This window comes from Haliotis cracherodii, unplaced genomic scaffold, assembly GCF_022045235.1.
Source record: "Haliotis cracherodii isolate W230 unplaced genomic scaffold, xgHalCrac1.p SCAF_18, whole genome shotgun sequence".
Taxonomy (NCBI): domain Eukaryota; kingdom Metazoa; phylum Mollusca; class Gastropoda; order Lepetellida; family Haliotidae; genus Haliotis; species Haliotis cracherodii.
Window position 1 is genome coordinate 17,211,208 of NW_027266273.1, and position 132,310 is coordinate 17,343,517.

The 132,310-nt window shown below is 41.4% G+C and overlaps 4 protein-coding genes across 4 annotated transcripts in view; 1 reads left to right on the top strand and 3 right to left on the bottom strand.

The window, feature by feature from the left end:
- Positions 1 to 4,988: 4,988 nt before the first annotated feature.
- On the bottom strand, positions 4,989 to 30,562 carry LOC139465321 (FK506-binding protein 5-like). The gene is made up of 3 exons (XM_071247019.1): positions 30,501 to 30,562; positions 9,050 to 9,193; positions 4,989 to 7,084 (listed from the first exon to the last, which is right to left on the bottom strand). Exons 1-3 carry the CDS (start codon positions 30,547 to 30,549, stop codon positions 5,037 to 5,039), a joined length of 2,241 nt encoding a protein of 746 aa, XP_071103120.1. The 5' UTR covers positions 30,550 to 30,562; the 3' UTR covers positions 4,989 to 5,036.
- Positions 30,563 to 45,184: 14,622 nt separating this feature from the next.
- Positions 45,185 to 82,606, bottom strand: LOC139465821 (sialin-like). The gene is made up of 10 exons (XM_071247755.1): positions 82,522 to 82,606; positions 63,582 to 63,832; positions 61,564 to 61,800; positions 58,771 to 58,858; positions 57,269 to 57,355; positions 54,062 to 54,195; positions 53,575 to 53,724; positions 51,934 to 52,066; positions 49,605 to 49,846; positions 45,185 to 48,487 (listed from the first exon to the last, which is right to left on the bottom strand). Exons 1-10 carry the CDS (start codon positions 82,604 to 82,606, stop codon positions 48,194 to 48,196), a joined length of 1,701 nt encoding a protein of 566 aa, XP_071103856.1. The 3' UTR covers positions 45,185 to 48,193.
- A 2,436-nt stretch (positions 82,607 to 85,042) lies between these two features.
- Positions 85,043 to 110,078, bottom strand: LOC139465322 (alanyl-tRNA editing protein Aarsd1-B-like). The gene is made up of 13 exons (XM_071247020.1): positions 109,992 to 110,078; positions 106,724 to 106,852; positions 104,774 to 104,791; positions 103,314 to 103,455; positions 101,561 to 101,618; positions 99,470 to 99,629; positions 93,680 to 93,796; positions 91,921 to 92,051; positions 89,047 to 89,113; positions 87,676 to 87,767; positions 87,144 to 87,201; positions 86,380 to 86,474; positions 85,043 to 85,623 (listed from the first exon to the last, which is right to left on the bottom strand). Exons 1-13 carry the CDS (start codon positions 110,028 to 110,030, stop codon positions 85,488 to 85,490), a joined length of 1,242 nt encoding a protein of 413 aa, XP_071103121.1. The 5' UTR covers positions 110,031 to 110,078; the 3' UTR covers positions 85,043 to 85,487.
- Positions 110,079 to 112,058: 1,980 nt separating this feature from the next.
- Positions 112,059 to 132,310, top strand: part of LOC139465822 (methyl-CpG-binding domain protein 5-like) — a 24,288-nt gene continuing 4,036 nt past the window's right edge. Inside the window, exons 1-6 of the mRNA XM_071247756.1 lie at positions 112,059 to 112,231; positions 115,541 to 116,883; positions 124,477 to 124,775; positions 125,855 to 129,874; positions 130,378 to 130,556; positions 130,966 to 131,078. Coding sequence (XP_071103857.1) covers positions 115,703 to 116,883; positions 124,477 to 124,775; positions 125,855 to 129,874; positions 130,378 to 130,556; positions 130,966 to 131,078 — 5,792 coding nt within the window. The 5' untranslated portion in view covers positions 112,059 to 112,231; positions 115,541 to 115,702. The remainder of the gene's footprint in view (positions 112,232 to 115,540; positions 116,884 to 124,476; positions 124,776 to 125,854; positions 129,875 to 130,377; positions 130,557 to 130,965; positions 131,079 to 132,310) is intronic.

Genomic DNA, 132,310 nt, shown 5'->3' on the forward strand with positions numbered 1-132,310 from the left:
ACTCATGAGCGGGAGAAATTCGGTGGGACGATGAGAGATGAATGTGGTGGCACCAATTCATGGACAAAGCCATGGTGGTATTTATTATTATAGAATGGGGATATGATGTACTGGACCATCCATGTTGCGATGACGTGGATTTGTCTTGTCCGGGACCCGTCCCACAAAGCGATCGTAACGCTACGACTATCATAAGTCTACGTTAATGTATGGGAGTTACGATCATCTTAGTGTTACGATCACTTTGTGGAACGGGGACCAGTTTCTATGCAGGATGTCGTGAATTAAGGGACCAGTTAAAAGCCGGTGTCGGATTATTTGGTTTTCAATTATACCCCCGACAACATGTCGGGGGTATATAGTTATACCAAGGTTCCGTCCGTCTCTCCGTCTCTCCGTCTCTCCGTCAGTCTGAAAATTTTGTCCGCGCGATTTCTCTTAAACTATTCAGGGGATTCATCTCAAACTTAGCACATGTAATCTTTGTCATATGAAGGGGTGCAGTCCAAAATATAAAAAGAATGTTTTTATTAATTTTCCATTTCTTTATGAATTTTTCAAACCCTAACGTCCGTCTGAAAACATTGTGCGCGCGATTTCTCTTAAACTATTCAGTGGATTCATCTCAACCTTAGTACATATAATCTGTGTCATATGGAGGGGTGCAGTCCAAAGAAAAAAATTGTTTTTATTAATTTTTTATTTCTTTATGAATTTTTCAAACCCTAACGTCCGTCCGAAAACTTTGTTCGCGCGATTTCTCTTAAACTATTCAGTGGATTCATCTCAACCTTAGTACATATAATCTGTGTCATATGGAGGGGTGCAGTCCAAAGAAAGAATTTTTTTTTTTATTAATTTTCCATTTTGTTATGAATTTTTCAAACCCTAGGCTAACCCTATCCTAGCTATTTAATTTGTAACTACCGACACACTAGGCGGGTCGGGGGTATTAGTGAGCCACACTCACTTTTGCACTTGTTCCTTCAGTTTTGAAACATACACACCTACAATGAACATTGAAAGGTGGCTAACGGGATCGGGTGGATGCTTGTCATCGTATCCCAATTGCGTGGATCGATGCTCATGATAATAATCACTGGATTGTCTGGCCCAGAGTCGATTATTTACAGACCGCCGTCATATAGCTTGAATATTGCTGAGTGCGGCGTTAAACAACAAACCAACACTGAACATTGGAAGAACAGGTAAGTTGAGATTTTCGGATGGAACATTTCGGATGGGACATTTCTGTGTATGAAGGTGTGTGAAAACATGTAATACTTTCAAGTATTTGGAGGCATTTCGAAGTGATACACACAAGGAAGAGAATATATGGATGTAAACTTCTTTATCATGCTGTCCATAACTGTCAGCGCTGATTTCTGAACAGTGTTGGCTTCCATTGTCTATTGCTAATCGCATATCAGCGCCAGTTATTTGTTGGCTTCCCTTGTTAAGTTCCAACCTTTTGTTATCTTATAACTTTTGTTGTTCTCACATGTACATATATATGCTCTGTGCCTCATATAGTTCATTCACCTGATGAAGGAGTAAGCATATACTCCGAAACGTTGTGTTCCTCATAATAAAGAAGTTGACGTCCAATATTCTCTTCCTTATGGAATACTTTGTTTGGGAAAAAACAGTGAACACTAGTCTATATTACCGGGACCTTTAAATAATCGTGCCGTTAACCAGTGGTTCATATTACTTGCCATGTCCGACTCCGTCCCAGTGAGATGACCCGAGGCAAGGGAGTTAACTGAGTATAAAAGTCCAGTTTCCTTGACTTTTACGGCCAGTTACCTCCCTTGCCCCGGGGAGATGGTTAATGTAAGCTATACAATGTATGCATACTTGAACATAGGTACCATGTAACTATGGATATTAACCATCTTCCCGGGACAAGGGAGTTAACTGGCCGTAAAAGTCAAGGAAACTGGACTTTTGTACTCAGTTAACTAAATATACCAGTGTATATATATATATATATATATATATATATATATATATATATATATATATACATATGCCTCTTGGCGTGTGACAGCCCTGCCGAATGGGTTATTATCACAAAGCTTTCAACGTACATGTATCTCATCGATACCAAATATATGCATCTCATGGCAATAAATGCGATTACACACTTACTATCTCTTCATGAGACAACTTCCCCATGGAGGGCACGGTTAAACTTCTAGGCACTCTATTGCCTTTCAACGTCACTCGGCGTGGATTGATTGCTCATTATATCAATCTCTGGATTGTATGGCCCAGACACGAATATTTACAGACCGATGTCGTATAGCTTGAATCTTGCTGAGTGCGGCGTTAAACAACAAACAAAAAACATTCGCACATTTACATATACACAGCAGATCAAATAAAAAAGACTGTAACGTATTTAAAATTTATTAAATGAAAGTATATTTACAAAATAAATACAAAATGTACATTCATTCAACACACATATAAGTTTAAGTACATATCATTTTCAGTTCCTGAAATAAAACAACAATCATGATTGATACAAACGTGGTAATGCAGCTCTCAAATCATGACTGATATAAAAGTGATAATGCAGCTCTCAAATCATGATTTTCTTCATGAGATATGTTACTTGTCACGTGTCAAGTCCTGGAAGCAAAATAAAGTATAAAATGATATAAAACCTATATATATCTAGCTTAGGTTAAGTAATTACTACTAATGGGTATTTGGTTGTGTGAGTGAGTGAGTTGGGTTTAACGCCGTTTTGAACAGTGTTCCAGTTTTAACATTGCGTATCAGCTTAATGTGGAATATTTCTAAAATCGGCGTAAAACCATACTCACTCACATTCATAGTTCAAAACTACCAGTGGTTTGGGTGGAACGTCAGCCTCATCAGTACCAAGATGACAGAAGCAACTTCACATTCCTGAATCATACCCAGATGTGTGGGGTCTGACAGTCAATTTAGAAAAGACAAATATTGTTGTATTTAGAAGAGGTGGTCGCTAATTGACAAAAAGTGTGAATATATAACGGGAAATGAATTATTTTCTCTGGTACTTTAAACATGAATAAATGTATTGAAGACTACTGCAAGAGGTAAACGAGCTCTGATGGAAGTACAGTAAACTACGGTTATAACGAACTCAAAGGGACCACTAATTTTAGTTCGTAATAACCGTAGTTCGTTATAAGCATATACACAGCATAACTACCACAAATAGTCGGGACGATAAAGTATGTTCGTTATATCTGTCTATATATTCGATCATTGTTTTTCTCTCACAGATTTGGGGCGGTCGGGTAGCCTTGTGGTTAGAGCGTTCGCTCGTCACGCCGAAGACCCGGGTTCGATTCCCGTACAATGTGTAAAGCCCATTTCTGGTGTCCCCCGCCGCGATATTGCTGGAATATTGCTTAAAGCGGCGTAAACCCAAACTCACTTTGTGGTTATCCCAATCAGTTGTTGATATAGTAGCTTTCCTTAAGGTATTTAAAAATGCACACATAAATATGTATTTTCAGTCCTGGAAAAGCACCTTGAACAAGGGTTCCAGGTACAGACTATATAGAGAGTTCAAAACGTTATTAGAGTCTGAAAATATCTATCTGTAATCTCAGACAAGGAACATGATTATTAGACTCAGAGTCGGATTGTTCAAACTGAAGGTAAATGAAGATAGATGGTTAGCAGTTATCACAACCCACATGTTCTGAATGTAAACTTGGTATAGAAGAAGAATATAATTTTGTCTTAATCTGTAATTATTATGATGGCATCAGAGAATATTACTTGCCGAAAAAATATATATGTCTATATCCAACCCTGAATAAGTTACAAATGCTATTATTTGGAAATTGTGAAATGTTGTTTAAAAACCTATGTAAATTCGTGTCGCAAAGCTATGCCAAGAAACAGATAGTTATAAACGCAGGATGTGTTGAAGTTTGTTGCATATATTTATGTAAGTGTCATGTATATTGGCCAGTGGCCTTCATGCGAAATAAGGACCTGACTTGACTGGAAATACATGTCATTGCAAATATTTACATAGTTCTTTTACGCTGTTGACGTTGTAAACGCCAGCAGTAATATATACAGGGTAACAAGCACAGTCAGATGACACACAACATATATCTGTTACACTAGTGAGTGAGTGAGTTAGTTAAAATTTAACGTCACATTGGCATTATTTCAGCCATATCGTGACGAGAAAAAGTACTATATTCAAATTAGATATACTTAGACTGTAAAATCCTGTCGTTGAAGGACAGTAAAATAACTAGATTGATCACAGATTTTATGTAAAACTAGCAAATAACCATAAAAATATAACACCATACTGAACAATACAAGATAAAATGTTACACTAGTAACCACACATCTGTAACATTGACCTTGACCACACAGAGATGCGAAAACTATACAGAGACCTCCGATTAATAGCTGCCAGAAACTCTTGGGATGCATCACGTGGAGCTGGTTCATGACAACTCAAAATACAATTGATTTACAAGCACAACTTCAGCCCATCAAGCAGAAGATTCAGTCTCAAAAAGGTCACAATATTTCATACAACTGTAAAGTGTCACATAACGATAGTATGAAAGATTAAGGAATTATTACACGTAGATGTGTGGTGGGAAGTTATGAGGTATATCATACGTAGAGCCGTGTCATCCTAGCTGGCGTGAGTGAGTTGGGTTTAACGCAGCTTCTAACAGTATTTCAGTTACATCACTGCGTGTCAGCTTGGTGTGGGAGGGAAGTGATGAAGGTCGTAACGTTTACCACTTTGGTGACACCCACAGGTACGGCATGGTGCTGACAAACCTTGAAACATAATCAGGACTAACCCATGATCATAGTTTTTTGGGCAGCCTTAGGGACTCGGTTCTTCAAAACGAAATGTGGCACCTTAGACGATTGGCCACCCGTGCCCCAACACTACCAAGCCAGGTAACGCCTGGGGATCAGTTCATCACCACAAATCCAACACAAATTTAGTTCCTCACTTTGTAACATTATTCTTAGTTTATTCACAGTCCCATGAGACACACAAGCAGGACCACAGCACACAACACGAAGCTGCCCCTTGACGTCACTGCTGCACGACTTCCGGTTAGCTCTGCTTCTGTTTTTTCCACAAGATCCTCCTCAAATCCTTTCAGATTCTCCGTAAGAGATTCATCCAGGAATATGTCTTCCTTCGTGTGACCCCTTGTATCCCTCTGGGCCAATGTGGTCTGGTTGGACTTTGTCAGGGTCTTGTTGACATCCATCGATGATTTGGGTGACACGGTGCTTGCGTGAAGCTCAAGGAAGTCGGTGAGTTGTACGTTCTTGTGATGTTTGGTATGCTTGGCAGTCGATCCATTGGTGTTTCTGTTTCCGTTATCAGAGACTTTTTTATCACTTACTGTCTTATTTTGGGTGTCGGTCTTATTCCAGGAACTATTGTCGCGCCAGATGTACGGGAGGGTGGTTTGTCGAGTTCCCGAGTGGGTCAATGGAATTGTAATATTTCGTTTCATAACAGTCGTTGTTTGTTTATATTCTGGTCTTGACAGTTTTGTTGATGTTGTTGTCGTTGATTTTGTTGTTGATTTTGTGACATGTACGGATTTGGTAGTTTCCGTTTTCTTTCCTGTGGTTTTTAAATCTTTGATTTGCTGTATGATGTTGTCAAGCCCCATAGAAACGTCCTTTTGAGTACTCTTCTTACTGTGATCTACATCATTGCTAGTAACGCGAGGAGCCTTCGTTTTGCCTCCCTTCTTGCCCTGACTACCTTCTTCCAAAGCAACACCATCATCTTGTGTAGTACTATTAACTTTAGGCTTTGATTCATTAACCTTAGCTTCTGCTGCAGCAACTTTATCAGCGTCTTGGGTGGTCTTGGTCGTGTTGGCCCTGAACGTTTGGATGAGACCCTCTTCTCTATCTTCCTCTACGATCATATTGGACATTGGTACTTCGTCTTCTCTCAATTCCTCTCGTTCAAGTTCTTCCTCAATAGCACTTCTGGGCCAGATCACCACCCCGTCAGATCCTCGTCCAATTTCGCCAAAAGGATCCACCTCAAACTCCTCTTCATACAAAGGTTCAGAGTCATCGTCGTCAAGGAAACGGGCATCGTTTTGTTCCTTCCTCTCCGCCTCGTAATCTTTAGTGTTATCGTAGTTCGGATTCAGAGCATGTTCGTAGTTTTTTCCAATGCTTTCTTTCGTCAACATCTCTTCGTGTTTAGTTTCTGCAAGAGCAAGATCAATACTTGCAACGTAATCGTTAGCCTCCTTGCTAGGCATGCTTACCTCCTCAATCTCACTTACAGTGTAATCTACAATCTTTTCTTCATCCTTCTTCGTCTCAGACCCATCGTCTTGAGAGTAATCAGCAACGAATACCTTCTCTGCAGCAGCCATTTCTGTCAGAGATATACCAGAAACATCAAAATCGTTCTTGTTCTGTACAGAGATACTTGTCTTCATTTGGTCTGCCACAGAAGTGAATTTATTTCCAGGGTTCGATGTTATATGGTTGACAGCCAACTCGGGTCTAGTGTTGGCCTGGATAGCATTCAAGTCTTTACTAACCATCATTTCCCTGTTTTCACCCACAGCCTCATGACGTGACCCATTAGCTTTCTTCTGCATGCCAAGTTTCAGCATCTCGGTGTTCGAGTTTCCCTTCTTAACATCTGCAGCTTTTAGGGGAGTCGGGGTTACAATAAAAGGGAATTTCCTTGCCTGGGTGCTGAAGAATCGTTGACGTTTTGTTGCGAGCCACATTTCTCGTCTTGGCCCGGACTTGATATTGCTTGCCCCTTTAAAGCTATGGCTCTTGTATGGTCTTCCGAGAGTGTCGTAGTTTTGAATTGGTGCGTACCCACCCTTGTAGTCCCGTGGGGGTATTTCCTCCCCGGCGTAGCTGACGGTGGGGAGGTGGATGGGGCTGGGGTTCCCGCTGTTACACAGGTCAGTTGTGCACGACTCGTAACACGTGATGAGTTTGGAATCTTGGATGCAGAGGTTCCCACGAGGAACGTTGTCACAGAGTCTGGCGAACGACTTCACTCGACCAGTTTCTGAAGAGATAGATTTAATACAATGTAAGATGCATTAACCGTTATAATTTTGTGCATTATATCTCAATCTATTCAGATATACTCCCGGGCAAATAAATGTCTCCACCAACCTTTGACGGTGGCTAAATAGGAACAACAAGACAAGAAATGGCTATTTGATGGTGATGTATTTGATACGGGCATCATGGTCATAGATGTTTTGGACGTTATGTTTGCACTGTTGCAAATGTATATCCCCCCGCCCCTCCCGCTCTTCCGCTCCCCCGTCGACATTTTGCCACCCCCAATTTGTACTGATGGACCAAGGATCTTATTCGAATCGAATCTGGGATTCGAATCCACGATAGCGGATCTTTGCATGCTAGGGCACGCTTGTTTGCGGTGCATTAAACCACTCGGATGCCCGTAGTCCATGACGTATATGTGTTGGTAAGGCGTCGGTGTACCCAGACGTGAATACATGTTAACGTATCATATATATCTAAAATTTAGAATTGCTTGACAGTGAGAGAGAGAGCGAGTTTGTCATAAAACGGCTTGTCAGCTTGTTGAAGGAAAGCCCACAGGGATTCAGGCTTGAGACGAATCCTTCGAGCATGGGACGGTGCCGACAAACATAGAAACATAATCAGGGAGATTCGAACCCACGAATTGTGTTTCAGTCACGGCTTGGGGACGCAACTCTTTTCAGCGAATTGCTGCGCCTCAGACGACCGGACCCAAGCTCCTTCCAGGCGCGTGACACCTTCGTAACATTCTCCGTAACATCGCTGCCACCAGTGTGGGCGCGGCCATTACAAGAATCTTGAACTTTGCTCTTTAACCCCAAATGTAGAAACGTTTATACTTTATGTCTTTGGGAATGCCACCATAGTTCATTAAGATAAGGTTATGACTAACCATATTTCCCAGATGAATTATTATTTATTTATTTTTATCAGAATGGTTGGAGATTGTAGACGAACGTGAAGATCAACCAACTTCCCCCCTTACATTCTTACTATAACAATAACATGATGGTTGTAATGAAATAGAAATAAAATTTGACAAAGAAAATAATTAAGCTGGAGTAAGAGTATTCGGCGTCACGACAGTCATCACTAGTCTTGTTTGTAAACATAGCGGTCAGTCGGTTGCGTGTTCAACTCCAAGCATGGTTGTGGCCACCTATCACAGTGGGGAGCTTTGACTGGCGGCAGCGATAGTATAGAGAGCTTCGAGAACGCGATATCGCTGTGAGGAGCTTAAACCTGACCACCTGTCACCGGATGCATGACAAATAACTGTGATGTGTTTTTTGTTGTCATGAATAAATTTGATGATACATTATGGCATGATTATATATGATACGGGTTATGTGTGAATAAGTAGGCCAGTTTTACATGCTCTATGCACAGCTACATGATAATGTTTGTGATGTCTGCTTGATATCACAATGTATACACATTATTTGTACATGCGATATGCAGGTAGAGCGTGTTTGACAAACAAGAATGTACAGCATTATTTAAATGTTTATTTCATGTGCATGTGAGAATGTCATGTTTGTGTGTTAATGTGTGGATGCGGGCGGGCGGGCGGGGGTTCGTGTGTAACACCCAAATCAAATGTTTAATGGGGGTTTTATATGATATGTTACAGTGCTTGTTTCATCTTTTACTATAATGACATGCAACATGCGTACTATGCCTGTAGACCCGTGAAGATCCGGGATAGGTCTTCAGCAACCCATGCTTGCCGTAAAAGGTGACTATGCTTGTCGTAAGAGGCGACTAACGGGATCGGGTGTTCAGGCTCGCATCATCCAATTGCGTGGATCGATGCTCATGATATCACTGACTGGATTGTCTGGCCCAGACCGCCGTCATAAAGCTGGAATATTGCTGAGAGCGGCGTAAAACAACAAACAAACAAACAAACATATGCTTGTAGGTTTGACCGTATTTCGGTTATTTCTGAACGTACCTGCATCGATGACCTTCGCGGACAGACAGAAGTTGGCCCTGCAGTTGAGGTAGACGGGTCCGGTACGGACTGCATAGGGTCGAGTCTCACACTCCCTGTCGTCGCCCACACCACTGCACCAGTAGCACATCACAGACATACAACCTGGAGAAGAAGCACCACAATAATTCAACAATGTGCTACAAGTGTATTGAATGAAGGCGCTTATCTGTGCATGTCGGACACCGCCTATATATAAAGAGTGAGTGAGTGAGTTGGGTTTGACGCCGCTTTTAACAATATTCCAGTTATATCACGGCGTGTCAGCTTAATGTGGGAGGAAAGCCCGAAGTGATGCAGGTTTCAGACGTTTACCTCTTCAGTGAAACCTACGAGCACGGGAATGGTGCTGACAAACCTAGAAACAAAATCGGGGCGAACCGGGATTCGAACCCACAATCATAGGTTTCTGGCATGCCCAAGGGACGCAACTCTGCAAAGCGAATCGCGGCGCCTTAGACGCCTGGGCCACCCGTGCCCCCCTATATATAAAGAACGAAATGAATTGTTCGGTAGCTATTACCTCGTAGTTACGAATGACAAAGTTGACACAATTTATTGATAACAACTTATTTACTGTAAACGCCACTTGACCTTACTTGACAACGGTAAAGGGATCGCCTTCACGGGAAATAAAGAAGTTGTTATCGATACATTGTGTCTACTGTGTCAAGAACGAAATGTCAACATATATCAGTGGATCAACTACGATTCAAATATATTGAGGGGCGGTCGGGTAGCCTAGTGGTTTAAGCGTTTGCTCGTCACGCCTAAGACTCGGGTTCGATTCCCGACATGGGTACAATGTGTGAAGCCCATTTCTGGTGTCCCCCGCCGTGATATTGCTGGAATATTACTAAAAGCGGCGTAAAACCATACTCACTCACTCACTCAAATATATTGAATAACTACATAGATATCTGGGGGCTTTTAAAGTAAATCTTTGTTACCCCGTGTCCAGAAATATAATACCTCAGTACAGGTGTTTATACCCCTTAATGTACCCTTTAATATACATGTAGTGTTCATTGTAAGTTCATTTCTAAGAAAGACAATGTAAACTGCCGGGCAAAAGTAAGTGTATACACGTTTGATGGTGGCAGTGAAATCAATAAGAAATGGTCATTCGATGGTGATGTATCTTATACGTATATCAAAGTTGTGTTCTGAGCCTCAAGTTTGTAGGGGCGGTCGGGTAGCCTAGTGGTTAAAGCGTTCGCTCGTCACACCGAAGACCCGGGTTCGATTCCCGACATGGGTTCATTGCGTGAAGCCCATTTCTGGTGTCCCCCGCAGTGATATTGCTGGAATATTGCTAAAAGCGGCGTAAAACAATACTCACTCACTCACTCACTCACTCACTCACTCAAGTTTGTAGTGTTTCGGCGACTGTTTTCAGCCTAGTAACTGTTTGATAACATTTGTAATTATTTGGACAAATGCAAATTTCAAGTGTATTCTTTCTTTTGACCGGCAGCTTATGTCTTGAAGAAGAAAATTATTCTGTTTCTAAAACAAAATCGCAGCTGATTTTATCAATTAAGAATTGACTTTCACTTTGTGTGAGTTCGAGGCAATATGAACCTTCATAGAGTGAGGCCCAAACTGTATGAATGTGCTTGCCTCCGGGGATGGAGCGCTAATCCTATAGGCTGACGTATGGCTTGTTTACACTGACAGCCAAACAACAACCAGTTGTATCGCGGAATAAAATAGTTCCTCCCAAAAGAGAGGTGACAATAGCGTATGTATGCTCAACTTGCTTTACAGGTTTACATAGATTGTCTTCAAGAAATTCCTATAATATCATCATTGTGTATTAAGAACTACCTCAGTAAGTCAGTCAGAACGACAGCGCGTCGTAATACATTTACATCAACTATAAGATCATTGAAAGGTGACCAGAAAGATGTGTCAAATAAATACAAAGGTCAATCATAGGTTGCTGTAGACTGTAACTGTCAGTCCAGACACGGTTCTACGATAGTGGATGTGCATTTCTGCGTTGTGTTTACAAGGATGGGTCGTAGCGAGGATATTCGTGAACGATCATGCAGTCAAACTCTCTGACGTTTCTCATTGTTAACGATTTCACGATTAAAGGGTCTAAAGTATAAGAAATAACGCTTTTGCATGTATTCGTGCAAGGGAATTCCCACGGGTTTCCCCAGTGTGAAAGTTGTCCGTCAGTTTTTGCGTCATTTAAAAAATATTGTCTCAAAGTCAAAGTCAAATTGTGTCGTTCATACGCTTATGAACGTCAGTTTCGCGGCCTCTCTTCCAATGGAAAAGCTGTATATCGTGTGAACTTCAAATCAAAAAATTATTTTGTTGTGTCATGTGGTGTTATTCTCAACAACGAAGCAATGTGAAGTCTCATCGGACTAATTTGCATTCCCTTAAGTTCACATATGAATTATCATGATCATGACACTCTATCGTTCCACTCGTATGGATGATATTTGGTATTAGATAATACTAGTGCAAACTGGCCAATGACGGAAATAAAGAATTGACTTGATTATTAATATTTGTCTGAGTCCGAGAACCACAGACGCCTGTGTTCTGTAACAGATTGTGTGGTCAGTACTGTGTCTTTTAGCATATGAACATCCCTCCATAAGATAATGTGAGTGAGTGAGTTTGGTTTTCCACCTCTTGTAGCAGCAATATCACAGCAGGGGACACCAGAAATGGGCTTCACACATTGTAGCAAAGTGAGAAATCGAACCCGGAGCCGGATCTTCGACGTGACAACTATAGGCTAGCTCATCGCCCCTATAGGGGGCACGGGTGGCCCAGTCATCTAAGGCGCCGCGATTCGCTGTGCAGAGTTGCGTCCCTTGGGCACGCCAGAATCCTATGATTGTGGGTTCGAATCCCGGTTCGCCCCGATTATGTTTCTAGGTTTGTCAGCACCATACCCGTGCTCGTGGGTTTCACCGAAGTGGTAAACGTCTGAGACCTTTACTTCGGGCTTTCCTCACACATTAAACTGACACGCCGCGATATAACTGGAATATTGTTAAAAGCGGCGTTAAACCCAACTCACTCACTCACTCATCGCCCCTATAAGACACAGCGCAGCACTGTTACCAGTGGGTGGATCACTGTATTGACAGTAAGGTATTACTTACATGTTGCCATTATAATGATTATATTGTATTTGACACTTATGGAATTTCAAAAGATGTTCAAGAAGCAAAACTTTGTTGTGGTGAGGTGAAATGGGGTTTAACGTCGCGTCCAAGATTATTGCACTTATATAGCGACGTGCATGCACGTGTGTGTGTGGGGCTGCTTGTACTAGTCCGGACTGATGCCGATTAATAGTGCTAACACCCTGAAATACCATGCCGCAGTTTAACATGAATACCCCAATCAGACACAGTATACTGACTCCGAGCGGACCAGTCCTTGTTTTAGCCCCTCAGCGCAAGACAGGGTAACAACAAGTACCATCTTTTAACATCTTTTTGGAGTGACGCGGCCGGGGATCGAACCCCGAACCATCCGCTCTCCGTGCGGACGCTCTACCTCTAGACCACGGAGGCGGGTAGCCTAGTGGTGAAAGCGTTCGCTCGTCTCGCCGAAGACCCGGGTTCGATTCCCGACATGGGTACAATGTGTGAAGCCCATTTCTGGTGTCCCCCGCCGTGGTATTGCTGGAATATTGCTAAAAGCGGCGTAAAACAATGCTCTTTCACTCATCTAAAAACGTTACAGCCATTGTGTAAACAAGCAGCCGGATTTCGAAACTAACAAAAACTGTCCTAATATCTAAAACTTAACAAATTCATCTTGACCATCATCTCATTGGACCTATGCCCAGCATCAATACATCCAACTATGTCCTCCTCCACCCAATCCCCCATAAACAACAGCCGCACTACGACGTCAGGTGTAAATTGACAACGCACCTCCTACTTCTCGAGATTTCCTCATATCCTTTTTTGGTACTTTTAGTGCCAAAATGGTCTTACTAGGATTTGTGTATATCCTCATTGAGGGAAATGTTCCAGGAATTAATTCCAGATACAACGTACACCTGCAAATAGAGACAATGTCATCTTGAAAAGGATTAACTGCCAAGGATTCAGATTACCGCGGATCCCCTGAAACAGTGGTTAGAATTATCATGGATCAGCGACCACTTATCGGAGCACATGTGCGGGGCGGTCTGTTCGTAACAAAGACAGACCCAAAAACAGCTTTGGAAGTAATCGCCTTTTATAAGTTGGGAATGGTTACATCCTTTTCTTAAGCTGTACCTTTTTAAAACAAAAATGCTGAGCTTGCTGTTTAAGAATTTCAGTGTACCTCAAAGTAAGGTGACAAGGTTTGACGATCTGAAGACGACAAGATTGATGCCCAATAAACGCCCATAAAGAAAAGATCTTCCCGCCATTCGTAAGCAGTGTTTCGGTTAGTTTATTGACAACCCATATCAAAAACCGAGATTTGTTCAAAACATCATCATAAAAAAGGTAGTTTTGAATTTTGTGCATGGCTTATTATTCGAGTCGCCCTTGAACATTCTTAAACATTACGAGTATGGAATTGGATGCTGGCTATTCCGAAAGTCGAATGTATCCTCAAAGAATGTATCCACAGAGATCGTTGCGAGTCCAAGGCACATTCCTAAACCCTCACTGGTCAGTTGCCCATACATTAACATGGAATTGGTCAAGCATTTTTGATGACGCACGTTTTTGTAACGTTCAAGGTGAAGGACACCAACAATACAACGTGTGTGTGAACAATTTAACATATGAGAGAGCAGTCACAGTTATCTTTGATCTTTTTTGTCGTAAAGTTGATAGCGGCAGCGGAGTTATTATTTTCTTGCATATTTTCTCACATACAATATTGACCCACTGAGAAACAGCGTGTGGCGTGAAGAGTGGAGCAGTCTTCACTGGTCTTGTCAAAAGGATGGAACTCTCTAGCGGTCAATTTGTTATGGAATGTTTGCAAATTGACTCATGATATTAAATGTTGGGTTCGACAACTTAGAATATTGTTCACGGATTGTTTAATATCCAAAACGTTCTTGAAAGCAACAAAAATAGTTTTGCGATCTGGAAAAACAGAAATTCCGCTACCTGTGAACAAACATGCATATCATGGCCATCAATGTTCGAATTTTGCACTTGATCAGTTATCTCTGAACATGTATAGTTTAATGCAATTATATAACTCGGATTTTATGAAGCTGAAAGCGACAAAACACTTTCCATTTTCATAAGAAATGTCTGCTAAAAGCAGACTCGGTTGTACGATTCCGACTATATCGTGAGCATGTGCTTAAGAATCACTATCAAATAGTGACGATACCGGGTGTTCGTGAAAAGGTGCAAAGGCACGTGAATTGTTCACCTAATTGTTCACGAACATTTGGCACATGTCAAAATAGGGAATGTGTGTCACTGACGCGTCATATTTAGAAATTTCCTCCACATGAATACCATAAAACCCTTTGAAAGCTTTAGTGAGGCCTTAAATGCATACACTTTCAAAACGCAAACTGTATCAACGACGACAAGTGTCGTTAAACTGTTTCAAAAAGTGTGAGTGAGTGTTTATATCGCTTAATATCTAAACAACAAACAAGTAGTGTACACTACATACGCCCTGTGCACTCAAAAGAACCTACTCGTCCGATTCTAGATGACGAGGTGGTGGAAACACGATTGCGTGGATACACCCAAAACACAAGTATTAAAACATGTGGTGTTACCCTGGGCCAGTGACTTAGTTCAAATGTGCCTCTGTTCCCCCAGCAGGAAATGGGTACCCGATATGATCAGGGGATGTAAAAACTTTCTGGCGCCTCGAGGTATACTCCCCAGGGAGTTGAGAATGATAACTGGAATGCGAACGGATCCACTGGTCGGGGAACAAATAAAACCGCATTTGAGCAGATACTAGTATCTGTATACCTGCAGTATATGAATGTATGATATAATAAATAAACAAATAAACAAACAAACAAACATCCACGTCTTCGGCGTGACGAACACTTTTATCACCCAACCCAACTGCAGCTCCACATGTTACAGAACAAAGATACAGGATTTAATTTTGGAACGCAAATAGCTACACCATCGTCCCTCAACAAATTAACAGGACCAATTTGCAAACACGCTGCCTTTTAACCGATCATATAACAACAAGACTTATTCTAGTCTCCGTGACGTACTCAACCCAAGGCTGCATTGTGAAACCCTTAACGCTAGTCTCACGACGTATGGCATAAATGAAGCCAATACGTTGCCAAAATAAAGAGAACAGAAAAGGTGACCCGATTTACCGAGAGGAGGGTGGAGTGAACTCTGATTGAACAGGCCTTGGAAAACTGTGTCATTAATCTGGCAGGATCAGGCAATCTTTGGACAGCTTTAGTTAAATCTGCTTCAAACAAAGTACCAAACAACATTACCGCCGTTTTAACATTGGGCACAGCTGGCCAATCCCTGTTGACGGAATGTATACACCTTGAAGACACGGTGTCCTGGTACCTAACCACAGCAGTGACCACGTGCCTTAATTGAAGGTCGGTAGGCATTTCCTGACGTCACTGGTCATGTCATGTCGGCTTGACCGCCATCGTCATGGACGGCAGTGATGATGGAGATATTGGGTTTAACTTGACATTGTAATTGTAATTGGGGTTTCCGGGACAGAATATATCCGTTGTGCCCCATGTTGTAATTCTGTTTGTTATTTATCGCCGTGATCAACAATATCCCAGCTATATGACGTCGGTTCTTGTTGAGTAAAATCTGAATCCGTTTGTATTAAAATGTGTGACGTAGGTACTTGTGTCATCGCAACCCGTGAGTCAATGCTCAATCCCCAAAACCACTTGTTTTCAGGGCCATACTTGATTATTTAGGGGACTTTAAAATATAACTTGAATATAGCTGACTATGGCGTAAAACAACACTCACTTAGACTTTGTTCGACGATGTTTAGTATGCATGCCATAGAGAGCCAACCAGCAAATATTTGTTCCCGTAAACATTCCGGGTTAGAAATGGTCTTCAGCAACCAATACGTGTCGTAGTGAGAGAGTGAGTGAGTATGGTTTTACGCCCCTTCTAGCAATATTCCTGCAATATCAGGGCGGGGGACACCAGAATATGGTTTCACACATTGCACCCATGTCGAAAATCGAATCCGGGTCTTCGGCGTGAGCTTGTCGTAAGAGGCGACTAACGCGATTGGGTGGTCAGGCTCGCTGACTTGGTTGATGCATGTAAGGATATCCCAATTGCGTACATCGATGCCCATGATGTCAATCACTGGATTGTCTGTTCCAGACTCGATTATTTACAAAAAAAATCATTCTATATTACATGTGGTGACTGGGTCCCCAGCACTCAACGGATGGTTGTGATGTTGATTATGTGTCATTATACCCCGATGAGGTGGTCGTTCCGCATAATATCAACAACCGGTTTGTCTGGCCCAAACTCGGACACCATACCGTCGTGATACACCTGTCTGACATTGCTGTCTGTGGCGTAAACAACAACAAACATGATAACCAGGGGCAAGGGTAGAGGGGGTACCTGTCCAGTCTGGGTGGTTCCTGGGTAGTTCCTGGGTAGTTCCTGGGTACCGGTTTTATAAAACCAATTTCCGTAATGATACTTTTTTCACTGACACTTGACACTGAGTGTCATTTCTCAGTTCGCTATACACGTCACTTATTAGTGAGTGAGTGAGTGAGTGAGTTGGGTTTAACGCCGCTTTTAACAGTATTCCAGTTATATCGCGGCGTGTCAGCTTTATGTGGGAGGAAAGCCCGAAGTGATGCAGGTCTCGGACGTTTACCACTTCGGTGAAACCCACGAGCACGGGTATGGTGCTGACAAACCTAGAAACATAATCGGGGCGACCCGGGATTCGAACCCACAATCATAGGTTTCTGGCGTGACCACTGATTAGTGGTAGATGGGCTTGTCGGTGATCAGATATCAGTTCGCTGTATCCGTTGGTTCGCTGTAGAGAGTTATTTTATTCGTAAATTTTATATGATATTATATAGGAGATAAATCGGGGATTTTTTAACAGTTCGTCGTATCCGTTTGTTCGCTCTATCCGTGTTTTACTATACTCCCTTCAGACACACACTATGTGACAATTAATACATTTATTATACACTGACCGGCAAAAGAAAGTATACACCCATGCTTTATGGTGATGTATTTGAAACGGGTATCAGAGGCGATGTAACATGCATCGTATTAATGAGTATCTCATTGTGTTGTGGACCTCACGTTATATTTCGGTGTATATTGCTTTCAGTCTAGTAACGTTTAAATAACGCTTCTAAGCTTTTAGTCACCAAAGTGTTTTTCCGTATAATAGCGGGGGCACGGGTGCCCAGTCGTCTAAGGCGCCGCGATTCGCTGTGCAGAGTTGCGCCCCTTGGGCACGCCAGAAACCTATGATTGTGGGTTCGAATCCCGGTTCGCCCGGATTATGTTTCTAGGTTTGTCAGAACCATACCTGTGCTCGTGGGTTTCACCGAAGTGGTAAACTTCTGAGACCTGCATCACTTCGGGCTTTCCTCTCACATTAAGCTGACACGCCGTGATATAACTGGAATACTGTTAAAAGCGGCGTTAAACCCAACTCACACCGTATAGTAGCTATAATATATTAAGACATAGGTTCGCATAATGCAATTTCTATTCCAGGTATATATACTTTACGAAAACACACTCGGTTAATAATCTCTATTGATAAAATGATTTGACAGATTTGGAAACGTTTGTAAATTAGAAGTATTGGAATGTTATGTTCTCCTTAAGCCGTGTCAGTATACCTCAAGGAATGGTCATTTAACAGAATTGAAATCCCAGAACGAATGTAGAATGAAGTCACATGACCAGCGCCCAAGTGAAAATATCTGAAATAAATCTGGTTAAGAAATATCGACAACAATTAGTCTTTGAAGGATAACCAAATCGAATACCTAACAGAACAGACCAGTCGTGTTCCAGTAAAGTTTAAAAGGTGAAAACAATTCCGAATGACACTGTCAACCAACAGTTTCATCCAATGGCATGTTCATCGTTGTTTGGAGGCGACAGGGACATGCTAAGAATGGCTACATACCAAGGTACAGCGAAATAAGGACAACGAAGTTACTTCCAAACATCTGTCCGTGTTATCCTCCCACAGTATATACATTATGTTATTAACTATTAACTATATATTCATGGATTCCCACCCAACAAGCGTGTACTCCCTTCTCTGGGAACAATAACAATCTACGATCCTCTGCCAAACTCCATGTCAACAACAGGACTATTTTTACAGGCAGAGAAAATAGTGTCAAGCTCTACTCAGAATTGCGATAATTCAGGGACAACAGAAACAGCAAAGCGTTAAATCCGTACACTGTGGATACGTCAGTTGGGACAACGGGAAATATGTTTGTCTAGAAATATGCCAGGATTTGTTCCACCCAGCGGCATGGGGCATATAGGGGAGACATACTCGTGCGTTGTTGACGGTAGGGACGTGTCTTGTGTTTCTAAAATTACTCGAACAATAGAATTAAGGGGATTGTTTCTAAAATTATCAAATTCTTTTTTAAATTACAAATTCCTTGTGACTGTTTAAACAATTCGTTTTACTAATCTTTTCTCAGCAGACTATTTTTAAAACTGTTGAAAAATTGATAAATGACTATCGATCTCAATGGCACTGATTGATCAGCACTCATGAAGTTGGTGAGTAAAACAGAAATCATAAACGTTTATCGATGACATCTTCTGGTATATTACTTCTTTGAGTGGCATTTAGAAGTTGGAATGGTAACTAACACAAAATAGTTATGGATGAGCAACTTCTGGTATATTGCAGCTTGAAAACGGTGTAAGAATCTACGAACTATTTGACCAGCCCTCGTAAACCAGAAATTGTCATCCAAAAAGTTGAATGTTTTTTTTAGACGATCTAGAAGTGATCGATATGAAAGGGTTCGTAAGTTGGTGTGAGCTATGTGTTTGCCAGTATAGTTAACACAGCAGCATACCATTGCACTGAACAAAACAGTGAACAAAAGTCATGTTCTTTACTAATAACCAGCAGAATCTCCGCACTTGGTTGGTTGGTTGTTTTACGCCGCACTCAGCAAAATTACCGCTATATGACGGCGGTCTGTAAATAATCGAGTCTGGAGCAGCCAATCCAGTGATTGATATCATGAGCATCGATCCACGCAATTGGGATCGATGGCATGCTTCAACCAGGTCAGCGAGCCTGACCACCCGATCCCGTTAGTCGCCTGTTACGACAACCATAGTCGCCTTTTACGGCAAGCATGGGTTGCTGAAGACCTATTCTACCCCGGAATCTTCACAGGTCTCCGAGGGGCGGTCGGGTCGGGCGATCGTGTCACTAATTCCAATACCTTTTTAAATGTGACTTCTTTTATAATTCACGTTAATTGTACATCGGCAGCAGATTTATTACTAGACCACACACCACCAAAGTTTGACAACTATGTTATTGTTGTAAGATAAGTGTTTTTAAAAAAGCTTTGTATGTTCACTGTGGAAATTAATAATGTATTCTATTCTATTTACAAAGCATAACCCGTGTAACATAACTTTTTTACCATTTCACCGCTGTAAACCGCTTCGGTGTCGCCGGTTGGCGATTTGTGAGCGAAATCAAGATGCTGTTGTAACAGGATTCTGCCGATAATCGAAACTTACCATTCCCTGGCGTGGACGTTTTGTATTCTGTATCGAGTGCTAAAAGTATGGGATCCTGGCCACGCACACTTAGAAATACCGGTGAGTTGAGATGAAATTGGGTTTAAGGTCGCGTCCAAGATTATTGCACTTATATAACGACGTGCATGCACGCGTGTTTGCGTGTGGCTGCTTGTACTAGTCCGGACTGATGCCGATTTATAGTGCTAGCTCACTGAGATACCATGCCGCAGTTTAACATGAATATCCCACTCAGACACAGTATACTGACTCCGACCCGACCAGTCCTTGTTTTAGCCCCTTAATGCCGAGCGCCAGTACCATCTTTTAACATCTTTTGGAATGACGCGGCCGGGGATCGGCCCCGGACCTTCCGCTCTCCGGGCGGACGCTCTACCGCTAGACCACGGAGGCGGTCACTTAGAAATACCGAAACACAGACACAAAATATTTGACCCACAAAAATCAATATTTTGTTGCCACAAATTTTCGTTGAGTGAGTGAGTGAGTGAGTTTGGTTTTGCAATTTCAAAAAAACTTGATCATTATAAAATAACTTTTAAAATTATTAAAACAATTGAGAGAACGTTCAACGATTCACCCAGTGGAGGTAAGGTGAGCCGGCCGGTTGAAAAACACACTTCTGTACAAATGTTGTTTATCTTAATTCAAAGTGTAAACCCGTACACGCGTGATCAACACAACAATATTCTTAATCCACAAAGATGTGTCAACATAACTTCAAACTGATTTTTAACTCCGAAAATTGAAAGTGTAATCATTTAATCTCTCTGCGAGCCTTGGCCTCCAGACAGCGTTATTGGACTCAATACAAGTCTCACTTCACGCTCAGCTTCTTCTAAAACCTCGTTAGCACTCATACTCAATTTGTACATAATATTTGCCACAGTTTTGAGAAGCTTATGGCAACAGGAACAGATTGGTGCAAGGCGCGGTGAAATAACACAATAGTTGACGAGGCGCGCACTTTTACCCTAGGGATTAAAATGTCGAGACACCCCAGTTTGAAGTTATCTAGAATGCGGGGAGACGAGGGCAAATTCACCCATTAGGATTTAGGCAGGGGTAGCAAATCTCTGGAGTATGCCTACTCCTGTGTTTTAGGTTTAGCAAAACAACCAAACTTTCCGGCGAATATTTGTAAAGAATTTAAAAAAAGAGTTTTCTCATTACAAAAACTCTCATTAGCATATTTGTCCATATAAGGAAATTCCTTCAGTTTTTGTTTTCCTTTGAAAAGAACAGCCACGATCATATTGAAAGCATGAGTGTCATTTGGTTCATTTTCGAAAAATCCCCCAGATGCACTCAAATCGTCTCCATAGCAATGATCACGTGATACCGAGCCGAACATATTTGCGTTGTTGTCAAATATGCGCCATCTCTTGATTCGAATGTTAACACTCTTCTATTGTTAATTGTATAATCCCGCATTCGCTGTGGACGCTCTTGGCCGTGAAACACGTGTTCCTTTCAAACAGAAGCCAAGAATACCGTAACATTATTCTTCTAAACAATATCTCTGTAATTTGCAAAAATATTGTGTTTATTTCGTAACGAATGCAGGTCAGAACAGTTTGTATCAGATATGCGAAGAATACTGTTTGCATCAACCTGCTTTAACGTTTGCAAACCATCGCGCAAATATGTGAATGAAAACAGTGTCAATATTTGCAGAATCAATCATGAACAAAAGCCGTCCATTAATTAAAAAATGTTTTGTTTGATAGTGAGGATGAAAATACATTTAAAGGAATTCGTGCGAAAACCTATTTTTTTTAGTTCATCACAACAAAGTTTGAAAATATGGTGTTTTTTTATTAAATTCAGTTCATATTTGCAACACGTTTGTTCACACAGAATCAAAATCATATCCTTCCATATTCAAAAACATCAAAAGTAAAAAAAGACATATGCAAACATGCGTTTTTGGCATCGAACTGAAACGTGCGCTGCATTGTTGACATTTAACTAAATGTCTCCACATTGTTCAAGAGTGTTTGCCAGGTCCGAGGTAAATACACGTTAGTCAGACTAGCGATTCAAACTGATATTCGTTTTCACACCTCCTTACACAATGTCACTTACGGTACTTTTGGAATGAACAACGAGTGGCCGTCCTACTGACAGAGCAGAATATTGTACTCTTTTCGTGAACACCCGTGTTATCACTGATTTTCATCATCCATTATATGAATTTCATTACCATTTTGGACCCGTGAAGATTCCGGGGTAGAATAGGTCTTCAGCACCCCATGCTTGCCGTAAAAGGTGACTCTGCTTGTCGTAAAAGGCGACTAACGGGATCGGGTGGTCAGGCTCGCTGACTTGGTTGATGCATGCCATCGATCCCAATTGCGTGGATCGATGCTCATGATATTAATTACTGGATTGTCTGGTCCAGACTAGATTATTTACAGACCGCCGTCATATAGCTGGAATATTGCTGAGTGCGGCGTTAAAAAACAAACAAACAAACATTACCATTTTGCCTTTTGTTCTATGGAATCTTTTTCGGAGGGTAATACATAGAGGATTCATCACAAGTGTTTTTTAATATGGGAAATATCAACCGAGTCTTAGTTAATCGGTATTTGCCGAGCCTTTGGCGAGGCAAATACCGATTAACGGGACGAGGTTGATATTTCCAATATTAAAAAACACGAGTGATGTATTCTATTTATCATTTTTGCTTCCCTATTAAGGAATAATTGCATTAACAATAACATCAGCAACTTGTCGAAATCTTACGTATAGATCGTGCGTAGTGATACATGTTTTCCATAGCCGTGTAAACCAAAAAAACAACCTCTTAGCTCCTTTATGGCATATTCCTTCGCTGAGAAAAAAAGTACCATCAACCTGTAACCTGTAATATCTATTTGTCAACACGGATATCACTGTAGCACTTCCCCTTTGATCTATTAAAACATTGTCTCCAACATCAAAGGTATCCATGTTGTTTATAAACACCTACTCACGTGCACCGGCGAAAAAAGTCCCACTTCCGGTTATCTAATTTGCATATCTAATTTGCATACTTATGTCATTGGGGTATGACATACATGTTTTTATGTCATAAGCTTATGTCACGGATAAATGCTTTAGTTAAATGATAAAGCCTGATTATCCTCTGGCGATGGCTTTTTCAATATAGGTTACATTATCAGTATGTTTGTTTTTTATTAATTTACGAAAATGCCTTACTGGAAGTATTAGTAAACCAATAACGGTTAAAACCGATGTTTAATGTGGCATCAACGACCTGTTCGTGTATTCATTGTATACTCAAGAGTCAAGGATCGTTGATTACTTTCATATAACTATCGTTAATCTGCTATGTCTGTAATAGCATGGCAGATTGACTATAATGATATGGAAGATTTGGGTTTTCCTCTTCTTTTTTTTAGTAATATTTGAGCTAAAGTTGCAATGTGATGTAATTTCTTTATGAATGTGTCTTATTGTGAGGAAATGTATTTCATGAATCATGTGACATGTGACAGTTGGGTGTCACACGTGTAATGGGATTGTACCCACAAGGCACAGCAAATTCATAACCTTGATGCCACGGAATACAGAGATCTAATATTGGCACAAACCCGCTGTCTGGTCATTTGTGGACCGTCCAAATATAACGCAGTCAGCCTATCGGTTGCCCATTATGAGATGAAATCCTCAAGTATTTGATGCAAATAGACACATTCAATATTAGCTGAATCGGATGGTATGATGAAATATAAAACGTGAACAGCAGAGAATAATCAGAGAAGATTACCATCCGAAACAGATTCTATAAAAAGTATACGAATGGATCACTAAAAAACAGTGATGACACACGCATTCGCGAAAAGGGTAACGTGCTTATATTGGTTTTCTGAACAACATCATCATAAACACCTTTTGGGTATAATTAACAATTTTTTAACATATCTTTATCAAGTATCCATGGGAAGCTAGTGACCATGTTGTGTGAGGCGCCACAATTCGCTGTGTGGAGTTGCGTCCCCTAGAGGTACCAGGAACCTATGATCGTGGGTTCGAATCTCGGTTCGCACTGATTAGTGACAGCACCATACTGGTGATAGCGGGTAATGTGGTAAACGTCTAAGACCTGCATCACTTCAGGCTTTCCTCCCACATCAGGCTGACATGCTGTGATATAACTGGAATAATGTTCAAAGTGGGGTTAAAACCAACTCACTCACTCACTCACTATCAACTATCCAATGTGACAATTTGTCCGAATTACACGCAGGTTCCATTGACGAACCGTGTCGAGTTACACCGGCATTCATATCACCAGATCGTTCTCTTGTGGTGATGACGATTCTCCTTGAAAACGGAGCCGGTAGCCTAGTGGTTAAAGCGTTCACTCGTCACGCCGAAAGCTCGAGTTCCATTCTCAACATGGGTTTAATGCGTGAACCCATTTCGATGTCCTCTGTCAGCACCATACCCGTGCTCGTGGGTTTCACCGAAGTGGTAAACGTCTGAGACCTGCATCACTTCGTGCTTTCCTCCCACATTAAGATGACACGCCGTGATATAGCTGGATGACCGCTAAAAGGTCGTAAAACCATACTCACTGATTTGGAGTAAACAGATCTTTGATTAAGAGTGAGTGAGTGAGTTGGGTTTAACGCCGCTTTTAACAGTATTCCAGTCATATCAAGGCGTGTCAGCTTAATGTGGGAGGAAAGCACGAAGTGATGCAGGTCTCAGACGTTTACCACTTCGGTGAAACCCCCGAGCACAGGTATGGTGCTGACAAACCTAGAAACATTATCGGGGCGAACCGGGATTCGAACCTACAATCATAGGTTTCTGGCGTGCCCAAGGGACGCAACTCTGCACAGCGAATCGCGGCGCCTTAGACGACTGGGCCACCCGTGTCACCTTTTGATTAAGATCCTCTGAAGCAGGGGCGTTTTTACCGTTGAATTTTCAATTATCAAGCGCCCAATGCAAGCATAGATTTATCTAGGGGGCCCCTTTTTCATCTATTGCTACCTTCTTTTTAAACGCTTCGTTTCCAATCATTTTACTCATAATTAGAAAAAATATTTAATAATCTACTACATAATTCACTGGCTCTGGATTCTGTATAGTTTATTGGTAGTTTAATGACAGTAGTCACCAAGGAAACAAAATCAACATTGAGGTAATATAGAAATGAGAATTCTTTAGTGAAATAATAAAATATGCTCTACTATAACACGATCTAAATTATCTTATGTAATCAATAGGTTTTGTCTTTTCACCTCCCTTCATTTGTCAACGATTGTAATGCTGTGTGGTATAACGCGGCATGTTATCGAATTGCTCCTCGGTCGAATAAATCTGATGCACTGCTTGAAGTCAGTTCATAAATACATGTTACATTCCGGAAGCCAATCCCTATCAAACTCAATGACATGAGATGCCGTCCCACAATTAACCAGCAGTCGCTCCCTGCGGTCAAATCCATTTCGCCGTCACGTGACACCTGGCGGCACACTTCGAAGTCAAATAACAAGTGTTTGACTTGTTTTCGGAGAGTTTGTAGCAAAACGACAATGTCTGTGAGTAATTAAAGCAGTAAACATTAACTTCCTGCGTTAAAAACGTGACTTCTTTATAAAAAACGTTTAAGCACCGGAGAAGAACGATGACCCCCGCACATGTTGACATCGTCATCAGAAGCATTTGCATTAAGTTGCCGCAGTCAAATATACTCCGGTTGAACTACAGATTAAATCAACACGAAATCAAGTTTCCAATTACAAATTATATCATTGGCAACGCAATTTACATTGGACGTTATTTCGTGAGTGTGGCAAGATTTTATTCATTTTATCTTCAAACTGAGTATATTTCAGTGTTTCGATATAATTGCTTTTTTGGAGGAAATAATGAGGAGGTACCCCAGTTGTAAATTCTTGAGTGTCATTTACTACCAGTTCCTCTCAATCAATGGATACCAGGAGGAAATGTTTGTTTTGTTTGTTTCATGTTGCTTAACGCCGCACTCAGCAATATTTCAGCTATGTGACGGCGGTCTGTAAATAATCGAATCTGGACCAGACAATCCAGTGATTGGGCATCGATCCACGCAATTGGGATACGATGACATGCATCGACCAAGTCAGCGAGTCTGACGACCAGAACCCGTTAGTCGCCTCTTACGACAAGCATAGTCGCCTTTTACGGCCAGCATGGGTTGCTGAAGATATATTTTACCCCAGATCTTTACGGGTCCCAGGAGAAAATGAAAAGATGAGTTGTTATGTAACCATGCATTTCTTGACGAACACGATTGGTTCTATTTGAATAAATCGGATTCCTATCTTTGGACTGTTCTGTTCATTAATGAACACCCGGTGCTTTGTTTGATGCGTATGACCTGAAAGTTATTTATCCATTGCAATACTGTCAAAAGGACATTCAGTTCTAAAGTTATTTCTTAATCCGTCCGGTTTAAAAGTATATTTTTTAAGACAATGATTTTAACGTTTGCTTCCAAAAGACAACACAAGCAGCATCTGACACAACATCAAACTGCATCGACGGAGACTCACAACATCAAACTGCATCTACGGAGACTCACAACATCAAACTGCATCTACGGAGACTCACAACATCAAAAGGCATCTACTGAGACTCATAACATCAAACTGCATCTACGGAGACTCACAACATCAAACTGCATCTACGGAGACTCACAACATCAAACTGCATCGACGGAGACTCACAACATCAAACTGCATCGACGGAGACTCACAACATCAAACTGCATCGACGGAGACTCACAACATCAAACTGCATCGACGGAGACTCATAACATCAAAAGGCATCTACGGAGACTCACAACATCAAACTGCATCTACGGAGACTCACAACATCAAACTGCATCTACGGAGACTCACAACATCAATTCCCTGTAGATGCAGTGTATGGCATTGTGTTGGTAGAATCCACGGCGGCATGTCGTGCACTGTATGGTGAAGCACCAGTGTCATTAATATGATTTCCATCATTCTCCATCCATTGATGGATTCCACTTTTGGTGAGAAAATAGAAGCCAATTTGGTATGATTTGAAACTAAATTTTTGTATGAATCTCACTGTTTTGTTAATTCTATGGGATTTCGTTGAACGTAGGTTCTTCTACATTCCAGGAATGCGTTTATATCAATATAAATACTTCAAAGATATTGGCTTGTTACTGTGTAAAGGGTCAGTAGAAGTGTTCTAAATCCGTCAATGTTGTGGCACCATGACACCCCCTTCCGCGAGTTCCACCCCGTGAAGATGGGTCATCAGGTTCAGACTACAGGGCTACAGTGATCGCTACTTGACTACAGTGGTCACGAGTCATACCATAGAAATGCATTAGTCATTAGTCATACTACAGGGCTACAGTGGTCATGAGCCATACTACAGGGCTACACTGATCACGTTTCATACTACAGGGCTACAGTGGTCACGTGTCATACTACAGCGCTACAGTCCTCGCGAGAGATACTATAGGACTACAGTGGTCACTAGTCATAGTACATGGCTACAATGGTTACAAGCCATACCACAGGGCGACAGCAGTTACGAGTCACACTACAAGGCTACAGTGGTCTCTAGTCATACTACAGGGCTACAATGGTTACAAGCCATACTACAGGGCTACGATGGTTACAAGCCATACTACAGGGCGACAGCAGTTACGAGTCATACTACAAGGCTACAGTGGTCACTAGTCATACTACAGGGCTACAATGGTCACGAGCCATACTAAAGGGCTACAATGGTTACAAGCCATACTACAAGACTACAGTTACGAGTCATACTACAAGGCTACAGTGGTCACTAGTCATACTACAGGGCTACAATGGTCACGAGCCATACTACAAGACTACAGTGGTCACGAGTTATACTACACGGCTACAGTGGGTACGTGACAAACTACAGGTCTAAAGTGGTCACGAGTCAGATTTAAGAGCCGCAATTGCCACGACAAAGACAACATGGCTGGGTATGAGCAAACATCTGAATCACAAACGTTCCCAAGCCATGGCTATCAAGTTAATGTCAACCGCTTTACCAAATACAGATTTACATTCTTCGTTGTGTCCATGTACCATTGTCTGCTACTTTATAAGCAACAGTTATGACAGCTAAACATGACCCCACACCTATTTTCACAACCATTATTTGTTATCTACTTTAAAATCAACAGTAAACATCGTTTTCCAAATCCGACAAGAATCGTGCCAAGACACCTCTACCACCATACACAAACAATACAGTTTTTTTATTTCCAAAACGTGTGACCTCCACATTTTTTGGATCGGCCATTTGTAGTTCAAATTACTCGGAGAGCCAAATTCGGACACACTGATCATCTTGACAGAGGCACAAGAGAAGCCTGCTTGTGTTCCCTCGTTGGACAGACACTGCTGAAATCTTAAGGCACTCAGTCAGAGAATGTCCCTTGTTGGCTTTTGAGTTTCTTCTTCAAGGTCTAAGACAATCTGGCGAAATGGGTGATTTGCATTTGACCACACTATGCGCTTGACATTGTATGGAAAGCGTTCATGTTGGTTTTGTGACATCAAGCTGATAACTATGCTAATTATTCTTAAACTAACACATGACGTTCTTTGTGGTCTAGCGGATAGAGTGCTGCTCGATGAGCGGAAGATCGGTGGTTCGATCCCTGTCGTGTCATACGAATAGATGTAACATGATGGTACTTGTTGTTACCCTACCTGGCACTCGTCATTAATGTGCTAAAACAAGGACTGGTCGGCTGGGAGTCTATATACTGTGCCCGAGAGGGGTATCCAAGTTCAACTGCGTATATCAGTTGGCACTATAAAACCGCATTAGTTAGGACAAGTACAAGAAGCCACACACGTACACGCACACGCACGACGCTATACACGTGCAATATTTTTTAACGCTACGTTGAATCCCATTCCACTGTACCTCACCTCTAAAATACCTCTCTCTTCATCATTATCTCCATCAACACTGCTATAGTTTGTTCTCATGTTTGTGTATCGTATTCTCGCTTATTATTCATGTTTTCGTGAATGTTATCCGAATGCTTGCGATGGAAGTTCATTCCAGTGAAGCGCAGTATCAATGCATGGTTATAATACATTCCTTCAGAAAACCACGATAATGAGAACGTCACCTATTTTGTGTGCAATGTATTCTTATAGAACACCCCTTAATGCACTGTAATGAGTGAAGGGGGCACGGGTGGCCCAGTCGTCTAAGGCGCCGCGATTCGCTGTGCAGAGTTGCATTCCTTGGGCACGTCAGAAACCTATGATTTTGGGTTCGAATCCCGGTTCGCCCCGATTATGTTTCTAGGTTTGTCAGCACCATACCCGTGCTCGTGGGTTTCACCGAAGTGGTGAACGTCTGACACCTGCATCACCTCGGACTTTCCTCCCACATAAAGCTGACACGCCGTGATATAACTGGAATACTGTTAAAAGCGGCGTTAAACCCAACTCACTCACTCACTGTAGTGAGTGAAATGCATTCCTACAGGGAGGGAGGGATTTTTGCTTAACGCGGCTAGTCGCAGCTCATTTCTAAAGTAATCCATCTTAATGTATAGTAATGGGTGAAATACACATTCACGTGTTACTCCTAAATTCATCAGAAACATTTATGCATTTTCCTTCAAATGTCCCGAAAGAATACCACCGTTTTATCTAGTTCAATTGAATTTTACATGCAATACGTTTCGTTTCGCAGGTATATATCATTACGAGACAGATGACTTTTAAAATAAAATGTTTTAACTCAATATCTGTCGAAACCCTCTAATGCATTCTTCGAATTCAGATAATCTAGCAATACATCGCATGAAACATCTTAAAACCAATCACATATAAATTCGTCTTTCCATGCCTTGTGAATGAATTATTTCCAAAACAATTGACATTCTGTTATTTTATGACTCATTCGATCTATCTGGGAGTTCAGAGTGATGGGCTGAACGGTTTAACAATGATATTGGTTGGTTTATACAAAGTACCTAATGTATCGCATACACATGATCACGCTTCTCTATCTGGTACATGAGCGTGTCAGCATCATTTACAACGCACCCAACTGACACCATCACAAAAAAACCAATATAGCATGGTTGTTACTTGAACTATTGAAATGTTAATCATATTTTAATTATCGTTATTGCATTTATTTCTATGAATTGACCACTTTAAAATTATTTATGTTCCGTCCTAGATAGGTTTGCATACATTTGAGGAACTATGGATTTTAATTTTACGTTTGATTCTGGTGTTAAGAGCAACTCATTGAAAACCACACCTTCAAAATGAATTAGTTAGTATATCACGGTTTCTTCGACTTAGAAAGTCTCACAGTCCCTTTCCGCGTACATTTGTTCCAAATGAAATTATACCAAACTTCTGTCATGCACAATTCATCAACTGACACATATATTTTACTTTCCTGTCTTAAGCCGCCAGGAACATGCAAGGCTTATATTTAAAGCTGAAGTGTGACATCTCATAATTTCATTATATATTTGTACCGTGCTGTGAACTCCATGAAGTTGACTGAGAGATGAACAGAATGTTGCTGGATTTGAATCTAAACCATAAGATAAGATTTTAACTGTTACTTACCTTTCCAAACAAACGATGATATCAAGAGAAGTACTAAAGCACGCGACATCTCGAGAATGACCGACTGATGACCCTTCTTGACCAATACCAAACCCAGATGGTGCAACAACTGTTCGATTTGTGTTCAGCTCGCCGAGGCAGGTAGGTGGGTTACGTGTAGATATTTTAGGTCTTCACTTCCAGAGATCAGAGATGAATGTTTCTCACACGTCCGATCTGCTTTACTGGACGAAATGCGTGTTCTCAAGGCCTTGCTACAGAAGCAATTCACTGATGCTATTATCCTGACGTAACACGGAGGGCTGATGGTCTTTTTCGCACCGTTGCCAATAATTACAAGATCCAACTTGCGATGCTCACTTGAGTATTGTTCGATGTTAAGCTAGGTATCAGAGCTGCTGGCTTGTGAAGGCGAGACTGAAGAACGAGCCTGCTGCCGTGTGTTTTGTACTCCTCTGAGTTAATATTGACAACCCTTGCGGACTGTGTGCCTTTTGAGTTACCTCCTTGTTGACTCGGGACGAATTCTAAATGGTTGTCTTTGTTTTCCCGCACAGCCATACAACAGCACGACGCATTACAAATCAGAGATCAGAAAACTGACCAAGAGGACCCCAGGAATGACCGCTGGTCAACGACTAGTTGTGGACATTGGGTTTTATGTCCAGGTAGCTACTGCAAGATTTTTGAGAATGTTATAAGATTCATTGGTTAAACACGGTTCGAGATTACTCCTATATTGGAGGACATTAAGTCCAAGGTGTGGCGGCTAGGAACCAGTTGAGGAATGCAGCATTGTTTGTGTTCTATGATTGTGGTCAGCATCAAGGCAGGGGAGACAGAAGTGTTCGTCTCTATAATCCATGGTATTGCCATATAGCAGATCATAATTCACACCTCAAAGCGAAACGTGTTTAAACATTAAAGTAGAGTAAAGGTTCAGCCAAACATGGTAACTCGAAATAAGAAACCTTTCCTAGAATGAAAACATGCTCCCAGAAACTCCCAGAATGTGTTGCATAAATTCGTGGAGGCTGTTTTTACCATGCGCATACAGGTAAATACTGCAATGTCCTTCAATAAGTGATCATTCTACATATATACGTGTGTAGTTGGTATTTACGGACATGCCCTCAAGAAATACATTGGTTAGAGAGATTAGTGATAAATACATTCACTTTACAAGCTTCTCTCTTGAATGACCTACCAATGAATATAAAAACAAATGAAGATACTTAATAATACATTTAAAGGTGTAAGTGTTTGTGAAATTTTAATATATCACGTCAGTGGCAGAGAATAACCAGTCTCGATCATAATTATGCCGAATCAGAATTCATTGGGCATAAATGGAACAATTGCAGCAAACATTATATGATTGCATCACTGAAAATGTCTTCGCGAAAAGGATGAGCACGTGTATAATTAAAAGGATAGGAGGGGCCTCCTTTGATTTTATCAGTCAAATATGTTTAAATAAGAGATTAACAGGTTTGCGTGTATGTCAGATAATAAATATTTGCATTAACAAAGCATATATATAGAGGATAGATGGTTACAGATATGTACCTGGTGTCATTGTTTTGGCGCTTATTCTTATTTCATGATATTTTGCAATTTCGACTCCAGAGACAGGCGTTGAAGTACTACCTTATGATGTTCTGTAGAAGTACATCGAACTAATAAACATGTCAAAATATTAATGAATGTTTAAAATATTACATTTCGTTATGAAGTCATCAATGTTATTTTTATCAAAGCATCATTCTTGAAAATATTTTTTTTAAAAGTCAAATATGTTTTTCGCAGTTGTGTTGTACTTGTTTCACTTGACGATGTTGTGACTGTTGTTCTAACACAGGGTAAATCGTAATCCTGTAGATAGCATGTGTGTTTGTGAGCCTATGTGTGTGTGTGTGTGTGTGTGTGTGTGTGTGTGTGTGTGTGTGTGTGTGTGTGTGTGTGTGTGTATGTGTGTGTCCCGGCCCGCATGCCAGCTCTATATCAACATATCTATTTTAATATTTTATGCTAGCATAGTAGTATATAAGGTTGGGGGTAATATGTTATAATGGTATAGAAGGTGCTTGGTGATATATTATACTGGTAAAGTATGTATGTGGTAGTATGTTATATAGGTATAGACGGCGTGTGGTATTATGTTATAAAGGTTTAGTATGTGTGCGGTAATGTGTTATAAAGGTATAACAAGGTGTGTTGTAATATGTTATACTGGTATAGAAGGTGGGTGGTAATATGTTATATAGAGGTATAGTATGTGTGTGGTACTATGTTATATAGGTATAGAAGGAGGGTGGAATATGTTAAAAAGGCACAGAAGGTGTGTGGTACTATGTTATAAAGGTATAGTATGTGTGTGGTAATATGTTATACTGGTATAGAAGGCGTGTTAAACATGTTATACCGGTATAGAAGGTGAGGGGTAATATGTTTTACTGGTATAATATTGTGTGGTAATATGTTTTAATGGTATAGTAGGTGTGTGGTAATATGTTATATAGGTATGGACGGTGTGTGGTATTATTTTATAAAGGTTTAGTATGTGTGCGGTAATGTATTATAAAGGCATAACAAGGTGTGTGGTAATATGTTATACTGGTACAGAAGGTGGGCGGTAATATGCTATATATATGTATAGTATGTGTGTGGTACAATGTTATATAGGTATAGAAGGATAGTGGAATATGTTAAAAAGGTACAGAAGGTGTATGGTACTATGTTATAAAGGTTTAGTATGTATGTGGTAATATGTTATACTGGTATAGAAGATGTGTTTTACATGTTATAACGATATAGAAGGTGAGGGGTAATATGTTATACTGGTATAGAAGGTGTGTTTTACAGGTTTTACCGGTATAGAAGGTGAGGGGTAATATGTTATACTGGTATAGAAGGTGTGTTTTACATGATATACCGGTATAGAGGGTGAGGGGTAATATGTTATACTGGTATAATATTGTGTGGTAATATGTTTTAATGGTATAGTAGGTGTGTGGTAATATGTTATATCAGTATAATAAGTGTGTGATTATATGTTATATCAGTATAGTTAATGTGTGACAATATGTTATAATGGTCTAGTAGGTGGGTGGCAATACACTATACCGATAGAGTAGGTGTGTGGTAAAATGATACACTTGTTTTCTAGGTGGGTGATGATATGTTACATCTATATAGTAGTTGGGTGGTAATATGTTATACTCATATAGAAGATGTGTGGTAATATGTTATAAAGGTATAGAAGATGTGTAGTAATATGTTATACTTGTAAAGTGTATGTGTGGTAATATGCTATATAGGTATAGTATGAATGTGGTAATATGTTATACTGGTATAGTGTATGTGTGGTAAAATGCTATAATGGTAGAGTAGGTATGTGGTAATAGGTTAAACTGGTATATTATGTGTGTGGTTATATGTTATATCAGTATAGAAGATGGGTGGTAATATGTTATATCCGTATTTAAGGCGTGTGGTATATGTCTTAGTATCCATTAATCTTGAATCTTACATCCATGTCACCAAGCTGCATCTCTGATCAATTTCGCATCTCCAACGTGGAACAACCTGACGGAAGACCAGAGAAGACAACATGAGGTTTTATTTCTGGCTGGAACATCAATCTATCTGTTTAGACTGTTTGCGTTAGATCCGAGTCCTTGACAGCACCATACCCGTGCTCATGGGTTTCACCGAAGTGGTAAACGCCTGAGACCTGCATCAGTTTGGGCTTTCCTCCCACATTAAGCTAACACACCGTGATATAACTCGAATATGTTCAATCCAACTCACTCACTCACTCACTACTTCGGAGTCCAGGCCCAACGAACCGCGTGAAGGTGAGTGTTTGCTAAATGTTCAACGACTGCAACTATTGCAGGGCCATATGTCCATGTTTAAAAAAATGTAGTGTTGTCTTTTTTTGGGTCATATTCAACTTCACAGATGGCATTTTTCATATATACCGCTAAAAAGGACCACCCCATTCTTTAATATGACAGATTAACTGTAGTAATATTAAAGAATCGGGTGGCCATGAACTTATTTTAGTAGTATATGTAATAACCATAAAGATAGCAACAGGGTAGACATATGCAAGCACTGATAATGTCCTGCATGTTTTAAATGTGCTAATTCTGGCTTTGAATCCAATATTGTTCCCGATGTTCTTGGTCATCTTGGTAACCTCGGGTGTTTCGCTAAAGTGGTAAATATCTAAAACGTGTCAATTTTGACTTTTCGCCAACATTATCTACACGCCGTGATATTCCTAAAATATTGTTCAAGACTCGTTATACCCAATTGAAAGACTCGTTACACCCAATTGGAAGACTCGTTACACCCAATTGGAAGTTTCGTTACACCCAACTGGATCAACCAAATATTCAACGTATGAATACACATATCATTAACCAACGACAATGGTGATGACGTAGTCTGTCATTTAGTACGAAGTCACTCCAAAGAAACACATAAGAGACAGCCAAAACAAAACAATTTACCAGCAACAAAGGCCCTAGCATCAAACGTTGTTCCCATTTCCCCCAAAACAATCCCTTTGACCAGAAACAACCAGTTAATCTAAACCTGCGTCAACGTCAGTAACACCGGCTTTGTTGGGAATGCCATGGTGGATTTCTTCATTGTGGTCAAAGACAGGCATTGTTCATCTTGACTACCGTGAGTGCTGGCAGTCAGCCTTGGTATTTGCCTGACCACAAGGGATCCGAGATTTGCAGACTGGCAAGCCTCTAAAGCAGGGATTTTCAGATTATCACGATTAGAGCTTTACCAGAGGGAAAACTCAAATTACAAGTGTCCTATGGGAGAATAAGGTGGGGAATTTTAAGGATGGCAGCCATTGATTCGGTCGGCAAAACAAAACTCATTTCGTAACATAGGTGATATGGAATTGACACAAGACATTAGTTTCAAGTTCAATGAATGAATGCGTGTCATGATTAAATAGATAATGTTTCTTATGATCACAGCTTTTAATTTTTTTTAAAAAGCATTGACCATTAGTTAATGATATTTCGTTTACGACGATTCCCGACAACCAGCCTATTGTCACTATAATCGTACGTGTTGGGAGACCGCTCTTAAATATCAATCATATTCAAAGGCCTATTATTCTTCAAGACTGTGTCATATTAGGTTTGTTTGTTTGTCGTTTAACGCCGCACTCAGCAATATTCCAGCTATATGAGGGTGGTCTGTAAATAATCGAGCCTGGACCAGACAATCCAGTGATTGATATCATGGCATCGATCTACGCAGTTGGGATATGATGACATGCATCAACCAAGTCAGCAAACCTGACCACCCGATCCCGTTAGTCGCCTCTTACGACAAGCATAGTCGCCTTTTACGGTTGCTGAAGACCTAATCTTCCCCGGATCTTCACGGGTCTCATATTAGGGTGTTATATCAAATTAGGTTGTTATATCAATACATGTTTCGGTATGTGGAAACATTGTGTCGTCACTGATTTTCAGGGATCCATTCACATTATTGTCACAGCTATTTTGCAATTTTCGCCCACCGGAATCTGTTTCATCATTTACTTGGGACAGGTTGTTCTCAAGCATTGACGTTTCATGTTGCCAAGCATATGATGCACTGTGAAAACGTTCATGCAAATTAACACCAGTGATGTACATCCAAATATTGAAGTAGGAAATATGTAGTACTTCTTAATTCAAACAAAGATTTTATAATTGCTTTATCTTTTTTTCAAACTGCTTAAGGAGCTTTTCGTTATTTCTTTTGTGTACTGTTGTTTTTTCACACCTTCACAAAAATCTCGGATTTGACTAAATCCGTAACAAGCGCGATGGTTGAATGTTTTAACTCAAGGAGAGACCAACAAAACTGTAAGATCTGTCCCACGCAATTGTCAGCAAATGTCGCACCAATGTGACAGACCAAAACAGCTTACTAATGTACACGTAAAACAAACGAAGAATGCCTCGGTAATCACCCAAATATTCCACGTAACGTGTTCTTAAATTGTCTGGCAAATACAAAAACCACGTGACAAACCTGTGCCCAATCGAAGCTTTCATATTTTCAAGATCATGTCCGATAACTCGCCAGAAATCTCTTTCACACTTTACTGCCACATATCAGCAGGTGGTCCTACTACGTAAGACAATAGGGTCAGCGATTGGCGCTGCACTTTCAAAAGGATTTGGGATTGACGTGATGCCATTGAAAGACAAACGTGATCTGACAGTACTTCGTCTGTGACGTCATTACGGACCGAGCGATAAGACGATGCCTACGTCACTTGGCCACTGGTCACGTCAACCATGGTCAGTTATATCATGGTGGAATTAGTGCAAGTATTCACTGTCTCACAAATACCAGGTCAAATGTTTCCATAAACCTCCCGGGCTCAGCCCCATTTGACAAGGTACATGGACCTATTCAGAAGCATTGGGTAATTCATTTTGTAAATTGTAGCAACAATGTTTGTTTTTTCTATCCATCTGTCGACGTCATCAAATTTAACTAACAAAATGTGTTTGTTGGTAGATAATTGTATAGTCTATTAATCTGGGTCATTTGATTTTTAAACAGGCAAATTACATGTTGTATCTGTGTATGTAGCTCTCTCCCATTATTTTGTGTCAAGCCAGTTTGTTACTTCCGAATGGGCAATTAATTATGCTTCTATAACATTTAATATAGAAAGTAGACAGTGAAATTCAGTTATTCATGACACCGCGCTTTCCGGGCACTCAGAAATATTCCAGCTATATGACGGCGGTCCGTATATAATCGATTCTGGAGCAGACAATCTAGTGATTGCCATTTTGAGCATAAATCCACGCAACTGGGATACGATGACATGCATCAGCCAAGACAGGGAACATGGCCAAGAGTACGTTATGGAAATACCAATTCAGGTCATTACTTGTTCCTGTTCTGTGTGGACAGAAGCACAACATCTATATTGAAACAAATCTGTCAATAGAATACCTGTGTCACATATATGCACGTGTGACACCACAATATGAAATCCTTTGTCTAAAAATACGCATATACAAATCAACGTGAAATATTATGTGTATTTATCCTGATGAAGCCATAATTTTTTTGTCAAATTTCAATTTGAGCGAATGTTGTTGATATCAGTCAAGTGTTAACGTAAAAAGTCAAACACTCTCACGCTTGGAATGTCATTCAGGAAATCAAAAATTTGCTAAAGTCTGATTTGTATGGTAAACAGGCGGGAGTCACCGCGAGGCCTTCAGTGGACATATACCGCGAGATGTTTGGGAGCCATGTTGGATGTTCCCCCGTTATATTTAATCAGAAGCATCCTTCCGGGTTCGTTAAGAAGTTAAACAGAGGCTAATGAGTTGATCGCCTTGCACCAGACCGATGTGTGGGTTAGAAGAAGGGGGTGGCATGTTATTGACCGCGATGAAACATGTGTGTCCACTTGCTGTTGGTGTTGAACGTAGATTTGAGCCAGTCTCGTGTCTGTTTAGATGACCATGTGTACATGCCCCTTCCTGGACGTACCACGACCTGCAGCCTGTCACTGGACATGTCAGGTACAATAGCGGACACTTGGTACTGGTATAACTATGGTAGGTGCGCACTGAGTAACACAACATGACATGTTAACACTGCACGAAAAACAAATATAGCAGTCAGCTTTGGCACCACGCTATCTTGTCATGTACGCGATAGTGTCAACCTCTTTGTTAGCATGTCTTGTACGATTGTTCCAGTCAAATGGAACACATGTTCAATTATACTGTAAAATGTTTATTTGATACAGATTCGTGAAGACCTGATAACAGTATTTGAAAGTGATTTCTAAATGTATGTAAAACCTCAACGACAGAGAATAACCAGTCTCGATTATCTGCCGAAACAGATTCCTTTGGCCGTAAAAACAGAATAGTGAGTTTGATAAAACAGTCTGCATTTAGCAGAGATCTCGTATGATAAAGACAGAAAGGGTTTTATAGCTTCTGTTATACAAATACTAGTACCTATTTCTTATTAATTCTAGTACACGGCTGTGCCCGCTGGTCCTTCGAATGCTTGAAGAATGGCTGATTCTCATAGTTCATAGTTCTAACTTATAATTATCCACCGTAAAGGAAGCTTCCATTAAAACTGTATTAAATGCTGTTACAAACATATGGAGGTAATAGAGAGGTAAGGGATGAAATATATGCAAAGTTTCTTGAGCTACCGATATGATACCTTTGAATTTTTTACTATTCAGAACGTTTACAGGCCTCACGCCAGCATATTACACAGCCTGATCCACTTTGACGTGAACTATTTTCCTTATTTTTTATTTTTTGTTCCAAGATGTTTCAGTTGTTTCATTATATTAAATCGTTCGAACAAAAATTACATTTATAAACATCTGATCTCCATTGTGTCATAACCTTCACATAAAGTTCATCTTTGAAGATCGTTGCACGGTAAACATTGCTGTTTTTTAAAACAAACTTGAACACGGTCTTGCCAAGACTTTGGATAAAATAAATATTAAACAAATAAAAACTATGTTATAATATGTAATAGGCGAATTTGAAAAAGACAGAGGTCACAGACAACACCATGTGGGATTGAGCCGATATGCAAAAATACGACACACTATCTGTACATCGATGCATACTCTTTTGTTTTCCTCTTTGCTAACAGCAGTGTAGAATGCACGGACAGGGTATGACTCTGTCGTGATATGGCATGTTTACTGCCAGCAGTGTAGAATGCACGGACAGGGTATGACTCTATTGTGATATGACATGTTTACTGACACCAGGGTAGAGGGGAAGGACGGGAATGACACTGTTGTGATATGACATATTTACTGCCAGCAGAGTAGAAGACACGGACTTGGTATGACACTGTTGTGATATGACATATTTACTGCCAGCAGGGTAGAAGACACGGACAGGGTATGACACTGTTGTGATATGACATATTTATTGCCAGCAGAGTAGAAGACACGGACTTGGTATTACACTGTTGTGATATAACATGTATTACACTGTTGTGATATGACATGTTTATTGCGGGGTATGACACTGTTGTGATATGACATATTTACTGCCAGAAGAGTAGAAGACACGGACAGGGTATGACACTGTTGTGATATGACATATTTACTGCCAGCAGAGTAGAAGACACGGACAGGGTATGACACTGTTGTGATATGACATATTTACTGCCAGCAGAGTAGAAGACACGGACTTGGTATTACACTGTTCTGTAATGACATGTTTACTGCCAGCATGGTAGAAGGCACGGGCCGGGAATGACACTGTTGTGATATGAGATGTTTACTGCCAGCAGGGTAGAGGGAAAGGACGGGAATGACACTGTGGTGATATGACATGTTTACTACCAGCATGGTAGAAGGCACGGGCAGGGTATGACTCGGTTGTGATATGACATGTGGAATCGGCGGCTAATCGAGATTGGTTGTTCAGTGGCGTTGACGTGTTATATTTACTGGATGTGTGAATTCTCCATATTATGACAACGCACTCTTATCAATGTAATGAATAATTTCAACAATTTGAAATTAATGTTTCAGAATCTGTTTGTCTCTGGTGATGTTTCTTCGCTGCTGTTAAAGTCACCACGACGTGGCCACCATTACACAGGTCAATGGGCTCAGTCTTCTCTATGTGCGCCTTAAATTGTATTTCTCTCTTTCTCTCCACATCTTTCTCCCTCTAAGCTATTCCTCCATCCCTCAATTAATCTCTGTTCAATAATTTCTCTCCTTTCTAAGTCTCTGACATCATTCTTTTCCTGTTTTCTTTCTAATATCTTCTTTCTTTCTTACACTCAACAAACCCGCGTCCTCCATGTACGTCTACCTCCACCTTTTTTCCGCAAACCCCCCCCCCTCTCTCTCTCTCTCTCTCTCTCTCTCTCTCTCTCTCTCTCTCTCTCTCCCTCTCTCTCTCTCTCTCTCTCCCTCGGCTCCTCACAACAGAATTGGCTAACATTTCTGTTTCAACTCTATGAAGGTGATCTCAATTTCAATATGAAGAGGCTCAGATCAAAAGCTTTAACTCATTCTAATTGTACCAAATAGTTAACGACTAGTTTGTCTTTGGGTCGTTATCAATTGAAACCTAAGATTGCAAAACAAACCTAAGATAACATTATGCAAATAATTGGCATTTTGTAAAAGGATTAATAATAATAAGATTTTTTTCTGTGCTCCTAATGACACAAACACTTTAACAAATATTTTAATTCAATATACACAGATCGACCTTGCTAGCCCTCGGCCAAATGTGGCTTTGGTCCCTTGTCTCGCTTCCACTGCGGTCTAGCACAACAATCCGGCCTATTTTGATCTAGTACGTGTTGTGTTGTGGCCTAAACTGTTTGAAATTCGCCACATTACGATCGTTGTGAATCTGGAGACCTCCCATCACCGAAGAAGCTTCTGTTGACTTTGGGTATTCCCACTGTTTGAACTCAACCAAAACGTTTACATTTACACTCTAAGTACTCTCTTATTTCAACCGCACGATTAGAATGACATAAAAGAGGTATCCAAAGAAATGTAGAGGGAATGTTTCCTGGAAATAGCCGTACAAAGGGTAAGGTCACAACCTGTCTCTGCTGCATGGGCCAAGAAGGTTTTAATCCCTCTATGGAAACACATTAAGAAAATATTGGTTGTAGCAACGTTGCGCCCAATAACTAGTCCACCTGATTTAGTGAATAAAGGCGACAAAACCCTTACCATATTTATAAGGATTATGTGCCAAAAGCTGGGTCGATTGTGTGATTCCGACTACATTATGAGCTTGTGTTTATGAATCACTATCAAATAAGGATGGTACCATGTGTTCCCGAAAAGGTGAGCGTATCCAGCCGTACCGGACCAAATTCTCTTCTGTCTAAGATCTCCATCTGTATAATTATATACTCTTTGTCCGGGTTTTACTAATATTGAATTCCACAAAGCATTAATTTAACTATATGACATCACTCGTTATTCAAATTATTGATCAATCAATCAAGAGGCGAAGTCTGTGGTCTTATGTTAACTAATGGGGTGTGAGCATTAATAGCACACGATTGCAACATAAGAAACATGGCAACCAGGCAACAGGGCCACATGGCAAAATTTATTTGATAACCGTCTATAGATATATCATATTAAATTTCATTGCAGTTTGTTATATATTTGCACTGCTTGGACTCGACTAAATCGTCTTTTAGAAATCAATGAGGAGTTGTAGAAATAGTGACAATAACGCTACGCTAATTTCTGTAATAACTTATTAAATCACAGTGATCAAATCATTTTGAGTGAGTGAGAGAGTTTGGTTTTACGCTGTTTTTAGCAATATTCCAGCAATATCACGGCGGGGGACACCAGAAATGGGCTTCACACATTGAACCCATGTCGGGATTGGAACCCGGGTTTTCGGCGTGACGAGCGAACGCTTTATCCACTAGGCTACCCGACCGCCCCAAATTATTTTGAAGTTGTGCTTATGAATCCGTTGGTTTGAAATAACTCCTCAGTAGCAGTAATACACATTCCGAATGTTTCCACCCCGAACTTGAACTTGACCTACTTCTTGTACTCTTCACTAACCATCGCTGCCAAAATAGTGACCCGTGAAGATTCCGGGGTAGAACAGGTCCTCAGCAACCCATGCTTGCCGTAAAAGGTGACTATGCTTGTCGTAAAAGGCGACTAACGGGATCGGGTCGTCAGGCTCGCTGACTTGGTTGATGCATGTCATCAATCCCAATTGCATGGATCCATGCTCATGATATCAATCACTGGATTGTCTGGTCCAGACTCGATTAATTACAGACCGCCGTCATATAGCTGGAATATTGCTGAGTGCGGCGTTAAACAACAAACCAAACCAAATCCAAAAAGCCAAAATAGTTACTACTACCACACGCAGCTGCTCAGTGGCGCTTACAGAAAGACGTGGTGAAATGTGTGTGTGTGTGTGTGTGTGTGTGTGTGTGTGTGTGTGTGCGTGTGCGTGTGCGTGTGCGTGTGCTTGTGCGTTTTCCATTTTAATCTGTGGATAGTAGAGCCCTGGTCATAATATTGCATGAACTTTTCCACATTGCATATACGCTTGGCAGTTAATCATAACATATAACACACCACTGCCAGAGAATATCCAGTCTCGTAAACCGCCGAAACAGATTCCACTGGGCGTAACAGGCAAACTAGAGGTGAAAAGTATATGAATGGATCACTGTAAATCAGCAATGCCATCAGGTGCTCGAGAAAAAGGTTAACATGTCTTGTCCTACCGGTAGCACTGGCCACTCAAAACTGTCATCAGAATTAATGTTAAAAATATCGCATCCAAGTCTGCGATTTGGTGGAATATTTGCTACATTTTCAAATGTTACATACTTATCATTAATTAACTGACGGCCAAAAGAAACGTTACAATAGTTTTAAATCACTCTAGTTTAAAAAAACACAAAAGATAGATGCATCAAGTAAAATGCAAGAAAAGATCTCAAGGAAATCAACATACAGGATCGGATATTGGCATGAAAGATGACGAATTAAAGGTGGGGTATCCAAAACAAACTCAAGTTCAATGACACGTCACATTAATAGCCTATATGACAACCCCTTGCTACAATACGCAATTACTCTCCGGCGGACAGAAAAAGTCAGTCATCTGATGACGTCACGTGTGATACGTCGCCATTCTTTTTGGAGGGCCTGGATCAGTTCTTGTCGGTTAGCTGGAGGATGTGGTCGCTGTCGAACACGACGATCCATGACATCCCAGAGATGTTCTAATGGGGACATGTCTGGGGAGCGTACAGGCCACGGCAACACGTTGGCGTTGTAGGCTGCAAGGAAGTTCTGTTCTATTCGGGCTGTATGGAGTATGGAGTTGTCATGCTGATGAAGGACACCACGTGGCAGGTGATGGTGGGACAGCCGGACGAAGAATGTCATCCATGTAACGCTCAAATTCCCGAAAACGAAGACCAGTGGCAGTTCTCTCCTGCCCACACCATAACACCCCCTCCAGCACACGACACGGCCTCCTGAGCGCAACATGCCACCGTTCTCCCCTTCGGCGATAAATACGCTGTCTTCCATCAGCTCTGAACAGACAGAATCGGATTTCATCAGTGAAGACGACCCTCTGGCAGTAACGTCGCTGCCAACGACGTACAGTCGGGCCCATCTTAATCTCTGACGACGATGTTGCGCTGTCATTAACTGTCCTCTGTAAGGTCAGTAAGCCCTAATTTCCTTTAGCCCTGAGTCACCTGGCCACTGCCTGTCGACTAAACATATGCCCTAAGGCATTCGTCGCTGATTACGTCACTGTCCGGAATCGTCCGCAAGTACCGGTCTTTATTGGGCGTAGTTACCCAATATCTGACTGTTGTTGGCCTGTCTTTCGTCTGCACGGAGGGTATGTACCTTTGCATCAGGTTAGTTCCAGCAACACGAGAGTCACCAAGAGTTCTAGCAATGTGGGCATGGGTGGCTCTCATCTGTATCATACCCAGGGCCCACTTTCTGTGGTGGTCTTTTATCAGTGTAAGTGTCTCACATTCCGTCCGTATCATTTATGTACCCTTAATGCACATGTACTTTCGGCTGCCTAAGCAGCACGTTTTTCACTTTTTCGCATTTTCTTTAAAAACCGTGCCGTGGACGTGTATCACTTTTCGCAAAGAGCATTTTTTGTGTTTAGACGATATGTTTTGCATTGATATAGTTTGAACATGCGTTTTTAATTTTTTCAATTTCATTTTTGACATTTCATTTGGCCGTCATTTTATGATGATGTCTTATGAAGAAGAAGACTTTATGGGGATATTACACATACTTTATTTTCGAACATTGGAAAAAGGTTCTACACAACACCCCAACATTGACAACATGTCAAAGGTGACATTTCAGAACGCTCTGAAGTCATGCCTGTTTTCGCTGAAAACCCGTATGGCAATTTATACATTAGCATGCAATAAGGGTTCTCTGTTTTTGTACACATGTAATGAATATAATCTATGGCTTATAAAAGGCTTGTACATAGCTTATACTTGTGGTTCTGATTATCTGAGCTACTGGATTGACACTAGATTCCACAATCACACAAATAGTAAAATTATTTGAACCACATAAAGGATGTGACAATTCCGGTCATGGTTCTTGATGGGGCATATACCCGCTTGAAGCATCACACATTATAGAGTATAAATGCGTACTACTATGTTTAAGAAACAAGAGTTATAAATATAAAAATCAGTTTCAAATGTAAATACAAATATAGAGCATAAAAAAAATGAGAATCCACAATAAAAATATATCTTTTTTTACATAACGAAAACGGTGTTCTTGTAAATTCTTGTTGAATGAGGGTGGGACCACATTTCGCTGTGCTGTGTTACCTCCCTTTAGCCGTGCCAGAATCAGATGATCATTTGTTCGAATCCCGGTTCGCCCTGATTATGTTTCTAGGGTTTTGCCAGCACCATACCCGTGCTTGTGGGTTCCATGAAAGCGGTAAAAGTCGAACTTATGCACAGGTTTGGGGTTTAACTGGAATAATGTTCAAATTGCACCCGTAAGTAAACACGCACGCACGCACGCACGCACGCACGCACGCACGCACGCACGCACACAGACACACACACAGACACAGACACACACACACACATATATATACACATCCATAAGTACCATATATATCGGCATCGCAAATCCACAAAAAGGTTATATTTACAACTACAAAATCGACAAGGACAACCCGATGCTTCCCTATTACTGTAGTTATCCATGCCCTGGCATTAGTAATATGAAAGAGTCGGGTGGTCCTTAACCTTTCTGACTAGTATATATGGGGTATATATGTATAGAGTCGATTGTCCAAACCAAACATCCACCCTACAGACAAATATTCTGTTGAAACCATTATTGTATGCAATGTCACATTTGCTGGTGTATGTAAGTGGGACGTCTAAAAAACAACTAGTTTCTCAAAACTGTGTCCTTACTTTTCTAATGCTATGTGTCCATTGTCTCACAACTGTATACCACAAACAAACAGCATCAGTCAAAGAAGGTATCCGCCATTGTTGGTGTGTACTCCACTACACGACACACAGAGGCAGGGCTCGCCAGGACGCTGTACGGATTACAGTCATCTATAAATTGGGTCAATCTTCACTTAATGAGTTTGTCATAAAGGAACTCCAAATTAAAATAATAAATTGCTATATTTGATCAAATGTACATTTACTAGATGTATCATTACTGCTGTATATTGCTGAGGAACATTTATCCAACAATGGTACAGGTTATGTACAGACAGATACACCCAGTAGTATAAACGCAATCCATACACGTATATCTGAAATGTGCGTATCTCACCTACACTGGGGGCGGTCGGGTAGCCTAGTGGTTAAAGCGTTCGCTCGTCACGCCGAAGACCCGGGTTCGAATCCCGACATGGGTACAATGTGTGAAGCCCATTTCTGGTGTCCCCCGCCGTGATATTGCTGGAATATTGCTAAAAGCGGCGTAAAACCAAACTCACTCACTCACTCACTCACCTACACTGCGTTAGAAACCAGCTCTAGTTATAGAGTCCCATCAAAATTTAAATATATATAGGAAAATAATTTTATATAAACTGCCAGGCAAAAACAATTATACACAATTAGTGGCTGAAAATGAACTAAAAAGAAATGGTTATTCCATGGTGATGTATTTGATATGGGTATCATAGTTTTGGAGCTGAAGTCTGCAGTGTTTTAGTGACAATGACGTTTTTGATAACGTTTGTATTTTTTCAGTCAAATTCAATTTTAAGTGTATACTTTCTTTTACCCGGCAGTTTATGTATTGGCAAAAGGACAGGCAAATACGTGAACTGCTTCTGCGGGACGCCATGACGACATGGGAGCTTCACAAAGTGCGAGCATCGAGAAAATGTCGTACAATATACATTCATTAATAACTGTTGCAAAGTCAAACTGAGGCCGCATCACTATTTAATTTCAGATTGCATGTACATTTGTCATTTAACACGAAAACACTTCGGGTGTATATTTTTTCACTCCTTATGTATCATATAGGGGTGTGTGAGTGAATGAGTATGGTTTTGCGCCGCTATAAGCAATAGTCCAGCAATATCACGGCGGGGGACACCAGAAATGGGCTTCACACATTGTACCCATGTCGGGAATCGAACCCAGGTCTTCGGCGTGACGAGCGAACGCTTTAACCACTAGGCTACCCGACCGCTTCTAACTACACAACGAATGACTATATAATGATACAGGATGCGTGAAACTACATGTTATCAACAAAGAGTAATACCACACACTTCCTCATCAAAATTATTGTGGAGTCTCTATCAGATGTACAAAAACGAGTTGGTGATTGTCATAACAACGCCTAGTTATGGTTAACGAGAAACTGACCATATATGGCACAGTCACGCAGATAAACAACACATAACAATAGTAATAATCAAAATAATAATACATTTGATCTGTTTCTGATAAAAATCAAAATAAAACTAACGAAACCAAACTAAAATCACTACGGACTATTATGTTCACTTGAACGCCCATCACTGCATGCTGTAAAACAGATTACTCTCATTTGTATGAAAATGGAAATGAGCGAAAATAAAACAGTTGTCAACAGTTTGTTTGTTGTTTAATGTCGAACTCCGCAATATTCCAGCTATATAACGGAGGTCTGTAAATAATCGAGTCTGGACCAGACAATCCAGTAATTGACATCATCCGCATCTATCCACGCAATTGGGATACGATAACATGCATCAACCATGTCGACGAGCCTGACCACCCGATCCCGTTAGTCGCCTCTTACGACAAGCATAGGTTGCTGAGGACCAATTCTAACCCGTAATCTTCATGGGAGCTGACTATGGTAACGATATGGAATGAAACTTATGAGGACAAAGATTCCTAATTGAAAAAAATAATATGTGAAACTATCATTAACCAATCATATATCACAGGCCATTCTTATCAACATCTTACATACTTTAAGATTGTTCGTGGTACGGATTTCCCAGTGTGCACCTGAAAGTGGTGATTGTGAGTTCGAATATCAGATTCGCCCAGGGTCTACATGCGCTTCGATACTTTAACATGGACTTGCGATAGTCGTAGCGCTATGACTGCATTGTCTAGTGGCCCCTGACTATGACTTCATGTTTGTCAGCACCATGCCCTTACTGGTGGGTTTCATCAAATGATAAATGTCTAAGACATGAATCACTTCGGGTTTTACACCCACATTAATCTGACAGACCCCGATATGGAGCGGCGTTAAACCCAACTCACTCACCCGGTAGAATAGGTCTTCAGAAACCCATGCTTGCCGTAAAAGGCTGGTCAGGCTCGCTGACTTGGTCGATGCATGTCATCGATCCCAAATGCGTGGATCGATGCTCATGATATCAATCACTGGATTGTCTGGTCAAGACTCGATTGTGTACCGGCCGCGGTCATGGAGCTGGAATATTGATGAGTGCTGTGATAAACAACAAACCAAACCAACCACATCACCCAGTTTAAGGCACACCTGCCACATAACTGACAGGCCCTGGTCTCAGAAGCGGCGTAAAACACAACTCACACAGTTTCATAATAACCACTCATACATCATGAGCTCTATGTATACTGCTATTGCTCGATATAAGACGTTCTCCTTCTATAATTTCCTTTTTGTGAGAATCCGGTATACTTTTGTTGGAAATGATAAGCATGGTATCAAGTTCACGATTCTCGTCAGGCTTTTCCTGTTCTCCCACGACTGTTGTTGTATTTAGCTCAGCTGGAAAAGCCCATGGCTGAGCCACTGCCGAGGAGAAGAAGACGAAAACCACCGACCCTACAACGTTGAGGACGACCGCAATGTAGAAAGCCGTGCGCCATTCTTCGGGTGTGCCCTGAAATGGATGAATGGTAAATATTCTTGTATCGATATTATGAACATAGTTTGTTTGTCTGTTGTTTAACGCCGCGCTCAGCAATATTCCAGCCATATGACGGAGGTCTGTAAATAATCAAGTCTGGACCAGACAATCCAGTAATTGACGCCATGAGCATCGATCCACGCAATTGGGATACGATAACATGCATCAACAGAGCCTGACCACCCGATCCCGTTTGTCGCCTCTTACGACAAGCACAGTCGCCTTTTACGGCAAGTATGGGTTGCTGAAGACCTATGCTACCCCGGATCTTCATGGTTTTATGAACATAGAAAACAGATATTACTATGTATATGTAATAATAATTATCTAGAAAGTCTAAAAGCGTCAGTGTCATCGATGATTCCGGTCCTAGATGTCTAAGGCATCGCATGGGAAATTTCTGTTGAACAAGATGCGGAATGACGGTTTGAAAGGGTACGATGGGAATGGTTTTAAGGAGAAGCTGCAGGGTTGATAGGTGAAGGTAATGGTTTGGAAATAAGGCGGTGGAATGTGAAGTGTTGCAGGGCGGATGGTTGTAAGAAAAAGGATTGGAAGAAGAAGGGTTGTCAGTTGAGTACGGTGACGGGTGATAAGGTGAAAGGTAAAAAGGTCAAAGGTCAAGTGAAGTGTGTCAATGTGAAGGCTGCAAGGTGAAGGGTTGTAGGGTGAAAGGTCATAAGGTAAAGAGTCATGAGGTTAACACAGTGAAATGTGTCAATGTGATGGTTTGCAAGGTGAAAGTGAATGGTAAAACGATGACGGGTAACAGGTTAAAAGTTAGAAGATAAGGGGTCAAGAGTTGCAAAGTGAAGGTGACGAGGTCACGGCTGTAAAGAGTTTCAAGGTGAAGGTTAAGCGTAGCGAGGCCAAGGGTCGCAGGTCGAACGGTTGCAAGTTGGCAATCGGTTTGAGGATGCCAGAAAAAAATGAATGTACAAACTGTATGGGTCTACATGAGGCACTTATTAACATCATAATAGGACGGTAAGAATGGCAAAAACCTCAAAATCAGCAAATATATTGCACAATACATTTAACAACATAGTCATTATGCATACACTGTATCAGTAATCGTAGATGGGCTTACCTGTTTAGTTATGTAACCGACTATATAAGGCGCTATTATTCCTGGCATAGAAGCCAATGTGTTGGAGAAACCTGCTAAAGTCCCGGCATGCATCACCGCTATGTCGGCCATGTTGACGATGTGACCGCTGAAGCAGAAGGCGAACGTCCCGACAGCGGCGGCGATGAGAGCGACACCTACCAACGGGTCTGAGCAGGGGAGATGAGCCAGACCAAGCAGGAATACAGCGGGTATGAGCATGCCTGCGGGGAATACAGGGAACTTGTTGAACTCAGTGGGACCATCGGAAATAGGTGAGTGAGTTGGACGTTTCATGTCATGTCGGAATTATCTCAGCCATAAGGTAACGAGAGCAAATCAGACATTTCTGTGTGTCATCACTGATCTTCACTGATCTATTCACAAAAGTCCCATCGTTTTTTCTATTTACGCCCAATGGAACCTGTTTCTCGGATAATCGATGGTTATTCTCTGGCGTTTACTTTTTATAGTTTAGGAGTGAGTGAGTGAGTTGGGTTTTAACGCCGCTGTTAACAGTATTCCAGTTATATCACGGCGTGTCAGCTTAATGTGGGAGGAAAGCCCGGAGTGATGCAGGTTTCAGACGTTTACCACTTCGGTGAAACCCCTGAGCACGGGTATGGTGCTGACAAACCTAGAAACATAATCGGGGCGAACCGGGATTCGAAACAATCATAGGTTTCTGGCGTGCCCAAGGGACGCAACTCTGCACAGCGAATCGCGGCGCCTAAGTCGACTGGGCCACCTGTGCCTCCCTTATAGTTTAGGAAGTTGACAACAATGGACAGTAAAACAATCAGCAAAGCATCACATATTTCTGAATAAAAACTAACCAGTCCAAAATAAACACCCGGAGACAACTGTAATTGGAGTCAAGAGGAGTCTAGATATTAGACCAGACTGTCCATATGTGCTCTAGGGGATAATAAAGTTGTTTTGTCTTGTCTTACATGATATATTATTATACATGAAGTTCGTTATGTAGAGTTGCGTCCCTTAGACGAGTCAGGATCCTATGGTAGTGGGTTCGAACCCCAGTTTCGTCCTGATTATGTGTCTAGGCCTGTTGGTTTCAACAAAGCGGTAAACGTCCAAGACCTGCATCACTTCAAACTTTCCTCCAACTTAAGCTGGCACGCTGTGATATAACTGAAATACTGTTAAAAGCGGAAATATAGAAGGTTATGGCTATTACAGAAAATAACAAAGGAAGTATTTCAAGTCGAAAGTCATTGTCTCTATCATACCACTCATATGTAATAAGGGCGGCGGGGTAGCTAAGTGGTTAAAGCGCTCGCTCGTCACACCGAAGGCCCGGGTTCGTTTCCCAAGTGGGTACAATGTGTGAAGACCATTTCTAGTGTCCCATGCCGTGATATTGCTGGAATATTGCTAAACGTGACGTAAAACAATACTCACTCAATCATATGTACTACATAAAGGGACACACACACACACACACACACACACACACACACACACACGTGCATGCACATCGCTATTTAAGTGCAATAATCTTGGACGCGACATTAAACCCCATTTCACCACACCTATTTACGCTACATCACAGCTGTCTTACATGGTCGAATCTGGATCAGGCAAACCTGTATCTACGAGGACACGATGACAGTCTATCAGCTAAATAACAAGCTCTGACCACCTAATCCAGCTTAACGTCCTCTAGCTACCAGCGAACGCTGTGTCTCAGTTTACTTTGTAGCATCGTGACGACAGCCATATGACCAAGTCTGAACAGCCGCTCCAGAATGACACACAATCGGCCAAATAACAATTCTTCTCTTAGGAACAGCGATCATGAGACCATAAAGAATAGGCCAATATATAAAAATCATTATAAAAACACTTTCCAACCATTACTGGCTTATGGAACACGACAAAAAGCGTTAAAATACAATGTTTATAAATTTTTTATTTTGAAGCACTATTTCATAATAGGCATTATTAAAGATAAAATAAAAATATAAAAACACATACCACTCCCCCTCTCTCCCACCCAGGTTCATATCCGTAACAAGATCAAATAAATGAATTACCTCAGGTCAGCCTAATGCTCACACGAGGAAAGAACATGCTCTTCATCCTCTATAGCAGAATTTACATATTCTGTTATCTAAGGGTGTATGGCTGGTAACTTTGTTTGTTTGTTGTTTAAAGCCGCACTCAGCAATATCCCCGCTATGTGACGGCGGTCTGTAAATAATCGTTGGAACTGTTCTAACCGGGTGTCGGCACAGCACAGACACGGTACTCACTCCTACACACACACAAGACACACATCAGCTATTACCCAGAGTGTTCATGACCTTCCTGACGCCGCTCAGACTGAGGAAGCCTTTCGTTGTGAGATAATCCGACAGCGCCCCAACCGGCAACACCAGGATAACCAACACCACGTACGGTAGAGAGGAGTAGAACCCGTTCTGCAATACAAAGCAGGCTTGCATGAAGAGAATACTGTCGGATTACTCTAAGTAGACAAAAGTGTATGGATAACAACTGCTTTATTATACTGTAAGATAATCACCAGAATCAGAGAGCACACTAACTTTAATGATCAAATCAGACAGTATATCAGCCATCTCGGGCCATACCAGCAACTGTCCCAATCACAACATCAATTGGGAAAACATCCAAATCCTCTCCATCAACCTCCATGACTTCACAAGAAACCTAGCAAAAGCCTTCTATCAACAGAGATCAAGGCTATTTCATCACATCCGCCTACTATGACCTCATCAAGTAATCCCACCTAATAATTTAATCCGGTTTAATTGGCTTCCTGTTTAATTGGCTTCCTCCTCGTGTGTTCACATGTCCACAACATCTTCCTTCCGTTGTTTTAAGTTACTTACTCATGTTAATCCCTCTCATGTATGATAATTGTTTTACTGTTAATCCTTCACCTACCATATAATTCTGTACCCTGTTTATTATTCAGTATTGCTTGACAAATGTATAAGGATCTATACCCAAACGTCGCTATGACAACATATTAAAGAAGTTGTTATTCATAAACTTTCTTTCTACTTTATCATCCGTCAACTTCAAACAGATGCCTATCAAATATAGCATTATTCTAACATAAGGTGAGGTGAGGTGAAATGGGGTTTAACGTCGCGTCCAAGATTATTGCACTTATATAGCAAAATGCATGCACGTGTATGGGTGTGTGTGTGGCTGCTTGTACTAGACGGGACTGGTGCCGAATTCTAGTGCTACCCCACCGAGATACCATGCCGCAGTTTAACATGAATACCCCACTCAGACTCAGAATACTGGCTCCGAGCCGACCAGTCCTTGTTTTAGCCCCTTAATGCCGAAAGCCAGACAAGTACCATCTCTTAACTTCTTTTGGTATGACGCGGCCGGGGAACGAACCCCGGACCTTCCGCTCTTCGGGCGGACGCGCTACTTCTAGACCACGGAGGAGGTCTATTCTAACATAAAGAACAGAGGCAACAACTCACATTATTAATCTGTCGTAATCACAATGTTAGTTACTATACGTGGAGTGTTGAACCAAAGCATTAATGACGAAAGGACGTGAGGTGATTTGGTGAGATATGTACATAAATTGTATAAAATTGTATATTCTTCAAATTGTACTATAGGCCTGTGACCTCTTCAGTACGTGAAATAAAGATTGAAAGGACCATGGATTTGATAAAAGTACCAACACAGTAAGCTACGGTTATAACGAACTCTAAGAGACCACTACTTTTAGTTCGCAACAACCGTAGTGCGTTACAAGCAAATCTACAGCATATATATAGCAAATGGGGGACCAAAAACAGTTCGTTATATCCGTCAGCTCGTTATAAACGTGTTCGTAATAGACGTAGTTTATTGCATATGTAACAAAAAATAGCCCTGAATGAATAAAACATGATTTAATGTGTTAATTTGAGTATCCCGGAAGCAATGATACCGATGTGATGTCAAACTTGAGGATCTCGTTGAGGAAGGTTGGCGCCTGCGTCAGTATCATGTAGAAAAAGAAGTTAGCTGTCATGTGGGAGAACACACACGCCCACACCGGCCGGGACGACAGCATCTGACACCACGGCGTCTTGTACGTCTGCAACGACAATGGAACCGTAACAATAACACACTGATATGACGGAGTGTGTATGACTTTCTTCAGCAAAATCGAACGATGTCGATCGAGTGACATTGAACACCAGGCGTCAGTTTGATTGATTGACTTCTTGTGACACATTGCACAACACCAGGTCATAGAAACATAGAATGACTTACTGAGTAACCAGCCAAACCAATGGTCGATGAAGTGAGCACCGATGCAAGCCGGCGGGGAATGTCAATACATTCAGCTGGGAATTGTAAAATATTTCAATAGTGAGCATGATTGTAGAGCCATTGTCTCCATTATATCATTTCTGGCGAGATATTCTTACACGCTTGGATTTCACCCGATCTCCGATAGATGTCTCAATGTATTTCTTTTCGGCCTCGCTAATTCCCGGCATCTCTGACGGAGAATCCCGACTTACGAGTAGCCAGACGATGCACCAGATGACGGCCAAGCCACCTGTCAAAAAAAGATAAGCGTGAACGCTACAGCGAAAACCAGTCAAAGCTTTAAGAACGAAAGCCACGAGTTTTGAGAGTGGAAAGTCAAATGAATGGATTGATGATGGTCACCGTTTTACGACGCTGCAAAATCAAGAATCGAACACGAGCCTCTAGTGTGACGAGCGAACGCCTAACCACAAGGCTATCCCACCAGGGTAAGTGAAAACACAGCAGTGTAATTACTTCGTGTTTATGTTGGTTATCGTTTGAGATACAAAATCCACTATCAATCAATGTAACTTGCCAGGCAAAAGAAAGTACACACTTGAAAGCTGGATTAGACAAAAACAATAGAAACCTTATCAAAAACGTTACTGGGATATGTTGCCCGTTTCAAATACATCATCGTCAAATAACCATTTCTTGTTTATCTAATTTTCAACATGGGTGTATGTTTTAGGTAACAAGAACAGGGCACAGTAAGAGAAAATTGCTACTTAAATTGACAGGATTTCGCATTCATGATGTACAAGGAGTGATCGCGCCTGAGAGGGAAAAAAACAACCACAAATTTTCTTTGTTTGTTTTAACGCCGCACTGAGCAATATTCCAGGTATATGACGGCGGTCTGTAGATAAGTGAGTCTGGACCAGACAATCCAGTGATTGATCTAATGAGCATCGATCTACGCAATTGGGATACGATGACATGCATCAACCAGGTCAGCGAGCCTGATCACCCGATCGCGTTAGTCACGAGTCGTCACTTATGATAAGCATGGGTTGCTGAAGACCAATTCTAACCCGTCGCAACCATAACCACACGTTGACTCCGCACATAGTAGCAGTTGATATTGATAAAGGGGAGGTAGAGTAGCAAAGTGGGAAATGTGATTGCTCGACACTCTCCGGATTCGATTGTCAAAAAGGGTACAATGCATGGGCGGATACAGAGAGGGGGTGGGGGGTGGTGCGGGGTAGCGCACCCCCCCCCCCCCCCCCCCTTTTTTATTTCGAAAAAAATCTTTATTTCTGTATAAATTACCACCAAAGACAATACACAGATCTTAATTGTGCACCCCCCCCCCCCCCCCCCCCACACACACACACACTTTCAAAAAAGCTTTTTCCGCCCATGCAATGTATGAGACTAATTTTTGTTCCAAGCACAAGAGTTTCAACCCCGTGAGCCACGTTTCGTTCACCTACAGCATGACCGTGGTTGATTGTACGAGCGCTTTGTGAATTCCGCTCTCACAGTGCGATTCTGTTTCTCTTACCAGGTCTGGGCCTCCCATGAATTAGGCCATACTTTCTTAATTTTTACGTTTCACGTACTTATTGAAGCTTTTCCACACAAAGTCGGTCGAAATAAAAATAAAAATAAATGGCTATGTCTTTTGATGAAAGTTATTCTGCCATGGAGTCAAAACTGCAGCTGAATTCTTTAATCACTGAAGGTGATGTAGAAATGGAGTTTATACATAACATTTAATATTGTATAAGAAGGTCTATATCACTAGCGGGAGACATAATGAAAATAAATATTTATATGTTTAAATTATTTTTTTACCAGCCGATTTTTAGTAGGGGCGGTGTGCCCGTGAAATGAAAAGTAAAAACATGTGTGGCCTTATATCACACGGCGACGGTCTGTGGCCGTGATGTATACAAGAGTTATGCCATCTTTTCTTCTGCAAAATGCATCCTTAAAAAAGCATTTCGAGAGTAGGATACATCACAGTGAGCCCAAACCCCTTGCCTGTGAACCCCCCTTAGTACGGAATCCCCTCTTTCTGGTCACTTCCTGTTGTGAACGGCTATATTAACATTAAAGACATTACTACATACGCGACCAGTATTTGTTGGTCCATTTCCCTAAGAACGGCATCGTCCGGATTAGAGGGGTTTAACTGTACTTCTTGGTGCTGCCAGCCTTGGTAAAACTAATGCCTTCTTGATATAATGTTTTAAGCATTTTATATAAAACAGCTTCATTGACATTCCTGTATAACGGCGTTATTTCTGTGGCTTTTTCAAAGCAGGAAACAATTTTGGGAGGATAAACAAAACAGTTTTCTCAGAACACCCTGCATACCCATTGAACAGTATTTTGTGTGTTTACAAAATCTTCTTATCGAGATGAGTAGCAACATGTGCGGCAGGTGTTGCGGTCTGTTAAATGGGAGATGACATCATTTCGATTTTTCTACAATTTACAACAGGTTTTCTCAAATAAAGGTAAAAATTATAGCCATTATTTCTCCCTGACATATTTAATGAATGATATGAACAGATATCGTAACGCCCGTACTATATCAATGACATAAATAAGCGTAGTGCTGACAAGATCTAACGCCCGTACTATAAGACTGACATAAAATAGTCGTAGCGCTGAGAAGATCTAACGCCCGTACTATAAGGCTGACATAAATTAGTCGTAGTGCTGAGAAGATCGTAACGCCCGTACTATAAGACTGACTTAAAATAGTCGTAGCGCTGAGAAGATCGTAACGCCCGTACTATAACACTGGCATAAAATAGTCGTAGCGCTGAGGTCGCTTCGGAGGATAAGACCCAGCCCCATGCCGGGGTGTTTGCCCGACCCAGCTGTTGTAGCTGGCACGTGCTTTTTTGGCACCCACCCGGATTCTGTTCGGTCACTTACCCCTCTAACACAATACCCGGAATATCCAATTCCAAAAACGACATTTGCACAGAAGAACTCCGAGCCACGGCATGACGGTGAGTGAAGTCTGACATCCCATACTGCAACAGCGGTTCAACCCAAACCGTGCAATTTCATTATACATCATATTTGCTTAAGCTGAAGAGGAGAGGTGTATGGCTGATATCAAACGGAAGCTAAAGACGCTGAAATCTGAGATCACGTAACACGAACACTTAACCAACGGTTTTATATTCATATTTACACAGTACTTTATGTAGGACATACATTCTGCGATGCCCTATTTACGTTCTATTGAGCGATTCGTTGTTTTCAGCCATCACGATCAGGGATGTTGATATAGGTTTCTTCCAAAGACCCTGTGAACACCATCAGTATACATGCGTCTTAAAGGGACTCACCCACTACATAGAAAGGCATCTCCCAGCCGCCGTATTTGCACAAGAGTCCGTTGATTGGAAAGGCAACAGCATGTCCGAACTCACCACCTGCGTGGGAAAATATGATTAAAATCTTGTAAATGCTAATTCTTGGTCATAAGGACCCCCTTGTACACAACTAGACATATAAGCATTGAATATTTCATATGGTAAATGACCGTGAAGATCCGGGGTAGAATAGGTCTTCAGCAACCCATGCATGCCGTAAAAGGCGACAATGCGACTAACGGGATCGGGTGGTCAGGCTCGCTGACTTGGTTGATGCATGTCATCGTATCCCAATTGCGTGGATCGATGTTCATGTCAATTACTGGATTGTCTGGTTCAGACTCGATTATTTACAGACCGCCGTCATATAGCTGGAATCTTGCTGAGTGCGGCGTTAAACAACAAACAAACAAATCATATTGTAAATGTACAACCTAGTATCACAACCATGCAGATACATTTAAGGAAACGCTGGAAAACACACACCGTAGGACCCCACAATACCCATGTACATGGACACCTATCTCGAAATAGACATTTGTTCCATGTTTTCTTACAAGCATATCCAGATCTTCTTGTGTACTTTAAGACAAGCATATATAGATCTTCTGGTGTGCCTTAAGACAAGCACAAGTGTGCCTTAAGACAAGCATATCTATATCTTCTGGTGTGCCTTATGACACGCATATCGATATCTTCTGGTGTGCCTTAAGACAGGCACAAGTGTGCCTTAAGACAAGTATATCTATATCTTCTGGTGTGCCTTAAGACAGGCATATCCAGATCTTCTGGTATGCCTTAAGACAGGCAAATCTAGTTCTTCTGATGTGCCTTAAGACAAGCAAATCTAGATCTTCAGGTATGCCTTTAAACAAGCACATTTAAAACTGTTGATGTACCATAAAACAACCAAATCTAGTTCTTCTTCTGATGTGCCCCAAGACAAGCAAATTTAGATCCTTTGATGTGCCTTAAGGCAACCAAATCTAGTTGTTCGTCTGATGTGCCTTAAGAAAACAAAACCTAGCCATTTAAAACATGTCGTAAGGCGAGAGTGTAAACATTTAATGAATGGTGTAGTGAGTCAGACCTCGGGGTGCATAGCGAGAACTCCAGCATAACACTACCCGTGCGCCGGAGACATCTCCGTTCAATGGCCTTCTTTAACTGATATGGACACAAACGATGAGAGAAGCAGTTACATAAACTCTCCTAGGTAGGTATTTATGAAAGGACCTGTTTCAACGGCAAACATATGAATATCGGGTCATAGTTTTTAAAAAGCGATTTTCAAGAGAATAGGCTTGTGTGCAAAGTCTATTTGCCGAGAACGATGACAAACTTATAGTGTACGACTCTTCGGAACTCGCGCGTATTTGATGGCGTCTGTTGAAGGACATCTCGTTTTACCCGTTCATGATTTGATTTCTCCAACAGGTGAACACAGGGACTACGGTAGAGCAGGCAATGCTTACCGGCGTTCGTTGTAGAGAGAAGGCGGCTCCATTCCTCGGGTGGAGCCCATCTGGACCAAAATACAGGACCTGATGGAAACATCACACTCTGGGGAAAAGATTGTACCGTGAGAAGATGTGGACAGGGTGGGTAGTTTACAGCGAGACAGGATGGAGAGGGTGGGTAAAGTAGGGTGAGATAGGGTGGAGAGGGTTGGTAATATAGAGTGAGATAGGATGGAGAGGGTGGGTAATATAGAGTGAGATAGGGTGGAGAGGGTTGGTAATATAGAGTGAGATAGGATGGAATGGGTGGGTAAAGTAGGGTGAGATAGGGTGGAGAGGGTTGGTAATATAGAGTGAGACAGGATGGAGAGGGTGGGTAATATAGAGTGAGATAGGATGGAATGGGTGGGTAAAGTAGGGTGAGATAGGGTGGAGAGGGTTGGTAATATAGAGTGAGATAGGATGGAATGGGTGGGTAAAATTGGGTGGAGAGGGTGGGTAATATAGAGTGAGATAGGATGGAATGGGTGGGTAAAATAGGGTGGAGAGGGTGGGTAATATAGAGTGAGATAGGATGGAATGGGTGGGTAAAGTAGGGTGTGATAGGGTGGACAGGGTTGGTAATATAGAGTGAGATAGGGTGGAGAGGGTGGGTAATATAGAGTGAGATAGGATGGAATGGGTGGGTAAAATAGGGTGAGATAGGGTGGAGAGGGTGGGTAATATAGAATGAGATAGGGTGGAGAGGGTGGATATATAGTGAGATGGGGTGAAAAGGGTGGGTATATAGTGAGATGGGGTGGATACTGTGGGTATTATATAGTGAGATGGGGCGGAGAGGGTGGGTATTATATAGTGAGATGGCTTGGAAAGGGTGGGTATTATATAGTGAGATGGGTTGGAAAGGGTGGGTATTATATAGTGAGATGGAGTGGAGTGGGTGGATAATATATGGTGAGATGGGTTGGAATGGGTGGGTATTATATAGTGAGATGGGGTGGAGAGGGTGGGTATTATATAGTGAGATGGGGTGGAGTGGGTGGATGATGTATGGTGAGATGGGTTGGAATGGGTGGGTATTATATAGTGAGATGGGGTGGAGAGGGTGGGTATTATATAGTGAGATGGGGTGGAAAGGGTGGGTATTATATAGTGAGATGGGGTGGAAAGGGTGGGTATTATATAGTGAGATGGGGTGGTAAGGGTGGGTATTATATAGTGAGATGGGGTGGAAAGGGTGGGTATTATATAGTGAGATGGGGTGGAAAGGGTGGGTATTATATAGTGAGATGGGGTGGAAAGGGTGGGTATTATATAGTGAGATGGGCTGGAGAGGGTGGGTATTATATAGTGAGATGGGGTGGAGAGGGTGGGTATTATATAGTGAGATGGGGTGGAAAGGGTGGGTATTATATAGTGAGATGGGGTGGAGAGGGTGGGTATTATATAGTGAGATGGGGTGGAGAGGGTGGGTATTATATAGTGAGGTGGGGTGGAGAGGGTGGGTATTATATAGTGAGATGGTGTAGGAAGGGTGGGTATTATATAGTGAGATGGGGTGGAGAGGGTGGGTATTATATAGTGAGATGGGGTGGAGAGGGTGGGTATTATATAGTGAGATGGGGTAAGAAGGGTGGGTATTATATAGTGAGATGGGGTGGAAAGGGTGGGTATTATATAGTGAGATGGGGTAGGAAGGGTGGGTATTATATAGTGAGATAGGGTGGAGAGGGTGGGTATTATATGGTGAGATGGGGTGGAGAGGGTGGGTATTATATAGTGAGATGGGGTGGAGTGAGTGGAATATATATTGTGAGATGGGGTGGAAAGGGTGGGTATTATATAGTGAGATGGGGTGGAAAGGGTGGGTATTATATAGTGAGATGGGGTGGAGAGGGTGGGTATTATATAGTGAGATGGGGTGGAAGGGGTGGATAATATATGGTGAGATGGGGTGGAAAGGGTGGGTATTATATAGTGAGATGGGGTGGAAAGGGTGGGTATTATATAGTGAGACGGGGTGGAGAGGGTGGGTATTATATAGTGAGATGGGGTGGAGAGGGTGGGTATTATATAGTGAGATGGGGTTGAGAGGTTGGGTATTATATAGTGAGATGGGGTGGAGAGGGTGGGTATTATATAGTGAGATGGGGTGGAAAGGGTGGGTATTATATAGTGACATGGGGTGGAGAGGGTGGGTATTATATAGTGAGATGGGGTGGAGAGGGTGGGTATTATATAGTGAGATGGGGTGGAGAGGTTGGGTATTATATAGTGAGATGGGGTGGAAAGGGTGGGTATTATATAGTGAGATGGGGTGGAGAGGGTGGGTATTATATAGTGAGATGGGGTGGAGAGGTTGGGTATTATATAGTGAGATGGGGTGGAAAGGTTGGGTATTATATAGTGAGATAGGGTGGAAAGGGTGGACATTATATAGTGAGATGGGCTGGAGCGGGTGGAAATTATATCGTCAGATAGCGTGGAGAAGGTGGTTAGTTTTTATGATAAGGGTGTAATTTGAAAACCACCTTCGTATATTATGGGTTTTCATTCAGTTTTAGGAAAGGTGAGAAGGGGTGCAAATGTAATAGAATTTTTCAACATCCATTAACTATCTGTTTTAACCGTTCGTTGCCATGGTCAAAATAACTTAATTGACGATTCTGTGAAAGTTTTGAGAAAATGAAAATACCAGTCGTAGAAATAAGAAATACCGAAGCCAGTAAAACGAAAACCTCGTAGCAAAAGACGACATTGTGTTGGACAAGATCCTATGACAGGAATGCAACAGTATCGGTTACTTACTGTGGTGATCCCCGTGATAATCCTGACCGCCAGGAACAGGAAGGGGCTGATTCTGACGGCCAAGGGACTCAGGATACACCCTATTGCTGCTGGAAACATCCCGACAGCTAACACCTTCCTGGGTCCGTATCTCTGAGACAGCCATCCCCCCAGGACCTGGAACCCCGAGGAGTAACCCCAGAAATACCCCCCTAGGAGAACGCCCTGCAGCTCCTTACTCCACTCAAACTCGCCATCCTGTAACAAAATGGTTGCTGAAGAATATCTAGTTCGAATAAAGTGAAATGCCACATTCAATTTCTTCAAATGTATCGATTATTGATTTCCGCAAACAAGTGTTGACACACCAGTCAGATTATCCACGTGTTTCATTACCTTCACAGATCACAAGGAGGCAAAGGTGGTCCAACGACCTAATGCGTCTTCAATAAATGTGAAATATTGCGCCCCATAAATTGTGACAGTTTCGGCTGATCAAGGATTCATAAAATATACACGTTGTGTAATTTCTTCTGTTTGCTTAGTGAAACTCTTATAGGGGAAGTAGCATTGTGTTTGATTGGTAAAACTCTTAAAGGGGAAGAAATGGTGTATTTGAAAGGTGAAATTTTTAAAGGGTAAGTAGCAATGTGTTTGATTGGTGAAACTCTCATAGGGGAAGGAACGATGTGTTTTCAGTGGTGAAACTCTCATAGGGGAAGGAACGATGCGTTTGATTGACGAAACACTCATAGGGGAAGTAACGATGCGTTTGAGTGGTGAAACTCTCATAGGGGAAGTAACGATGTGTTTGAGTGGTGAAACTCTCATAGGGGAAGTAACGATGTGTTTGAGTGGTGAAACTCTCATAGGGGAAGCAACGATGTGTTTGAGTGGTGAAACTCTCATAGGGGAAGCAACGATGTGTTTGAGTGGTGAAACTCTCATAGGGGAAGCAACGATGTGTTTGAGTGGTGAAACTCTCATAGGGGAAGTAACGATGCGTTTGAGTGGTGAAACTCTCATAGGGGAAGCAAGGATGTGTTTGAGTGGTGAAACTCTCATAGGGGAAGCAACGATGTGTTTGATTGACGAAACTCTCATAGGGGTAGTAACAATGTGTTTGAATGGTGAAATTCTTACAAGGGAAGCAACGATGTGTTTGAGTGGTGAAACTTTCATAGGGGAAGCAACGATGTGTTTGATTGACGAAACTCTCATAGGGGAAGAAACGATGCGTTTGAGTGGTGAAACTCTCATAGGGGAAGTAACGATGTGTTTGAGTGGTGAAACTCTCATAGGGGACGTAACGATGCGTTTGAGTGGTGAAACTCTCATAGGGGAAGCAACGATGTGTTTGAGTGGTGAAACTCTCATAGGGGACGTAACGATGCGTTTGAGTGGTGAAACTCTCATAGGGGACGTAACGATGTGTCTGAGTGGTGAAACTCTCATAGGGGAAGCAACGATGTGTTTGATTGACGAAACTCTCATAGGGGTAGTAACAATGTGTTTGAATGGTGAAATTCTTACAAGGGAAGCAACGATGTGTTTGAGTGGTGAAACTTTCATAGGGGAAGCAACGATGTGTTTGAGTGGTGAAACTCTCATAGGGGAAGGAACGATGTGTTTGAGTGGTGAAACTCTCATAGGGGACGTAACGATGTGTTTGAGTGGTGAAGCTCTCATAGGGGAAGCAACGATGTGTTTGAGTGGTGAAACTCTCATAGGGGAAGCAAGGATGTGTTTGAGTGGTGAAACTCTCATAGGGGAAGGAACGATGCGTTTGAGTGGTGAAGCTCTCATAGGGGAAGTAACGATGTGTTTGAGTGGTGAAGCTCTCATAAGGGAAGCAACGATGTGTTTGATTGACGAAACTCTCATAGGGGAAGTAACAATGTGTTTGAATGGTGAAATTCTTACAAGGGAAGCAACGATGTGTTTGAGTGGTGAAACTCTCATAGGGGAAGCAACGATGTGTTTCAGTGGTGAAGCTGTCATAGGGGAAGTAACTATGCGTTGACTGGCGAAACCCTCACCTGGTCAGTGGATGTTCCAGAGACGCTCCTGCTCCGACACTTGCTGGTGTCCGTCTCTGTTCCTCCCACGCTATATGTCGTGTTAGACCAATCAGAACCGTTGTTAGCAACAGCAGTCACGTTGGGGTGGCTGCCATGTTTCACCATACACACTATCACGATGCTAAGGTTGGCTCGGATGATTGTGAAGAAAGCGAACCCCACGAACAGCAAGGCAGATAGCCAGTACCGGCGACATCTCCACCACGGCACTGCAACAGAACATACTGGCATGACAGTACTGGACAACATATTCTTCTGCTAAAATTCACCTTTACCTGGTTGTGCTGTTCTGCTCTTCTGATGTTCTGCTCTTCTGATATATTCATTCATTCATATAGCTGGGATATTGCGGCGTTGTTTTGACGTCACGAATGTATCGCCCAACTCAATTCCAACTTATGTATTCATACACAAAGCACACAAAGAACATTAATATCTAGCATATAGCTTACATATACAGCCTACATACAGAGTGACTCTATACATATGTAGTCACTCCGTAGATCAGTCTTCAGCAACCAATTCTGAATGTAAGAGTCGACTAAATGGATCGGGTGGTTAGACTCGCTGACTTGGTTGATGCTTGTCATCGTACCCTAGTTGCGTAAATCAAAGCCCATGATATCAAGTCCAGACTCGATTATTTACAGAGTGCGGTGTTGAACAACAAACTAATGGAGTGAGTGAGTGAGTATGGTTTTACGTCGCTTTTAGCAATATTCCAGCAATAGCACTGCAGGGGACCCCACAAATGGGAATCACACAATGTACCCATGTCAGGAATCGAACCCGGGTCTAAGTAGACACTGCTGTGTATTCTTGTATACTCTGTATGTTGACATTATCAAGTACAACAATGTATATAGGCACTATGTGTTCTTGTGTACTCTGTATGTTGACATGACCAAGTACAACAATAGATATAGACACTGCTATGTGTTCTTGTGTACTCTGTATGTTGACATGACCAAGTACAACAATGTATATAGACACTGCTATGTATTTTTGTGTACTCTGTATGGTGATATGATCAGAAAGAGCAATGGATATAGACCCTATGGGTTCTTGTGTACTTTGTATGTTGACATGACCAAGTACAACTAGTATATAGACAGTGCTATGTATTCTTGTGTACTCTGTATATTGACATGACCAAGTACAACAATATATATAGACACTATGCATTCTTGTGTACTCTGTATGTTGACATGACCAAGTACAACTAGTATATAGACACTGCTATGTATTCTTGTGTACTCTGTATATTGACATGACCAAGTACAACAATGTATATAGGCACTATGCATTCTTGTGTACTCTGTATATTGACATGACCAAGTACAACAATATATATAGACACTATGCATTCTTGTGTACTCTGTATGTTGACATGACCAAGTACAACAATGTATATAGGCACTATGCATTCTTGTGTACTCTGTATATTGACATGACCAAGTACAACAATGTATATAGACACTATGTATTCTTGTGTACTCTGTATGTTGGCATGACCAAGTACAATTAGTATATAGACACTGCTATGTATTCTTGTGTACTCTGTATATTGACATGACCAAGTACAACAATATATATAGACACTATGTATTCTTGTGTACTCTGTATGTTGACATGACCAAGTACAACAATGTATATAGACACTGCTATGTATTCTTGTGTACCCTGTATGTTGACATGACCAGGTAGGACAATGTATATAGACACTGCTATGTATTCTTGTGTACTCTGTATGTTGACATGACCAAGTACAACAATGTATATAGACACTGCTATGTATTCTTGTGTACTCTGTATGTTGACATGACCAGGTAGGACAATGTATATAGACACTGCTATGTATTCTTGTGTACTCTGTATGTTGACATGACCAAGTACAACAATGTATATAGGCACTATGCATTCTTGTGTACTCTGTATATTGACATGACCAAGTACAACAATGTATATAGACACTATGTATTCTTGTGTACTCTGTATGTTGACATGACCAAGTACAACAATGTATATAGGCACTATGCATTCTTGTGTACTCTGTATATTGACATGACCAAGTACAACAATGTATATAGACACTGCTATGTATTCTTGTGTACTCTGTATGTTGACATGACCAGGTAGGACAATGTATATAGACACTGCTATGTATTCTTGTGTACTCTGTATGTTGACATGACCAGGTAGGACAATGTATATAGACACTGCTATGTATTCTTGTGTACTCTGTATGTTGACATGACCAGGTAGGACAATGTATATAGACACTGCTATGTATTCTTGTGTACTCTGTATGTTGACATGACCAAGTACAACTAGTATATAGACACTGCTATGTATTCTTGTGTACTCTGTATATTGACATGACCAAGTACAACAATGTATATAGGCACTATGCATTCTTGTGTACTCTGTATATTGACTTGACCAAGTACAACAATATATATAGACACTGCTATGTATTCTTGTGTACTCTGTATGTTGACATGACCAGGTAGGACAATGTATATAGACACTGCTATGTATTCTTGTGTACTCTGTATGTTGACATGACCAGGTAGGACAATGTATATAGACACTGCTATGTATTCTTGTGTACTCTGTATGTTGACATGACCAGGTAGGACAATGTATATAGACACTGCTATGTATTCTTGTGTACTCTGTATGTTGACATGACCAGGTAGGACAATGTATATAGACACTGCTATGTATTCTTGTGTACTCTGTATGTTGACATGACCAAGTACAACAATGTATATAGACACTGCTATGTATTCTTGTGTACTCTGTATGTTGACATGACCAGGTAGGACAATGTATATAGACACTGCTATGTATTCTTGTGTACGCTGTATGTTGACATGACCAAGTACAACAATGTATATAGACACTGCTATGTGTTCTTGTGTACTCTGTATGTTGACATGACCAAGTACAACAATATATATAGACACTATGCATTCTTGTGTACTCTGTATATTGACATGACCAAGTACAACAATGTATATAGACACTATGCATTCTTTTGTACTCTGTATGTTGACATGACCAAGTACAACAATGTATATAGACACTGCTATGTAATCTTGTGTACTCTGTATGTTGACATGACCAAGTACAACAATGTATATAGACACTATGTATTCTTGTGTACTCTGTATGGTGACATGACCAAGTAAAAGGAAAAAATAGTGATGGCTATTTTATGGACGGACCACTGATAACCAGTGATGACACAAGGTGTTCGAGAAAAAGGGTAAACATGTCCTGCCCAATCGTATTGTACTGCACTGTATTGTATGCACGGCGTGTATTTGGGTCGATGGTCTTTAATGTGATAAACATTTGAATAGGTATTACTCACAAGTAACGCAGTGAGCATAACAAGGTAAGTGAATAATATTTATACTTTCATATTTGTACTAGCCTCCCATCTGTGGCTAACCATAGCTGTGACCCAATTTCTGTGAAATCACATATTATTGGCGGATTTCATTTTAAAATGACAAATTCATAATAAGGTATGCAAAATAATGCAATGTTCACAACGTCACAGACTACCGTTCTTGATTAAACTCACATAAAACATATGAGTATTGGTTGATAACAACATCTGGTGTCACATGACTCCAAATAATATGTGTATGCCTGAAGTAAATAATATGTTATTCAGGAAACAATAGCTAGAATTAGTTACCCGAACAGACTAAAGTATAAATATTAAAATGACGTGACTTCCTTACCCAGCTGCCGGTCTTGTGACGATGGGCATTTAACGTGATGCATGAGTCAAGTCCGGTTTTGTAAATTGTGATTGTACTAATATCGTAGGCGTGCGAGTTCCACCGTTGACGGTTCATCATCACATATGTGACCGCAGCATTTCTATTATTTACATGAAGTCCAACACATGAGTAGGTTCGGTATACGTGAATATATGTGTGTTAATACAATACGTTTATGTAATCCTCTGTGTCCATGACAGGACTACAGCATATTCAAAGTGAGTAAGTGTGGTATTTACACTCCATTTAACATTATTTCAGCTCTATCAAGGCATTCCAGGTGAAGCGTGCATGAAGCACATGATTACCGCTTTGGATTACTCGGTGTGCAAGCCACATTTGATAATATTTCAGCTAAATTATATCAGAACACTTCGCGCATATGATGCATATAAATGCAAGCAGGTCTCGGCATTCCAAAGGGAAACAACTCTTTACAGCGAAAATCCGTACCAAGAGATTTTTCTTGTAATATTGACCATTTCATTTTTTAATCTTAGCGGCAAAATGGAATGGGAATGAAAAATAATCAAACTCTAAATTTACGAAACTGTCCTTCTGCTATGACTTCAGAGAAAACTAAAATCTGATTTGACAATAAGAGGTTTCAGATCCTTCTTAGGACCCCCCTCCCCCTTGAAAATCAACTGGTTACTCCCTTACCCTTGTTGTCCCCTGTCAAGGAAGATCAACTCTAAAGTCTCCTTCCCCACGTGAAATATCTGCCGTACACCATGTATCAGCATACAAGAGAAACTCATGTTTCCAGACCAGTACAACTACACTCACCGCGTATATGTACCGGGCAGTTGTCCATCTGCTCAGAACACAGCATATCCCACGATAAGCACGTCAGTTGTTGTGAACCATGCAACGCAAGCAGCAGGAGAGATCCAGTTACAACTAGTTATTATAAATGCTATTTTATCACACAATGTCAGAATGATTAATCTGATTGGTCCACGTGATAAAATACTATGTATCCCGCCTTGCAGGGAAATATTTTTTTTCAGCGGGAGAATACCCACAACGAAGCAAAAACGATTTCTGAGAGACAGAATAAATTCCTTCTACCCCTTTCGAAGCAAAATGTCACACGTTCTTCCGAGTCAATGAAAGTCAAGTAACATAGCACGATTTAACCTCAGCTCAATCATACAGCTGTTTTCTATCGATTTCGAATTTTTTTAATTCTTCTAAATGTCATATTAATACAATGGCATGTAATTATGTCGGTGAGATAAATTCATTGCAGTATGATTCCTGGGGGTACATGGTGTTTTAGGCGTCCCTCAATAGGTTCTATTAAACCAAACGCGGCATGAAACCCCATGAACTCCACGTGATCTTGCTACAACAGTTGATGATTATGGGTGAATTCTGTTTATTTAAGCTAACTGTATTTACAGTCCATTTCAGCGGAGAGAACGCGTCGATTCACTCCTCTACAGTCTCAAACAGCAATGGCCCCTACAGTAACTGTTATGTTCTATGCCTTTGATGCAATGGACTGGTCCGTCAATGATAACGATAGAAAACTTGAGAACTTGAGATAACATCCCATTCAGTTTATCAAACATATTAATCATGTCAATGGGCATTGAAGTACAAATTATATATGAGTGGATTAAACATTTGGGAGATATTGTGTCAATCAGGGCCCACTTGCACAAAGCGATCGTAGCGCTAAGATGACCTTAACTCCCATACGTTAACATAGGCTTACAATAGTTGTAGGGCTAAGATCACTTTGTGCAAATGGGCCCAGGTTCATTCTGATACCAAGTTCCGAATCGTTTTGTGGAATCATCAAGCAACAGAAGGTCCTGCAGTCCTCCCCACTTAAAATAGAATCGCGAAATATCGCGATGCATAATTAACGAAGATAGCTGTGTGTGCTAATACTTGTAAAGTGAAAACAAGTCATTTCGCCGATAAGGAATATTACTTAACAGTAATGATAGAAAGTGCAGTGTGCATTTTTAACAGATATACAGAGACATGAAGCATGTAGATACAGAGACATGAAGCACGGAGATACAGAGACATGAAGCACGGAGATACAGAGACATGAAGCACGGAGATACAGAGACATGAAGTTCGGAGATACAGAGATATGAAGCATGGAGATACAGAGACATGAGGCACGGAGATACAGAGACATGAAGTTCGGAGATACAGAGATATGAAGCATGGAGATACAGAGACATGAAGCACGGAGATACAGAGACATGAAGCACGGAGATACAGAGACATGAAGCACAGAGATACAGGGACATGAAGCACGGATATACAGAGACATGAAGCACGGAGATACAGAGACATGAAGCACAGGGATACAGAGACATGAAGCTCGGGAATACAGAGACATGAAGCACGGAGATACAGAGACAGGAAGCACAGGGATACAGGGACAAGACGCACGGAAATACAGAGACATGAAGCACGGAGATACAGAGACATGAAGCACGGAGATACAGAGACATGAAGCACGGAGATACAGGGACATGACGCACGGAGATACAGAGGCATGAAGCACATGGATACAGAGACATGAAGCACGGAGATACAGAGACAGAAAGCATGTAGATACAGAGACATGACACACGGAAATACAGGCGTGAAGCACGGAGATACACAGACATGAAGCACGGAGATACAGAGACATGAAACACGGAAATACAGGCGTGAAGCACGGAGATACAGAGACATGAAGCACGGAAATACAGGCGTGAAGCACGGAGATACAGAGACATGAAGCACGGAAATACAGGCGTGAAGCACGGAAATACAGAGACATGAAGCACGGAAATACAGGCGTGAAGCACGGAAATACAGAGACATGAAGCACGGAAATACAGGCGTGAAGCACGGAGATACAGAGACATGAAGCACGGAGATACAGAGACATGAAGCACGGAAATACAGGCGTGAAGGACGGAGATACAGAGACATGAAGCACGGAGATACAGAGACATGAAGCACGGAGATACAGGCGTGAAGCACGGAGATACAGAGACATGAAGCACGGAGATACAGGCGTGAAGCACGGAGATACAGAGACATGAAGCACGGAGATACAGGCGTGAAGCACGGAGATACAGAGACATGAAGCACGGAAATACAGGCGTGAAGCACGGAGATACAGAGACATGAAGCACGGAGATACAGAGACACGAAGCACGGAAATACAGGCGTGAAGCACAGAGATACAGAGACATGAAGCACGGAGATACAGAGACACGAAGCACGGAAATACAGGCGTGAAGCACGGAAATACAGAGACATGAAGCACGGAAATACAGGCGTGGAGCACGGGGATACAGAGACATGAAGCACGGAAATACAGGCGTGAAACACGGAAATACAGGCGTGAAGCACGGAAATACAGGCGTGAAGCACGGAAATACAGGCGTGAAGCACGGAAATACAGAGACATGAAGCACGGAAATACAGGCGTGAAGCACGGAGATACAGAGACATGAAGCACGGAAATACAGGCGTGAAGCACGGAAATACAGAGACATGAAGCACGGAAATACAAGCGTGGAGCACGGGGATACAGAGACATGAAGCACGGAAATACAGGCGTGAAGCACGGAAATACAGGCGTGGAGCACGGGGATACAGGCGTGAAGCACGGAGATACAGAGACATGAAGCACGGAATACAGGCGTGAAACACGTGGTCACAGGGACATGAGTCACAGCGATACAGAGAGTTCGACTTTAGAAAGTTACAGGCACAGTGACCGAGGACGCCACAATTAACTACACAAATACAGACTTGAGCCTACAGTCTGTGAAACATCCAGGCGAGCAATTTGAATGTTGCAAACGTGCACCTCAGCATTCGGTTTCGTGGATACAGCGGATTTTTCTAAACTAAAATGATTGTGATGGTATGCTGGTGTTTCTTTTCAGACACTATAACCACGAATATATTTGTGTAAGGTTCAACGATTCTTTACAGAAATTCTCAATGTCGGTTGTAAAAACAATTTAATCCTAACACGTGTTGTTTTCTTTTACTGATCACATTTTCACTCTAAAAACAAGCTTTGAGCCCAACCCTTTTGGAGTGATTGTTCCTAAACATACCAACATATCTTATATTACTGGTATTTAATAATCACCACAGCCATAGTTCACGCCAGTGTGTGTCGATACAGTACACTCACAAACGTATTTTAAATGTTCATCTGTTTGTCAGTTTTGACATGTACAATCTGAATAATGCACATAATTTAGCTGTTACTGAAATATCCATGTTTAAGTTTATCAATAGTTGCAAGCCTATATACATGTTTTTTTATGTTTATTATTATTATTTTATTTATTTTTTTATTATTTTTTTTTTTGGGGGGGATACAATTTGTTGCCATTGAAATTTATTTAAAATTCCTTCGAATTGTTGCACTGACTTAAATTGAGTGTCGGAGTTAGATTTAGATTTTATTCAGAAGATATAATGTTTACATAATAGTTTACTTTTTCAGTTCGTCAGAAATAATGATTGAAAAAAGGACACATTTGAGAAGAGAGCGAACCATAGTCTCGGCGATACCTAGCATGCAAAAATACTGAGAGGCTTTGAAAGACGTGTATTTCGTGGTATGTGTAAGCCTGCATAGTCACACATCTTGAAGAAATGGCCAGACTGGTAGTTGTGGGTTTACAACTGTTCGAGCATTATAATATACGAGACATAACATATTTGGCCCGATCATAACTCGGCCACCTCCATCCTGAGAAAAACCACCATCCTAAAAAATATTCTCTTTTAAAACATCCTCAAAGCCAACAACCATTGGGTTAATGGTTTCAGATCAGCATTGCTTTAGGAGCTCAGTATTTTTTCCAACATAGATGCTCAATTGTTTTTTAACAAAACAAAAACGAACCGTATTCTTAGGACACTTGTCTGCAAGTAAAAGTCACAGTGATGTTCCTACAATATAAGGCATATGTACAACAAGGGCTTGAATCTTTTTTCACCTACCACCCACACCCAGTGAAAATCAACTGGTTACTCCCTTACCCCTGTTGTCCCCCGTCAAAGGAAGATAAACTCTACACTCTCCTTCCCCACATGAAATATCTGCCGTACACCATGTCTCGGCATACAAGAGAAACTCATGTTTCCAGACCAGTACAACTACACTCACCTCGTACATGTGCCGTACAGCTATCCATCTGCTCAGAACGCAGCATATCCCACGAAAAGCACGTCAGTTGCTGTGAGCCATGCACCGCAAGCAGCAGGAGGGACCCGGTTAGAACTAGTTATTATATATGCCATAATAATACACTAACCACTTCGCGCACGTACATTTCACAAGCTAAACTTGGCCTTTGTGAGCTCTATCTCAGGGCCGATGGTACATACTTGAACAGAGTAAGCATCAGATATATAAATGTGTGTGTGTGTGTGTGTGTGTGTGTGTGTAGTTGATCAATCAGTCGAAACTAATGGGGACATTAAAATCTCTCTGCGTTGCACAACTTGTTTTGTACGTACTGTAGGACAAGATTAATGCCGCTTTAAACAGTATTTTAGTTATATATCAGGACGTCAGCTTAAATGTGGAGGAAAGTCCGAAGAGATACAGATCACATGCGCTTACCAAATCCCAAGTATGGCAAATGACATCTTCCCGAGGCAAGGGCGTTAACTGACTGCAAGGTCGTGTAACGTGCCGCAATATGCTGTGCAGAGTTGCGTCCCTTGGGCACGCCAGAAACCTACGATTGTGGGTTCAATTCCGGTTCGCCCCGATTATGTTTCTAGGTTTGTCAGCACCATACCAATGCTCGTGGGTTTCACCGAAGTGGTAAACGTCTGGGACCTGCATCACTTCGGGCTTTCCTCCCACATCAAGCTGACACGCCGTGATGTAACTGGAAAACTATTCAAATCGGCGTTAAACCCAATTCTCTAACACACTCACACTACACCCTTTGAACTTGTCTATGAAATACCTGTACATAACTAGATTTATACATGTAATTTATGATAATAGTGAAAATCTGTCTATATAAGCTAACTGTATTTACGATCACTTTCAACGAGAGCGCACGTCGATTCACTCCTCTGCACTAGCATAACCCCTCCATCAATACCCCTTCAGTTACAAAATAGTAGCTCCCTGCGTTACCTATACAGGCAGTTGTGTTCTTTACTTTTTAAATCACTTTCAGCCGAGGGCGCACGTCGATTCACTCCTCTGCACTAGCATAACCCCTCCATCAATACCCCTTCAGTTACAAAATAGTAGTTCCCTGCATTACCTATACAGGCAGTTGTGTTCTTTACTTTTTAAATCACTTTCAGCCGAGAGCGCACGTCGATTCACTCCGTAAGTAACCCATACGCATGCATAACCCCTATAGTCAATATGTCAGCAGTCTCAAACAGCAATGACCCCTACAGTAACTGTTGTGTTCTATGCCTTTGGTGCAATGGAGTGGTCCATCAATGATTACGATAGAACATTTTGTTGAATGAAGCGGAGAAAACATCCCACTGAGACATACATATTAATAATGTTTATGATCACTGAGGTAAAACTAATATATGACTGAATTATAACAATTGGGAAATGAATGATACAAAAAATATTCATATTGAGTCAATCAGGCTGATTCTGATGCCATGTTCCCAATCGGTTTGTGGAACAGCCAAGCAACAGTAGGTCCTACACATAAACTCACGAAATATCGCGATGATTAATCAACGAGGACAGCTGCAAGTGGTGAGGTACGTACGCTGTACACGTGGTTAAATATAACGTTAAATAGTAGGAGCCCCATGTTTGCTCATACTTTGCAAATGAAAACAAGTCATTTCCCCGTAAAGGATTAGTACATGCTTGTCGTAAGAGGCGGCTATGCTTGTCGTAAGAGGCGACTATGCTTGTCGTAAGAGGCGACTATGCTTGCCCTAAAAGGGGACTATGCTTGTCGTAAGAGGCGGATATGCTTGCCCTAAGAGGCGACTATGCTTGTCGTAAGAGGCGACCATGCTTGCCCTAAGCGGCGACTATGCTTGTCGTAAGAGGGCACTAACGGGATCGGGTTGTCCGGCTCGCTGACTTGGTTGATGCATGTCATCGTTTCGTAACTGCGTGAATCGATGCTCATGATGTCAATCCCTGGATTGTCGGGTCCAGACTGGAATATTTACAGACCGCTGTCATATAGCTGTAATATTGCTGAGTGCGGCGTTAAACAACAAACAAACAAACAAACAAACTTACAGTAATACCTTGGTCAGTTGCGCTTTAAGCGTTGTTTTATTTCAGTTCGCGATGATCGTGTACGTACGCTGCACACGCGGCTAAATACAATCTCATTAAAATCAGATCTTAGTTCTCGCTACCGCTAAACAAAGATCTGAGGACATCCCATTACGGGTCACGTCAGAACGACCTTGCGCGAACCTTGACCGACCAATGGAATGACCTATCAGAAGGCAGCTTTCTCGTGCTTTACGGCACAAATTTCAAAATGGCGACTACGCTTCGAAACATATTTTGACAAATTCTCGATTACAAATTTGAAACCTGAACAAAAAAACATTCTGGAATGGCTAATAGATGGTCTAGATTGTAAGGATTCAGTCGTTAAACACGTAACTATCGTAAGGAATACCCCATGTTAAAGTTTTCGAGATTGCATGATTAGAAATCACATTCCGACTGTCACTTTCATAATCTGGTAAGCGACGCACTGATTGGTCGGATGAAAGGTTTTCCTTACGTGACCCCTAATGGGATGTCTTCAGATCTTTGTTTAGCGGTAGCGAGAACTAAGATTTGATTTTAATGAGATTGGGCTAAACGTAACGTTAAATAGTAGGACCCCATTTGTGATGAAACTTATCAAGTGAAAACAAGTCATTCCGCCTAAATATAACCGCTCGTTGTCACATGACTGCCGACCATTACCCGGATTGAAACCACGTGATCAAAACTCATCGCTGATGTTTATCGCTAGCAATAACCAGGAACATCAGTGTGTAAAATTTAAGCTCTAACTTAATCAGTTTTTGAAAATATTTGTCCCCATTGGGACGCAGACGGACCTATGAACTCCGTTCCTATATCCAACACCCCACTACGTGGCGAGGGGTAATTACAATTTAGAAAGATGGTACTTAACAGCTATATTCAGAGGTACCGTCCCAATATCGTGAATATTATAACTCATTGGAATACGTATTTAATGTATTCAATCATATGTACATTATTGGATGTTGTATGATAATGATTCTGCTAGGTAAAATTCAATATGTAACAAGCATTGTCAATCCTTTTATATCATGTTCATCGTATATAGTTATATCTTTCAATGATTGTAAACATGCTGTACTTGATTGCAAGCATTCAAGCTATGGCTGCCGGCATTAATTGACTCTGCAGTTGACAAATAAACAAATTCACTGCTTATTCACTGAGGTATTGTGATTTTGTGTGGGTTGATCGTGGACAGTGGTAGCTCTGCTTTGCGAGTGCCCCCTCCCTCCGCCCCACGCTTACGCACGCAGGCACGCACACAGGCACGCACACACACACGCACGCAGGCACGCACGCACACACACACACACACACACACATATATATATATATATATATATATATATATATATATATATATATATAACACCATATACAGTCATGCTCCGCTTATACGGACTTCAGATATCCGGAAACCTCGGTTCCCGAACGAATTTCATTCAAAACGAAATAATTACTATATAAATTTACCCGTATATACGGAAATTCAGTTTCCGGAACCGGATGGTCATTTTCATACACAAAACACTGAAATGCACACAAAATTGTCTCACTTTCCCGGACAATACACTTCCGCATACAGGTGTATCTGTTTGCGCTGTCATCTGTCATGAGGTGCACGAGGCATGACTGTAACTATCTCATAAGGAAGAGAATATGTGGATGTCAACTTCTTTATTATGAGGAACACCTATCTCTCTTTGCGCTTTTAGGTTTAATAGGTAGACAGAAGCCCCGGAAGTCTGGTTCTGTATAAATAGAATACGACCTCGGTCATCTGTATAGCATTTCATGATTAAGAGTATGTGTATTCATGCTATGTATTAGAGAAACCCACCATTACGTAACCATGGTGTAAATTTAACTGTTATCTAATATCTAGATCTAATATCCATTGCAGAATGTTGGAAATATGAACCTGTCGTGTTATGAGGAAATTTACAACGTGTATTACATAATTTGTTGTGGAATATGTTGTTGTGGAATTATCACACGTTATATGTACACACGAAAAAAACTGTTCCAGCAAACCAGTCAATAGCGCATTTATCACAGTATCAATAAAAGGAAAACAAATCGAAACCGACACTTACAGCACATCGTATCCCTAAGCAGTTAACTCACATGCAAAAAAGGTATTACTGTTATCATTTTAGAAGTTGAGTTGATGTTTTCAGTGGTTGTATTATTTTAGTATCTCGCATATCATCGACAGAAACTAGGGCCGGGGTTCCACATAAGAAGCCATGACACATCCGTATACAATATGGCGTCGACTCACGTTAGATGTCGTGGACACACTTTTGATATCTCTTTTTTTTGCGTGGTTTGATCAATCACACGTGACTCTAAATCATTTCATATAAAAACATAAGTCATTTGGGGAATAGTAAATCTTTCTGACCAGTCTGATCAGATTTCTTTTTCAAATTGGTTGTCTCATACTAAAATAGTTACGTGCATGTGACATGGATGCATAATTAAAATTCGCCGTCATCCGCTTGAAGATCAATCATAGCAGATAAAGGCTGCGACACGCGGTTATCACTTTAGGGGAGACCAGGGCAAAGCGAGAAAGCGTTACCGCCCCTTATCTGCCGACAGATGGCGTGATTTTAAGTTATCATCCAATGGGAGCAGGCGTTAAGAAACGTCCAAAACCACGCTGACGCCATATGTACGAGTAGTGAAGATACCTTTCTAAAAGAAAATGTGATTCTGCTGTGAGAGTTTATAGGGGAAATGGTGAGAAACTATATCAGAAAAACTAAACAAGGCAGCTATGGTTGTGAAGCCTTATAGCGTGCACTAGATGATATCAAATCAGGAAAATCTACTCGTCAAGCATCAAGGAGTATGAAATTCCCAGGAAGAAACTCCAGCGACAGTTTGAAAATCCCGGGTTATTAGGCAAATTTAGGGAGGTATTCAATGACAAATTCTGTGTATGCATGGATGTTTTACGGATTGACCTCCACTGACATTCGTTCATTGGTCATTACACTTGCAGAACAAAATGGCCATGACCACCCTTTTAACCAAGCAACACAGAAGGCAGGGGAAGATTGGTTGAAGGGCTTTATGAAGCGACATTCAGATTTATCCATCCGAAAGCCTAAAGCTATCCAGAGCTGTTGCTTTTAACCCTCGGTGAACATTTTTTCCAACCTCAAGCCGAGATGGAGAAGCTTTTTTCAGCCAGATTCAATCTGGAATAGGGGCAAAATTGGTAATACCAATGTCCAATGTCTACGTAACATTTGGTCAAAACGATGAAAATTATACAAGTTGGAAAGATCACGAGTGGTAAAAGGGGAAGAACTATGACTGCGATCTGTTGCATGAATTCATCTGGCACCTACATGCCTCCTATGCTTATATTCCCCAGAAAGAGAATGAAGGGAGCACCATCAGTGTCTATTGGAAAGGTAAGTGATAATGGATGTATTAACCATGATCTGTTCCTCTGTTGGCTTGAGCATTTTGTTCAGTATGCAAAGCACTCTCAAGACCGAAAGTGCTTGCTCATTCTAGATGGGCAAAGTAGCCACAAAGCTCTGGAGGCTGTCAATTATGCACGGATCATAGAATTGTCATTATTGTGTTACCTCCACATGCCACTCACAAGCTGCAACCCCTAGACAGGACGTTCTTAGGGCCTCTCAAGGCTAACTACAACACAGGAGCTCACATGGATGATAATGAACCCAGGCAGTAGAGTTTCATTCTTGGACCTGGCTAAATTGTTCGGCGTTACCTAAACGGTGGCGGCAACCCTGCTGAAAGCAACCAATGACTTTTCCTGCACTGGGATAAGACCCTTAACCCAGATGTTTTCACTGATGACGATTCTGTAGGCTCCGCTGTTACAGATGAATCCAAGTCTGAAACACAACTTGTCCAAACAGCCTTGTCTCAAGGCAATCCTGAGTCAGAACCTAGGGCAACATCAGATGCCATACTGCCACCAGACAAGCCAGATTCAGGGCCTGGAACATCCGATGCAGTATTGCCACCAGACAAGCCGGATTCAGAGACTGGAACATCCGATGTAGTATTGCCACCAGACAAGCCAGATTCAGAGACTGGAACATCCGATGTAGTATTGCCACCAGACAAGCCAGATTCAGAGCCTGGAACATGTGATGTAGTATTGCCACCAGACACGCCGGATTCAGAGCCTGGAACATGTGATGTAGTATTGCCACCAGACAAGCCAGATTCAGAGCCTGGAACATGTGATGTAGTATTGCCACCAGACACGCCAGATTCAGAGACTGGAACATCCGATGTAGTATTGCCACCAGACAAGCCAGATTCAGAGCCTGGAACATGTGATGTAGTATTGCCACCAGACACGCCAGATTCAGAGACTGGAACATCCGATGTAGTATTGCCACCAGACAAGCCAGATTCTGAGCCTGGAACATCCGATGTAGTATTGCCACCAGACAAGCCGGATTCAGAGACTGGAACATGTGATGTAGTATTGCCACCAGACAAGCCGGATTCCGAGACTGGAACATCCGATGCAGTATCGCTAATATAAGCCAGATTCAGAGCCTGGCAGTATCACTATCAGGTAAACCAGGGTTACATGTATCAACTCTTTCAGATCTGACTGCATGTCCTTCAGACGAACCACAACCAGATGTAAGAAGACAGACTGAAGCTCCTTCACCACTGCAAGTGAAACGCAAGATACGGAGCCGAAAGAGAAAGCATGTCTCTTCTATGGTAGTTACATAATCATCTTTCAAGAAAATGGTGGAGAAAGAACAAAAGAGATAAAAGAAAACCGGTAGCAAGGCAAACCAGAAAGCTTGCAGATGAGTCGGAGGTATGGCACTGTTTGTACTGCAACAAATTGTACTAAGAGCCACTTACTGAGAACTGGCTTCAGTGCATTAAGTGTAGGCAATGGTTCCATGCAGAATGTAGAAATTGAGATATTTGCGATTTCTGTCGTAGAAGTATATATACCTTTCTGAATGGTAATTCTTAAGAAAAAGTTAAGACAAATGTTGTCTTTCTCAGTTTTTTTCATGTGTATTCTATTGTTTAAACTTAGATCTAGTTATATTTGATTATGCATATGAGCAGCTCAAGGAGTGAGTTATTGTAGACACTTTGATAGAAAAGTGTTGTTTGCAAAACTCATGTTACAGTTATTATTTAGTTTTGGAGTTACCTTCTATTCATTCTTGTGAACTGACTGAATTAACTGTCATTTGATTTTATATGCAGTAATTATGGAAACTGGAAAATATATTATTGTCGAACTGTTATTTGTGAAAGTGTGGTAAAGTGGCCAAGCACTGGTATTTTTGCCCCAACCTACAGGGCAAAGTGGCCAGTTTTGTCAATACATATTGACATAGATGGAACTTATTAAAGCTGTGGATGATTTTAATAACATGTACCATAATGGTGTCAACTGAAAGGCTGATGCAGTTGTGCTATGAGTTTAATTCTTTGTTTACAGCATTTAGACGAACGTGTAATAGGGTGCGCTTTGCTAATCTCACTATATTTCGCAATCCGCAGTATGGTTTGTTTGTTTATTGAATAACGCTGGAATCAGCATTATTCCAGATATATGACAGCGGTCTGCAACCCATGCTTGCCGTAAAAGGCGACTAAGCTTGTCGTAAGAGCCGACTAACGGCATCAGGTCAGGCTCGCTGACTTGGTTGATGCATGTCATCGTATCCCAATTGCGTGGATCGATGCTCATGATATCCATCACTGGATTGTCTGGTCCAGACTCGATTATTAACAGACCGCCGTCATATAGCTGGAATACTGCTGAGTGCGGCGGTAAACAACAAACGAACGAACGAACGAACGAATGTTGTGTTTCTCCTCCTGACATTAATTTTGTATTACATATATATCTAAGGTTGTATTTTATGCGTTTTATTTCGGATACTGTCCTACATGTAGGTTATGCTTGGATAACACTGGTTAACTCAGGTTGGATCTTGTCTGTAACAGGCGACTAACGGGATCGGGTGGTCAGGCTCGCTGACTTGGTTGATGCATGTCATCGTATCCCAAATGTGGACTGGTGCTCATGACATCAATCATCGGACTGTCTGGTCCAGACTCAATTGTTAACAGACCGCCGTCATATTGCTGAGAGCGGCGTTAAACAACAAACAAATTAGATGGAGGTCATGTATATCCTGCATATTTACTGTGTAATTACCATAAGCATTTCTAAACCCCACCACGATGTCTCGCCTGTCACAAAATGCATTCAGAACAAATGTATACGTCTTTGCATATCTAGTCATGGCCCTGTAAATCCCAGTTTCATTTGTACACACGCTTCACATTAATAACATTAATATCGATATGGTCATGGCATTTTTTATTATGTTATGGTTGAGTGGGAATTTCCTTCATTAAGGAATGACGTCGCTGAATGATTTTGGCTGCATGGTGGAGATCGCTGTTCGCGCCGCGCGACTTCATTGTTTAATGAAGACATAATATTACTTGCAAATGTAGTTCAGTCCCTTAAAGAGTTTTACAATATCTCCATCAGTGTCGTAATTTCATCAGATCGCGTTGACTACTATTACACGCATTTGTTTTCAAATTGAGCATTAATCCTTTATTCTATTTTGCGACCCACTTAGATGGCAGTTTCGAAAACGATTTACTTCTTTCAAATATATAAAAAACGAATTTTTATTTTAAAACAAATAATCATAGAATCCCCATTGAGACTGAAAGCGTGTACTGTACATAATTTTCAGTTAAGTGGATGTGAATTTTTTTATCTATTTAAAAGAATACGTCACATGGTCTAACCTTGCAAAATACCGTCGATTGTTTTTGAAGAACAAAATCTGAACCATAAAGACCGTCTCAAAGTTTAGAATATATCTATGTTTTTTAAGCACCTCAATATGAAACGAAATTAATACTTTGTCATCCTGATGTGCAAATTGTGTATTGGAATATTTTATCTGCATCCCTCTACCACCGTGATGTCTTTTTGTTGAGTAATAAACGTGTGGTACTATCATCAAATTCCTCTTGACAGCTATACATAAACATATTACGTCAACTACATCATTTGACGAATTCATGCTTTTGTGTCCAGTTCTGTTTGTTGTAAATAATACTGTTGCAGGCAAGTCCATAATATTAGGAAACTCAAGAATACTGCAGTATTCTGGTCGACGGGATCTCAAGGTACAGATGCAGTTCACGCACGCATCAATCGATATCACGTGCGTCAGAGCAGGTGTGAGCGCCCGTTACAGCCCAACTTGCATACTAGTATCGGAAAAGGAATTGTAAGCATGAAATTTATGAATTCCTTAAATGTACTTATAGTACACAAAGGATCTCAAGTAAATGAACACGTGGTATAAATACCTATAATCAAAGACGCATATAAATTTAATATCTATATACGTATGTGATATCATGTTCTGTTTCGTGGGTTAATTGATATGTTTTATAATTGAATATGTGAATAATTATACAGAATACGACTATCAGTTTAGATTTGTTGGATAACCTTGCAATTCTGATCAAATCCTTCTCGCGTGTACACTGAACGATCACCATGAAGATAAATACGAACGCGCGCACCAAGCTGGGGAGGCTATTTTTACTTGTCGACAACAAAGGGTCAATTATTGACATAGGACCTGTTGTGGCAGGAAACAGCCTCCACATAAAACCATCTTCTAGTTGCTCACGCGTGACCAGTTACGCTGCAGCATGATCAGATCAGAGACGAGAGCACCATTTAAAAGAAGCTTTTCAAACTCACCCGAGTCTTCAGCCATTGAGTCGGAACGGCGACAGCCTTGTTCAATCAACTCAACAACATGCAAAGGGACATAACTTTTGGACATTGCTGTATACATATATTAAGCATTTTTAGAGTCTTGAAATTGCAAGTTCGAACCTACACAGTTTGTTTTCTTTAACACTAACGATGCTTTATTTTGGCATTTGGGGCTTTTATATACAATTAATATCAGAAAATTTAGTTTTATCTGTAGTTTAAAATGTTGTATATGGGAATTATCCAAAATCATATATTTATATATCAGAGAGTCTTGTCACAGATCAGCAGGCAGACATATTCATAATTCTTGTGTTTCTTGATCTACGCAATTGGGATACGATGACAAGCATCAATGACGTCACCTAGTCTGACCACCGAGCTCGTTAGAAGTCTTACGAAAAGCATGGTTTGCTGAAGATCAATTCTTAAATATAGTGACTGGAAAGATACATTGTACTCCAATCAAAGAGAAACTGTTCAAACTTTTCATCATGACATGCTAATCAACGGTTTATTACTTATAAAGGCTGTGATGTATGTACGATTCTTTTCTGAAAAACACAAAATGTTTTTATGATGTGCTTGTCAGGCAGTTCTCAGGCAATGACATATGAGAGCCTGGTGAGAGAAGGGAGAGCTCGGTGAGAGAAGGTAGAGCCTGGAAAGAGAAGGGAGAGCCTGATGAGAGATGAGAGAGCTCGGTGAGAGAGGGTTGAGTCTGGAGAGAGAAGGGAGAGCCTGGTGAGAGAAGGGAGAGCTCGGTGAGAGAAAGTAGAGCCTGATGAGAGAGCTCGGTGAGAGAGGGTTGAGTCTGGAGAGAAAAGGGAGAGCCTGGCAAGAGAAGGGAGAGCCTGGTGAGAGAAAGTAGAGCCTGGTGAGAGAAGGGAAAGCCTGATGAGAGATGAGAGAGCTCGGTGAGAGAGGGTTGAGTCTGGAGAGAGAAGGGAGAGCCTGGTGAGAGAAGGGAGAGCTCGGTGAAAGAAGGGAGAGCCTGGTGAGAGAAGGGAGAGCCTGATGAGAGATGAGAGAGCCTGGTGAGAGAAGGGAGAGCCTGATGAGAGATGAGAGAGACTCGTAAGAGAAGGGAGAGCCTGGTGAGAGAAGGGAGAGCTCGGTGAGAGAAGGGAGAGCCTGGGGAGAGCCTGATGAGAGATGAGAGAGCCTGGTGAGAGAAGGGAGAGCCTGGTGAGAGAAGGGAGAGCTCGGTGAGAGAAGGTAGAGTCTGGAGAGAGAAAGTAGAGACTGGTAAGAGAAGGTAGAGCTCGGTGAGAGAGGGTAGAGTCGGGAGAGAGAAGGGAGAGCCTGGAGAGAGAAGGGAGAGCCTGGAGAGAGAAGGGAGAGCCTGGTGAGAGAATGGAGAGCCTGGTGAGAGAGGGTAGAGTCTGGAGAGAGAAGGGAGAGCCTGGAGAGAGAAGGGAGAGCCTGGTGAGAGAATGGAGAGCCTGGTGAGAGAGGGTAGAGTCTGGAGAGAGAAGGGAGAGCCTGGTGAGAGAAGGGAGAGCCTGGTGAGAGAAGGGAGAGCTCGGTGAAAGAAGGGAGAGACTGGTAAGAGAAGGGAGAGTCTGGAGAGAGAAGGGAGAGCCTGGAGAGAGAAGGGAGAGCCTGATGAGAGATGAGAGAGACTGGTAAGAGAAGGGAGAGCCTGGTGAGAGAAGGGAGAGCTCGGTGAAAGAAGGGAGAAACTGGTAAGAGAAGGGAGAGTCTGGAGAGAGAATGGAGAGCCTGGAGAGAGAAGGGAGAGCCTGGTGAGAGAAGGGAGAGCCTGATGAGAGATGAGAGATGAGAGAGACTGGTAAGAGAAGGAAGAGCTCGGTAAGAGAAGGTAGAGCTCAGTGAGAGAGGGTAGAGTCTGGAGAGAGAAGGGAGAGCCTGGTGAGAGAATGGAGAGCCTGGTGAGAGAAGGAAGAGCCTGGTGAGAGAAGGGAGAGCCTGGAGAGAGAAGGGAGAGCCTGATGAGAGAAGGGAGAGCCTGGTTAGAGAAGGGAGAGCCTGGTGAGAGAAGTGGGAGCTTGGTGAGAGAAGGGAGAGCTCGGTGAGAGAAGGTAGAGTCTGGAGAGAGAAAGTAGAGACTGGTAAGAGAAGGTAGAGCTCAGTGAGAGTGGGTAGAGCCTGGTGAGAGAAGGGAGAGCCTGGAGAGAGAGGGTAGAGTCTGGAGAGAGAAGGGAGAGCCTGGAGAGAGAAGGGAGAGCCTGGAGAGAGAAGGGAGAGCCTGATGAGAGAAGGGAGAGCCTGGTGAGAGAAGGGAGAGCCTGATGAGAGAAGGGAGAGCCTGGTGAGAGAAGGGAGAGCTCGGTGAGAGAGGGTAGAGTCTGGAGAGAGAAGGGAGAGCCTGGAGAGAGAAGGGAGAGCCTGATGAGAGAAGGGAGAGCCTGGTGAGAGAAGGGTGAGCCTGGTGATAGACGAGAGAGACTGGTAAGAGAAGGGAGAGCCTGGTCACAGAAGGCAGACCCTGTCTTTATTTTTCAATGGGAAAGGGGGCAACACTCTCAAACCAAGCACAAACTAACAATGGTTTTATTTGTCCAGATTCAGGAGACACCATGAGAATCAAATAATATTCATTGAGCTTTATTTACACACTTCTGAAACAATATATTGTGATGACAGTAACTTTTATCAATATGTCAAACATTATTATTTGTTTTGAAGAAATTATTTAATTAATCACATCTAAAATCAAAACAAACAAACATAAGAATACTATTTTCATTCCTTAACAACACGAAATAATTATTCTTTTACCTTCAACGAAGATGTACCGTAGTACAAGATTAAATCTTGAATATCCTGAAGTAATGCAATCAAAGGGACCATTGTACAAGGTCACTGATTTAGGTGATTCAGATGTGTTGAAAATGTACAATTTTATCAATCATATCATATTTCTAACAATATCTTCTTTCTCTCACTGGCAACAGGCGATGAAATTCTTGGTGAACACATGATCAGCTCTCAGGTTTAGTTTGCTGAAAGTATTCCCGCAATGCTGCCTCGGCCTTGCTGCGATTAGCCATCTTGTTGGCCTTGCCCCGATACCGGCCACCATTCAAAGCACCCTTTCCCTCTAACAGATCACAGATTCTGGAAGGAAGGGAGGTAACTGATTAGTATTCACTTTGGCTCTGAACAATGAGGCGAGATGAAATGGGATTTAACATCGCGTTCAAGATTATTATCGCCACTTAAATAGCGATGCACATGCACATTTCTGTGTGGTTCTGGTACTAGACCAAACTTATGCCAGTCTTGTAGTGCTAGCCAACTCAGACACAGTGTACGGACTCTGAGTTGACCAGTCCTTGTTTTATCCCCTTAATGTTGAGCACAAGGCAGGGTAACAACAAATACCATGTTTAAGTTAAGCCTGGCCGGGGACCATACCGACCTCTTGCACTCTGGGTAGAGACTAGGTGAGGTGAAATTGGGTTTAACGTCGCGTCCAAAATTATTGCACTTATATAGCGACGTGCATGCACGTGTATGTGTGTGTGTGGCTGCTTGTACTAGTCCGGACTGATGCCGATTTATAGTGCTAGCTCACTGAGATACCATGCCGCAGTTTAACATGAATACCCCACTCAGACACAGTATACTGACTCCGAGCCGACCAGTCCTTGTTTTAGCCCCTTAATGCCGAGCGCCAGACAGGGTAACAACAAGTACAATCTTTTAACGTCTTTTTATATGACGCGGCCGGGCAGAGACTAGACTACTGAGGCGGTCCTGAACAATGAGAGGAGATGGGATGCATGATTAACATGGTAGTTGGTATTACTTCATTTTTGCCCAAGCTGACATGCAGGCAACATCAATCAGCAACATTATCTGCGTCCTTACTTTGGCCCCATGTGTTTGACTACAGCCTCCGGTCCAGCGAACACAAACAGTCCAGCCCCCTTCTCATCCCCTACAGTCACAAGGCAGCTCAAACCCTGTGTGGAAGAAAAGCATTCATAATGGTTGAATTGTTTTATCAATGTACTGGTGAAGGTATACAATGTGACATAAGAGTCTGAGTTGGTGACCAGAGACCATAAACTGTGGTGTTCAGGCTCAGTGACGAGTGTGATGCAGGGCTGGGATGGGTAGCTCGGGTAGGGTGGTCCGATCATGGGTACCAACAAGACTACCCAGACTCGAGGATAGCCATGTGATATATGGTTTAATGACAAAAACTCACTATTGCTCAGTGGTTACACAACAAGTCGCTAATGTTCGCATTTCTTTCTGATGATGCACACATTCCTTTTGACTTGTATATGTTTGAGTAAAGATAAAGCTTCAGTCAACTTCAGTGTACGCATGATCTGATCGTTTTAAACATGTATCTCTTATTCACTCACTCACAAAACGTGAATAGCAGTTCACAACCTGTCATCTTAATATCGGAACAAAGTAAAAAATGATGCAGGTCAATATTGGTTAACACAGCACAGGTACAAAGTTGCCAGACCATGAAATCATTATATATGCTACATACAGAACCTTTTGGCAATTATGCAACCAGAACTCTATCAAATGGACACACACTGCATGTCCTTTGCATAACAGCACACTTGTTCTTCCCCAGGCATTGCTAATGACAGTGTAACGTGACCCACCTCGACAGCCAGCAGCTCCCCAACCAGTATGTTCATATAGTCACCATCACCCTCCTTCCTGAAACACCAAAGCAAGACTAGTACTGTAGGAGTTATGTCCCTTTGTTACTCCAACATGGCCACTGACTGAATACTTGACTGAATGATTAATTCGTTCCAGGCACATCACAGCAGGTGCACCAACACACTGAGTGAGTGAGTGAGTATGCTTTAACCACCAGGCTACCCGACCGCCCCCACCAACACACTGAACCACTGAGGGATTCTATTGTGTGATAAGCAAACACCTTACGCCTTGGCTACCCATTGCCTGTGTAATCCACATAAAAATGAACCGGAAACTGCACTGGGTTTGATGCTGGTTTAACAATATTACAGCTTTGAGTATGAAATCGGTTAGGCACATACAAAGGGACCACAGAATGAGCACCGAACCAATCAACAAACAATATGCCACTACACACATTCTGAGATAAAATATTCTTAATAATTTAAAGGGTTCAATTTGATCTATAACAGTACTTCAGCTTACCTGTGAGTCACAAACACATTTTCCTTCTCTACTTTGGACTTGAAAGCCTGAGCCTCCAATACAGCAACCTCCTTCAACAAGCCAGTGGATGTCTGGAACATAGAATATTTTCATACTTGTCACAGCGGTTGTGTACAACAGTTGTTGAGATACAAAGGAAACTAACAAACTTTGGACCTGTGAAGATCCAGGGTAGAGTAGGTCTTCAGAAGCCTATGCTTGCCGTAAAAAGATACTAGGCTGTCATAAGAGGCAACTAACAGGATTGGTGGGTTGTCTGGTCCAGACACGATTATTTACAGAGGGCCGTCATATAGCTGGAATATTGCTGAGTGCGGCGTTAAACAACAAGCAAACCAACCAAACATTGCTATATCTGAGGTCCTTCTGACGTGACCCGTAATAGGATGTCCTCAGATCTTGTTGAGCGGTAGCAAGAACTAAGATCTGATTTTAAAGAGATTGAACAGCAACAGAAATTATGATGTACAGACCTTCAAATAGGTGCTAGGTTCTCAGTATTTACTGTTGATCTACAAATTTACATCTTCAAACATGACATTTATTTGCCTACACTGAAAGAAGATATCAGGCATTGAAAGAAAGGGAAATACCATCTTGACTGACTGCTTGAAATAAATTCAGAAGAATAGATCAGTCAAAGAATAAGATCTTACAAATCATAAAGGTCTGTCAAGGCATATATACATCCAGTAATTAGTCAATATTCAATTCAATATAAATGTTTATTGTATGAAAGGCCATAGGCCCAAATACATGACGAGGACACCATACATTGTAGGATCATCGCACAAATAGAAAAGGTAAATAAATTGTTGGACTGACAGTTGAATTATGTATTTTTTTGGTACGTATTGCTTTTGAAATTCTCCAAAGGATGGTCATATATAGAGATTGTTATACGAACATGTGTGTCATACTGAGTTTACGAAACAAGTGTCAGAATTTTTGTATTTCCCAAGTGAGAGCACTGTTAATCGATGAATTCCTACAAAAGTTTCATAAAATCAGTGTCTCACATGTAAGTATAATAATTTCTTTATTACCCATTATTTCTTAATCCTTTTGAGCTCCCCTTTAGAATCATGCATTGATCAGTGACCACAACTGCGGTCTTAGAAAACCGTAACTGTCCATTGACGTCAACAATCTGTGACGTCGTTTCTAGTGTGATGTCATTCTGTCCTTGTGTCACAAGAACATTCGAAGGACATCAACAACACACTGGTGCGCGTGAAGTGATGGACATACGATATCATGAACTCAGTTATTCTTAACCTTATGGGAAAAGAAACGCGAAATGATACAGATAATTGAAATTGCTATGTGAGAGTGAGAAACAAGACCGACCTTCTGGGCAGCCTTCCAGCCCTTCACAGCTTTATCTGCCAGATCAACGTGTTGGTCTAAGGGACCTCTGAAATAAAACATATTTCCCTTTAAACACCTCACAGGGGTTAATAGTGACTGAGTGAGTGTGGCTTAATACTGCTGTCAGTAATATTCCAGCAATATCATGAAGGGGACACCTGAAATAGGGCAGGTATCACACAATGTTTCATCACCTGAGGCTTCACTATTGCACCCTCTGTGGTTAGAAAATAAATTCATTAACCATACAACAGGTGAGGTGAGGTGAAATGGGGTTTAACATCGCGTCCAAGATTATTGCACTTATATAGCAACGTGTATGTGTGTGTGTGTGTGTGTGTGTGTGTGTGTGGCTGCTTGTACTAGTCCGGACTGATGCCGATTTATAGTGCTAGCCCACTGAGATACCATGCCGCAGTTTAACATGAATACCCCACTCAGACACAGTATACTGACTCAGAGCTGACCAGTCCTTGTTTTAGCCCCTTAATCCCGAGCGCCAGACAGGGTAACAACAAGTACCATCTTTTAACGTCTTTTGGTATGACGCGGCTGGGGATCGAACCCCGGACCTTCCGCTCTCCGGGCGGATGCTCTACCACTAGACCACGGAGGCGGTCCACCATACAACAGTGCTCCATGTAATGTTTTGAGCCACTGAAGATTTACTCATGTGCATTATTCTCAATATTTCAATTAATCTTTGGATACTCAAAATAATTTTACTCCCCTGGGTATTTTTAGACCAAAGGGTAGATATGTTTCGAAAATAATTCTGCTTAAAACTTCTACTAAACGCCACACGTGAAATTATCTCTTTTCCTCCGTCACAAGATATTTTACTCAACACATGAAATATCCTCTATTTATCAAGAATTCAAAACTAGGTGCCCCGAGCAGGCAAATTGGGAAAAATTGTTACTCATTTCAAAACTATTATTTATTAAATGTTCTTATTTTCTTAATTCCAGATGTATTGTATTCAATGCAATCATCTAAAATTAAACAGCTTCCTCTTTATTAGTCAATGAAATCCAAGTCACTGTGACCAAGCCATCACTTCAGTTATAAATATAACATTCAGAATTTTTTTATTCCCATTTGGAAATGTTTACTGACATTTGCTGCAGACTTCGGGCCGAGATATGGTCCTTAGAACAGGTTTAGATAAAACCATGATATATAACAATGTTTTCATGATACCTATACATTCATGGTCCTGTCCATAAGAATCCAGGTCATGGCAACATCACAACTGAAAATGTTAATCATAATTTCTTTCAAACTTAATATATAATTTAGGAAGATAGAATATCCATAAAAAAACATCTGATTGATAATAAATATTATTGAACTGCTACACTTGTCTGATTATTTAGCAAAGGAATAAGACCAGAGACGATATAGGTCTCTGATAAGACTAATCATAATGAAAGGGGGATAACTCCAAATTTCTGTTACATTGAATGAAAATTGAAAATATTGAAGTAATTGGATTTGATACTTCAGCTTACCACAAAACAAAATAATATCTTGAGTGCGAGTATACTTTTTACATCACATAATATGCAAAGTATTGTGCAACAAAAACCTACAGGATATATGCAGGGTCTTGTAAGTAGTGGTTGCAAAGTCAATTCAATACTAAGATTGTATGTTTGTTTGTTTGTATGTTTGTTTGTTTGTTTGTTTGTTGTGTAACACCACACTTGGCAATAATTCCAGCGATATGATGGCAGTGTGTAATGTATCAAGTGTGGATGAGACAATCCAGTGATTGACTATATGGGTATCATCTACGCAGTTGGGATACGATGACATGCATCAACCAAGTCAGTGAGCCTGACCACCCGATCTTGTTAGATCTTGAATATTTAAAGGTCACTACCAGACAAAAGAATAAAATGAAATTGTGAAAAAATGCTTTCTAATTAATTTCATTAATGAAATGCTAGTTGTGTGAAATAAGGAAATAAAAGTGGCTGTTTGTGATGTATGAAAGTGTTACTTTGCACCCTATGCTGATAAAGTGAAAGAGAAAATAACTTTTCAAACTTTGTGGTCAATGGATCCCAAAACTAGCTAATTACAACAAAATGTCTTATCATGTTTGGGTCAGGAAAACTTGAAAGGCAGCAATGTAATCCATCACTGTAATGGAATATTCCTGAAAAATAAATCTTCTTGACTTATCTTTGGTTGGTTGGTTGGTTTGTTGTTTAACGCCGCACTCAGCAATATTCCAGCTATATGACGGTGGTCTGTAAATAGTCGAATCTGGACCAGACAATCCAGTGATTGATATCATGAGCATTGATCCACGCAATTGGGATCGATGACATGTATCAACCAAGTCAGCGAGCCTGACCACCCAATCCCGTTAGTCGCCTTTTACGACAAGCATATTCATCTTTTACGGCAAGCATGGGTTGCTGAAGACCTATTCTACCCCGGAATCTTCACGGGTCTAATGAGTCAAGTGATGATTGCACACGTAATTTTGGCAGTCTGGTGAGTGATACAGTTACTATGGAGATGCCTCGTCACAACCAAGTCAGACCACCCAATCCCATTAGTCGCTTCTTAAGACAAGACGCAGAAAACCCAGGTTCAATTTACGACATGGGTACAATGTGTGAAGGCCATTTCTGGTGTCCCCCACCGTAATATTGCTGGAATATTGCTAAAAGCAGCGTAAAACCATACTCACTCACTCACTCTTATAAGAAGTATAGTCGTCTTTTATGGCAAGCATGAGTTGCAGAAGACCTATTCTAACCTGGGTATTCACGAGTTGCGTCACCAGCTTGTACAACTAAGCCAACCACCCCTCCCCACGACCAGGTGACTTACTTGAGTACCCCAGTGAGGGTTTTCTCTACAGCACAACACCTGCCCAGGTAGGACAGGACTCGGTCACCAGCTACAAAGAACAAGTTGATTTTCCCCTTCTTTCCCTTCTCTGTGTACAACAGTTTTATTGCCTGAAACCGAAACAGTCAAAGTCAGTTCAATGTTCACAGCATCAATAAATGAAAGCACTTTTTTAGAAACTTCGTGGAAAAATTCTGTACAGTGGAAACATAATCTGCCATGAAATATACAAGCAGATAAACAAAACTACATATGTATGTCGGTGAAAATACCCTGTTGGCATGAAATGATCAAGGGAGGCAATAATTATCTCCCCTGTTTTAAACTTTGATTGTGAGCTGTTTCAAGCTGTAGTCAAGGAGTGAGAGAATGAGTAATCTGTGTATTGTATGAATATAGAAATATACATGAATATATACAAGATCTGATGATTAGGTATTTCTGACAGCTCTTAGACATAAAGCATGTTTAATAAATTTAGCACAATTCATAAGTACAAGGTTATCATTGCCGACGGGTAGCGCCTTACGGTGACTTCGATGTTGAAGACCAAAATTTCTACAGACGAGAGATCCTACCCACTGATGGGAACTCAGTCTGGGAGTCCAACTAATGAAAAGGACAATAAACACAGGAGCAATAGTGCCAAGTATTATTTTGTATATAGAGGATATGTAGTACAAAAGAATGAACCGGTACACGTATCGGCTATCTGTGCTGGTGTTCAGTCGACAGCTGCTGTGCCAGGACCAAAGGACCCAACGGAAATGTGGGAAGCGAAGACTGTATCTGACTTCCAGAAGCACCTTTCCATAAAGGCAGAGAGGGTGCAGTTGCTGCGCAAGGCCATAGTAGAGGTGAGAGGATGTATGCCCGTAGGATGGTTGTACGAAGCCAAAAGGAGACTGTATTAGTGAGACTTCTGTTGTTAAGCCTCTTCTGGGTGCGTCAAAGTTGTCTTGCTGCCTTAAGGTAGATTTGGAGTGCTTGAACAAGACATAGAGAGATATCTTTAAAGTCATCAGGGCTCAAGATGGACATCGGTGACAGGATGATAAACAGCCGAACTGGTTGTCCCAGAAGCTGATTCTTGCACGATAAAATACCAGCGAAGGCACAGAAAAACATTCCATTCAGTAACCACTGGAACTGGACCCTGTTAAGATCCTGAGCATGGATTTTGCCAACTCGCGCAGTAGTTGCAAGGGCCAGGAGAAAGACGATCTACTATCCTTGTGAGCAAGCGCTTCATACTTTGTACGATCCCAAGTTGGTTTATAGATTCGCTTTATAGCATTGGTTTTGAAGGCTTGTACAGGGGGGTCGCCTTATACGTGGGGGTTGCTTAATAGACGGCAATATATGGTATAACATATATTTTCCTCAAAACTTAAAACTTTTTTTATTCCAAAAAGAAAATGGAATGGACAGAATCATAAGATCAGGCATTGGTGTCAACATTGGTAGAAACAAGCAGGACAAGCATCAATTTGGTGAGGGGCGGTCGGGTAGCCTAGTGGTTAAAGCGTTCGCTCGTCACGCCGAAGACCCGGGTTTGATAGGTACAATGTGTGAAGCCCATTTCTGGTGTCCCCCACCGTGATATTGCTGGAATATTGCTAAAAGCGGCGTCTAGGTAAGCCAAACATCTATATATCTAAAATGTAAAAGATTAAGAAAAACATTTCTTCAGCCTCTTATATAATCAAAGGCATTCAATGTTGTTTCTTGAGCTCACCTGTAAATGTGCCATGTTCGAGACATGGGTACCACAGCACATGTTGGAGTCGATGCCTTCGATGGTAACAACTCTCACCGGGCCCACATGGTCATCTGGGAGGCCGCGAGCTCGAACCTGCAATACACACAACACATGCTGGAGACATGACTTTAGTTGTAACACAGAGTCCGAACCTGCAATACACACAACACACGCTGGAGATGTTGACTGGTTGTAACACAGAGTCCGAACCTGCAATACACACAACACACGCTGGAGATGTTGACTAGTTGTAACACAGAGTCCGAACCTGCAATACACACAACACATGCTGGAGATGTTGACTAGTTGTAACACAGAGCTCGAACCTGCAATACACACAACACACGCTGGAGATGTTGACTAGTTGTAACACAGAGCTCGAACCTGCAATACACACAACACACGCTGGAGATGTTGACTTTAGTTGTAACACAGAGCCCGAACCTACAATACACACAACACACGCTGGAGACATGACTTTAGTTGTAACACAGAGTCCGAACCTGCAATACACACAACACATGCTGGAGATGTTGACTAGTTGTAACACAGAGTCCGAACCTGCAATACACACAACACACGCTGGAGATGTTGACTAGTTGTAACACAGAGCCTGAACCTGCAATACACACAACACACGCTGGAGATGTTGACTTTAGTTGTAACACAGAGTCCGAACCTGCAATACACACAACACACGCTGGAGATGTTGACTAGTTGTAACACAGAGCCTGAACCTGCAATACACACAACACACGCTGGAGATGTTGACTAGTTGTAACACAGAGCCCGAACCTGCAATACACACAACACACGCTGGAGATGTTGACTAGTTGTAACACAGAGTCCGAACCTGCAATACACACAACACACGCTGGAGACATGACTTTAGTTGTAACACAGAGTCCGAACCTGCAATACACACAACACACGCTGGAGACATGACTTTAGTTGTAACACAGAGTCCGAACCTGCAATACAAACAACATACGCTGGAGATGCTGACTAGTTGTAACACAGAGTCCGAACCTGCAATACACACAACACATGCTGGAGACATGACTTAAGTTGTAACACCGAGTCCGAACCTGCAATACACACAACAAACGCTGGAGACATGACTTTTGTTGTAACACAGAGCCCGAACCTGCAATACACACAACACATGCTGGAGACATGACTTAAGTTGTAACACCGAGTCCGAACCTGCAATACACACAACAAACGCTGGAGACATGACTTTTGTTGTAACACAGAGCCCGAACCTGCAATACAAACAACACATGCTGGAGATGTTGACTTTAGTTCTAACACAGAGTCCGAACCTGCAATACACACAACACACGCTGGAGACATGACTTTTGTTGTAACACAGAGTCCGAACCTGCAATACACACAACAAACGCTGGAGACATGACTTTTGTTGTAACACAGAGTCCGAACCTGCAATACACACAACACATGCTGGAGATGTTGACTTTAGTTGTAACACAGAGTCCGAACCTGCAATACACACAACACACGCTGGAGACATGACTTTAGTTGTAACACAGAGTCCGAACCTGCAATACAAACAACATACGCTGGAGATGCTGACTAGTTGTAACACAGAGTCCGAACCTGCAATACACACAACACATGCTGGAGACATGACTTAAGTTGTAACACCGAGTCCGAACCTGCAATACACACAACAAACGCTGGAGACATGACTTTTGTTGTAACACAGAGCCCGAACCTGCAATACACACAACACATGCTGGAGACATGACTTAAGTTGTAACACCGAGTCCGAACCTGCAATACACACAACAAACGCTGGAGACATGACTTTTGTTGTAACACAGAGCCCGAACCTGCAATACAAACAACACATGCTGGAGATGTTGACTTTAGTTGTAACACAGAGTCCGAACCTGCAATACACACAACACACGCTGGAGATGTTGACTTTAGTTGTAACACAGAGTCCGAACCTGCAATACACACAACACATGCTGGAGATGTTGACTTTAGTTGTAACACAGAGCCCGAACCTGCAATACACACAACACACGCTGGAGATGTTGACTTTAGTTGTAACACAGAGTCCGAACCTGCAATACACACAACACATGCTGGAGATGTTGACTAGTTGTAACACAGAGTCCGAACCTGCATTACACACAACACAGGCTGGAGATGTTGACTAGTTGTAACACAGAGTCCGAACCTGCAATACACACAACACACGCTGGAGATGTTGACTTTAGTTGTAACACAGAGTCCGAACCTGCATTACACACAACACAGGCTGGAGATGTTGACTAGTTGTAACACAGAGCCCGAACCTGCAATACACACAACACACGCTGGAGATGTTGACTAGTTGTAACACAGAGCCCGAACCTGCAATACACACAACACAGGCTGGAGATGTTGACTAGTTGTAACACAGAGTCCGAACCTGCAATACACACAACACATGCTGGAGATGTTGACTAGTTGTAACACAGAGCCCGAACCTGCAATACACACAACACACGCTGGAGATGTTGACTAGTTGTAACACAGAGTCTGAACCTGCAATACACACAACACAGGCTGGAGATGTTGACTAGTTGTAACACAGAGTCCGAACCTGCAATACACACAACACAGGCTGGAGATGTTGACTTTAGTTGTAACACAGAGTCCGAACCTGCAATACACACAACACACGCTGGAGATGTTGACTTTAGTTGTAACACAGAGTCCGAACCTGCAATACACACAACACACGCTGGAGATGTTGACTAGTTGTAACACAGAGCCCGAACCTGCAATACACACAACACATGCTGGAGATGTTGACTAGTTGTAACACAGAGCCCGAACCTGCAATACACACAACACATGCTGGAGATGTTGACTAGTTGTAACACAGAGTCTGAACCTGCAATACACACAACACAGGCTGGAGATGTTGACTAGTTGTAACACAGAGTCCGAACCTGCAATACACACAACACACGCTGGAGATGTTGACTTTAGTTGTAACACAGAGTCCGAACCTGCATTACACACAACACAGGCTGGAGATGTTGACTAGTTGTAACACAGAGCCCGAACCTGCAATACACACAACACACGCTGGAGATGTTGACTAGTTGTAACACAGAGCCCGAACCTGCAATACACACAACACAGGCTGGAGATGTTGACTAGTTGTAACACAGAGTCCGAACCTGCAATACACACAACACATGCTGGAGATGTTGACTAGTTGTAACACAGAGCCCGAACCTGCAATACACACAACACACGCTGGAGATGTTGACTAGTTGTAACACAGAGTCTGAACCTGCAATACACACAACACAGGCTGGAGATGTTGACTAGTTGTAACACAGAGTCCGAACCTGCAATACACACAACACAGGCTGGAGATGTTGACTTTAGTTGTAACACAGAGTCCGAACCTGCAATACACACAACACACGCTGGAGATGTTGACTTTAGTTGTAACACAGAGTCCGAACCTGCAATACACACAACACACGCTGGAGATGTTGACTAGTTGTAACACAGAGCCCGAACCTGCAATACACACAACACATGCTGGAGATGTTGACTAGTTGTAACACAGAGCCCGAACCTGCAATACACACAACACATGCTGGAGATGTTGACTAGTTGTAACACAGAGTCTGAACCTGCAATACACACAACACAGGCTGGAGATGTTGACTAGTTGTAACACAGAGTCCGAACCTGCAATACACACAACACATGCTGGAGATGTTGACTAGTTGTAACACAGAGCCCGAACCTGCAATACACACAACACACGCTGGAGATGTTGACTAGTTGTAACACAGAGCCCGAACCTGCAATACACACAACACACGCTGGAGATGTTGACTAGTTGTAACACAGAGCCCGAACCTGCAATACACACAACACACGCTGGAGATGTTGACTAGTTGTAACACAGAGTCCGAACCTGCAATACACACAACACACGCTGGAGATGTTGACTAGTTGTAACACAGAGCCCGAACCTGCAATACACACAACACACGCTGGAGATGTTGACTAGTTGTAACACAGAGCCCGAACCTGCAATACACACAACACACGCTGGAGATGTTGACTAGTTGTAACACAGAGCCCGAACCTGCAATACACACAACACACGCTGGAGATGTTGACTTTAGTTGTAACACAGAGTCCGAACCTGCAATACACACAACACAGGCTGGAGATGTTGACTAGTTGTAACACAGAGCCCGAACCTGCAATACACACAACACATGCTGGAGATGTTGACTAGTTGTAACACAGAGCCCGAACCTGCAATACACACAACACACGCTGGAGATGTTGACTAGTTGTAACACAGAGTCCGAACCTGCAATACACACAACACAGGCTGGAGATGTTGACTTTAGTTGTAACACAGAGTCCGAACCCGCAATACACACAACACACGCTGGAGATGTTGACTAGTTGTAACACAGAGCCCGAACCTGCAATACACACAACACATGCTGGAGATGTTGACTAGTTGTAACACAGAGTCCGAACCTGCAATACACACAACACATGCTGGAGATGTTGACTAGTTGTAACACAGAGTCTGAACCTGCAATACACACAACACAGGCTGGAGATGTTGACTAGTTGTAACACAGAGTCCGAACCTGCAATACACACAACACATGCTGGAGATGTTGACTAGTTGTAACACAGAGCCCGAACCTGCAATACACACAACACATGCTGGAGATGTTGACTAGTTGTAACACAGAGCCCGAACCTGCAATACACACAACACACGCTGGAGATGTTGACTAGTTGTAACACAGAGCCCGAACTTGCAATACACACAACACACGCTGGAGATGTTGACTAGTTGTAACACAGAGCCCGAACCTGCAATACACACAACACACGCTGGAGATGTTGACTAGTTGTAACACAGAGCCCGAACCTGCAATACACACAACACACGCTGGAGATGTTGACTAGTTGTAACACAGAGCCCGAACCTGCAATTCACACAACACATGCTGGAGATATGACTTTAGTTGTAACACAGAGCCCGAACCTGCAATACACACAACACATGCTGGAGATGTTGACTAGTTGTAACACAGAGCCCAAACCTGCAATACACACAACACATGCTGGAGATGTTGACTAGTTGTAACACAGAGCCCAAACCTGCAATACACACAACACACGCTGGAGATGTTGACTAGTTGTAACACGGAGTCCAAACCTACAATACACACAACACACGCTGGAGACATGACTTTAGTTGTAACACATAGTCCAAACCTGCAATACACACAACACACGCTGGAGATGTTGACTTTAGTTGAAATGCAGGAACCAAAGCCGAAATGCAGGAACCAAAGCCGTAATGAGCCATGGTCAAACTCACTGACAGACAGTTGCAATGGCATTCATTGACTGACTCGAAAAATTCTCAATATGAGAATACTCCCAGATCAAACAGGAATAGATTTTGTTTACCCCAAACTTGTATTTAACAGCCCTATTTGCCAGATGTTTTCTTCAAATTTTATACATGGCACCAGGGGAAAATATAATCATATATCATCCCAGTCAAGAGTCATTTTCCTAATATTGATTATTAATATCTTTTTTTAACATTTTGACCCAGAAAATCCATATATGAAGAAAATTGGCTTGACTTTTACTATTATTTTTACTACACCATAACACAAAGAAAAGCAATGCCTGTTGAAGGTCGCTGGCTAAAATCTCCCAACTTACTGGAGCAAGCTCAGGATCATCCTTGTTCTCATACAGCTTGGGTGTCATGGGGACCGCGTCCCGGATCTTTGCGTTGACTGTCTCCTCCAGCGTCACCAGTTCATCTGCCTTCATCTGGGGGGTATCCAGCTCTATAAACGACACCTTTTCTCCCAGATTCCTGATTGTTTATGAAGAAAAACATTAAGATGAAGATCGAAGAGGAAAGTACTGGACTATTTTCTTCTGAGTGAGTATGGTTTTACGCCGCTTTTAGCATTATTCCAGCAATATCACAGCGGGGAACACCAGAAATGGGCTTCACAATTTGTACCCATGTCGGGAATTGAACCCGGGTCTTCGGCATGACGAGCGAAAGCTTTAACCACTAGGCTACCCGACCGCCCCTTATTTTCTTCTGAAACATATGTTGTTGCAAGATGAACAGAACAATAAGTCCAAAGCTTCACACAAGTTTTGATCACAGATATTTGTACCAGGACATAAATATCAAATTGCATAACCTATTTATCCTAGACCTAGGTTTTGTTTGTTGCCACAGCAATATTGTGGCGGTCTGTAAATAATCAAGTCTGGACCAGACAATCCAGTAACTGACATCATGGGCACATCTTCCTGAGGCAAGGGACTTAACTGACTTTAAAAGTCCAGTTTCTACCCTTGCCAAACTAGGCTCCAAGTTCTTGACTCGACTGTGGCGCCACCAGTGGCTTTTACGAGTTATGTCCCTTCTATGTTCACTCAAGATCAACACTTTACAAACATTTAAACCTATGAAAACTCAACCACCCAATTCATTCACTCCAAATCCACCAGGTGCTTCATTGGACAGCAGAATTCCAATAAATGGTACAGTGAAATCTGTCAAAACCAAACTTGGGCTGGACCCAAGGATTATTCCATTCTTTCTAACTCTTGATGTTCTTAAAAAACACGAATTGTGACACAAGTTAATACAATGCTATTTCAGCAACCAACATTTACATGTGTATGAAAGATTCAGGAAGAGAATATACGAATGTCAACTTCTTTATTATGAGGAACACAACATTTCGGAATATATGCTTACTCCTTCATCCTTCATTCACCTGATGAAGAGGTAAGTATATACTCCGAAACATTGTGTTCCTCATGATAAAGAAGTTGGCATCCATATATTCTCTTCCTTATGTGTATCACTTCTAAATGCCTTTCAAAGACCTATATGAAAGATTATTGATGACAGTGGCCTACCAGAATAGAGGACATGAATTACATGACATAAATAGTCCCTTGTTGCATAATTTCAGGCCTGAATCCTGAATGAAGGATGTCCAGATTAGACAGACATATTATTATAAATATGATAAATTTGGCACTGTAAATTTGGTCTGGATTAGTATAGGTGAGTGAGTGAGTTGGGTTTTATGCCAAATTGAGCCATGTTACAGCCATGTCAGCTGCAACAGAAATGGGTTCAAACAGTGTACCCATGTGGGGAATCAAACCCTGGCCTTTGTCATGACGATCAAACACTTTAACCACTAGGCTACCCCACTCCAATGTACTAACGAGACTCAAATAAGGGATGTTCAGAAGAGACATAATAACAATGAAATAGAGTAAACAAAGGATCTTATGCTCTTTATTGGTCATGTCATAAATGAAAAAAAAGCAACCTTGGGAAAACTAAACAATTATCATAAACATGAGTCAGTGAATATTGTTTTACGCTGCTTTTAGTCGTATTCCAGCAACATCTCAATAAGATAGACACAATTTTTATGGATAACAACTTCTTTAATACTGTAAAAAGCGACGTTTCGGTATAGATCCTTATACCGTTGTCAAGCAAGACTGAGTAATGCCTATCAAACATAACATCACACATCGCACACTTTACCCATGAGTGGAATCACACAAGGCTTTTCGGCATGATGAGTGAACGCTTTTAGCACTTGGCTAGCCCACTTCCCACTTCTAAACATAATAAATAGTAACTTAAAAGAAAACAAACAAACTTACAGAAGGACTCCTGATACAAAATCATCCCACAACTTGCACTGACGTCAAATAAAACTTTGAATTGATGCAATAGGGAATATGTCTTACCATGAAGTAGTCTTGTAGCCGTACATGGAATCTGCTAGAGCTGTTATCAGATGCTGCCCTGAAACCGGTGTGTGAAATAGCCTCAAAATATTGCTGGCCAGGTGAGCTAGCTAGCCTTAAAAGTTAAACTACAAATTTACAACCAATCAAAATACTTTTGTTTTACAGTGATAGAGTAACAACAGTCACTCAAACAAGATGAAAGAGGATAAATCTAATCTCGCAACACTGATTCGTTACAGATATTAACATTGCTTTTGTAAAAGCTTTAGGGTCGTATTAATCTACAGAAATGGGAGATCTTTTTTTAATTTTTATCAATAAAGAGGTGTGCATAAAGAAATAACCATTAAAATTTCAGTAGCCAGTCGGGCTTAGGAAATTCAGAACCTTTAGCCTGACCAAAATATTACTTGCCACGGGCTGGCAGGCAAGCGGCTATTTTGCAAAATAGGGTCAGACCTGTGTAGCTATGTCAGAATAATGCACTGGTGTACCTGCAGCTTCACCCAGGCAACATACATTTGCAAACTCCAAATATGCTATGCTAAAGTGCTAAATTCAAGATTAGAGTGTCCGAATGATCAGAAACAAAGCTTCTGTATTTTTATGTGAAGCGAATTCCCAGGAGTTTCCCCAGGACTGTGAAAGAAGTCTGCCATTGTTTACGTCATGACAACAATAGAGTCTTGTAAAAAACATACAAACGTCAAAAATCTGGTGTTCATACACTTATGAACATAAGTTTCGCTGTCATGTGACCAACCTCTTGTCCAATGGATAAGCCATATATCATGCAAACTTCCCATCAACAAAATTATTACATTTTGTAGAAAGATGGTCACGTAATGGCAAAAAAAATGCTTTTATAATGGCTGCCCTGGCATAATGAAAATTGGATTCAAACCCTTTGAACAAATTGGAGTGTAATCGTTGTTTGGAACAAGCATGTGGAGTTTCAGGTTCATTGGTCCAGTGTTTACAGACTACAAACTACACATATACCAAATTTCATTACATTTTGAAAGGAAATGGCTGAGAAGTGTAATGTGTTTACTTGTAAATCAAAGATGGCTGCCTGGTGGCCATATTGAAATTCCAATGTTGATGCCTGGATCAAACATGATTTGTTTGTTTGTTTGTTATTTAATGCCGCTCTCAGAAATCCTCCAGCTTTATGACGGCGGTCTGTAAATAATCGAGTCTGGACCAGACAATCCAGTGATTGATATGAGCATTGATCCACACAATTGGGATCGACCATATGCATCAACCAAGTCAGCGAACCTGACCTCCCGATCCCGTTAGTTGCCTTTTATGGCAAGCATTGGTTGTTGAAGATCTACTCTATCCCCGATCTTAACGGGTCGATCAAACATGAACACCCTAAAAGAGCTGAATCCATCCAGCTATTTCAGAGAAGAAGTTGAAAAAATATAAAACGTTTTACAACGATGACAACAATGACAAAACTAAAAATAATCTAGTTCAGTGACATACTATCAAGAAAACCAATCACTGATTAGTTTCAGATGTTCAAATTCATCATTTTTATATTTAAAAAACGACAACTGTGTCATATTTTCATGTCCTCACCCCCATATGTGGTGACAAATTTTGGCGACCACCTCTCTTTCGCCGAGTCATTTTTTGTCAGTCCCGAAGTCCATAAACATCCAACAATAATAGTTTGAGAGCAGGGTCACCACTTTATATGTGATATTTCAAAAGACAACTCTCCTAAAAGATTTACCTGAATGTTGCTGCATATGGTCAAATCTTCTTTTCCAATCAATCTGTAGATCCACCTGGGTTTCTGGGGGTATTTCCTCTGTGACAAAGTGGACTGCATCTGCACCACTACGAGTGATCCTCAACACATTCTTACCACTGATCTGAACACAAGAGAGTGATCCTCAATACACATCACTGATCTGAACAGCACAGAGTGATCCTCAACACACTCCACTGATCGGAACAGCACAGAGTGATCCTCAACACACTCCACTGATCTGAACAGCACAGAGTGATCCTCAACACACTCCACTGATCGGAACAGCACAGAGTGATCCTCAACACACTCCACTGATCTGAACAGCACAGAGTGATCCTCAACACACTCCACTGATCTGAACACAATAGATGGACCCCCAACACACTCCACTGATCTAAACAGCACTGTGATCCTCAATACACTCCACTGATCTGAACAGCACAGAGTGATCCTCAACACACTCCACTGATCTAAACACCACAGAGTGATCCTCAACACACTCCACTGATCTAAACACCACAGAGTGATCCTTAACACACTCCACTGATCTGAACAGCACAGAGTGATCCTCAACACACTCCACTGATCTGAACACCACAGAGTGATCCTCAACACACTCCACTGATCTGAACAGCAAATAGTGATCCTTAACACACTCCACAGATCTGAACAGCACAGAGTGATCCTTAACACACTCCACTGATCTAAACTGCACAGAGTGATCCTTAACACACTCCACTGATCTGAACAGCACAGAGTGATCCTCAACACACTCCACTGATCTAAACAGCACAGAGTGATCCTCAACACACTCCACTGATCTAAACAGCACAGAGTGATCCTCAACACACTCCACTGATCTGAACAGCACAGTGATCCTCAACACACTTTGATCTGAGTGAGTGAGTGAGTTTGGTTTTACGCCGCTTTTAGCAATATTCCAGCAATATCACGGCAGGGGACACCAGAAATGGGCTTCACACATTGTACCCATGTCGGGATTCGAACCCGGGTCTTCGGCGTGACGAGCGAACACTTTAACCACTAGGCTCCCCGGCCGCCCCACTTTGATCTGAAGGCAAGAGAGAGGATCCTCAACACTCACACCACTGATCTGAACACCCTGAGACAACAAACCATGCAATTACCAAAGCCCAGAGTAAATTGAACACACACCAAGGTAACCAGGCAGTTTAAAGAACACCACACACCACATCATCTCATTCCGGTTTCCTTCACATTGAAAACATCCTCTATTGAATAATAATGAAATTCATTTTCTGAAACAGACCTGTAGGTTTCATTCTAAGAATGATTTTTTACTTGGTTGCAAATAAATGATGAAAGTTAACTGTTTTTGTTTTACTTTGCCTACCTAGAGTGATATTCTAATTGTTGTCTCATGACCACTATCTCTTAGGACAAAAAAACATACTCACAGCTCCCCGGTCATCAGGCTGGAACACAAACAAAGCTTCTTGGCTAAATATCGGAACAATAAAACAGCTCTAGTGATTACAGTTTTAGTGATGAAGCATTTTCATAGAACGGGTCACTGGGCAGTTAAGTACTAAATTAATTGGGTATGTCATTAGTCATACTTATATCAAAGAATCCATCAGAGTAACTAGTAGGGCTGGGACGATACACCAACTGTGCGATCCGATATGTGTAACGATACCATGTTCACGATCCAATACGTATCACGATACTTGCAAGTGCTCTTATCTTTGGTGTGTAAGCCATCTATTTCACAGACAGGAAAGTCCAGTACCTCGCACACTGTGATTTACAGTTGGCAGTGTCACGTATAAAGCAATGGATGAAAATATTTCCTTTTTCACTACCTTTTTTTCACTACTAATTAGTGTTTGGTGTAACAGCCATTAAAGTAAACATTTGAGCGATGAAACAATATTTTGTAATTAGTGTGCGACTAACATCGATACTTGTATCAGGAAGTAAAATATTGCGATCCACTGATGCATCGGTGTATCATCCCACCACTAGTGATTAGGTCACCTTCAGAGTGATTAGCACAAACCAAGAGAGAGTTAGTGAGAGAAGTAATGGTTTAACACCGCTTTTATCAACATTCCAGTAATATCACAGCAGGGGCAATCTTATTAAAATCAGATCTTAGTTTTCGCTACCGCTAAACAAAGATCTGAGGACATCCCATTAGGGGTCACGTCAGAACGACCTTTCGCGATTTTTGACTGACCAATGAAATGACTGACAAGAAATCGACATTAGCCAATCAGAAGGCAGCTTTCTCGAGCTTTATGACACGAGTTTCAAACTAGCGACTACGCTTCGAAAAATATTTTGACGTATTCTCGATTAAAAAAATCAAAACTGATAAGAAGAACATTCTGGAATGACTTATAGATGGCCTAGATTGTATGGATATAATCATAAAACCCGTAACTGTTGTTCGGAATACCCCATGTTAAATATTTCATGGTTGCATGATTAGAAAACACATTGCGACTGTCACTTTCATGATCTGGTAAGCGACGCTCAGATTGGTTGGATGAAAGGTCGTTCTGACGTGACCCTTAATAGGATGTCCTCAGATCTTTGTTTAGCATAGCGAGAACTAAGATCTGATTTTAATGAGATTGCGGCAGGGGACACCAGAAATGGACTTCACACATTGTACCCATGTGGGGAATCAAACCCGGGTCTTCTGATTGACGAGCAAACACTTTAACCATGAGGCTACCCCACCGCCCCGGGCAAGATCATATTGAGCAGTTGAGTCAGAGAGCAGTTGAGTGAGAGAGCAGTTGAGAAAGAGGTAAGTGAGTAAGTGTGTGAGCCGCTTTGAACAGCATTCCAGTTACACCACGGCGTGTCAGCTTAATGTGGAAAGAAAGATGTGATGCAGGTTTCAGACGTTTACCACTTTGGTGAAACCCACGGGCATGGATATGGTGCTGACAAACAGGGAAACATAATTTTGGCCAAACCAGGATTCAAACCCACATAGGTTACGGCTTGCCCAAGGGATGCTACTTTACACAGCGAATTAATGCACCTTAGTCAACTGGGCCACCGGTGCCCCTTGTAATGGTTGGTTGGTTTGTTGTTTAACACCGCACTCAGCAATATTCCAGCTATATGACGACGGTCTGTAAAACAATCAAGTCTGGACCAGACAATCCAGTGATTGAAATCATGAGCATCGATCCACACAATTGGGATAATATCATATGCACCAACCAAGTCAGCAAGCCCCTTGTAATGATCAAGAAGAATGTGATATTAAAAGCTGATAGAGGCCTCAAAATGTCCTTAATCCCAATGTCTCTTGCAAAGTCACTGTGACTTAATGCCTTTCATTCAGTCTTGCAGTGGCATTAATGAAATCTAAAAGTAGTTACCTGTCCCCCTCCTTCAGGGAAGAGGATCGTGTCCTCCAGGACCACATCAAAGCCTGACAGCTTCTCTTTCTTCCCACCATTTACCACTGTCAGCTGTGCCGGCTTGCAGGACTTGACCACTGACGTCAGCTGCAACATTCAGTTGTGTATATATCACAGATTTACCAGGATCTCTCCACTTGTGACAGACTATGTGATGATTTTTGGGAGGTACATGACTTGACCATTGACAGCTGCAACAGCGGACTCTCGGTAATGATTTTGGGAGGTACATGATTTGACCATTGACAGCTGCAACAGCGGACTCTCGGTAATGATTTTGGGAGGTACATGATTTGACCATTGACAGCTGCAACAGCGGACTCTCGGTAATGATTTTGGGAGGTACGTGACTTGACTACTGATGTCAGCTGCAACAGCAGACTCTCGGTAATGATTTTGGGAGGTACGTGACTTGACTACTGATGTCAGCTGCAACAGCAGACTCTCGGTAATGATTTTGGGAGGTATGTGGCTTGACTATTGATGTCAGCTGCAACAGCAGACTCTCGGTAATGATTTTGGGAGGTACGTGGCTTGACTACTGATGTCAGCTGCAACAGCAGACTCTCGGTAATGATATTGGGAGGGTACGTGGCTTGACCACTGATGTCAGCTGCAACAGCAGACTCTTGGTAATGATTTTGGGAGGTACGTGACTTGACCACTGATGTCAGCTGCAACAGCAGACTCTCGGTAATGATTTTGGGAGGTACGTGACTTGACTGCTGATGTCAGCTGCAACAGCAGACTCTCGGTAATGATTTTGGGAGGTACGTGACTTGACTGCTGATGTCAGCTGCAACAGCAGACTCTCGGTAATGATTTTGGGAGGTACGTGACTTGACTACTGATGTCAGCTGCAACAGCAGACTCTCGGTAATGATTTTGGGAGGTACGTGACTTGACTGCTGATGTCAGCTGCAACAGCAGACTCTCGGTAATGATTTTGGGAGGTACGTGACTTGACTACTGACAGCTGCAACAGCAGACTCTCTGTAATAATTTTGGGAGGTACGTGACTTGACTTATGATGTCAGCTGCAACAGCAAAAAATCCCAATTGTTAACCAAATAAATTGTTTTCCCAATTTGCCTGCCACGGGCACTTAGTTTAGAATTCTGGATAAATCTGTGTCAGCTGCAACAGCGGACTCTCAGTAACGATTTTGGGAGGTCCCAGGTGTGAGATTGGGGAACTCAGGGTGACTGCAGTACCCAGAAAAAATAATGTATGAAGGATTTCCGAAGCCTTACATCACTTATGGATGGGTATTTCCTTGTTTGAAACAGATCTAGTGACTGGGTGAAGAATTTGAACATGAATTGGATTTAATGATGAAACAGGAATACTATTTGTGCATCAGACTGGACACGCAGGGAAAACTACATGCACCAATTCTCAATTTTTATTCTATTTGGGACCAATATTTTACATCTGGTGAAACTCTGGTGAAAAAGCAAGGAATCTCATTCAGTGAAACAATGAGTGTGAGTAGTTTGATATCACATTCAGCAATATTACATCTATATCATATTGCCACTCACTGGTGCATAATCGAGTCTGGGCCACACAAACCAGTGATTGGTTTTATGATCAATGTCAGGGATTTATCTGGACCTGCTCAGAGTTTGATATTTGGGTCAAAGTCTGCAGCAAATGACAGTAAAAATTCCCAATTTGAATTACCGTATTCGACGTAATAAGCGCCCTGCTCTAATAAGCGCCCACGGCGATATTTGCTAATATATTGGCTAGTGAACAATCCCAATTAGCACCCCTTCCGATTGATCAATGTACACAAGACCTATTTATTCGTGTATAATATGCACTCGTGTGTAATATGCACCCTCAATTATGGGCAATTAAATTCAGGAAAATATATCTGTCGTATATAAACATTTCAGGCTGTCAACATAAACCACGAAATTTATCTTTCAACTCTGTTATTTTCACCAAAATAATATTCTAATAGGAGCCCCCTATTTCTAATTTTGAGAGCACCCTGGGCGCTTATTACGTCGAATACGGTAAGACTTGACTTGTTTGATTGCATGTTACACGGATCAATGCTCATGATGTCAATCACAGGCTTGTCTGGTCCAGATTCAGTTACATATTGATCGCCTTCATACAGCTGGAATATTGCTGAGTGTGGTGTAAAACAAAACAAAAAAGAACCAGCTTTGCAAATCCTGGAACTGACATTTTCCCTTGTCCCAAGCATATACACTGACAAGCAGTTCGTCTGTTTCGAGTTTGGTTATAGTTTGCTTCTTTATTTGATGTTTTTACGCCGCACTCACCACTATTCAAGCTATATGACGGCGGTTTGTAAAAAATCATGTTTGGACCAGACAATCCAGTGATTGACATCATGAGCATCGATCCATGCAATGACATGCAAGTTAGCGAGTCTGACCACCTGATCCCTCTTATGACAAGCATAGTCGCCTTTTACCCCGAAGACCTATTCTACCCCGGATGTTCACGGGTCTTTGGTTATATTACATATCAATGTAGCCTACTTGCAGAAATACAGGTGTACTGATCTCTTGTACCCCAAATGACAATGAAACTTTTAGTGTGTAATACATGTTAAATTAGTCATAGTTTGTCTTTGCAGTCAAATTTTACTTTCAAATGAAATATTTCTCCTTTAATTTCTAACATTCAGTCTCTACTTGGGACTAGGAACAAGGTTTGTAACTTGCTTGAGCCAGATAATAGTTCCAACTAATATATTATGTTGTTCAGACATATTTATTAAATCATGATTGAAGCATAATAATCTGGATTATCCATCTGAGACTAACAAAATGCATAATGATTTATATTATTAAATAATCCTAGTAACACTTCTAAAATAACATAACTTTGGGCCAAAGTCTGCCACCCTCTAAATTGTCATTTACTTTATTTTTGTTAGTTGACAACATCAAATTACAAATAATTAACAAATCATTGCTCCCATACATGACTGACAAATTATTAAACACATAATCTATATAATTGAATGTAAAAAGGCTAAAAGATAATTTCAATGTTGGATGATGCAATGATAATATTACATCAGTATATTTATACTTATCCAAAGATGTATCAAGCTATCACATCAACGGGGTGTTTAATTCAAAATGGTATTTCGGAGATCTTTAAAGTGTACAACTCCAAATTATGCACTGCATGCTGAGGCGGTTGTCAGTTTAAATGACAAGTGACAATATACCTGAGTAAGGTAACTGTCCCGCTGACAAGCTAACGCCATCCCTCTACAACTCAATCAGCCCTTTCCGGAATATCAACATGCGCTACTTTCGATGACGACCGAGAGGTATTTCCTCACGACTAGCTATTCTGCAGAATGATCATTGAATGGATCTAGCAACGTGAGCGGCCAAACACAACTTGAATCACTTGACTTGGCTTTACTGAATTATTCTTGTAATTCATTCCTTTTGAAGTATTAAATGCATTTAGTTGATTTTATTTCATTGACATGCATTTTAAGGTTTTACAAGTCCGTATATTAAGGTCATGGAGTGTTCAAGAATAAGGAGAAAAATATTGATTTGGTTTGTATGATTTGTTTGTTTGTTTTTAACGCCGCACTCTGCAATATTCCGGCTATATGACGGCGGTCTGTAAATAATAGAGTCTCGGCCATACAATCCAGTGATTGATATCATGAACATCGATCCAAGAAAATTGGGATTGATGAAATGAATCAACCAAGTTAGCGAGCCTGACCACCTGATCCCGTTAGTCGCCTCTTACGACAAGCACAGTCGCCTTTTATAGGGCAAGCATGGGTTGCTGAAGACCTATTCTACCCCAGATCTTCACGGGTCTCGTTTGCATGAACACAATATCCAGAAATGCATAGACGTTCGTTTCTTTGTTGATACTGCCTTAAATTTATAACGTATGGCCGATTTCACAAAAAAAATCGGCCATTTTCTCCAAAATGTTTTGGGCCCTTTTTGTAAGGAGTTATTTTCTCCTGCACCCTTTATAGCAGGGAAAATGTTTAGGGCTTAGAACGATTTGGAGTTTAACCATATACAATTTGTGAGTATTTTTTCTTACTTTAAATTATATAGTATGTGCAATGTAGGTGAACTGTAAGCTGTTTGCAATATTCCTGCAATATGACGGGGTCTACAAATAACCGAGTCAGGACAGACAAATTCAGTGTTTGACATCATGAGCACCGATCCACACATTTGGGATACGATGCCATGCATCAACCAAGACACCGAGCCTGACCAGCCGATCCATTTGGTCGGATCTGAGGTGTCCTGCCACCAACCCATCCGCCAGTGCTATCCCAGAATCCTCCCGGTGATTGTACTCTAAGCAACACGTATTTGATAAAAGATGTTCAATTACAAAACCAGCGAATAATTTGTTTAATCTTTAAATAATATCATCAAAATCAGATCTAAGGTTTTGCTAGCGAGAACTTACATCTGATTTTAATGAGATCTTTCTTTCAAGAAAACGGTAATTAATGCAAGTTTTCTTCGGCCTTTTGGCTAGCCTCGTGGTAAAATGCGTCAAGGTAGTCATGTCGAAATTTAAGAAACCTATTTGATGGATGCCCAGATGGATGCAGCGTGATTCTTGCAGACCCAAGTCATGATCATGAAAATATTTTGGCGCGAAGCGGCGTAAAAACCAACTCACTCACTATATTCAGTCCAGCGTATCTATAATAGTTAATGACATTCGGACGCGTGGTGTCATTATTTTTTCTTCTTCGTCAGGGAAGCATTATGAGCATATTGAGTACAGTTATTGGGTGCCAAAGTGTTAGTTGTGTTCACAGACACTATAACCAGATACAAGACGAATAACGTTATATAAATCAGCCCACCACTTGAACCGTTCGACCGCTGATTTCACGGTAATTGTGATGACAATGCACCCGCTACTCCACGCGACCAAAGGGCACTCCACACCGTTACGCCTTTTCACGCTTGAGTGGTTTCATTGTTTAATTGACGACCGATTGAAATACACGAGATTAAACAATCAGCTTCCTTTATACTTCTGTCATGATAAATCAGAATCTCGTCTAATCATGTAGATGTCGTGTTACTTTAGTGTTTACTGCGGCGGGTACATGGAATGCTTTTCGCAGTCAGTTTACGTAATCGACAACATATGCTATCCATAGTGTTAGGTTTTCCTCTTACAATTATTTCATAATCATGTTATGCCCTGCTCACTCTGCCGATAGAACACTTCTCATCAAGAAAATGTTATCAAATGGCCGCAAGATGTCGCTGATCCCGTCTGGGCTGGGTGTCATGCGCAGTAAAGCTGCGGCCATGTTCTCGGATAAATATATGCAAAATTTTGATATTTTGATTATTTTGTGTGCCGCGCAAGCTAAAAACAATGGTTATATACCCGCAAAATGCAGGAGAAATTAACATAGGAATACATGAGCATGCTACAATAGTAAGTATGCACCACAGATCCCCGTATTGTGCAAATAAACACGCGCGACGGAACGGGCACCTGTCGCACTAGCTGTTGGTGGCGAAATGTCCCGTGAAACGTACCCACGTAACACACACCTAACAGTGACTAGCTTTGCTTTACACCTTTGGCAGTTACCTGGAAAGTTGTGATTATGGTCCCTTTACACATTAATGAAACTGTCAAACGTAAATAAGTTCACAGTTAAATTAGAATTAGGAAAGGCTATTGGCGCCAGACTGTTGCGATGTGCTCGGACTTCACTTCCGACCTGTCATTTTCCCCACAAACGTAATATTACATAATATCTTTGCGCTTCTCGTCGAACACCCGCAGTATTGTCGTGGTGATGTTGGATGATTATAACTGAATGATATACTTATCTTCAATGCAGAAAACTACTGACTTGTAAAAAAACAAACCCTCAAATTTGCTTGACCACGACTTACGTTTCGGGAATACGTTTATGTTTACGTGATTCTAATCAAAATTTGCCAAATGTTAGAATAACTGATTGCTATTTGTCTGTCCCAAATGTAAAACTATCTTTGCACGAAACAGATCTCTGTTTTATACTTGATTCAGAATGCACATTTGTCCAAACAGTTGTGTATCAATTCATGAAAAATATGATATCGAATGTCCTTTTATGATATAGAGACAAGATCCCTTCTTTCCCTGTGTAGAATGTTACAACATTGTGATGAAGTGTGTGTTCTTGTACCTAAGTCTAGATGCTTAGTTGCACAATGTTAAACATTGTAACAGCTATGATTATTGTACTATATCTCATGGTAAACAATGTTGCATAAGTGTTTATAAATGTTGCAAGTTCATTGATCCCACTCACTTCTGATGCTTGTTATCAGGCATTGCAAATATTTGGAAGGATAATTATTGTTTATATTTGCCTATTGTATTCTTTGTAATAGTTTCTTGCACTCCTTCAAGGCACACCCAGACTATTCACAAATGGATTAACTACTTTATTATGATTTTTGTTTTTTGGGAAGATACTTCATAAGTGTTTGTTTCAGGGGTGTGAATGTATGTAATTGCTTTCGACAACTGACAAGAAAAGAACAATGTCTGTGTCTGCATTGGTGATTTGTGAACATCAATACATAGCGATTATTGCTTACTGTAACATATGTCGATCACAGTTACCTATTACTGATATTAATATTTACAATCTAATTATACTGATACTGTAAACTCTTGAATAATCACTGAAAAACAGACAACTTCCCCTGAAAAGTTCTGATAAACATTGTCTAGAATATATTAACATTCAGTCAGAGGTCTGTAACAAATTATGGCCCATTTTGACAAGAAGTTTTCCATCTTGTAGAAAATAATGCAATGTCTGAATGGTTTGAATTGTTGCATCTTCTTTATTTAGTGATGTGTGAGGCTTGATATGAAGAAGAAGAGTACAATTTTATAGCAAGAATTGAGAGCTCACATGTCATAACCCAATGCTAGTGGTAAGAGATGAACAGAATGGTTATGTTTGATGAGGCTGATGTTGTCATCATTATTTTGACTTTTGTTTGTTTGTTGTTTAACACCGCACTCTGCAATAGACCAGCTATATGAGAGCAGTTTCCATATAATTGAGTCTGGACCAGGCAGTTCAGTGATTGACGTCATTAGCATCATTCCATGGAATTGGGATATATTGACATGCATCAACCAAGTCAATGTCCCTGACCACCTGATCCCATTAGTCACCTCTTACGACCAGCATAGTCACCTCTTATGGCAAGGATTGGTTGCTGATGACTAATTCTGACACGGATCTTCACAAGGTTTTTGACTTTTGAGAATGTTAGGTTATTGCTGATTGGGATGAAAAACAGCATTCACTCACTCACACTCTTGCTCTCATGATGCATCTGTGAAGATCATGGCAAAGTAAATCTTTCTTCAAACCAGTGTTTTTTTGTTTTCAGTTTTTGTTTATTAATTAATGCCACACTCACCAATATTCCAGCTATGTGAAAGCAGCCTGTAAGTAATTATAACTGGACCAGACAATCCAGTGATCGATATTGTGACCAACGATCCACGTCTTTGGGGTATGATGACACACTCCTATCAACCAATCACCAAGCCTCACCACTCAGGTTATTGAGTCACCTCTTGCTACAAACATAGGTTGCTGTGCACCAATTTACCTGGAATCCCCACAATATAAGCATTTAATCAAGGCAAAAACACAGATACTCTGATTGTGTAACTAGCTTTTTGCTGTTTGCTGATGAATAACAATTGTTATATATCATTGTATGTCATACTGTCCTCCCAGGCATTTTGAAGAATATGATTGTTGATGTTTCAGATAAAATGATCTGGGTGCCGTTGTACAAAGCGATCTTAGTGCTAAGGTGATCGTAACTCCCATACCCCGACATAGACTTACGGCAGTCTTAGCGCTAAGGTTGTTTTGTACAACGTCACCCTGATCTGTACTGACATACATAAGCATTTTTAGATACTAAACATTTATGTTTAGGAAAGATGTCAATGGACATTCTCAGGAAGAATAGGTCCCAAACAGCATACCAGTTGTAAGAGCCGACTAAGATGAGGATTGGGTATTACAGTGTGTGGACTGCCTGATTCAGTGTTGTCATATTCCTGCAGCTTGTTTTATCAACCTTCGGGGGCATAGGGGCACTCACTCTATCAATCTTTAGTTTGCCTTGTCCAGTGTTGTCTTCGTTACATACAGGTCATACCTGTTTAAGGATTCCGTTTAAATATGTGTCCCCAGCAGCCTTTACATGTCACAAGAAGCGACGGTGTGGATCAGGTGTCGCATGTCATCGTATCCCATTTGCGTGCTTTCCGTAAAAGGCAAATATACTTATAACGGGATTGGGTGATCAGGCACGCTGACTTGGTTGATGCATGTCATTGATCCCAATTGCGTGGATCGATGCTCATGAAATCAATCACTGGATTGTCTGGTCCAGACGATTATTTACAGACCGCCGTCATATAACTGGAATATTGCTGAGTGCGGCGTAAAACAACAAACAACCATTTGCGTAGAGTGATGCTCTTGATGTCAGTCACTGGATTGTCTGGTCCAGACTCGTACACAGACACCTTCATATAACTGGAATATTGCTGAGTGCGGTGTTAAACAACAAACAAATAAATACAAACAGGTCACCTTAAACTAGCTGTAATATTGCTGGCACAACAACACGGTTTCATACAGGAATGTAAGGTATGTTTACATAAAGTTTTTAAAGTTTTATAATTTTATTTTTGCAGATGTTCCGATCATGGAAGATATCATGGATGGAAGTTTCTCAGTAGAAATGACATCAAAGTGTATGTTAATTTGTGAAAGATGACGTGAGACAGTGAAAATGTGTTCTTTCACAGCCAAAGACTTTCTATTTACATAGACACCCTTATTTACCAGATATAAACATGAACTTTGACAATGGTCAGGGTCTGAAATTTGGAGTGTCAAACTATGGCCAGGGATTGGCAAATGCCACCAATGTGTGTCACTTTCAGTATATGGGGATGGGTGAGGCTCAAGGGGCCATGAAACCTGGCCAAGGGATACCACAGATGCCAGTTGACCGAAACACATTTGTTCCTCCTTATCACAATGTTGGACTGGCCCACCATCAAGGCAACCCAGCAGCACAAGCAGGTTTTCCAATGGGGGTCAATATCTCTATGTCGTCACCCATGTCTTTCAACTCCCTGCCCCCAATGGAAAGCTTTGGTGGACACAACCAAGGATTCCCACCCAACCAGAGACCGGGTATGAACTACAAAAACTTCAATAACTGGGTTGGTCCAAACCAGAGCAATCAGACCTCCCTTCCAAGCATTGGTCACCTGTGGTCTCACTTCCAACAACAGCAGATTCAGAAGCATACCGTGCAACAGCCTCCCCCACACCAACAGAACTTCTACCCTAACCAGCAGCACATGCAGGGTTTCCAAAACACACTTGCCCTCAGCCCGAATATGGCTGGGGGACCTCGAGGACAGAACATCAGCTATCAATACCAAGCTCAGAATCCAACCGTTGTGAACCATTCTAGGATGTATCAAAATTTCCCACAGGAAAGAATGCAGAACTGTATATATGGAAGTCAGAACGTTCCCACAGTCAGTCAGAGTGTAGCTGGTGTGAATGATCAACATATTGCTAAAGCACCTGGTCAGTCACATCCGGTACACCATGTAGAAACGGCTGGTCCTCAGGTGACCGCTATTTGTAACCAGGTGACTAAAACTACCACCACAATCACCATGACCACCTGTAACAGTTCTCCTCTGACCACTGCAATGGCACATGTGAATGTGACGGTTCCTTCTGTTCTGACATCGGTGGCTGTGACCAAACCTGCAGAAGGACCTGGAGAGAGTCCTCGAAACACTCCAGGGGTGGAGGCAGGGCCACCGGTCAGTGTATCAGGTTGTGCTTCACACCACACTAAGCCCAAAGTAAGTGATGGTGCAGATTCTGAGGGAACTGAATGTGAACAAGACTCCATGGAATCCAAAGACATTGAACCGAGTTTGCAGATTGTGAAGGTACCATTTGGCTGGAGACGGACGACAGAGAATGGGACAGTGGTGTACTACAGGTAAGCTTGCCTCAGTCTCAAACACAATTAATGCTGAGGGATGTTGCAGAAAATGCTTAAAAATATTATAAAAATATTATTTAGGGCCAGATTTTACAAAAGAAAACTAGTTGTTTACTGGACATACTTTCAGTCCTGACAAAAATGTTATGTGAAATATTTTCAAATTGTTCGACGACTCCTTCCTTTCAGAGAAAAACAATTTTATGTCTTGAATCAGTGACCGAAAAAATATTCGTTTCCAACAAAAATCCAAGGTCCTGCCTAAAATATTAAACGGTTGATTATGATATGACTGGAATTACTGATCAAAGGGGCGTTAAACTCATTCACTTGCTCACAGATTAAAAACAATAATGAGTTTTCTTCACAAATGATACATATTACATTACAAGTTACATTGGTGTAAAAAAATGTGAATAGTAACAAACCACCAGCTTACACAGAGTCTGTAGCATTTCAAGGTTGGACATAAATAGCATCACATTAACAGTCCCCTCCAGCCAATATGTTTCTGTCCTACAATATCCCATCTTTGATCTCTGAAATGATTCAGAGGTGTGCAAAAAGAAAGAATGTCAACTTGTGAAATGAAAGTACAGTATCTGGTTACGAATCTTATCGCACACACAGTATCTGGATACGTATCATATCGCATTGTGACCCCACCACATCATTACATCTCTATCTAACGGTAATTAAAAAATTGGTTAGTCCATGAGTATCCAGTATCAAACCTATTTACACTATTGCTACAATTCTAATAACTGAAGAACTTTATACATTACACAAATAAATAAGGAACACAATATTTTTCATAATACTTCAGTTAATCTGTTATTATTTTCCAATTTGTCATGAAAGAATCAGGTGTTCTTTAACTTCTTTTGCGTATTGACATTGTTTTGATAATGAATGACAGTAATTGGAAGGATATTCAAGAACACTGAGCTTGAATGTTACAACACTCTGTGATTAGCGTGATGTGTGCAATGAACCTTTTATTAATGTGCACTTTAGTGATTAAGCAATCTCATTAAAATCAGACCTTAGTTCTCGCTACCGCTAAACAAAGATCTGAAGACATCCCATTAGGGGTTACGTCAGAACGACCTTTCATCCGACCAATCAGAGCGTCAATTACCAGATTATGAAAGTGACAGTCGGAATGTGATTTCTAATCATGCAACCTCGAAACCTTTATTCTGAACGATAGTTACGGGTTTAACGACTGAATCCATACAATCTATTAGACATTCCAGAATGTTCTTTTGCTCAGGTTTCAAATTTGTAATCGAGAATTTGTCAAAATATGTTTAGAAGCGTAGTCGCAAATTTGAAATTAGTGCCATAAAGCACGAGAAAGCTGCCTTCTGATTGGTCATTCCATTGGTCGGTCAAAGTTCGGGCAAGGTCGGTCTGACGTGACCCGTAATGGGATGTTCTCAGATCTTTGTTTAGCGGTAGCAAGAACTAAGACCTGATTTTAATGAGATTGGTGATTAAGGTAATGAAATGTCCTGGGCCAAGTGGACAAACCCTATAGGCTGAAGGGCGGTCGGGTAGCCTAGTGGTTAAAGCGTTCGCTCGTCACGCCGAAGACCCGGGTTCGATTCCCGACATGGGTACAATGTGTGAAGCCCATTTCTAGTGTCCCCCGCCGTGATATTGCTGGAATATTGCTAAAAGCGGCGTAAAACCAAACTCACTCACTCACTATAGGCTGAACTTTAGCATCTTGATCAATCACCTACAGAGCTCCAGATAAGCTGTGTATCTGCGTGAAATACGCATCAGAAATGCAGAAATGCGCAGTAAAATATAATCCAAGCGTATCAAATACGCAACGAACATTACAGATACGCTACAAAAATAAAACTTGTGTGTATCATCAAGCTCCAGATAAGCTTTTGGTGTTGTGGGTATTTTACCCATGCATTTTAAAATCATTGGGTATCAGTAATTCTATCTGGGTATTAAAATTTCTGTTACCCACTAGTTTTTACACAAATGGGTATCTAAGTTAAATTTTTAAAAACACTATTCATCTAGTCCCTGCAAACTGGTGTCGTGTGGGTTCGAGAGCTTTATAGGACTCAAAAGTACCACGATACTTCCACAAGAAAGTGTGATGGCAAATGATCATGATGTAACTGTCATCGTTGAGTTTGGCAAGGTTGACGGAATGCCCGTTTATAATTTCAAAATAAGTTGCTGATTTGCTAATCGAATATGCAGGGTTACTTCACAATATTTTGATGATACGCACAAGTTTTATTTTTGTAGCATATCTGTAATGTTCGTTGTGTATTTGATATGCTTGGATTTATTTTACTGCGTATTTTTGCAGATCTGTTGCATATTTTATGCAGATTTTATGCCCTGTCGAAATATTGTAGGCCTAAACATTTTTGCTGAAGCAGGGAGACATACATTTGCAATGTGAATTACAAAACACAACCAGTCAACCAGAATCTTTTATTGCTATCACACAGAGTTCCCAGAGACTGTGTGGTGATAGATGAAGCCAACAATTATCAAGGACGTTATTAGCTTGTAAAACATCTTTGCTACTTCATGTCATACACTATTTGAAAGGTCTGATCATACTGTAATCGTAATCTAATATAAGTATCAAGCACATGACCTTAGGCATGCAATCAAATTACAGCAATGAGTACCATCCTCGTGTATGATATATTTCAGATTTAAACAAAAGTCTTTGGTCAAATTGTGTTATTTCGAATGTTTTAAGCAGGAAATCGTGACCTGTGTTTATAATATGGAACTTCTTGGACATATCGTGCTAGGTTATGACCTCTGACAAAGATTTCTCATGCATATATTTTGGCATTAAACATCGTGTCCGAGCCTTAAAAATCGAGGCGACAAATGCTGAGATGTCATTTGACTTACATTACACGATCGCATGAAAAGATGGAAATAGTCTGTCTTAAAGACCCTGATACAAATATATATCAAATACAGCCCATGCAAGTCTATAGTGTTTGGCAAGTCTAGATCACTGCAGTCTGAATGAAGAGAGTCACTGGGCTCCTTTTTATTATATTTTTATTAAGATAACTGAACAACTGTTTTTATGTACGATATGTTCATTTCAGAGACTAGATTTTAGTCTAAGATGGAAATAGTAACTTAGATGTAAGTTTGACATATTTTGGAAATATGTTTGTTGATTTTATTTATTACTTTATTTAATTTATTTATGATTTGCTGGAAAGTTGAATCGTCTTTTATTGTTCTTTGACATGTTCGATATGGACCTGATTATGTTTTTTATCCCCCGCCACGAAGTAGAAGGGGGATATAGGAAAGGGTGCTGTCCGTCCGTCCTTCCGTCTGGCCGTCCTTCCGTCCGTCCGTCCGTCACATTTCGTTTCCGGAGCAGATCTTGAAAACCATACTATATTTCTTCACCAAACTTGGCACATAGATAGATCTAGTGGTGAACTGGTGCCTTTTGCTAGTTTGGGATTTTAAAAAAGTTATTTTTTTAGTTTCCATGGCAACGACTTCGATTTAGACTGAAAATGGAAGTAGTCCTAATTTCCGGAGCAGATCTTGAAAAACGTACTATATTTCTTTACAAAAAGGCCCAGTGAACATAGTTCTCAGGAGCTAATGCATTGCACACACCCGACATGTCATATTGGCGGGGGGCGGTCGGGTAGCCTAGTGGTTAAAGCGTTCGCTCGTCACGCCGAAGACCCGGGTTCGATTCCCGACATGGGTACAATGTGTGAAGCCCATTTCTGGTGACCCCCGCCGTGATATTGCTGGAATATTGCTAAAAGCGGCGTAAAACCATACTCACTCACTCACTCATATTGGCGGGGGATGTGAGTATTTCATGCTTGTTTCCATAAGATTGCAGGAAATAATTAATAATTTTAAGTGTTTACCATGGAGTGAATTTTACAGGGAATAAGTATCCTAGTGCCTGAATGTATGGCAAATCATAACGTGTAATGTCTCAACTGTGGGACAAGTACAGTCAAACAGGTTGGGTAGCAATGAGACATGGGCGTGTCAGGCGTAAAGAGACGACACCCACACAAGAATGTCTCATGACATTAATCACACTAAGCAATTGATTGAAATGTGCTCCTATCAATAGAGAATTCTGTACAACATGTACAATGACATTTAGGCAAATGTCAATATATACCGTTATAAACTGTCTCGAAGCAAGCTGCCTGAAAGCAAAGCGTCATGTGAAGGATATGACCCAAACAGCTTTCCATAGGCGGCAACATTCTTGCGTCCTGGCGTTGTTACATTCGCTAGAATTATCGGCAGAAATTTTGAACTGCAATGTTACAATGCCAGACCACGAGGTCATCAGCAATTATCTCCTATGAGAAAGCATCCTGGCCTTGGTCTGGCCTGCTAAGTCCCCTGCATATCCCTGAAAGAGCATATGTCAGATGTTCTTGGGCGGAGAGTGTACGCTTGAGAGCCAGATCATGATACAAATATGTGTGAATCAGAGCAGATAAAAACACATAAGCTAGTTTCTTGCAAACATTCCTCGAGGTCAAATTTATATCACGGAATCATGGCCCAATGTTAGCCTGATAATGCAATATATGCTTCACAAATTAAACATGCTGGGGATTTCACAAACACAACTTACGTTCCTACTGGACAAATACACAATACAGTTCACCCCTATGTTTTTGTATTTCAGTTAGGGCAGCCGATTCAAAATTAATACATTGCTGTAGTTGATATGAAAGCCCTATGGCCATTGGCTAAGTTTCTACCAATAGCTGATCAGATTGCTTGGTCCTCGAGCCCATTGTCAAAACACATATAATGGATGTAACATGCACAAAAACTGGTGGACCGAAAGAACTAAGATCAAGTTGTTTTCATACGTTTTGATAGTTCTAGTTGCTATTTTTTTATGCATTATATCAAGTTGCTTTAGTCAGAGACTATATACCAAGAGCCGGGCCTCAGGGCTAGTTGGAAACCGATCACTGTCGCGCGAGACCACTTTCACGTGAGAATATGCGAGATTTGAAGATTTAAAAGCGAGGGTTTTGTGAATTTACTAATCAGATGTCGAACTCTTTACACATTTATAAACGTTGAGTTATGTTAGTTTTCTTCATTTGTTTGAGGACATTTATTGCATATTATTAGCTAAATGTATACATGAACATTCTTTCGAAGTAACGAACAGAAGATCATACCACATCCGTGTCTTCTATTGAAACAAAAAGAAAATGGCTGCCTGTGAGTAATTCAGAATTTTGTCCATTTTCCAGTACAAATTACACCATTAAATATGAAACAAAGTCCTTAGTTACTGGAGTCAATGAGAAGTTTTATTGTATTTCTTTGTAGTGGCATAATTTATTTGTTATTTATTTGGGTGTTTTGTTAAAGGCACCCCATCAAAAAGTATTATTAATGTTATTACCTCATTATCTTTTGGCGACCACACTTCATTACCCTAATCTTACAATACATGTATCTCGGTAAAACTTTGTTGTAATAAACATGATAAACCTAAAGTAAATTTTAACATTTGACCATTATTTTGTGCATGCAGCCATCAGTTTCTTTCTGATGTTTAAAGGCGTTATGTTTTTACTACTTTCTCTGCTAAATGACAGATAGATTTGATCAAATAGTTTACTCATTTTTCAAATAATAAAAAAATACATTTTAGTCAGAATTAATTAGAATATCAGTGAACATTGTGAACAATACTGTTTTGGTTTAGATTAAAAAATAATGTCCTATCAACTTATCGTAATATATTTGTAAAAGTCTGATGATTTATTCCCCGTTTCTGTTAATTTTTTGTGTACACAAGACAATCATGATAAGAAATTAATTACCAGATTCTCATCCAACTTTTAGTAAAAAGTGAGACAAAATAATTGTATTTACTGGTGTAGGTTTATTGGGTTTGGTTGTTACCATGCTGTGACCTTTCAATTTTGGTACCCCCTTAAATTTAGTTTTATTGTGTTGTAGATGTGTACATGGTGTATACATTTGATACCATTAACAGTGATTAAGGATTTTTTTTCATTTTATTGTTTCATGTGTTTACCAAGAAAAAACATGAATGTGTTTTTCCAAAAAGAATTATTTTTTTATTTTTGCTTTTAGAAATTACAGACGCTGAAGATATGTAACATGTTGTTCTGTATTGAAATTAATATAAAAAACTGTTGCTTTGACCTCAATGTTTTGCCATAGCTGTCATTTCAGTTAGGTTGCTAATGTACTCTTGCCCAACTTTGCAGTCAGCTATTTATCTATTAACAAGTAATTTAATGAACATTCAATTCTATTGTGTAGAAACATCTGTGACTTCTCTTTCCATATTCTTGTTTACTGATGTATGTCAGCTGCAGAGCTTTGTGGCTCTTCTTTTGTCAACGTGGCAATGGGACATTGTTTACCCAGTTTAAGTGGAACCATTATCTTTAATTGGTTTACCGATTCTGGATTTGCTATAAAACATGCTGAAGGAATAATTGGGGAAAAAATCTATTCTAGCAGCATTATTTTTTTTTTACACTGAATTTGTGTACATAGCAAAAATAATTGCATACAATATGTAAACTGCAAGACGATTGACATAGGGCACTGCACATGTTGCAACATAGCCAGATAACTTTATGATGAATTTAATAAGAGACTTTGTTGTTTTTGTGTAGAAAATTCAATGCAGATTTAGTATGGAAAATCCTGGATGATGGTTCTGCCAATGATCATCCAGTATTTTCCACAACAAAATACATGCTTGCTGTAAAAGGTGACTATGCATGTCGTGGGTGCCGCCTGACGGGATCAGGTGGTCGATGATTGGTCGATGCATGTCATCGATCCCAGTTGCGTAGATCAATGTTCATGATATTAATCACTGAATTGTCTGGTCCAGACTCGATTATTTACAGACTGCCGTCATATAGCTGGAATATGGCTGAGTGAATGAACACTAGTGGTAGTAGCATAGTTTTTGTACAGAAGGCCAGAGGCCCGTCCTATGTAATATCTTTGGGAATGGTTGTGTTATACAATTATATATATCTAACAGATCTTCATAATATTTAATGATATACATACATACACATCTTCCTAAGGCAAGAGAGTTAACTGACTTTAAAAGTCCAGTTTCCACCCTTGCCAAACTAGGCTGGAATTCCTGGGCTCGATTGTTGCGCCACCAGTGGCTATCACGAGTTATGTCCCTTCCAAGGCTCTCCTATGGACCAATCAGATTCCACCTCTCGTATCACTTGCATTTGCTTCAAACAAAATGTATTTTGAGATTGGATTCAGTGCAAAACTAAGCATTAGACACTCTTCCTCTTCATTGATCCTGTTATCAGTGAAATACAGGTTACATCTGCAAAGCCATAAAATTAGTTATTAGTTATATATTTTGGCCTGAATTTGGAAATTTGTAATCCCAATATGGAAATTTTTAATGACATTTGCTCCAGACTTGGGGCAAAATATTAGCTTCTAAGCAGGTCTAAATAAATCCCTGACATAGGAATATTTTTGAACAGGTGTCTGACAACTTTGGTTTTTTTGCAGCCCCAGCAACACAAGGCTTTGTTCTTACCATGAAGTATGCAAGTATCTGTCTGCTGAGGGCACCTGCAAGTGTGGGTTGGAGTGTCCACTCTTGGTGGAGAAGGTGTTTAACTTTGATCCATTGGTCAATGGAAAACTCTGGACTGTGGATGATATGGCTACAGGGGACCTCACCAAGTTGTGTATTCACAAACGTAAAATTATTGCAATGGCAACTTTTCAGAGTAGTCGATCAATGTCTGTTTCTAAAGACACGGATAAGATCAGTCATTCAGGAACAGGAGGTCATTCGAGGAAAGGTAAGTTACTTGATGTGGTGTTTGAAGATGACGACTAGTCATATCTTATCTCAGCTGAAGACATTTATTTTTGCAATGTTGTGGCTTGTCTCCAGAAACTTCATGGAAGGATAAATTGTTCAATCACAGCATCTGGCATGAGAAATTAAAATAAGTGCACTAAGTGAGAATTTGGAAAAATTATTTTGTCCAAAATTGGGATGTTTGTTAAATTTCATATGTTCCAAAATTCAGAGGTAATTGACATTGTATTTTAACATTGCATTTAATGCAATGATGTTAGACTAAGCATTAAAGTTTCTTCTTCTAGTTTGGTCCTGTTTTCAGTGAAATTCAAGTCACCTCTACAAGATGTATAAAGCATTAACATTAGTTGCAACTGTAAAAACATGAACTGGGAAATGTTTAATTACAATTTTGGAATATTCGACTGACATTTGCTGCGGACTTGGGACCTAATATCGGTCTCTGGGCAGGTCCAGATAAATACCTGTATGATGAAAGAGTCTGGTGGCTCTTAGCTTATTTTGAGTAGTATTTCAAAGGGTGGTTAGACTTGGTTCAGTTGGCAGTCCTGTCAAGTTAATTTCTTGGTACAATTGGCACTTTGTTTTCTATACAAATTCAAATCTAATTATTTAAGTCAGTCTAGGACTAGGCGACTACTATAACTGAACAGATATAAGGTCACAAATCCATACATATAGCCTAATTGCAATGTCTAGACCTTTTAAATGGACTTTAAGGAGGTGGGTAGCTTCTCTCCTCATGCCGAAAACGCGGGTTTGATTCCCCACATGGGTACGATGTGTAAATCACATTTCTGATGTCATCTGTTGTGATATAGCTGAAATATTGCTAAAAGTGGCATAAAACTCAACTCACTCACTTAAATGGACTTTCATCTTGGGGCATAGTTTTTAGCTGACACACAGAAATATAACAGTTCAAGGTGAAATTGAAAGCAACTCACTTCTTTTCCTCTTACTGTTCAAGCTAAGGGTGTCATATTGATCCCATAGTTATTTTTTGTTGCACTGCTAACCTGTCCTTTGTTTTTGATTTCCAAACGACTCTAGGCAAGAAGAGCAAAAGTAAAGTGAACTCTACACCTTATGATGGGCTGTTGGTATCACAGCTTCTGGCTCAGAAAGGAAAGGTGAAACCACCGATGAATCACACCCACAAACACACCAAACCAAAGGGTGATGGTTCACAAAATCCCATAGATGGGCCTGGATCTAAGTCGTCAAATAATGTCACTCCTGTTTCTAATGCTGTACCAAAGATGTTTGAAAATAAGTCTGTTCCATGCAAATCTCAAGCTTTGCAACAGTTACAACAGTTAAATAAGCTCAACAACTCTGTCGGCAATGTACTGCCTGATCCAGCCGATGACCTTGGCCCGATAACGTGCCAAGTCCCGGCTAAGCTGGACTTTAGCAAAGAAGGCTTCCTGGAGGATCAGAAGAATAGGCTTCAGACGTCTATGGCTGGACATACTGTTGGCCAGGCAATCTTCCATCAAGGGTCTGTGTCCCCTCAAGCTCCTTTTAGTCAAGAACAACTGAAGCACCAGTTGTTGATGCAACAGTCTGCTTCTCCATGTGCTCCTACTGCCAGTCCCTCTTTAGTCAATTCTGTTCCAAACCACATGTACGGACCAAATGTTCCTCAACACTTCCAGTGCCAGTTGCCTATGAATATGCAGCAGAATTCTGGAAACATTATGTTCCAGACTCTGATGCATGTGCAGAATCCACAAGCCCAAAGATTTACGAACCCTCCTGTGTTTGAACAAGCCAACATGCAAGGAAATCATTTGCAGGTTGGATCCCAACCAAATCTCATGATCAACCAGGGCTATCCTCATCTAGGTAATCTGACCTGGCTGGACCCAGGGAAACCGAAGGCCAAGAGGCCTAGAAGCAAGAAGGATAAACAGAAGTTAAACAGCATTCTTGATAGGACATCTCCTTGTCCAAATGTTGATGTCCGACACATACCTCAGGAAGCATCAAAGAATCCATCCAGCATCAATACTAGTGTATCATTCATGGAAAATCCAGCAGCATTTCTTGCTCAACAAACAGCTCTTGTTCATAGTTCATTAAGTTCCACAAAGACAGATATGTCTCAACCAAGTCCTCGGACACCACAACCTTCTGTATCCACCCCTCCAAGTGTATCCACCTCAGTTCAGAATAAGACTGTTCCTGTAACCACAGCTTCTTCACCAGCATCTGAACCTACAGAAGAGGTACCAGATAAAGTATTGCCACAAGGAACATGTAGTATTAGTGAACCATCTGCAGCGTCTAGTACATCAACTGGCACAGTGACTACTGCTAAAACCCCAGGATTGTTGAAAGTTGATGACGGTGCAAACTGTGATAGATCAGATACGCCTGCTATAGAGAAATTGGATGTTTCTGAGAAAGAAGCAAGTACATCTGAACAGTGTTGTGATGACAAAACCAGATCAAGTCCTGCCAGCAATGCCACTCTACCTTCAGATGCCAAAGCAAACTCTTTAGAATCAAGTGAGCCTAAGGACTCTGATTGTGTCAGTGAAGCGAACACAACTAACAGCACTAAGCCAAACATTTCACAGCAAAGCCAAACACCTACAAGCAGCAATGCCGCTATTGTCACCCTTGCTTCCACTGCCTCTGCAACAGAACCAGCCACTACTGCAACAAATTTGGTAATGCCAAGTGATATTTCTGAATTGATAGCTGCTAATAATCTTAACCTCAATGCTGTCCAACAGGCTTTAAGTCAGCAAGGACCAGGTGAGTTTCCTGCCAGCACACTACTGTCTGCCGCGGCAAGAGCACAGGGGTCTCAACAAAACCCACTTAATGTTCTACTAGGCCAGCCAATGCAGGTCAGCCCTTCTTTGCAAGTTCCCACTGGGCAAGAAACCGCTACACCAACCGCCATTCCCGACATGATGAGCAAAGCAGGCATTAACACGTTAGATCAGTTGAATTTATCTCTACAACAGCAAGGTGGTGGAACTCTCATGCTTCCTCAGAACCCAAATATTTTGGCAGGTGCTCTTCCTGGGGGTTACATCAATACACTGAATGGTCCAACTGTGCAAGGATTACCTCTCAACATGTTCCTGCCTGTCAATCAACCAATAGGCAATTCCACAGGTTTGAATCCTGCTCAAAACTTATTAATTGGTCTTGATCCTAAGTCAGGTGCCAATTCACAGACTTCAAAACAGGCCACAACAACAGGTAGAGTTTCTGGAGTAGAGTCTACTAAAGGTTTGGATGGCTTTAATGGACCAGCTGTGAACTTCCCAACACTCTTTGCAAATGTTGCTGGTGGCCCTAGTACTATTGGTGCTAACATGAAACTTTCAACAACATCTTCCTCAAATGCATCCCAAGTTTCTGCTGGTGTCAATGCTTCTTTGCTAAACAATCAGTTCCCCTATGTCACAATGAACACTCCTATGCCTCCGATGTCCCTTCCCCTTGTAACCAATGTCACAAACAGCCTATCACAAGTGATCCCAGCTGTTGGAGTTCCTCAGACAGTTTTGAATCAACAACCTGTTACATCACTCATCAGCACTGTCACTGTCCCAACATTAAACAATTCCGTTGTCATTACAAACCAAATACCCTCAATGCATACTTCTCAGACTGGGACACAGAATATTGCATTTATGGGAGTACAACAACCTCAAGGGGGTGAGCCTGAAAACAATGCAAATGTAGGCACAGCCGAAGATGTCAACAGTGTTGGCAGTTCTATGGCCAGTACTGAAACAGTGTGTGTAAGTGAAAGTGGCCAAGCTAATGTTCCAAAGCTTGAGACAACCCATCAGGGTGTGGAGACACTCATGAACAAACTGGTAAATCAACCAACTGAAGTCATGGAACAAATGAACAATAACACAGGTCAGGTTGTGCTTCTTCCGAATCCAAATATTCCCCTTCTTCAGCTGTATGGAGCTAATCCATTGTTAGCAGCACCTGGGATAGATAAGTTTGGTTTGAACAGTATGCAGCAGGTCATGCTCCATGGCACAATGATTGATCCACAGCTGTGCCAAGGTCAGCCTGCTGTAGGAGGGGGCCTCAATCTCCTCCAGATGCAACAGATGTGGAACAATGCTGGTAACGGCAACATGACCAATCTGAATGCAATACAACTTCAACAGCTTCAGGCACTTCAGCTGCAGCTTCTGCTGCAACAGATCCAAGGAATGCAATCCCTTGTCAACCAAATCCAGCTCCACGGTGCTGCTCAACAGACCCTTAATCCAGATGGAACCATACCAACTCAAGTCCCCACTGTGGGAGAAGTGGAAGAGGAAGTAAAGGTCGAGGTGAAAGAAGAAGAGGAAGAGGAGGAGGAGGATGGGGATACCCAAGATGCTGATCTGAGTCCTTCAGGGGAATGTGAATTCAAAAGTGAATGTGATCAAAATTTAAGCAAGAATTACTCTCCGGATCAACCTGTTAATGAAAATGATGTGGGTTATGGCATAAAAGATTCATTTGAAAATGAGGTTTCTCAAGAGCCCAAAGCTGTATGTGATGCAACAGGTGCTGGTGCAAATGACATTACCTGTTCGAAGTCTGAAGATGGGGACAGTTTAGTTGAGACATCACAGACTAAGAAAGATCATGAATTTGGCGTTAGTGAGAATTCAAGGAGTGACAGTGATAAACATTCATGGCATAATACCGACTCTGATGATGTATCCTCGTCAACTATGTCTGTGTCTGATTCAGCGGGTGAACAAAAATCCTGTGACACTAACCTGTTGGATTCCTCTAAAACTGGTACAGCTTTGAGAACAAAACCACAAAAAGAATCATTAGGTGAGGCAGAGTCTCCTTCAGTGTCAAATGCAGTACTGGGTCGCGGGTCATCATCCAGCAGTGTACTGGATGGGTCAGCAGCATCAGCTTCAGATCTGCCCCATGTTAACCACAACGGGCCGGAGGAGGACTTGTGTGATGATACTGATTCACTGGATGATGACATGTCTCTTGATGATCTGAGGAGGGGGTTGAAACGAGCCAGAACAGATGATGAGACTGATGTGGACTCCACTAGCATTGACAGTGAGTACTGTGTTCAGATTGATTAATAATTAAGGGGCCGACCATTGGATATTCAGGGGGGCCAGGGGGATGTTTTCGAAAATAATAAATTGTGCCAGGAAATACTTGAAAAAAATAATTATCTTCAGACTTGGGTAATCTTGTGGTTAAAGCATTTGCCTGTCATTCCAAAGACCTGGGTTTGATTCCCCACATAGGTACAATGTGTGAAGCCCATTTCTGGTGTCCCCCCATCGTGATTTTACAGGAATATTGCTAAAAGTCGCGTAAAACCGTGTTCGCTCGCTCACTCACACAGATTGTTGAAAAAAGAGAAATTGTCGGCCACAAAAAATACATTGTTGCCAATTGTGTTTTTTTAGAAAATCATTAAGGCTCATTGTTTTGATTTTTTTAAAATACCTCGCCTCTATGCAAAATTCCAAAATCAGTGATCATGTCTTTACATTATCTTGAACTATCACACCCTTTACCCCTGTTGACATACGTAATTCTTTCTACAGACTACGACGAGGAGTCCATTGACGGCATGGTGTCTGAAGGCTACCTTCAGAACTTCTCCACAGGGGATGTTGTATGGGGTCAGATCCGAGGCTTCCCGCTGTGGCCAGGCAAGCTGGTTCCAGAAAGTGCTGCTGAGGGCATTGAACTGAACCCCTCCCTAGAAGACAGAGCAGATGCCGTGAGTTGATAGTTGAGCCATTCCTCAATGTAAACTAGACTTGATTTAGATAATGTTTGTGTTGAACCTGTGGACAATGATGGGCCATATGACTGAAAAGAATTAATATAACAAATAAAATAACTGACTATGTGGCTATCGGCAGGGGTAAAAAAATGGAAATCTGATTTTATTTATTTTTAAATTTTCTCAAAAATTAGTCGGCGGGTCCGTAATCCAAAAAATATAAAATGCCTGGCCTTATGCACACACCCCATTCCACAGCTGTAATTTTGGGAAGCCAGTGCACAAAAAAGTGTGGTACTACATTGACTGCCATACTTTAGTGTTGATTTATCCCATCTAAGATGGTTGTAGAGCTGAGATAGTGTTGTGGACAAAGGTCCTGAGTGTTCTGTGTTTTGTCCAGGTGCTGGTCATGTGGTATGGGGATCACACATTTACTCGGGTTGAGCCTCAAAGACTCAAGACATGGGGCGAAGGAATGGTTGCTCATCACAAAACCAGGAGGAAATACCGCAGGTACTGAGTATATGCATTTGGAAGAGTGTTATGATGTTCTTATGTTATGAAGAGATTGTTACAGGCAATGTCACAGGGTATTATGACCAGAGCTCATTCACACCATATCACCCTCCCTTGGCTGTATCCCATCCCATTTGCTTTATCACGTCCCTCAGCCATATCACCCACCCTTGGCCAAATTCTAATCCTATTTAGTTTATCACACCCCTCAGCCATATCACCCACCCTTGGCCGTATCCCATCCTATTTACTTTATCACACCCATTAGCCATATCACCCACCCTTGGCCGTATCCTATCCCATCTGCTGTATCACATCCCTCAGCCATATCACCCACCCTTGGCCGTATCCTATCCCATCTACTGTATCACATCCCTCAGCCATATCACCCACCCTTGGCCGTATCCTATCCCATCTACTGTATCACATCCCTCAGCCATATCACCCACCCTTGGCCGTATCCCATCCTATTTACTTTATCACACCTATTAGCCATATCACCCACCCTTGGCCGTATCCTATCCCATCTGCTGTATCACATCCCTCAGCCATATCACCCACCCTTGGCCGTATCCTATCCCATCTACTGTATCACATCCCTCAGCCATATCACCCACCCTTGGCCGTATCCTATCCCATCTACTGTATCACATCCCTCAGCCATATCACCCACCCTTGGCCGTATCCTATCCCTTCTACTGTATCATATCCCTCAGCCATATCACCCACCCTTGGCCGTATCCCATCCTATTTACTTTATCACACCCATTAGCCATATCACCCACCCTTGGCCGTATCCTATCCCATCTGCTGTATCACATCCCTCAGCCATATCACCCACCCTTGGCCGTATCCTATCCCATCTACTGTATCACATCCCTCAGCCATATCACCCACCCTTGGCCGTATCCTATCCCTTCTACTGTATCACATCCCTCAGTCATATCACCCACCCTTGGCCGTATCCTATCCCATCTACTGTATCACATTCCTCAGCCATATCAGTTCATGATTAAGAGTAGTCTCCCTTGGATGCTCTGTTGTTATGATATGGCCTTTGGGTTGATATGGGAGATTTTGATTGATAAGGGATTTAATATGAAATAGGAGATATACTAACATCTACATGATCTAGTTGATGTGAGGAAGTACATGAAGAAGTATTGTAATATCACACCTTGGGATGTACAGTGGCAGAATAAGTTTCCAGAACCCAATACTTGTCATCA

What these genes read in the sequence shown, in the direction of transcription:
- LOC139465321 (XM_071247019.1), bottom strand. Translation starts at nt 30,549, where the DNA reads ATGTCGCGTGCTTTAGTACTTCTCTTGATATCATCGTTTGTTTGGAAA. An exon ending in ATCATCGTTTGTTTGGAAAG is followed by an intron (nt 9,194 to 30,500) that starts GTAAGTAACAGT and finishes CTTCTTCTCCAG; the next exon opens with GTTGTATGTCTGTGATGTGC. An exon ending in CGCGAAGGTCATCGATGCAG is followed by an intron (nt 7,085 to 9,049) that starts GTACGTTCAGAA and finishes CTATCTCTTCAG; the next exon opens with AAACTGGTCGAGTGAAGTCG.
- LOC139465821 (XM_071247755.1), bottom strand. Translation starts at nt 82,606, where the DNA reads ATGTCCAAAAGTTATGTCCCTTTGCATGTTGTTGAGTTGATTGAACAA. An exon ending in ATCGGGTGAAATCCAAGCGT is followed by an intron (nt 53,725 to 54,061) that starts GTAAGAATATCT and finishes TTGTCGTTGCAG; the next exon opens with ACGTACAAGACGCCGTGGTG. An exon ending in TCAAGTTTGACATCACATCG is followed by an intron (nt 52,067 to 53,574) that starts GTATCATTGCTT and finishes TTTGTATTGCAG; the next exon opens with AACGGGTTCTACTCCTCTCT.
- LOC139465322 (XM_071247020.1), bottom strand. Translation starts at nt 110,030, where the DNA reads ATGGCGTTAGCTTGTCAGCGGGACAGTTACCTTACTCAG. An exon ending in GCTGGAAGGCTGCCCAGAAG is followed by an intron (nt 87,768 to 89,046) that starts GTCGGTCTTGTT and finishes TCTATGTTCCAG; the next exon opens with ACATCCACTGGCTTGTTGAA. An exon ending in AATGTGTTTGTGACTCACAG is followed by an intron (nt 87,202 to 87,675) that starts GTAAGCTGAAGT and finishes TTGGTGTTTCAG; the next exon opens with GAAGGAGGGTGATGGTGACT.